The 144179-nt window shown below is 38.9% G+C and overlaps 1 protein-coding gene across 1 annotated transcript; it reads left to right on the top strand.

Moving 5' to 3' along the window:
- Positions 1-25820: 25820 nt before the first annotated feature.
- CDH2 (cadherin 2) lies at positions 25821-138044 on the top strand. The gene is made up of 16 exons (XM_069854018.1): positions 25821-25943; positions 36334-36445; positions 99613-99839; positions 101609-101755; positions 102796-102951; positions 104697-104841; positions 105894-106066; positions 110486-110623; positions 110985-111170; positions 113399-113655; positions 114583-114725; positions 115835-116068; positions 116624-116857; positions 117538-117677; positions 128721-128885; positions 137402-138044. Exons 1-16 carry the CDS (start codon positions 25869-25871, stop codon positions 137606-137608), a joined length of 2739 nt encoding a protein of 912 aa, XP_069710119.1. The 5' UTR covers positions 25821-25868; the 3' UTR covers positions 137609-138044.
- The last annotated feature ends 6135 nt before the right edge of the window (positions 138045-144179 follow it).

Raw genomic sequence — 144179 nt, 5'->3', positions numbered from 1 at the left:
CTATAAAACTGAGTTAAGGTTGGCAGTGTGTACCTAAAATCTATACTAAAACATATTCTTATACTGCTAGAAATTAAAATTGTATGGGAAATGGTTTAATCATCATGAAAAAAGGTCAGGATCCTGTAATCTCTCCCCAAACCCAAATGAAAAAAATATTGAGATCTCAAGAATATTCAGTACAATCCAGCTCAGTTTAAATAATTCAGTCAACAATGTAATTAATTTCAACTGATGAACTTATTTAAAAGATTTGATTTAATTAAGCTTGCAATTGAAAAAATATTTTGACTCATAATATTATTGATTCTGTTGTCTTCTAGACAAAGAGTACAGATTTGGAATTTCTGAAAATGTCAAATTCTTGTCATAATGTTGTCTTCCACAAGAAGTGGTTCTGCTCAAAATTTATGCTCAAAATTTTTAAGCAAATCCACTGTACTTTTCTGCCCAAAACCATCATACAAGATTTAATCAAAATAGAGTTTAGAAGTACAAAATATATATAAATAAAAATTGTTAAAAGTTAATTTTAAAAATTAAGCACTGGCTATGGACAACAGAGGAACACAATCAACACCATCTCTGATCTCCTGTGCCCAGCGAAATAATGCAATAACCTCAGATTATGACTGAGGCATACATTTGGATTCTCACCTTCAATGAAGCATTTATTTCAAAGAATGACTCTCAACAACACATGAAAGTACCTTTTTCTTTCTCTTTTTGGTGGTACAAGGAGCCCATTTGGCTGCAGTGTCCATGCTGGGCTTCTTCAAAACTCCCTGCCCTTTCGTGCAGGACCCAACACCTGCTCTTCTCTGCTGTACTCTACGCACACTCATCTCTCCTCTCATCCTCGTCACCTCTGCTCAGAATAGGCACATGGTTAGCCTCTGAAACACAAACACAGAGTCAAAATTTACTTCTATTAGAAACCTGGGGATTTTTTTTTCCCAGCAAAAAAAAAAAAAAAAATTTCTTTCAAAATGGCTGCAGTCTCACACTGCCTTCAGCGACACTGATGCTAAGCCATGTAGAAGGACAGTGGCTTCCTAAACTGAAACAGGAAAAGGTTTTTAGATGTTCATAAAATGGAATTAAACATTGAAGTGTGTATCTGCTTGGATAAGTGTAGTCACAGATTTATTTTGGCTGTACTCAAAGCTGGGAAGTTGTGAGTGTGCTTTGGCTCTGCAGCCAGAGAGGCAAATTAGCAGTGTGCTAATATACCCTGCCTGTCAGCCTACTGGTTCAGGTACAGCTTTATACCAGGATGATTCACATTTGGGAAGCTCAGAAAGAAAGATGGGAGAACAGGAAAATCTGGCTACTGTTGACCCTCAGCTGTGAAACAAAAGAGGTCAAGAAATTAGTTCCAGAATTAAAAAAAAAAAGCAAAAACAAACCCCACAACACTGATCTGGTAATAAATTTGCTGCAAATTTTACTGTAATGCAAATATCCATAAATAGCAGCACATTAACATTTATAAGTGGTATCATGTTAATTTTCATAAATAGCATCATGTCAACTTAAAGTAATTAAATTAATCTAAGTACTGAAACTCTTTGAGTTTTAACATGTTAGGTGTTAGACAACTTAATGGATAGTAGTAATTGTGCCTCAGCTTTGATTGTCAAGTTGTGAGATAGTGAAGATCTCACAGCATCTGCAAGCGGGAATGCTGGTAAAACATGAGTCCAAAGCTGACAAACAGCAGCCTCACAGTGACCAGCTCTATGAATACACTCTGAAGTAACCCACACAGTCCCATACCTTCAGCTTATCTAGACAGCCTCTAACTTGATCATCCCTTCCTCTCCCAGGCCTTGCTTTGAGGCATGGAGATCTGGGAGGCTTGAGAGCATTTAATTCCTCCCATATTCCTATATTTTCTTTTCCTGTGCTATGTATTTTCCATGGACATAGAGAACAACAAGAAACTCTTTACATATCTGAAGTTTATAACCATGTTCTCCCTCTTGTCTCTCTCACTTATGGAAAGCATCTCATGATCTCGCAGTCTTCCCTGGAAAGTCAGGTTTTCCAAATTCTGGATTATGCACATTCTTCTACTTCTAGCTAGTACACATCATTCTTGAAATTTAACACCTAGCACTGCACTCAGTCCACAATCTAATACCATAGTTTTATTTTAAACACTGTAGTTTTCCTGCATACCAAATATGTATACTGACTCTTCAAACCCCCCCTTTTTTTTTAATGTCCTCTTTGCATAATATATTTAGATTGCATGGTATTTAAATGAGAAAAGGTGGCACAGGGCTGACTCTGTGCAGTGGAACTCCAATTACAATTCTCGCTGTTTTAAAACTTGCATTTGGGGAGAGTGCCTTCAGATGTCACGTGCTATCACTAGTTGAGAAGCTTAAGATACTTCCTACTTTTTCTAAGATTTAGAGGCAGCCAAATGCACATCCACTAACTGGATGAAACAGTATGATAAACAGCTATTAAGTGTTGCTTGGTTTAATCCTCCTGACCTAAGGCTGAGACTGTATCACTGCAAAGTTACCACTAGCTTAATAAAGCACACTGCAAAAGCTTAGTTTATTTTTCCCAGACCAGAACTAGGTGAAAGTTGACTTACCAAGCATTGAAAGCAAAGATTAAGACGTAGTTAAGAGGAAATATGGATATACACCTAACCTGTTATCTTTTTCCTACTGTACTATGGTCTTAGAATGAATGAGCAAACACCTCAATTTGAGTAATTTAACCCAACGGGTTGATCACAGACATTTTGGTGGGATGGATTTTGCCTTAGCCAGATATGACTGGGTCCATAATGCCCATGCTAACTAACATAGTTGAGAATACAGATACTGGACTGTAAGGCTTCGTCTTTTGGAAGGGACAAATGAAACTATGCCAGTCACTTGACAAATATCCTAACAGGATCTAAATTGCAGTTTATCATTCAACCATAACAACATGTCTGCATTTTCTCTACCAGATACTTAAAAGAAACTTGGGCTAATTTTACACAGTTCTGAGAGCTACTTGCTGTTGTGTTTTGAAATAACGCAAATAATACACGTGGGAGCATTAGAATGCAGATACAAAGACCTTCTTGGTGGAGGGATAAAGGTGTTATATGACAGCAGCACCACTGCTGATTCAGAGCTGTATGCAGTATGCAGCATCACTGGGTAGCCCACAGAACCAGATTATTTTGTAAAGGACCTATTCTCCCCTCTTTGGTTGACACATATAGCTGTTTAATGGAAGAAACAGAGCACTTTTATCCCCTCAGCAATCTTCCCTAAATATCATACATCTTGTGTTTCCCACTGAGAACAAATTACAGACATCTCTAAGTCTCTTTCCTTTATGTTTTATAACATTAGTACGTTTCAGGGAATGTCGCCATATAAATGCACCGTGAAAAAAAGAGATAGAAAAAGTTATTATGCACACCTACTTGATCTCCAGACACCAACAGTTTTGGTTTTGTGGTTTTCTTTTCTCAGACTAATACAAAATTCATTTTTTACAGTTGCTTCTGTGGGTGGAAGGATGCAAAGACGTGAGTAAAGCAGGCTTCCCAACAAATGTTCTTGAGATTGAGTACACTTTAAGCTATTTTAGCAGTTAGAAATTCTCCTCAATTTTACTTTGTTGTTGAGCAGTTTATGTTTTCTTCAGCACAAGATGAAGTGATGGCAAAGTCTGAGAGCAACAGCAATGAAAAAGGAAAATAGCCTTTAAAGCTGAGTTTCTTAGTCTCAGCCATCTTGAGGCCATTATTTTTATTTGCCCTTTTAGCATATTAAGTCTTAATGGATTATTATTTCTAGTACCACTGTAAATGTGGCAACTTCTCTATACTGTGGTTTTATTAGTGGAAAATGTGAGGACAGTTTTGGCAATGGTCGAACAGCAGGGGACTGGACAGGCAGTACAGAGAAGTCTACGACACATCTCCAGCAGCCAGAATAGCAAAATAGCCATTGAAGCAATACTGATATAAAACCTCTGTAAACAAACAAATCATCTAGGACAGAATTATTATTTAGTTCAAACGTTAAAGAATCCACAAGTCAAGGAAAATGTCTGGATTTAATATTTTTGAAAGGAAATCTTACTACTGCTGAGTATAGAAGTTAATTTCTGAAATGAAATACATCAGAGCTGTGAAACTTGAAGAGAAAGGGATTCTTCCGATCACACTATGGACTGCGAGAAAGGATACTGGAAATGGAAAGGCAAATAATTTTGCTGTTTATCTTGCCTCAAGGTTTGAAGGGAAGAATGTCTATTTTTGGTCCAATGTTTGCTGTTTACTTCCAATTTTTTTTTTTTTTAAATCCATACTGAGTAACAGAAGGATACCTAACTAGAAGTGTCTTGAGACTGTGTGCTTGCACAGAGGCAATATTGGTTTACTTTTTAAAGGCAAAACCTGTGATTTAATTGCCTTTATAGTTTTACGAAATATCACAAATTGACAAAAATTTCTAGGCCCTACATCTATCTCCTTCACACTGTGCTTTCCATACCATAGCACCAGCTTAAACGTTTCTTATGTTTACTGCGTACATGCCAATAAAAATCCCCAACAAGTCAAGTGATGAGATGGGAAGAATGACTCAAACAGAGACTGTAGTGCTTGGAAGGTGGTCATATTTACTGTTAGCTTCTCAAGTAGAAAAAGGTAAATTTCAGGCACATTGTGAGACTGAATGTAATTGCTTGATCATTATAAGAATTCTTTCTTCTCTATGATGCAAACCTGTCCTCTATTCCAGCCTTATGAACAGAGGGAAGTAGGAATTTAATAATCTTCTATACCTGCAGTAAGCAGCAGGTATGTAGAGTAAGGTGGAAGAGCAACTGAAGATCTAATAGGCTCAAGTGTGTCCTAAGGAGCTGAGATTAAGTAGCTTATTTAATATAAATGTTACAACAAAACAATACAAAATTGTAGCAGAGGTTTTCATGCTTCTTTATGGGTATTCTGCTGGATTTATTCACCTAGGTAATGGAAGGTTTTTATACAGATTTATGTGCAACTTTTTTCTTCAATAAAACTTTCTTTAGCAGTTCCAAGTTGCTTTTTTATTAAAAACTCAGCAGAGTGTTCCAACAATAACTGTAATGTAAGTGCTTATCAGAACCCTAACAGCATAAGTCAATGTTTATTAAGTTTCAAGTAATGTGGAACAGTAGATTGCTGAAAAGTCCTGTCTTAAGTCTTGTTTTTCTCTAACTTTTCTGAAATTTGGGATTTTTAAAGTTCAGTAATAGACAGGATAGCTTCTGCTCAATTTACAGAGCTTCCTTTCGTTAGTTGTCTTAACTGGTTCATTCAACTATAACATCTTCTGTAATATCAGTCTCATAAGTCAAGTCTCATCAGCCTGGAGATACTCTCAAGAATAAAGTGTACAAAATCTTTCTTCACCATCTTTCTTGATGATGAAGAATAATTTCCTATTTTCACTCCCTCTGCCAAGTCTGAAACTAGCCTCATTAGCTCAGGAATTATTTTTCGTCTTTGTTTATATAGTGCTTAGAACAAAAAGGCCCTAAACTCAGCAGGAGCCTGGTAAGCAGTGTCAATAATATATGCACATCAAAAGAGGTTTTGCTAAGAAGCTCATTATTAAGTTGCACTTATGTTCCACCTTCCATGGAAATTTTTAATAGCCTCCTCTTATTATCATCATTAATATCTGTTGGATATAAAGAAGAGCAGAAGGTGGGGGAAACAGCCCACAATTTTAGTCCTTGGTTTTTCTAATACTGAGTTATTTTGGTTTAAATACCTTGACATTTCATTGCATTCTCAATACAGTGTAAGAAATAGAGAAAGATGGAGAAAAAAACTATGCAGAAAAGAAAGCAAGTGATGAGAGGGAATGAACACAGAGCATTTAATGAATATGAGCTTCTTTTGATTATCTTGTAACAAATTTTTAGATTTGGATTGGTATTAAGACCCCATTTTGCTACATGTCACATGAACACACAGACACAAGAGAAGCATAAAGGAAGAAGGGCTTTCTTTCCTTGAAGAATATATAGACTAATTAAAGTTCAGTTTGGTAACACTAGAACTACAAGAACACTTATTCTTTTCCCTGGAGGCATAAAGCAGTTCTAGAAAAGCCTCCATGACACTTGAAGAGACCAAGAGTCTGGGCAACAGAAACAAAAATTTCATTAATCTTTCCATTTCCATTGCTTGACCTAAGACGAAAAGCTGAGGGAAAAGCTGGAGGCTCAAAGTAGAGGAGCAACTTGCAGAGGAGAGAAGGCACGAGAAGATTATATGGGAGCAGGACATTATGTCTGCTTCATGTTTAAATCATCTAGAACAAAAAGATACCATCTCTGGAAGTATCAAGCTTTTGCAGTTTGGGTCCACACCTCACTTGTAAAGCTACTTAACCTTAGTTTCAACACAAAGCTAGACAGATTGCCTACTTTTATCAAAAGCCAATGATAACACAGCACTCTCAGTATTTTTCTGTACAAATATTATTAAAGTTGTGGGAAGGAGGGAAATAAAACTGACCTGAGCAGAATGAAATATTGTGCTGCAATTAAAGAAACTAGCTGTGGTAGACAGAGAAAATAAGAAAAAGAAAAATACAGCAGCACACAAGAAATAAACAGCAATTAGTGAATGAGACTATTGCTGCTTAAAATTGGTATTTAAAACTTGGAAGAAGATCAAGCAACTTTCTTGTAGCTTTCCTATATTAACACGTACAATAAAACTTCGTATCAGCAAACTGCAGCATAAAGAAGTTAGCATGTTATGCTACTACTAAAATAGCATGAAGAAGTCTTGGAGGGGAAAATAAAGGAATCTGGGGGAGAAAGGGTTTTGCAGTTACACACAATTTTTAATTTTTCTCTCGTTTATTTGGCAATGAAGATTTAAAATTTAACAGCGGTAAGGACTTACTATTGTACTTAATGTTCTAAGTAAAGGTGCTTATATTACTTATATTCCTGTTAATTAATGTTAGAACTGTGTTATCACATAAAGACAGACAAATCAGGTAGATTAAAAATATGTCTGCTATAAAACTGTATTTCTGGTACTACAAGAATGGTTCTCGAAGCATACTTAATTCATTTTTAAAATGTTATAAATGCCCTCTGTTTCAAAGCTAGAAGTTTTATTAATTTTAATCCAAAATGTTCCTGCCACTTCTTTGCTTAAAACAACAAAAGTTGGGAGAGTTCAGCTGCCATAATGCATAATAATACACCTGTCCCCAAAACGTCTTTCAAAAAAATTCTTTTTTGAGATTGCAAAGCCCCCACTCTCTCCTGCAATTGTTTCAAAGCCCATCCTTTGTGAAGGCCTGCTTTGACTGAATTTACATCATCCTCTTTCTGGACATTGTAGAGAGGTCACAGTGCAAAATCCAAGTGTTTGTTTTTCATTCCTAATAACAGAGAGGTTTTAAACATCAAGCAATTGCTCACTCCTTCAAGACAGATAATTTATCTCTTCCCCTAGCACAGTCAGATCCTGGAGACTCGCCACTTCAATTCTCTGGGACTTTGCAACCCACACTACAATATTCAAATAAAATCTTATTGTATTGTGAAAAGGGGATAGTGGGGAAGAGAAACTGTATTAGCTCTGATTAAAGTTTAAACTTCAGTTCTGTGAAGGTCAGGAAATTCAAAATAGCTTCTTATAATATCTTTACCAAGCTTCAGTGTTTGAAAACATAAATGCTTCTTTGCAGACAGCTGTGTGTTCATGTGACAAAATTGTTTACATTGTTTGAAAATAAACTAATTTCAAAGTGACCAAGAGCTCACTTTCAAAGAAAATCCTCAGAAACGTGACTAACTTTTCCTTCTTAATCAGCACAGTAAAGCTGAGTGTCCCCTACCCGTGTTGTTTGATAGGCAAACTTTTTGGCACCCAAAACAATTGGCTCATGAAAACTTAGACTTGTTACCAAAGATATTATTTCCAATAAAGTATGATTTCCAATAATGGCAGCAGTAGCTGAGGTTTTGAAATCCAGACAACTTATTTAAAATGTACCCTTCGGCATGTCAGTCATCAATTTGAAAGGTAGCTAAACTGTCTTTTAAGTCCTCAAAGCCAATCAAATGCTTACTGTCTTAGTATTTCCAGTGTTTTCCCTAGAATTAAATTTCTATGTTTTCTTTAGAGGCAACAATAATCATGCCATTGCCTTTGGACATAATGTCCAAAGCTGAGTATGTTTTTAAAATGAATCCCATTATTCTGTCAGACATTTCTCTCCTTTTATTAGTTGAAAAAATAGCCTCCTGTAGAGTCAAATCTTTTGTTTATCATTTCAATGCTAGCTACAATTAATTTTGCTATTTTGAAGAAGCAATCCTTTTACTGAAGAGACCTGAAGAAAAAGTCTTCAATTAAAAGAACACATACTGGCAGCATTGTTAGTCTTTGAAAATTGTCATATAATGTGATTATTTTTTTTTTAGCACAGTACATAATTCATACACATACATGTAAGTGGCTGTTGTACTGAATAATAAATATTAAACTTTCTGTATCTTCCTCTGTAAACAAATTGATTGCCTATGTATCCTACCATCTAGCAATGTGTCACTTCTAGCAATATGTCACTTCTATATTGATTAAAAAAGGATAACTACAGGAACCTTTAAAATAAGAACTTCAACAGCAGCCAGTTGTTAAACTCTAATCACCTTAGCTGCATTTCTTTAATAATGTGGTGGCCAGTTCCTCATGCAATATTTGCTCAGAATCTAAGAGATAATGTCAATGGAGTTCAATAGAAATTAACCCAAAGCTGAGTTCAAGGATTAGGATACATCTTGGACATACAGCACCAGGGTAAGTAAAGTACAACACAGGAAATGGCACATTGCTCATTCCCTGCAGCAGGAGCCACAGGAATGGCAGATCCCCAGACTGGGACAAATTTAAAGGCAGTTGAAGTCAATAGACTCACTCCTAGCAAAAGTAGCTCCGGAGAGCTTCACCAAAGAGAAGCAGAGTTTAAACATGACTGCTTAGCCAAAATATTCACTACTTCGGTTTTTTTTTTTTTTTTTTTCCCCAGTGGCTTGTGGATATTATTAACCTGTTCATCCTAACAGAAGGCTTCTTCAGCAACTCAGAGCGAACTGTTATTCCAGTACCTAATTGATAGGGGGTCTAAAATTTCTAAATTTATTTTTTTGTCAACACAGTGCTTCATTTAACATTTATGGAAAATTAAAGCTTTTGTAAGAGAATTACCAGTTAAAAAAACATGGCCATAAAGATAACAATGTAAACCAGGTGCACATTCCTTTATCCAAGTCTCTGAGGCCTTCTCAGTTTTAATATATTCTATTTTTAAGGGGATTACAGGAGTAGTTTTAAAAGTTCTCCGTTCAAACTGCTGGCAAGATATTTGAACAGAGATATTGCTTAATGAATTGACTATAGATGGACACAAATAAAATTATTTTATTTGTTTGGGAAGTTGTTTTAAGATTTATTATCTCTGTAAGAACTAAGGAAGTATTCCCACATCTTCCCTGTTCACTTCTTCATGTATGAAAAATAACAGACTTGATTGTCAGATGGGTTAGAGACCTATAAAACTATGATGTTTGAGTAGATAGACAAGTGTATTGGCTGGCATGGATTATATTTCTGACTTTTCCATCAAACACTCTGTGTAACACAAATAGAACAAAGGTGTTTTATTATTAAATGGGAGCTTTTTTTATTTTTTTTTAAGTTTGTATCTAGATAAATCATTATCTGGGGGGAGAGCCTTGTGGTAACAGGGTTATTATTATTTCAAGTCTTATTAGTTTGAAGCAAACAAATTATTTCATTGATATCTTATTCAATATCTTATGTTAGGAGTTTTTTCAGGCCCAGCATGACATGAACAAAATTCATATTGTCCTTCAGTTGATTCTGGCAGTGTTTAAAATTTTGCTAAGGTTGCACATAGAGTTCTTAACATGCATTGGCATCGTACTCTATAATGGCTTCATATAGCTAGGATAATGTAAGTTATTTTGTAGTAAACCCTGACAATTGTATTTGATGGAATTTTGCCTTGTAACACTACTTTATGGGTGGAAAACCACATTTACTCCAGCTGCTTAAATGGTCTCACTAAGCTGCACTGAGGTTAATTTCAATCTTAATTTTGTAATTCTGTGTGTTTACAGGGCATTGCCCAGTTTTTAAACAAAAATGGACTAGGGGAGAACATGGCAGCCAATAAAAGCGACTTTCTCAGTATTTTTTAAATACTTTTTGGTGCAGGCTTAAACAAAGAATAACAAGTAAGACCAGCTGAAGAAATGCTTCACATACACCTTTCTAAGGCTGCACCAGTAACCGACTGTACATAAGATGAAACTAGGCACAGCACTTTAAAACACCAGCTTACAGTGGTCTCATTATTAATGCAATTTTTTCAAATGTGCCATTCTGTAGCCTGGGAAGATGCTCTATGGTATGATGTTCCACCACACGCCTCTATCCTCCACGTTTGGGTTGTTGGGTTTTTTTTCTCAGTGCAGGGTAGTCCCTGAAGACAGGAATTTCAAACTGTGACTCAGACTAATGCTATCATTGCTTTTTTTGACATCTATTACTTTTGCCATTTCCATTTTTGAACTGTTGTCAGGATACTTGAAGGAATCTTGATTAACGCTGTGAATATAAATCTTGTTAACATTATACAAATAGGCTGTGTCTATGCAAGTGAATTCTTATAGCAGATGGATATCATGGTGCAGTATTGTGTACCTTCAGATTTCATGGTCATTTGGCTTATGGAAGAGGAGTAACAGGCTGAAAGGATAATTCTACAGAATATGGTGCAGATTTTTCTGGCTGGCTTCTGCTACTAAAATAAGGCAATTGCAGTGACAAGGACCAGAGCAAAGATGCTGCCAACAACGGCAGCAGAATTTCAAGATGACAAAGGCTGCTGACCCATTTATCTGCATGAGTGTTTCCACATCTCACTGTCATCAGAAAGCTCACTTACATGCTGCTTGCTTGTCTTTAATTAACTATTTGTGTAAATCACAGCGGGGCACTTACAGAGTTGGGAGCGGTAAGGAGTAGTGCTGTTGTGTCATATCAGTGACTTTGGCTGTTCAAAGAAGCATATGAATTGTGTTGGATAGTTGCAGTCCTGATTCCATTACGACTCATAGAGGGATGTACATGACTAACCTTTGGGAGGTTTCAAGCCAAAATCTTCATTACAGGACAAGATATCTTGTCATACAGCTGCAAGGCCTCATCAATTATTAAGGAAGTTTCACAGATATTAATGTGGAAACATCAACATTGCCAAGAACTGGGGTTCATTTCCAGCAGTGCCCAAAGGAAAATCTGCTTTCTGGATAATCTGGTTATTAATGGTGTTAAGATTTCACATCTCAGTAGGGAATATCTAGTTTATTTTCAGTTCCCCTGCATATGGTGATTTCTCTGGGTTCCTCAGGTAGAAGAAAGAAAAGTTTGGCTTCATTATGCTTAGCCTGAAAATGGAAAATGCTTTGGGAACATTTAACATGGTTAAATGCTGAATTTTTCCCAAGGGCACGTGGAAAGGATTGTTTTAGTCTGCATCAAAGAAAACGGGAGCGGGTGATTTCTCTGGGACAGTCTTGTAGCCATTGCTTGAAAGGGTGCTCCCTTCACTGACGGCAGCAGAGCTCAGGGCCATGCTGCTCGGCCTTGTGCTGAAGATGTCCATTTGCTTTTTTTTCCTTCCATTTTCTTCATTCTGACCCCTTCTAGAGCCGTTTGCTCTAGTTTGGTCCCTTGGTCCTATCATAGGAATGTTTTTGCTTCATAGCTGTTTCTTCACAGCTGTCTTAGAGAAAATTCAGTAAACTTCCAAACTGATCTTTTCTTCCCTCTCTCCCTGTGAACATCGGTCCACTTCATGAAGAATAGTTACAACTTTTACACAAGCCACAGCATGACAGAAATATCCCAGGCACTTGATGATCCCTCTTCATAATATCAGTGCCAACAACACAAAATAGTATTTTTCTCCTTTCCTCTCTTCTACCTTGGGATTTCTTTTGACTTCCCTTGAGAGACTGAGCTGAATTTGAAATTATTTTCTCCCACTTAAAGCTGCTGTGATAGTAGCTGGGTGTTTGACCAGCAATGTTAGGGTGGTTTTTTTGAGTAGGTATTAAAAAGAATATTAATTAGATGGTTGATAAGGGCATTCTGCATTCATCAAAGCTATTCTTACTTTCAAGGATGCTAAACAGAGTCAAGGCTTTCCTGAAGTATAGAAGGATATTACTCAAAACAACGAACAGGCAAACCTGAAAGATGTATAAGAGTGCTCCTTACCATGACCTTTTCCTCATCTTTCTCCCAACCATAGCAGCTGATCAGTAAGAGGAAATACGAACTATCTGAGCAGGCACTAGATTTTTTCTTCCTTGAAAACTGTGCACCTTAGCTTTCAGTTCTTTTCTATCACACTTACAAATAATTATAAAATAAATTGCAAAATTAATAGTATACTGCAGTAACTGTTTAAGAGCAAGTAGTCTGCAATGTCTTAAACTCATGTTTGAACTGTTTCTGTAATGTGATTGTGGCCATTTACGCTAAGAAATCTCAGTAGCAGGAAAAGCTGAGTGCACTAATGAAACCATAAGCCAACATTATTTCACTGTTTTTCATGCTGTATCTGTCGACACAATGAGTATTTTTGCTCTGCAAAGCATCACATACTTGGTTGTTTTTCCTCCAGAGTCCTTTTTTTGTCAGCTTTTTGGATGAGAAGTGAAGAACTTGCTAATACTTCAAATTTCCCAGGTCCAGGTGTGAGGTGTAGCCACAACCCATCTCCATATTGAAGTGACAATGGAGCACACATAAATCCTATTTTCCTGTTATCCACAGGAGAAATGATGACCAGAACAGGTCTCTAAAGCTTGCAACCTTTAAAAGGTTCTCACAGGAATTAATTGACACTAATTGCTATTCTATAAGAAGCCTCATGTTGAGGAATAGTTACCAGTCAGGAAGGAGACACATGTTGAAATTAGCTTATACAGGATTCTTCGGCTGTAATGGTCATTGGAAGAAAAAAAATTTAGAAATTATTTTTAAATGAGCGCCTCCTAAATGACACATCACTTTCTTCAGCAGGAGTCTTAAGATATTTTGGTGAAGACACTGTGAATTGATATTACACATTTTACATCCTTGTATTTATTCATACAGAATCACAGAACCACTAGGCTAGAAAAGACCCATCGGATCACCAAGTCCAACCATTCCTACCAATCACTAAACCATGTCCCTCAGCACCTCATCCACTCATCCCTTAAACACCTCCAGGGAAGGTGACTTAACCACCTCCCTAGGCAGCCTGTTCCAATGCCCAATAACCCTTTCCATGATTTTTTTTTTCTGATGTCAAGCCTGAAACTCCCCTGGTGGAGCTTGAGGCCATTCCCTCTTGTCCTGTCCCCTCTCACTTGGGAGAAGAGGCCAACACCCTCCCCTCCACAACCTCCTTTCAGGTAGTTGTAGAGAGCAATGAGGTCTCCCCTCAGCCTCCTCTTCTCCAGGCTAAGCAACCCCAGCTCCCTCAGTCACTCCTCATAACGCCTGTTCTCCAGCCCCTTCACCAGCTTTGTCGCTCTTCTCTGGACTCACTCCAGAGCCTCAAAATCCTTCTTGTGGTGAGGGGCCCAGAACTGAACATAGTATTAGAGGTGCAGTCTCACCAGTGCCAAGTACAGAGGGAGAATAACCTCCCTGGACCTGCTGGTCACACCATTTCTGATACAAGCCAAGACGCCACTGGCCTTCTTGGCCACCTGGGCACACTGCTGGCTCATGTTCAGTTGCTGTCAATCAACACCTCCAGGTCTTTCTCCTCCAGGCAGCCTTCCAGCCAGACTTCTCCCAGTCTGTAGCACTGCACAGGGTTGTTGTGCCCCAAGTGCAGGACCTGGCATTTGGCCTTGTTAAACCTCATGTCATTGGTCACAGCCCAGTGGTCCAGCCTGTTCAGATCCCTTTGCAGAGCCTCGTGAACCTCCAGCAGACTAACACTTCCACCCAGTTTAGTATCATCCGCAAACTTGCTAGAGGTGCACTCAATGCCTTCATCTAGGTCATTGATAAAGACATACAACCCGTTCATTGGACTTGAAAGGGAGAAGAGTATGAATGGCTGTTTACCTGCATCACAAAGATGCAGTCAAAGGAAAATAGAGAAGTTAAAATCCAAAAAATATTTAAACTCTTTAGGAGCATGGGAGGGAGAAATAGTCATCTCTGTATTTGTAAGCAATGCTCAGAAATTTGCTTTTGGCCAGGCCAACACCCAGCAAAATATTGTCTTCAGCACCAATAATTGCCAGATTTTTGTTTCCCACCATTCCTCCAGAAGAGCCAATACTGTGGTGGGAGGGGGCTGAGTCATGATATGGATGTGTATGCAAAATGTGCAGAATTCACTAAAAGAATAAACTATTTCTGAAACTTAAATGTTACTCAGCAGAGGCATCCAGGTAAGGTTGAAGTTTATGGAGCTCACACAGCACCCTGACGTTAGGGAGGTAAGGAAGGGACAGATGTGAGGCAGAGTAATATGCATGGAGAAAACTCCAAACTAACCCAAGGCCTGGCATTTAGTGCATATAGTGCAAAGGTACAGCTATGGATCATATCAGCTGTGATTTTTGTGGATAACTAAACACCACATAATTCTTTGGTTTGATGCTGCTGTGATCCAGCTCCTCACAACGCTCATCCTTCAGCTTCTCTGTTGCCATTTCTTAGCCATTCACACAAGGTCCAGATTCAGAGAGATTTCTTCATTACTTCTGAAAATCTTGTATGTGTTTACAACTTACTGACTCATCTCCAGGTGGGATTACACGACTGCTTTAATGGATATGGAATTTCACTATTACTTAGCAGTGGAGTGGGGCACTCCTGGCTTCCCAAGGGCATTTATTTGTAGAGTTAGTCTAGTCATGATGGCTCCAAATCGGTGAGAGAAGAGAGTATAGAAAGATGTGAAGTGATGAGCGTGGGATGGAAGGGGAAGAATGCCAGAAGTGGAGCTGCAAAGAATGTATTTACAAAATCTTCAGTGCAGAAGAAAATTAGGGTTCTTCCTGGAAAAGTCAGATGGCTGGAAACAAATACTGCAGGGTGTGTTTCAGAGCAAGGAGTACTATTTCAGGAAACTGTAGTTCTGACTGGAGAGCTGACAAATAACCAAAGCAATGGTGAGACAAAAAGGTTAATGTGATCACTGTATTTGTTAACATGGGAGTAGGAATCCTGTACTTGTATCACTTCCGTTTTTCAAATTTAACTACAGCTGCTTGTGAAATACAGCATGCAGTTCTAGCACCAATATTTCAAGCAGCATACTAAAAATTAAGAGGGTCAGGGAAAAACCAAAACATTTATTAAATGATCGAGAACTATGTGTTTTATTGAAATACTCAAGGACTTAGACATAATTAGCTTAATGAAGAAAAGCTTTGACTTAGGAAAGGTAATTGGTTGGTAGCTCCAATATAGGGAACAGGCACATGAAAAAGCAACTCTACAGCTTAGTTCTGAAAGAAATAACAAAAATGAATGCCTGGAAATCAGATAAGTCAGATAAATGCAGCGTATTCAGGACACAGACATTTTTAAAGGGAAGGATAGCCATCCACTGGAAAAACTTAGTCCAGGTGATGCTAGACTCTCCATCACCACTACTTTTTAAATGAAAATTGAATATATTTTTTTTTAAATCTAGTTCAAGTAGCAACTACTTCAGCAATATTTTACAACCAATACTACATAAAAGGTCAGCTTATAGACTTTTGCTCATTTAATCTAGGATATATAATATTTTCAATCTAACCATTTTAAGGTAAATCACAAGCATGCATAAAGAATGCCTGACTACAAACAACCTGTGAGGCATATAAGCATTGTCAATGTTTATTTGTTTTCCTCCAAAGACTGTCCTTGCCTACGGATTAACTGCTGTGCAATATAGATGCTACCACAGTAGCATCAGACCAGATAGCAGCAGCAGTACAAAACTCAGCACTGGATGTAAAATCCTTCTGCAAATCAAAGTGAATACTTCGGTGTTAGCCCATGCTGAGCTCTCTGCTGTTGCCTGCAGCTCAAGAATTGTGAATAGACTAGGTTACAGCAGCAGCTGATACTGCACCCTCTCCAAAGTGACTCAAAGAGAGGCCTAGAAATAAAAAGTGTCTGTCCCTGATTTGTGAAGTAAGGCTTTCCACAGAAGAACTGTATTCATTGGGAAAATTTAACTGTAACCGTAACAAGACCTGTGGTAGATTCTGTCACTCAAACTTCCGTGTCTGCCTCAGAAACATTCCCTTGCTCTGCACAAGTCATTGGCCCTTTTAGGAAAATCACTAGGCAATATTCTTAAGCCTGTATTTTGTTAAGGTCAAAATAAATAATGAAAATGCTCCCTTCTGACTTCAGAAAATATAAAAAACAGTGGATGTGATCCTTAGGCAGTGAAAAGAAAGCAAGAGATTTCATTTTAAATCCAAAGAACTAAAGTCCTAGATTATTTATTTTCAGAATGCATACATGTACAGGATTGTGCTCCCTAACACTGAAACAAATTTGAGGCTACAACTAAAAAACATTAAAAAATCCTTAATTTCAATTCCTAAACACTTCTGTTAAGACTTTGCGGGGGGGAAAAAAGGACAAACTTTTGAACATGACAAGCAATTCCCATTGATCCTAAGGTCAGAGGCAGCACAGCAGAGTTTATAAGGATGAATGACATAGATTCAGGGCTTTGCCAAAGGAGCCCTGACTCATCTTGCCATGGCAGTTCTTAAAACCTTAATGCAAACTACCTTCCTGCCCCTTGGCATCAGAGTCAGCACGATTTTTTGTAATCCACTGCCGGGTAGCTACCTGGGGGCACCACTCAGCTGTTTAGCTCACACTTTTAATGAGTATGACTTGAAACTAACACAGTAGACTGCAAACAGCTGAAGTAGCCTACAAGCATGCATTCCCCTCGGCCCTGGGGATGGAGACCTCTTGGGAAGAAACAAGGTGGATAGCTGTTTACAGCAATAAACCACAGCACTACAAGAAAAAGATTTTTTTTGTTTCAGACACAGCCATGCTCACAGAGATCAGCCTTTCCACAGGGCTTTCCTGGCAGTATGAGGACAAAACCCCAAGTCTCCAGGCAGCAAGGGGTCCAGTGTAACCAAGGAAGAGTATTCTTCCCCTGTGAATACATGTTTAGGGACTTCCTGAAGTTCAGGTTAATGATCCAGTCATGTAAATTCAGATAGCATATGGGGATATTTTAGGCTTGCATTCCTGCAAACCAGAAAGAAGATCTCCAAAATGTCATTTCAGAGAAGAAAGTAATTTTGAAGCCCTCCTAATGGAAAAATTACTCAAAAATCAGGGAGATTTTTTTTAATCATCAAATTTCTCTGAAAATACGTAAAATAGTTCTGCATGACCATTTCACTTTATGCCCAATTTTAACTTCAACTGAATTTCTGTAGAAAATTGAAACACTTTTAATAAGAGCACTACTATTATTAGTTCGCCAGCCTAGCTGAAGTGCATTTACACCAATGCACGCAGCATGGGTAACAAGAAGGAGGAGTTGGAAACTGTCAGAGGGCAAAGAGGCTATGATGTCATTGCCATCACGGAAACGTGGTGGGACGACTTATATAACTGGAGTTCAGGTATGGTGGGGTACAAACTCTTCAGGCGGGACAGGAAGGGTAGGAGAGGAGGCGAGGTAGCTCTCTATGTAAGGGAGGACTTGAATACCGTCGAGCTTGATTATGGTGATGAGGAGATCGAGTGCCTGTGGGTTAAAATCAGAGGAGCCCACAAGAAGGCAGATTTTGTGATGGGAGCCTGTTAGAGACCACCCAGCCAAGAAGAAGGAGCTGTTGAGCTCTTCTATAAACAGCTGGGGATAGTCTCTAGATGGATGCCTCTTGTTCTCGTGGGAGACTTCAGTCTTCCAGATATCTGCTGGAAGTACAATACAGCAGAAAGGAAGCAGTCTAGGAGGTTCCTGGAGTGCATGGAAGACAACTTCCTCGCACAACTGGTGAGCGAAACAACAAGGGAAGGTACCCTCTTGGACCTACTGTTTGTGAACAGAGAAGGCCTTGTGGGGGATGTGGTGATAGGAGGATGCCTCTTCTCCCAAGTGACAGGGGACAGGACAAGAGGAAATGGCCTCAAACTCCACCAGGGTAGGTTCAGGCTGAACATTGGGAAAATATTTTTCATGAAAAGGGTCATTGGGCACTGGAACAGGCTGCCCAGGGAGGTGGTTGAGTCACCTTCCCTGGAGGTGTTTAAGGGACAGGTGGACTAGGTGCTGAGGGGCATGGATTAGTGTTTGATAGGAATGATTAGACTCGATGATCTGGTGGGTCTTTTCCAACCTGGTGATTCTATGATTAATCTACTTGTCAATAAAACAATTTTTCACATGTTTGAATCCACAATTTCCTAATTTTCTGAATGCTCCAAACTTCTTGAATCCTAGGAAGAAACCATGTAATAAGTTTATTTTAATCTGCAATTTTTGGGAACACTGGCTGTGATCTAAAAGTCAAGTTTTATAATTGAATTCTCTCTCCTTGAAGCAGAAAAGTGTATCAACAGCATATGCATTATGTTATCATGCTGGGACATTTTATATTCTACCTTTATGTTACCTATGGAAAACATAATTATCACTACTACAACCCACAGCAAATGAAGGCATCTACGAAGTGTATATTGACAATTGAAACACCAGGAGACTGGAACACCTCCCATACGAGGACAGGCTTGTTCAGCCTGGAGAAGAGAAGGCTCCAGGGAAACCTCATAGCAGCCTTCCAGTATTTAAAGGGGGCCTATAGAAAAGATGGAGAGGGGCTCTTCATCAGAGAGTATAACGATAGGACAAGGAGTAATGGTCTTAAACTGAAAGAGGGGAGATTTAGTTTGAATATTAGGAATAAAATCTTTTACTGTGAGGGTGGTGAAGCATTGGAACAGGCTGCTCAGAGAAGTCATGGATACCCCATCCCTGGAGGTGTTCAAGACCAGGAGGGATGAGGCTTTCAGCAACCTGACCTAGGGGAACGTGTCCCTGCCCATGGCAGGGGCATTGGAACTAAATGATCTTTAAGGTCCCTTCCAACCCAAACCATTCCATGATACTATGACAACAGTTTCTTCACTGGAGAAAGCCATGTTTCTGTTATTTTGTGACTAAGGAAAACTTAAAGCACCGTAATATTTTTCCCAGTACTGCATCCAAGTATTGTCTCAATCCTTTCTTTCAACTCGCGCTTTGATATATCATAGAATCATAGAATCATAGAATCACTAGGTTGGGAAGGACCCACTGGATCATCGAGTCCAATCATTCCCATCAATCACTAAACTATGCCCCTCAGCACCTCATCTACCCATCTTTTAGACACCTCCAGGGAAGGTGACTCAACCACCTCCCTGGGCAGCCTGTTCAGTCAGATTCAGTTCCTCCCCTATGCTGCCAGGGCCTTTCAAGGGGAGCAATGAACTCATAAAAATAGACAGTCTCAATCGTATCTCCAGTGCGTAATACAACAGAAAGCATTGGAAACTCCAGAGCAGCTCCTCCAGACTCCAAACAGGGGATGCTAACTTGTTCTATGAAGATGGTTTGTCTGCTGAATTCTTGCAACACAGCAGTTGTTGGGGGAATAAGAGGTACATTAGTTGCAGGCAGATCTGTCAAGGGATATAGCTGTGAAACTCTTCTGGACTGTAACAACATAATTTTCAGATCTGTAACGATGCCAGATTTTGGTCACTTTTAATAGCGATGCAGAAAGCCACAACCTCAGGCCAAGTACCATACTCCTCCCAAAGTTAAAGTCTGTGCTCCAGAGTCTGAAGTAAAATCCCTCAGTGAGATGGCAGTAAGAATTGTATAACAAAAAATAAAATTACATATTTTCCTTGATCTCATTCTTTAAAAAGGATAAAAGCTTTTTCTGAAGTTTTAAAAAAAAAACCACTGAGCTTGAAACAGCCAACCAGCCTAGAGAATTCAATCTTGTTAACTAAAAAAAGGATATTTTATAGTAAATGAAAATAAGATTTGGGGATAGAAAACATTAGACACATCTAACTATAGCTGTTAAAAATTCTGTTTAATAATGAAAGTGGGAATCCATATGACAGCTTCTACAATTTCATTAAAGCAAATTATTATCTATGCTGGTTTACCATAAGAAACTAGAAGCCTAGTTGTTTAATTTTTATTACCTAGATGCCAGCAGTAATAAGACTGGTCAACCAGAAATTTCCAGAGTTTCTTTTTCGTATACATTAAATTTATACATTTTCAGAGAAGCCAATGGGTCCATTCACAACAGTGAAGTCTGGTTACAGCTAAGGAGGGAGTCTGAGACTGCAGAAAAAAAGTGAGACTTTTGATCCCAAGGCAATAAAATGATTACTTGATTTCATTGGAAAGCAAATAAAGAAAAGGGACATACTTTGCTTCAAAAAGTGAATTATCAGCAAATAAGAAACCCCTGTTAATAATAAAAAATATTTATTTACTAAAACTAGCTTTTTAAGAGGCAAGTCCACCTCTTTCTACTGGCCTATTTTATATGAAGCAGTTCTCTGACACTGTAAAACTTTTTTCTGTGGTGATTAGAAATTATCATAGGTCCTGGTTACATGTCATCATCCTTTCATCCCTTTATCATACCATATGATTAAAGTCTTGTTCTGGAAAAGATTTTTTTTTAAGATATCCAACTGAATTGAGATGCTATGCTGATCAGAAGATCTTTTTCTCTGTCTTGATTTTCAATAGAAACTCTACAGGCCAAACAGCTTGCAGGCACCGGGCAGTGATGCTGAATGAGATCCCTGGATGAATGAATTCCATGCACTAAGCTTGACTATGTTAATTCCCAAATCATCAAACTGAGGGTGTAGACATAAAGCTAATTATACAATATCCAAATATATTGTATCACATCTGGATTACACATGCTCAGCTTCTTCTCCACAGAGAAATCCTTTGGAAAAGTTACTAGCAATTAACAGAAACACAACTATGGTGACTGACATGATTTAGATATCAGAAAAAGGGAAAAAAACATCCTCTTCCACCAAATCATATACCTATAGATACATAGACATAGCATTAGAAAGAAACTGATGTAGTTGAGGGTTGATAAAGCAGAAACAGAGCTGCTATATACAACATTCCTTCACCCTAGCCCAGCTGATTTTCAAATTTAAGCAGAAAAGCCCACTAACTGCTGCAGCTGTAGTTACCTTTCCACTTCTTGAATTGTCTTGATGTAAGAAATAGGCTGGAGAAACATGCAGGACTGTGCACGTTAAGTAATGATAGTGCCAGTAAAGCTCATGAGGATAAATTTATTAACAAGTTCTGCAATAAATTACAAGATACAGTCAAGTAAATATTAGTTATTGCAGGACTCCCTTTTTCCCCCTCTTTCTGAGATTTATTTCCCTAAATAAAAGAACAATTAGAACTTATGGCTTTTTTAGTTCACACTTGTGATTAACATGAAAAAGCATATTTAGAAAAAACACTCAGATAAGACAATTCAAAGAGTCCAAATTATCTTACACAGCAAGAGAAAGACAGTAGCACTCACAACAACATTCTTATTATCCCAGTTTTCTAAATATTTATGCTGTTTGGCCATCTGTAGAAGAGTTTTTCTCTTCCACTTGAAGCTACCTACCTAAAACTGCATTCTTCCTGGCCATGCTGATTATTCACTTCCTAAAACAATAACTTTCAAGTGTTGTCAATGACTAACATTCTTACAAGTCAGAAAAAATCTCCCCTCCTTAGGAATTTTACCTGTGTGAATTTGTGATACAGAATATAGAAATCTGCTTTTCTCCTCTTACTTGTCCCAGACTACTTAGAATAAGTCTGGGGTCTCAAGGGGTATACAGAACCCAAGTTAAAAATTGCTGTCCTAAGAAGTTGAATTTTTTGTTTTGCTAGTGCTTCTTCCTCTTCTGTTGAAAGACCATCCCGAGGAATCTTGGTTAGTTGATAGCATGTGTATCCTTTATGTTACTGTAAGAAATAACCACTGTTTCTTTCCACTATTGTGACAAAGGTCAGTAATAAGCATTGAATGCCCTCAGACCCATTCATTAGGTTGGGTTGGTTTTTAACAAATGAAATTGTTTTCTCATACGTAATGAAGACTATAAAGAAATCGGGTAAACTAATATATACCCTTGGTACTTTTGCTCAGTATATTTATCTTTCCATCTTGTAAATACTTCAGCATACAAACACTGGTATGCCTGTGTGCAGGGTGACTCAATTTACTGAAATCACATGTATTTGTCAGATGTTTGTCAGACCAAGTTCTAAACTGTCAGTGAAGTGCTTAATTTGCTTCATTTGAATTGAGGAGAGTAGCAGTGCCAGTACCTGGCAGATTAAATATAAGGATAGGCCCAAAGGGAAAAGGTATTTTTTTCGCCCAAATATTTGAAGCCACGAGCAATCTGGTATGTTCCAAAACGAAAACATCCATTTTTTACAGAATTTTTCTGAACCTTAAGAGTGAAAATTAATTTGGACAAGTTGAAAGAGAGACTCAACTCCATGACTAACATGAGAATTACTCTAATCCTCTCTTCAACTTAATCATGGAATTTTAACAAGGTTTTTCTGGAAGCCCTTGAGATCTCCTAGGTTGAACATTAACTTATGTCCATTATTTTTATACTACTTAAAATATACTCATAAACGTAATCTGTGGATGAGTTATGAGATAAATACTTTGAGTTTTAAATCACTTGTCCGACTCTTGGCCAGAAATTGCCATTATTTGCTGGCTTCTGTACGAAAAGCATTGATGATCTCAAGCCAGTATCAGTTCTAACTCTGAATCTCCAGCTACACCTACTTAACACTAGATTAGGTCTGAAAATAATAATAAAAAAAAAGCAAAAAAATAAAAGCTGCTCTCTTGCCCTTATGCTACAGATGAATAGCATAAACCCAGACGAGTCATCCACGTCTGGAAGCAATGCTCAACTTTCTCTTCTGCTCTGCTTTCCCAAACATATGTCTCTCACCCACAAAGACAAGTAGTGAGGAGATTATACCTCAAAAGGTATTACTCATCGCTGTTTTCTTACTTTACCACAGTACCCAGAACTAGGAAAATCCATGAGCCAGAGGAAACTTTTGATTACAAATATGTAAATGAGGGAAGCCAACTGCACGATAGAAACTTGTTCTGAGCTAAAAGATTCAGTAAAGTGGTGTTGGTGAGAGCAATTTTTCTGCCAGTGTTACTATTTCTGCTAAGTAAATTTAAAGGCAGCAGCAGAACTGTAAGATGCATCAGCCAGAACTCAGATCTGGTAACCTTCCAGATATGCTGCAGCACTTTTTTTTTTGTTTTTTCAGGCTTTAGGGATGGGTGGGCTGAGGGATATAAGGGGCCAGGACTTGATGATCCGGTGGGTCTCTTCCAACCTGGTTATTCTATGATACTATGATTCAGATGGTAGGTAATTACTCTCAATAGGACAGCTGGTTTAAGAAGTTGTTTATATTGTACGCTTTGCATTTTGCAGAACACTTGTTAGGAGTGAATAAATGCTCAAACACAGTCATTAGTAAACGTTAATAGTATGTCTACCTACCAGAAAACACAAATACAAATCTGTTGCTCAGGGAAAGTCACCATTTCATAAGCAAATCCAAGCAAAGGCGTTAGAATTGCTGAAGAGCCTGAGCACACGCTCTGTCAGGTGCAAACCCGGGCAGCTCTTCTTGTAATAGGATATAAACATCAGCTGCGCCCTTCTTGCTTACTTTCCCTCAGTCCCGGGCCAAATTGTAATGCAGAAACTCACTACCAGGCGTTGTATTCCCGCACTTATTGTTCTTCACTTTTGTTGGCTCGGGTACAATTTCACGGGTTGCAACTTTAAAAAGGACGCGGGAGGGGGAGGCTGATTTTCTGCTCGAGGCTGCGACTCCTCGGTGCAGTCTCGTTTGGCTTTTAAGGCTTGCAGGTGGTGCCTGGCTTGACTTTGCCCTGCCCACCGGCACCAGCACCATCTCCCGGGCTTCTGGGCTTTTCTCCGTCTCCCCTGACTCAGGCGAGCAGCTGCACCGCAGCTCGCGAGTGACCGGTGTTTTCAGTTTCGGAGCTAACGCCATCGGCGTCGTACAAGCGTGCATTTACACCGCCTTTCCCGAGAAAATGTGAAAAGCAAAGCCGCTGTTTCCTTTCAAAACACGAGTATGGCGTTTCGCCTTGTTTTCTGAAGTGGGGAGAGGCGGGGGGAAAAATAAAAAGGGAAAGGCAGAGTATTTTTCTTGCAAGTTCAAGCGTAAAATAAGATGCTTTAAAAATAAATAATACATCATTTTGATCCAACACTTCATGAGATTGTCTAGAGGCCAATGCCTACAAATCCTCCCCTTATTATGTCCTGGGATGGGAGCTCTGATGCATGGACACAAAACAACTTTGCTCAGTGACCTGTGGGCGAAAGAAAAATCCTTGCCAGCTCTGCAAATGACCCAGCACTGATACTCGCTCCTGTAACTGTTCGCTCAGCAACACTCCCCGGTCCCGTTATGCGCGCTTGAGATTTTTTTGGAGCCGCGGACTGCAGCACCGGCCAAAGCCTTTGAAAACATCTGCTGATAAAATTCAAGCAGGTCGTTTCGGAAGAAATTAAAAAAAAGGGAGTGAAATGAAGAGGGTGTGGGTGTTTAAAAAAAAAAGAAAGGGGGGAAAAACAACCCGCTAAGTCTCTAAGCGGTAACAGCTGAGAGAAACTTGGCAGCGGGCGGGGGTCCCCGGGGCTGGGCACCCCCGGGGCTCCCGCAGCTCCTCGCCGAGCGCGGCGGGGAGGGGTCCGTCCTTCCCCGGCAAGTTCTCCCCTCGCCTGCCCCCAGACAATCGCAGCACACCACGGCGGCGGGTGGGGACTCATTTTCTGTCCCCACGAAGCCGTTGTTGGCGTTTGAGGGCGAGGGGGGAGACCGCCCCGCCGCCCCCCGCGGGCGGCTCTCCGGGGGCCGGGGCCGGGCGTCGCTGGCCGTTCCGCCCCCATTGGCCGCGCGGGCTGGGGGGGAGCCGGGCGACCGCACACGCACTCACACGGCGGGCAGAGGCTGCTGGGGTATTGTTATCATTGTGTTTCAGCGGAGGGTTCTGCGTGCAGGGGGAGGGGTGGAGGGAGGAGGAGGAGGAGGAGAAGAAAGAAAGAGAGAGAGAGAGAGGGAGAGAGAAAGTGCGGGGCGAGCGTGCGGCAGGGCCGGAGCAGCGGCGGCGCTGGGCTGAGCCCGAGCTCGCTGGGGGCACCGGCGGGAGGAGCGAGGCGGGCACCATCCGGGCGTGGGGAAGGCGGCCGCGGGGGAGCCGCCACCGCCGCACCGGCCTCGCAGCAGCGGTACTTCTTTCTTATTTCCCAGCCTTTTGTTCGCCCGTCCTCCTCCTCCTCCTTCTCCTCCTCTCAGCCCACCCTCCGCAGCGCGCAGGGGGCTCGCCGGAGAGAAAAGCAGCCTGACCCAGAGCCGAGTTTCACCCGTCCTCTGCCTCTCTCCGTCTCTCCGCTTCCCCCTCCCCCGCCGCGTCGCTGCCCATGAGCTAGAGCGGCAGCCGGCGCCGCGGCTCCGGCAGGCGGGGGGTACACGCCGCCCGCAGCCCCCGACAGTTGCCGCTCGCCTCGCCCCGCTCCGGGACCGCCGGGGGCCGCCCCGCCGCCGCCCCTCCTCGCCTCCATGTGCCGGATAGCGGGAACGCCGCCGCGGATGCTGCCGCCGCTGGCGCTGATGCTGCTGGCGGCCCTGCAGCAGGTAAGGCGCCGCCGGCGGGGAGCGCGGCCGGGATGCGGCTCTTTGTTCCGCGGCGGGGCCCGGGCAGGGCGGGAGCGGGGCGGGGGGGCTCCGTCGCCGGGGTGCGGGTCCTGGGGAAGGGGTACGGGAAGGTGGAGGCTGAGGCTGCCCTCGCCGTGCCCGGGGGTGGGGGGTATGATTGTGGCCGCTTGCGCGGAGACACCTGCTCCGGGCACGCGGAGCTTCGTGCCTGGGGCTGGCCGGGCCGGGAGAGGAGCGGGGCGGGGTGTGTGTGTGTGTGTGTTGTCCTCGGGACGCGGATTCCCCTCCTCGCTGCTGGGAGAGCAGGTGCAGGAGGACGGGGAGGGCTGTGCGGTGTCCCCTGGCTGGGGACAGAGTCTCGGAGAGAAGGGACGCGGCGGGGAAGGGCGGCCGGGGGCTGCCGGCGAGCTGCTGGGCAGGGGCAGCCCCGCTGCGGGCTGCGCCTCCGCCACCCCCGGCTGGGAGCCCGCTAATCCCTTCCCGGGAAGAATTTAATCAGCCTCCGCCTGGGCTCCGGGCTTCCCCACCCCCTGTCGTTTAACGGGAATTTCCACTGGGACGGGCTCCGGCTCCGAAGGTGTTTAATTTGTTATCTTGGAAGTCCTGCCGCCGCCCGGCGGGCTCCCCACGTGCCCCGAGGTCCCGGGCTGGCAGCGCCGGGCACCGGCCGGCAGGGATGCTCCGGGGCGGAGGGGGGTGTGCGCGTCTCTCGGCGGAGAAAGTAGAGGTCCCTGCGAGGGGGAGGAAGGATGGGGGCGATAACATGGATCCCAGCGGGCGCAGTGGATGCGGGGCGGCGGTGGGGCCGGGCTTCCCTGGACCCCGGGCGGAGGCCGGAGCAGGTGGCGGGGGGGGCGATCGGTGGGTTTTCCCCCCGCTCGCTTTGTGCTCGCCGAGCTCGTCTCCGGCGCGGCGCCGTGGGTGGGGAGGGCGGTAAGTCTCAGGGACAGATGGCGCAGATCATCGCCTCTTAATGGTATTTACGGTCGGGGCATCTCCGCGGGGCCGGGGGAGCGGGTTGAGGCGAGGCCGGGGCGCCCGCCCCTGTCCATGGTGCGGGGCAGCCGCGCCGCCTCCCGGCCGGGCTCCCCGGCGGCCCCGGCCCGGCGCGGGGTCCTTCCCGCGGGCTCCGAGCCGCTCCCGGGGGCTGGTGGCTTGAAGCCTTTCTGCGCCTCTCGCCGGGTGTTCCGGGCACCCGGGGATTTTCCCTCGAGTCTTGGGAGCACCCGGGGCTGCGGAGACACGAGGAGTGTCCAGCTGGGCTTGAGCCACTTAGTGGGGAAGCAGCCACCCTGTTCCGAAACTTGTGATGTGCTACTTCTAGGGCTAAGTTTTGGGCGGCTTTTTTTTGTTTGTGGTTTTTGTTTGTTTGTTTGTTTGGGTTTTTTTTGTGGGAAGCTGATTTGTTTATTTTCTTTTTTATTTGGTTTGGTTTCTGCCTCCAAATACTAGCGTCTTTTCAGATCTGTACATGCAGCAGCTTGTCTTTTTTTTTTTTTTTTTTAGGTCCTTATATGTTATTTATTGTACATGCTTTTCAGTTCATAGTCTTCCTATCTCAATAAATCTTTAGAACACAAATTCTGCAGTAAGCTCTTATTCCATTTTTTTTTTTCCTACCCAGGGCAGGTTTGAAATTGAAGCACAAGCTATGAATTAAGGACAGGAACTAGCCCTATTGCTTTTATGTATCACTCGGTGTCACTGGCACGTTACGGTTGGGGAATCCAATTTCCCCCTTGTTTGGGTATCCATTAAATCAGGTTAGGGTTGATTTTTAATAGCGTGTAACAAAATTGGAACTTGCGTATGAAATCAGATTTATAGACCTGTGTCTGTACAATGCTTTCATTTTAAAAGCTGCCTCCTCCTCTTTTCATGCACACTGCAAAGAGCCTTCAGAACCTAGGTGCAGTGCTAACTTCTTTTCCCCCTGTCATCGTATCTGCTGCTTCTGGTTGGTAGGGAGTTATCTGTATCAGGTTCTCTAAACAGGTTGAACCTTTCTACTTAGGTTTTCATCTGCGACACAAGAGCTATCACTTTCTGGAGTTACTGATCACTTCGATGGTCATCAGAGATAAAACCATTATTATGGAATTACTTTCAAGATCATAACTGGAAGCAGGTTTTAAGGCAAATCTGTGGATGCTGTTTACAAACAGGAAATAGGGCTTTAGATTTTTGGTAATCTGTGACTTGCATGAGACGTAAGGGAGTGAAAACTGTACTTTACTTTGCTGGTTAACAGATCAGTATGAATCTGGAAGTATTTTGTGAAAAACCTGACAGACAAGAAGAGAAAAAGAGTGAAGCTTCCTTTTCTGGCCAGATCAATAGTTCCCAATTTTGGAACTGGGATAACAACAGAATTGAAGAAGAAATGGGAAGGGTATCATGAGTTTACAAGAGTGAAACTACTGTTAGATAGAAATCAACCTGAAAGAGGAATAAGAAATTGAGTGCTCAAAAAGGGATTTTTTTTTTTTTTTTTAAATGTATAAGGTGGTCAGATCGCTCAGTAGACCCTTACCCATTTCTATATCAGAAACAAGTAAACAATAAAGCAGTTTTGGAGCCTTTCATGCCTGGGTGTCTGGCTTGAATTCGAATTATGATGACAGAGGATGTGAGTTATTACTCTCTGCAGGCAGTTTTGGTCCTATTCCAGGTTGTAGCAAATGTATCCAGGTGAAGAAGCTAGTAGTCTAAATGACACTCCTGTTAAGCCGCCTCTGTTGAGAATCCAGCCATGGCATTTCTTTCCAGCTGCACCTCTCTCATAATGACCCCCAGCAGTAGCTGCTGGTAGAACGGAGGTGAGGCATATTAGTGCAGTTTTGTGCAGAAGTGGCAGTGAGGTCTCCTCTTGTGGGTGCATCTTCCGTCTCTTAATATAGACCTGTGTCACATTATTATTTTTTAAAAATCACTCTGTTTTAAGTAATATCATAAATATGTGATTGTGCAAGTACAAAAATGAGTTTCAAGGTGTCTCTTTTTTAAAAAAAAATCAGATTCTAACATAATTAACACCTATCAAAGTGAATTGAATACATTTTATAACACGTTTCATAAGCCCCAGAACAGGATAGTTGTGTGAGTGGCTCAGCCTTTTAGGTTGTAGGTCATTCTGTTCTGGTTTTGCTTTGTGTTCAAAGAATCTATCTGAAAAATTAAATGTGTCAGGATATTGCAGCAGAGAGCTCTCCAATCTCTGGTCTAGGTGAGAGTGATACCACTGATACATCCTCAGAAATTCAGATAATTGTAGGACTGTAGAAATAAACATCAGAGTTTCACTTTGGATATTAAATTTGATATGTTATTTAAATATTTATTTTGTGAAGAGACTTTTTAAAAACTGCTTTTAACCTCTGTTATAGGACTGATAAGGTTGCGTGAATCAACAATGAGTTTTTGGAATTTAAATCATTGATTAACCAATCAGGAGATGATTTTGTGTGTTACACAAGTTCTGATTATCTGAGTAGGTATTGTAGCAAGCTCAGAAGTATATATGCTGCTGATGTAATAGAAGTGACATATTTTCATGAATTGTCAATGCAATATATTTAATAAATGTTCTGTGTTTTCTAGAAAGTCATCTTCTGCTCTCTTTTTGTGGGTAGTACTGTTACCTGGGCACGCACTTAATGTGCTAAAAAGATGAATGTATAGTTTTTATTATACCAGTTTTTAAAATATTGCCCCAAATGATCATGTTTTTGAACTACATCAAGTCAAGAGTGTGTAGTTAAACTTCTCATCTATTTTTTTTTTGCTCCCAGAAATTGGAGGAACTCCCAGAAATGTCATTGGAAGAGCCTTGTCATGTCCCATCTTAATGCATTTCAGTGACACTTTTATGTCAATAATTTCATTTATTAGGTTTTATTTTTAATAGCTGAACACTGTAACACATTAAGACAATTTAGTTCTGACAGAAGTGCATGTGTATATTTAAAAATAGCTTGAGGAAGCTGTGAGTAAAGTTATTTTTACTCAATACGGACAGCCTCGTGTAAGGGACTTTTTGTCATGTGGTAAGGAGCAGTAACTTGAATGACTCCTCTTGCTGAGTAAGGGAATCATTCACCAGTTAAACTCCCTATGTCTCACTGGTTTTGTAAATGCTTTTTTAAGTTAACAAAAAACCCAAAAACTTGAAAAACTTGCAGTAGTTTCAGTAGTTCACCAGTGCTCCCACTAGGGTAAGAATTTAATTTATTTCAGACAATGTACACATACAAAACACAAATCTGTTCCCCAAAGGTTATGTAACCTCTAATGTTCTCTGATGTTTTTATTTTGAATTGCTTTTTGTTATAAAACAGCATAGAAGGAACCTGTAGTGTCCTTACTGAGTAGCTAGTGTAATTCCACTAACCCAGTGGCACTAGTTGTGGAAAAGATGCAGAGAGACTTATCGGGATGGAAAGTGACGAAAGCAGAAGGAATACTTAAAGTTTTTTGCAGTAGCAGTGGTAATTATGATAGTACTCCTCACCTACCACTGGTTGGTCAAGTTAATACTTGCATGTGTAGAGGCGAGTCTTGAGAGGGAAGATCACATTCATATTGCAGGATGAGTTTAGGGTGGATATGTATTTTGCTAAAGCACATTTGTAGTTTGTGAGTGATCCAAGAGGGACCTTTTACCACCTGGCTGTCAGGCTGTACTGCTGTTTACCCTGAGAGGTGTATAACCGGGTCTATGTGATTTATCATTTGATTTGATACTGCAGTTCTCACTGAAAGATCGTGGGAGCTTTGTCTGAATAAGGAGAGGAAATCGGGCTTTCTATTTTTAAATGGCTTATGAAAACAGGTACAGGATAGCAGCTTCCAAGATGGAAGGTGCATTGCTGCCAAATCTTTTCAATGTTTCAGTTAATCTATTTGGTTTTAGTAAGTATTTGTGGATTTAATTAAATATCATGTTTCCAAAAGGCACATTTATCCTCTCCTCTAGGCACTCCTTGACGTATTTAAAAAATATATTTTTACCAACAGACTCCTCCCGGGACTCCATTCCTTATAATTAGCATATAATTATCACCCAGCTGCTGAAGACATACTTAAAATTTTGTGATCCCCCAAAAGAATTTTTCCAGATAGGCTTTGCAAGGACTCCCTCGAAGGTCGGGGAAAATACACCATCCTCCTGTATGCGTTAATGGCAGTTTCCGTGATCAGAGATGCTCAACATGAGCAATACAATGGCTATTATCAAATCAAAGAGAGGTTGTTTCCTCTTTTACTAGAGAAATGAGAATGTGTAGTCAAACTCAGGGCTGATTTATTTTTTTGTCTTCATTATTATTATTAATATTATTATTAAAAAATGTGACTTAGGCTTTGAGTTTGGTTTTGCAGTTGAAATTTTAAGACATCCTTCCCTGTTAGGAGCTGTGGCTTGTCTGGAGAAGTACATCTTGAAAGATGCAGTAGTCCCATGTTCTAGTTGGGGGAAGGGGAGAAGGGGAGTCCAAACCAGGTTACGGTTTTGAGCTATGCGCCAGTGAATGTCTCCGTGTTTAGTAAAGTAAGTTGTCACTCAGAAGGAGCTACAAATATGGTTTGTGAGGCACTCTAATTTGTAAAGGTATAGTGACCAGTGGTGGTTCAAGGGAACTGTTTTTAAACCAGATGGTAGCATAAAAGTTGTGGATCTCAAAAAAATGTTTGAGAGTTTTAAGTATTGGTTTAAGAAGCTGGATTTTCTGATTAAAACCTCCTGGTTCAAGAAGTAGAACGCTAATTAGAAGTGAAGATGGCATAATGAATGCCCTTTCTAGTGTAACTGAATGACCTCTGGGAGGATGTAGCCTGGCACCCTCTTTGGAAACTTTTGGCTTCCAGAACAATTTGAATGAAAGGCATTTTTCTTGTTTTCTAGTTGCAATCTACAGTTGAAAACAAATTGTACTTGATTACATTTGCTGGAGCACTGAGTACTGTGAGGGTATAAACTGTCACCGCGCTTCTTTGCAGCAAGTTGGAGATTAAGGAGTTGCTGAATGTTTTCAAGTTTAGCATCCAAAGCGTTTCAGAGATGTGTCTGTCATCCTGCAGAGTATCTTGCATATGCCTTATGGTAGTAAGTAGAAGCTTGTCATAAAATCAGACCAACCTCGTACTCCATATCTCACTGTGTCAGATGATGTATGTGCACAAAGCTAAAAATGGATAGAACAATCCCTAGAGTTACCTACATTGTGAATGAGCATTGGGTACCATCTTGGCCTTTAGATTGATGAGGAAACACCCAGTCTTTAAACACAGTCACGAATTTTTCTGTGATCATGTGTTTAAGTTGAATATTCCTGTCATAATTGCAAATTAATGTTGGTTATTAGGAGGGAGAGCTCAAATGCCCTGTGCCTGCTCTGTCATACATATAATTATGCCAGACGTTTTGAGTTTAGTACAATAATGCCCTGTGAATTGGCTGGACTTGGCAACTAGCAGCTGTACTATGTCCAATTATAACTGTAAGTATGATATTTTCTCTGATATGTACCCTACTGTTTCTCATTTTACTACCTAGGCTTATTTTCCTATGGGAACAAGCTACAGTGAGCATAAAAGAAGACAGTCTTTCAGAAACAACTTTGCTTGCGATTTGGTACAATCAATATTAAGCAATCTAATGTTGTAGGACATGTAGATGCCAACAGTGGAAAACAAGTGCCTTTGATATTTCAGATTAATAGATACTAGTGAACTTCAGTGGTGTATGAAGAATGTAGAGGGAATAAGATCAGCCGTGTTTGAAAATTGTATTTAAAAGCCCAATTCTGCAAGTTTAGGATGTGTGTTGTAATATGAAATTGCTTCTATGTTTTTGTGGTGAGATTGCATTTTTAAGTAGATGTTTCTTCACTGAATTACATTCTAAATGTAGCTACTTTTTTAGAAAAGTATGGAAATTGGAAGAGGGATTAGTCCAAAACTTTCAACAGTAGTGAAGCAGTAGTGTCTACTGGCTTTACTCTTGTTTTAATTTACAGGGTTTTTTTTTTTACGAGAGTAAGGCCTATGTTGTTGGAAGACTCTTGCTGGTAGTGTTTAGAAAAAAAGATGTAAACATGAATCCTTTGGAATTATGCTGTTGAGATCGTCAACAGGTTGCAGGTTCGTTTTTTTTTTTTTTTTTTTAATTGAGCTGGAATACAGCCATGAAATTAAATCACAGGTTTTTAGATACTTGGCTGTCTGGTTATGAAACTGAAGTAACTGAGGAGCAGGATATGAAAACTGCAGTCTTAACTGCTGTCAGTATATCAGAATGGCCAATTCTTTTAACTGATTGTGATTGAATAATAACTTTGACAGAGGATTTCTAATTTTTATCTTGTTGCTCCAGAATTGCAGTTTGCCTGCTGCATTTAATATGAGATCTATGGTACTGAGTTTATGTACGTACATGATCTGACACCACTTCTGACTAGGTGCTAGCTCTGCAGCATCTGGAAATAGTAATGCTTGTTACTAACTTTGCAGTTAAAAATGACTAAATAAACCATAAAGGATGAGGAAAGCAGCACAGTTTTTCATTAGTTACTCTTTTGCTTTAGCACAGTCTGTTAGTTTTTGAGAGGAGAATTTTCCAAGTGCTGAGCTTGTTCAAAGCTTTCTAACTCCATTAGCTAGGTTTTATATGGGCACAAGCTAAGGTAATTGATTTCCATCTTGAAAGAAATTTTTTTTAAGTAGTATCCTTCTGTAGATGAGTGTACAAATAATATTATCTTAGGTTTTAAATAATCTTGGGAGTTGTACTAATCACACAAAATCCTGTAAATTACAGTAATGTGCCCTATAATCTTTACTAGCTTTCCCCTTTTGCTCCAGATAAGGGAATAAAAATATTTTGGCATCTTCTTTTGCTTAGAGTTAAAATGGTTTAAGTCCTGCAGTATTTTTAGGCTGAACTTGATATGACCTAGTGTGTCTGAAGCTACAACTTCTACTTAATTCAAAACACTTAACATAGGGCGATTAAGAATTGCTGAAAATTTGAATTCTTCCTTCCCTTGTGTTTTTATTCTCAAACAATCTTTACAAAGGGCTGTTTTTGGAGAGCAGAGTACAGTCTTTTGTTTCTGGATAAAATTGATGGCTGCAAATGAAAGAATAAAGAAGGCTCTCTATTCATATCCCCCAGCCTTTGTTTCACTGGGCATTGTTTCAGTTTATAAGAGCTGTTTAGTACATATAGATTGCGGGAAAGGCTGAAATATTCCCAGGCTCATCAGCACAGACTTGGTAAAAATCCTGCTATCTCCTTAGCTGCCCACCCAGGACCTTTTTGTTTCAAGGATACTATGAAAGGCTATTTTTTTTTTTCTTTCCTCTCCATCAGATTTCCTTTGAGGTCACCTTTTGTACAGTAGTTTAAATGAGTCTTGCTATTTTTCTTTGAAATTCTGGAAACCTTATCAAGCCTATGATTTGAGTTCTAAGGCTGAGGAAACTGGAGTTAGCAGTTGGAATCATAATTATTTTTGATTTACCGTCTTACCTTAAAGACTCAGTGTGTAAATGGACTGTTAGGACTTAGCTACAGATCCAAGTTCCAGCTTTGCAGATAACAGTCCCGTGGTAGCTTAAATTGTCACTTTGTTTGCCTCTCTCCCCATGTAAACAATCAGAAGTACATAAATGTACACAGACGATGTCCTCATGTTGTACTTAAGTCATAATTGAATCCACACCACATTTTAAGATAGCCTAACACTTGGTAGTTACAAGTTCTCTTACTGGGCGCTTGATTGGATGATGCAGTAACTCGGGAATTAGATAGCAAATTTTGATTTTTTTTGCTGGTGTCAGTGTTGAGCTGTTTAGTTAGGACCATGTTGGTGTAAGTGCAGTGCAATCTGTTACGAATGCCTCCTTTTATTTGTAATGTAATTGTTCTGATAGGGGTTGACATGCTGAACTTGGCCATGTGTCAGTGGAGAGATTATACTTCTGCCTGATTCCTCTTCTCTGAGAAAACTCTCATGGTTTGAGATACTCCTGTCCCATCTTTGCTCTAACGCCGTCTTTCCCTGAGGTTACTAGCGCAAATGAGCGTAACACCATCAATTCCTTTTTCTCCATTCCTTTTCCCTGTAGGACTTTCTTTGCCATCGTATGCTGACGTGCTTGCATGGACTTTAGTAGGTCTACTTGATGGAAGCCCATCTGGGAAAGTAAAAAGGAAAAACTAATTTAAGTCTTGATCAGATTTAGGTATAATATAGCAGCGCAGTTGCTCGTCCTGTCAAAGACTGTATACTGCATCTGGGTGTGCCCATGGATAGGCCTTTACTTGGCACATAGGCGAGTTTGAGATTGTGAGGGCTCTTGCAATTTCTCAGATGTATGTCAGCTCAGGCTGGCATGGGAGCTGGTCTCTGCCTTGTGCAGCATGAAAGGAGTTTTGCCATGTATGGGCACTTAACCACGTGTGAGGTGGGTTGTTGTCTTGTGCAGTGCTCAAATGAGACAGGAATGATCAACTGAAAAGAAATGTTAATCCTTTGACACAGAAAATTGGATGTCTTTTTTTTTTATTTAATTTTTTTCAGTTTGGCAACAAACTGTTCTGGAAACGAGATAAGCTATCAGAAGTATCTTCTGAACATGGAACGCTGCAGAACAAACAAGTTTCCAAATGCTGTATTATATTTCTTAATAAAAGGGCATTTGTGAAACTCTTTAAGAATGTGATTTGAGGGGAAACTTTCTTAACAAGTGAGAGAACAAACAGTTTCAGTGCCTGACTCTTCCCTTGTTGTGCAAATTTAATAATGAGCTGCTCTCCTTTTAACATCCCTTTGAAATAGAAGGAGATTGCATTGGAAACATTTGGCTGTATGTGGTATCCCTTTGAATGCTAACACAAATACAAGTTCTGCTAAGTTACTGTAAGTGTAGCATTTTATCTGAGTTTACTTTTCTGTTGCAGCCTCACACAGAAATACTCTAAATAAAGCATTTTAAATTGGCAGTTTCTCTCAAGTAATTGGCTACGGAAAAAGAAGTTGCTGATGGGTTTTGTGCAACATTTATTTCCAGAGGAAACAATGTTTTTGTTCCCCCTATGATTCTCCTTCAGTCTCGATGGCTTAGTGGAAATGTTCAGTTGTCAGTAGAGTGATGATTGTGTATTATTTAAATCTTACCAGACAAGTGGGATTTGTTCCTTCCATTCCAGTTATTAGAAAGATTAACCCTTTGCCCTCGTGGTCCTAATTGCAGTCGTTTGGAAACAAAGATGCTGTCTTGTACAAAATGGAGCGTGTGTCAACCAGAATGTTTCTCTGGTGAGTGAAGGTTGCAAGTATTACATAAATTTTGTCTTGTATTTCAGGCACCAATAAAAGCAACCTGTGAAGATCTGTCGTGCAAGACTGGATTTCCTGAAGATGTTCACAGTGCAGTGGTGTCAAGGAGTGTACATGGAGGACAGCCACTTCTCAATGGTATGGTTAGAAAAAGATGTCTTGATTTCTTTTTCTTTTTTTTATTTTCTCTTTCCTCTAGTTAGAACCATAAATCATTCTGAAGCATTTTCATCCTTAAATAGGGCACGAACTCTTGCAGGAAAGAACATCAGCTGCTCTGTGATTATTTTTTGATTACTGTCGTAGGACTTGGAAAATCTGTTGCTATTAGTGGTAGCACAAGCACCTCTGACTGTAATTTGGAAGTACTGAGCATTACACACCTTCCTGTGGTTGTCCACTAATTCTCTTTCTCAGCACAGCGTTCACACTGATACTTTTTGTGACCACTGACAATACATATGCCCTCAGTCTATTCATAGAGCCTATGTATGAATGATGGAGGAGTTATAAAAAAATTCCCTTCTGCTTTACATCTCCTATAGAAGTACTGCACTTACACCCAATCCTAGTGCTCATGTTAATGCAGAAGTAGTTTGCTTACTGCTCTTTCCTGGCAACCTGAGGAGAGGCACCTCGGGAAAGCAAGGTGCAGGACAGGCAGCAATATGAGAGAGTGATTGTGAGCCGTCACTTGGGGGTGGCAGCATTGTGGGTTCTGCAAGGAGCTGTGCCCATAGAGGCAGGGCAGTGCTGGTGCTGTCTCATGGATGGTATGCTGTTCGCTTGTCCTGGCACCTACCTGTGTTGGAGTGGCACAGTGCCCAGGCTCAGGGCGACCTGCTCCAGCGCTCACAGTGTGCTCGGCAAGTACAAGTCCTTGCCTCCACTGGGGATGCACTGCAGTCAGTACATTTGCCCATGTGTCATCCAGGTTGGGAATTTGGTTCATTTCTCTTTTTGCATCTCTTATTTTTCAGGGATAGAGTAGTTGTCTGTAGGACACAGAGGCACATACCTTTGTTGATTGCCTAGTCAGTTAAGTTTCAGTTATACAAGTTAAGTATGCAACCAGTTAAATATACAAGTCTGTGGAAGAACAACGTTTTAAAAAATGTGCATTAATTTGGCTGTTGTCTGAACTGCTAAAATAATTTTTTTCCATCTAATTTGGAAGTTGCGGAACTAAGAAGATCCGTTTTAAATAGTTTCAAATACTTCTTAAATAAGCACTGATTTAATTTAATTTGCTGTTTCTTTCCTATATTTATATGGTTACACAGATCAAGACACTTAAATAAAAAAAAATTAATGAGCCTGCAAAACAAATGTAGTTGTAGTCTTGATTTTACATGCTGTATGTACCAGTCTCTGCTTAATTATATTTTACAGACCTGTTTTGTGCTTTTTTAGAAGTATAATGGAAACTTGACTGCAGGATTAATTGATTAGCTTTAGTGTATTTAAACTTGAGTTAATAAAAGTTTTTCAGTTTCAAGGAATTATATTCTACCACCATAGACTTTTCTTTTATTAAAGGATAGCTTAGAAATTCATGTATTAAAGTAAATGTTCTGCCAACTGAGAAAATAATAAAGAGGAAATCTTCCTTGCTTTCCCACCAGTGGGAGTTAATAGATGACTCTACAGATGCCTCCAAAAGCTGTCAGCACTAAGAATTCCTTTAGTAGATGACGAACAAACCTGGAAAGAGGGGCAGAAACAGAGATGGAGCACAGTGGGCAAGTGCTTTTCTAAAGATGCACGCTTGAAACCACCAAGCGTTTATTAGTAGTTAATCATCATGCTGTCAATTTATCTTAAAATGGAGATCACAGAGGTTTTGAGATTTACCCTGTCCTATGAAAGTTCTCTTAGCTTCTTACGGAGTTAAGACCCTTTTTGCAGTTTCTCCACTCCTTTTCCCACCGGTTAGGAACCATAGTGGACTTCCCACTAATTCTCTGTTGGCATTGCTCATGCAGATCTGATGATAATGACTGAACAGCCTTAAATGAGTCTGAACAAATAGTGTAGGATGGCAGACTGACTTCCTTTCTCATTACTCATTGCATTCACACGGTCCCTTCCCTTGCTTCTCAGAAGTGAGTGAAGCTTGACTGCTGGTTTGTCCTTGAATGGTATTAAAACACTTAGTGTTTTAGGGAAGTAGGAATTGGAAAAACTATGAGGCATACAGTGTGTATTGCATCGTATCAGCTGGTTGAAAAATGACCTGAGGGAGTTTTATTTCCTACCACCAGTTCCTCAACTGAATTACTGCAATAGTTAATTCTTTTGAAAATTGACATGCTTAAAAGCATATAATTTGCTGGTTACACATAAACATGTGGTCCGTCATTGCATAGCTTTGACTTAAATTTAATTACACTGTCATTTTGAAATACTGTTGTTGTCAAAAGCCTGTTTTCTGGTTATTAAACTGGATTCAGATGACGCTGCAAGTTAGGTATAGTTGTGTGACTTTTGCTTCTTGGGGATAACCATGGGCCTGATTTTGATCTTGGTTCCTTTGCCTGTCAAACTGCATGCTTGTACTAGTACAAATTCAGAAGTGAGGCATATAACTGTAGGTTTTCTGTATGGTTTAGAAGTGAAAGCTTTAATACCACAAGCACACAGGTGTTGTCTCGCTCTCAACGAGATGCAGAATAATTTGAACCTGACTTGATGCTTTCTTGACAAGTTACTTCTTAAAATACTGATGAGGAAAATGACCATATGTTTACTAACCATCTTCTTTATTTGCTTTTATCTTGCACAGTGGAGGACAAGCCTCTCAAGGTCTTCAGTTTCTAACTTACTCACCAAAACTTATGTAAAATTTGAATTATCATGACTTGTTGATCTGTGCCTTTCCACTGTTACAGTAACATAGACTATCTGGGATTTTTTAAGTACTATTTATAAGAAATCTTTACTGTAGAGTGTGGGACGGGGTTCCACCATGCACTGCATGATACTGTATATTTTCAGGAGAGGTTTCTCTTCATTTCTGTATGCAGGTGGTTGTTTTTGAGAGAGGGTCAAACTTGTACCTTTTGCATTTTAAAAAATGTCTTCATAACTGATAATGTCTTTATTCATTCATATGCTTAGGAAAGTATGTCAGCATCTGCTAATTTCTCCTGTGCATGAGCACATGGGAGGCATTTGCATGTTCAGTTGGTATCCATGTGCTCTGCTGTTATTTCTGAAACAAAATATTCATAACATAATAACGTGAAGTGGAAAAGGGGAAAGAAACCATGTATTAATGTGAATAGAGGGAAAGAAAATCAAGATAGCTGTCCGTGGTTTCAGGATGAGGAAAGGAGGAGTCCCTTGTAGGGAAAAGATGCAGTTAGCTGGGAAGGCACAGCAGAAGGAGTTGGAAACTAGCCCTTTAGTAGGCTGTGACAGTGCTGTGTAGGAGGCAGCCGGCAGTATAAGCTACATCCTGTTGCCTCCTTCTGGCATAAGTCACTGGGATCCTGTGTTCCTCTGATACAGGCATCACTGGCTGGAGCCTTTGAGACTCTTCAAAGCTGCTATCTTACTCTTTGTTCATGTACAAAGTTTGGCAAGTCTGACTTTGGGATGCAGTACACTCAGGTCACTAGCTACATATAAGCTAAAATACTATAGGTGTAATTTTGAATTTATTTATAATGTTTTACATGGTTTTCCACTTGGCACCAGTCACTTCAGTGAAATTATGTTGATTTTTACCAAGGAAGTAGGTGAGCTCAGAACTACTACCTTCCTTTCTGTAGAGGGAGGAGAAAGAAAGTAATGATTTCTGAAACAAAATTAAAAGAAATTTTATATACCACTAAAAAGTGACTTACTGATAAAACCCTAGGATTATTTGGGCCTCCAGTTCTTTTAGAATTTAATATGCTCGAAGTATTTTAGGACTTGACTATTCCAACATTTAGAAAAAGAAAATAAATAATGTACCAGCTGTCACCTAGTAGAAGTAGGTATCTATTCCAGATCTGCAAGCGAAGTGCTTTTGATTTAAAAAAAAAAATAAAGATTACTGTTTGGAGGACCATACATAAGATGATGTATTCAGAAAAGAAGAGCTGAAGTTACAGAGGGAGTTCCAGTTAGTATATTAAATGTCTTTGCTTGTGCTGGTTTTATTGTGGATTTTTAGTTTATTCAGGAAAAAGTACTTGTGTCAGTTTGATATGTACATCCAGCCTTTTTATCTAATCTTATTTTCTATATCCTACAGATTAAAGATACAAATAATGTATTTCTGCTAAAATTACTCACCTAGGAAAATTACTTGAATGCTCATTTGCAGAATCGCATCGTAGAGATTCTTAGTCTGACAGTTTATTTTAGAAATTTCTTGCCTTTTGAAGGCTTTATTTTAGCATTATCTGTGTTGTTATTAAATACACGATTCTAGTTTTCTGCTAAGCAAATTCATTGTCTAGGCAAGATTCTTAACTGTATCCTTCAAGTGGCGTGTAGTTATAAAATATTTCTAAGCTTTTTGAATTGCACAATGATAAAGAATAAAATGTTTTGGTGTTCATCACACAGATAAACGGTGATTATGGATGAGTAACAGCACAGTTTCATGCGCTGTTTAAGCCTAAGCGAGCTGACAGCATAGCCAAAAGAGGCACACTTGCACTTTCCCTCCTCTCTGAGCCTGGTACCGAGTGATCATGAAACCATAAAATGAATGGAGTGAGCCCATTTATCTGGGGTAAACTCTCACTCCTACTCCTTTAGGGTTTTGTTGAAGGATCTTGTATGCTTAAACAGAGCTGCAGTATCCCTGCTGCCTTTTCTTTTAGCAGTGAAATGCTTAGAAAATAGTATTTGTTTCAGTGCTCTCAAACTGAGCAACAAAACTTGATTTTGGCATTCCCACTGACTTATTTTGTAGTTTACCACTGAAAATACCAGTTAATCTGAAAGAACTCAGAAACACATTGCTTGCCATGTGGCACTCAGGTGTTGCCTCCTGTTTAAAAGTAACTAATGTTTCTTCATGAGATAGTGGAGGTTACCTGGGTGCTGTCAGCCTGAGATGAAGCCAAGCGACTTTTTTTTCCGCTAGTGGTGTTGTATTGTGCTGTGTACAAAGATGCCTATCGTCAGATAAGAATAAAGTTCCTTTAAAGAAATGATCGTATTTAAAAGTGAAGACAGCAGTGCATCTTTTAAGGCATATGTCTTGTTCTTTTTATACAAACAGCTCTTATACAATTGTATTCTTACTCTGGTAGCATGCACTGGTGGCTTTGATATTCCAGTGCACATTAACAGCAGAGCCAGGGAAAGTGTTTAACAGAATCATATTTTCCAAGAGAGACAAAAAATAATTTTGGATTTTTTCATTCTTTTCACAGAAAAAAGAATGGTAACCAATTTGTTTAAAGCCTCCTTGCTTTAAGCAAAAAGACAAGTTTACAAGTTCCTTCCAGGCAGACAGCCAAAGAATCTCAGATGGATGGGGTCTTTCTTCGAGCTGCTGGCAAGCTGGGGAAAAAATGTTTCAATTTTTCCCAAATGTATTTTTTTCTGAAATTATCTTCCTGTACATACCCTTTCCCACTTTGTCCCCCACAACAACAACCAACCAAACAAAAAACCTCCCAAAACCAAACCGTCATCTTTTCTAGTTATTCTTCTAAGCCTTAGTGGGAGTGTGAATTTTTTTTTCAGAAGCTTATCTTGGGGTTATATTTGTATTTCTTTCCTCAGTCCTGCTTGACATTTAGTAGCTTTATGTTTGTCCTCTTTCATGTGAAGCAGAGCAAATTTTATTGCTGTAACATGGTGATGCTGTGCTTTTTTGATTTATTTTCTGTTAAAATTGCATTCCAATTCTCAGACTCTTGCCTTTTTAATCCTTTTCCTCTTCCTTTCTCAAACAGCTTCTCTGTTCATTTTCTGTACCCCACAGCACCCTAAATTCTCCTGTGTCAGTATTGAGCTTACTATCCTGGACTGGACGAACTACTTCTGTTTGCTTTAACTGTAGTAGCACAGTGCCTGTTTTATGATGCCTGTTGTCTATTCACGTATCAACCTCTTAATGTATTCTCACATACTTGTCCCATGAAAGTAAGAGGTTGCTTTTGCTGAAGGAAGAGATTGCTTTTCTTGAGATGTGGTTTCCGTACTCCTTTTTCCCCACTAAACAGAGTATATCCTATAGAGCATGCATAACATATCTTCACCTTACTGAACAGTGGTGAAATCTCTACGTGAATTCCAACTCCTTTTTTCTCACTTGAATTTCTGTGAAGTTCCATGTCAGATTTGTTATGTGATAGCTGATTTTACATGTTACTATTAATCTACTGCTACTGATTAATGTAGGCATTTTCTCATTCCAAGCTTGTATGTAGAATGTTACGTATATATAAGTAGAAAATAAATGTATAATGAAATTCAGTGACGTTTTGGGTGCGCACAAAGGACAAATATTTCAGAAGGGTAACTTGATTATCTCTCAGTGGAACCTAAAGCTGTAATGGAATTATTTTTGGATCAATTTGTATATCCAGTATCAGAGAATTTGTCGCTTGAGTTCTAGATAAGAAGTCATTCTGAAAGAAACCTATAAACATGTACTAAACAAAATGTTTTCATTTTACACAATATTTATATTAGAGGCAGAAGTATATATTGTAGTTTAAAAAAAACCCAAATGCACTATTTTGTCTGCTTTTCCCAGAGAAAAAACTTGACTCATCCTTACTCATCGCAGAAGAAACACTGCTTCTGTTTCTAGTTCAGATTTTTATATCTACGTCTTGATAAAGAGAAAAATAGACTTATAAGGAAGTTATAGAAATCCTGAGTAGTTGCAGTATTCTGGCTTTTGTAAATTAATATCTTAGTTAATTAGTCTAGCTATGATAGTAATTTCTGTTTATGATGAATTTACTTTGAATGCACTGTATTAATTAGAACTTATTCCCATTTCCTATATTCAGCTGGTTACTTACGAGTAGTGTGCTTTCTGTGTGCAGAAGTGGGAATTACAAGAAGTGAGTTGACAGCTGCCCTGCTATGCTCTGAATGTGTCTCAATGGGGATATGGCAAAGGAGGTGTTTGTTTCTGCCTCTGAAGCCAGGTCTAAGTTTATACTGTTCCTGACACCATTTAGTGTAGCCTTAGCTTAGTTTTAAACTATGCAATCTGGCCTTGATTCCCAAGGTGCCATTTTTTCTCCTGGAATCACTACAGTTAGAGCCGTCTCCAAGGCTGACCTGTACTCTTGGGTAGGCTGGGAGTAATGGAGATTGCAAAGCTGTGCAGAAAGCTTCCCCAGTAAAGGTGCCCTTGGGTATGGGAGATTTATTTAGCCATAGAAGAAAAGTTGCTCTTTCTTGCAACAGCTGCATTAAAAAAAATTCATTATGTGGATAGTTCATGTAATACATGAAGCAAAAACTCACGTGAGGCCATCTGTGTTAGCATAATGCGAGACACATGGTATGCATAATTAGGCATTCAAATTCTTGCTTAAGACTACAATACATCTTTTGTTGACTTTTCATCTTTCTAACAATCCAGAAGACAAATTTGTTAGAGCATCCTTTTGAACTGATATTATACAAAAATGCTCTTTATTGTAGAACATATTACCATATGAAATAAAGATAAATTCCACAGGTATTTAAACACTTAATGGTTACATTAAATCAAATATTATTGTGTTGAAGACTTGGATGTCAATCAACAAATCCCATGTACAGTTTGAACTGCTCTGATTTTGGTTGAATGCATTGAGGTGGATTCATTGCTTTTGGTTGAACTTGTGACACTCAACAAGGGGGCGTTTTTTAATCTAGAAATAACAACTTTAGTAACAGTTCACTTCCAAACTTTCTGGGCATATCCTGGGCATCAGAGTCAGCCACACTGAACTCAGAAGGTAGAAGGGGCAGAAGACAAGTGCAAGGGGACAGTGTCAAATTTCAGATGGAAGCAAAATGACTAAATTTGCTATTATTTTCTAATTAGGCTGTAGAAGGAATAATTGCCCTTTGGTACCCTTTAAATCTTTCTAATTTAACACAACAGGGATAATTTTACACTCTTCTCCATATATCCCAGCTGATTTGTCTTCCAGAGGGGCAGGAGAAAAGTGTTGAAGCGTGAGTGGGGTGGAACTGGTGTGAATAGGCCTCAGATGAGGCTGGGATAAGAAATGATCCAGGTGATGAAGGAAGCTGAAATGGGTTGAGGAATTAATAGAGACCCTTGTGTAGTTCAAGGGGGAAAGGAAAGTGCGCGTTCTCCACAGTTTTAGAAAGAGACTTGGCAGTGGTTGAAAGAAGAGGGCAGAAGTAACCTAAAGTAGGAAGGAAAGTATTTTGGAGTGTTTTCAAATTTCCTCACGACATCCAGTTTGAGCTAGTTATGGTCATCTGATAGCCATCCTAAAGGAAATGCCAAGGATCCAATGGAGTTCAGCGGCATGAATTGAATGAGAAGATAGTAGTGAGGAGCTTGTCTAGGAGAAACTGCTAGGCCTTTTTGACATCACAGTAACAACACAATGCCCACATCTACTGTGTTTTTGCAAATTATATTAATGCAAGGAAACCTTAATTATTGGATGTTCATCCAAGATCAGAACATGCACAAGGAAGAGGCTTTTGAAAATAAACTGGCGTTACAACCAGGATATGAGTGAGGGTCACTAAAGAAGTACCTGTAGCTGTACATCGCGACTTTGCATATTGACAACATGTCCAATTTTCTGGAGGCAGCGTTGGGTTTGAGCACTTGGAGTCCATCAGTGTCCATCGAGTGGTCTCAAAATCCACTGCTGCTTTTTGCTGACAGTGAACTGGTGCCAGTAATAGTTTTTTCATTGTTTATTGTCTTGATTATAGATGTGCAATTTAATTCCATGTGAAATACCAGCCCTAAATAAAGCTAGGAGAATACACCAAACATGAAACTTTATTTCCTTGCGGTATAAATACATCACCATGTGGCTGCCGGATAAGTGAGTTATATGGGCAAGTTTACCTGACACAAAACTGTCCCTGCTTTTTTTGTGGTGGGCTAGTTCTTCTCTGGGTATGCTTGCTTTGTTGGTTTACTGGGACCTGCTGTGGAAAAGGAAATAAATTAATAAACAAAGGGGTCTTACTAGGACTGATGGGAGAAAACGAAGTCATAGCTTAATAAGACCCCACTGTGTTGGAGACTCTGCTGGTACTTTTTGGTTTTGTTTTTCCCTTTTCTCCCTGCATTGCAACTGGGAGCTTTCTTCCTGCTGTTTTATTTATTTCCAGGATTGGGTAGCCTAGGATCAGCTCTGCCTGCCCCTTGCTGCCTGCTGCATCCCAGCCCCATCCAGGCGTAGCGGCAAATTGCACCAGCAATTCTGAGCTGGGTTGCAGATAACAGTGAGCAATCCCATTAACCCGCCAGCCGGGCTGCAGATAATCCTGGAGAACGAGGACACCCAGCACTGCCTGTGGCTGCCATCCCTTGCCCTGCTGCAGGCGGTGCCCTGCTGGTGGGCACTTGTTCTGGACAGCGGAGCAGCACAGCACAGCATGGCTAGGGTGCATCTCTCCTTGGCTGAGCTGCCCACAAGAGCTTCAGAAACTGGCCGGTTTTTATTTTTTCCTCTTCCCTTTACTGCCTGCTGTGTTTTGGCAGACTTATGAACAGTGGCAGATATTATGATCATCTGGTCGCCTGCAGGAGCAAGCTCTTTCTTGTGCACTCTGCTGCCTTTTAAGAAGTAGGTTTATTTTGTTTTTGAAAGTTAATGGCACATGCCTCTCAGGTTGTAGAGAAGAGGTATTATTTAAGCCCCTCTGTGAGTTCCAGTTTAACATTCCCTTAAATAGGAAAGTTACCAATCCCTAAAAGCATAATTTGTAACATAAAAGCTATCAAAATAGCAGTGCAGTCTGTTAAAGTGTTTAAAAATTTGATTCTCTGCAGTTTAAAATGTGAAATAAATGTACCCTAATTGTTTTGAATGGAGATGAAGATGGTGTTTGAAGCCAGTCTTTAAAGGAATTAGTGAGATAGCACTGCAGTTAATGGTGGAGCACTATTTTTCTGTAATGGGTGCAGCAATGTTCTCTAATTAGCTTGCAAATTGATATTCAAATACAAGTAAACTGGCAATCAAATACAAGCAAAACATCTTAAATAGACTTTGTTTCTGCATTTAGCATACCTGTATCAAAATGCTGTGTGGGTGGAGGGTTAGCTCTTACTTGTTTTTCAGCATGGAGCTTTTATTAGTGGTGGCTCACCGATAACATTAGGTCAGTATGTTGGTTCAAGAACATGAAAAGAGAAAAAACCCCACTTTTCTTGCAGTAGTGAGTGGTGTTTAAACATTGGTTACATAATACTGAGTATGTATGAGGTTTTTCCTGTCTTTGTTTCTTTCAGGTTTTGTCAACTAGTTGTGTGTATAGGATTTGATGTGTAGCTGAGTCAGTGGAAATTATTATATTGACTTTCCTGATTTAAATCATGTGTTTGTTCATTAGAATTATTTCTGTGTGGTACAGCCACTTAACTTTCAAGTCTTGTGACAGAAACCAGATGTATAAAATATTATTGGTATTTGTGTTGTAAGCTTTTCTGCTGCATAGAGGATGAAGGTTCTTAAACTTGAATCCAACTTAATGACTGGGTTAAGTAGTTTGTAAACTTATTTTTCTACAAAGGAGAAGGATGCAACAAAGCTGGTGCATAGGAACCGTTGTGGGGAAAGGTAAATAAAGATCATGCATTTAAGATTTGGATTTCAGGGTCTTTTTAAACTCCTTGTTCTCTAATCTATAAAACTCCTCTGCCATACACATGCTGATAGCTTGTTGTCTGCCCTCTCTAAGTGTACTGTTTGTTGACAAATGAAAGTGTGACTGTATCAGTGTATCAGCTATGCATTTTTATCATCCCCAGAGTACTCCTTCCATCAGCTGCCCACGGTGTTTTTTTGTTCAACATCATCTCTTATGCTAACAGTACTTTAATGTGTACTTCCCCAAATCAAATTCGTATCACTGTGCATTCATTAAATCCAGCTATTGTTTGCATAAATTCAGCTTTCAGTGATGGTTGTCATCAGAGTTCTGCAAGAAAAAAAAACCAACCCCAAAATCCAAAACATCTTAGTGGTAAAGGTCTTAGGTAAAGCAGCTCTAGTATGCATTTTGTCCCATAGAACTAATACATCAGTGAGAGTCTTTGGCTTTCTAATTCAGGATGTGCTTTTGTGTTCAAATAACCACAATTTTCCCATTAGTGCTTTAGTGCTTGTTTGTGCTTTTATAAAAAAAATTGATTAATTCTGTTCTTGGGGGATGGCTAATGGGGAGTGTAGGTCACTTGGAGGTCACAAGTTCAGATCCAGTCTGTCATCTGCATCCAGTAGCCACTGATAGCTGCTTGGTAGGTTACACAGAATGATCTGTGATTGCTTTAGTTCCTTCTGAAGGTGTTTATGTAGAAAATGTTACCTATTGCATAAGAGCAAAAATACTGCTGAAATTAGTGGAAACTGTGGCACCATATGTGGGTAGGGAGCATTTCTGTGTGCGAAGGTAGCCAGAGAAGGTCAGTACTGCAGTGTTTTCCAGACTGTCTAGAGGAGAGCGGCAGCGGAGGGAAATTTTAACCTCTTGGAGTGCGTTTATGCAGGACTGAGATATATTATGGCAGGAGTTTTAACAGCCTGGAGCAAAACCCATATATAGCGTTTCAGGTGTCGGAGGTGTTTTTGCCTACCTGTAATTGATTCAGTGTGTTTCCCAGAAGCAGAAAGAAGTCCATTATCACATTGGAACTTAAAAAAACAAGCAACAACCCACCCTGTCCCCTCGTTCTGACGCTGCGTGTCACTGTCTGCACTTCTGATTGTGTCAAGTCTTGTTTAATTAAAATCTTGTCATTATGCTTGTATGCAAATTAAGAATTTAAGAATAAGTGTAAAATGGATCCTCTTCTCCTCAGAGGATGTGGTTTTACCAGTTATTACAGCTGCTGATGATCTGTTAGTTATTGCCTCCTCCTGATATTTGCAACAAAGGCTCAAGCAAAGCCTGGTGAAATCGCAGGTGCACCTGGCTTTGGGACCCAATTTTTCATGCAAGAAATCCCTGTTCTGATCCCAGCAAAGCTTCATGTGACCACTCTGGTGTGCTGGTGCAGGTCAGAGTGCAGGGATGAAACCCGACTGACGATGGTCACCATCTGAGTCCATGGGTTTTATATTCCATTTGGTTAGATAACTTTGCTTTTCATTTGCAGTCATAATAGTATTGGATTGCTTGTTCCTTTTAAGCTTTTTGTAAGGTAGCAAAGTAAGATCTTGGACGCAACTGTTTTTGAAGACTGGCTGCTGTCTGCTTAAAGGTGGTTGTGATTTCTCTTGCGTGCTGTAGGAGAAACGCTCTGTCTGGTTCCAGCCAGAGAGGAAAATGTGTTGTGTTGCTTGTCTTGTTGAGTGATCCACAGCTGCAAGCCTCGCGTGGCCTTGCAAGCAGCATGGGGCTTAGCTGGAGCCGATCGATGGATGCGGGCCCTGTTGTTTGGTAGATCAATATGCTGCAATGGACTCGGTGCTCCAGTTCCCTGGCAAGGATCACTGGGAGGGATAGGAAGGTGTCTGTTTTCCTGGCATTAATCAAAATGAAAATTGTTTGAAGATTTTATTTTTTTTTTTCTCTCATAGGGGTTGGATAACTTCCCTTAGTTTCTTCTACAAACTCTGAAAATCCTGTAATGTGAACTGCTAGGCTATCTTTGAACTAGTAGCTATGTGCTTTTCATGATGACGACTTCTTGAAGATAGCATGAAATAATTTGGTAACTGCTTCACTGTTTAAGAAGAAAGAAATCTAAAAGAGTTTTGAAATACTTTGTCGTCGGTCTGTTTCCTGATGGTGTTTGTTGGAAGTGGTCTGTGCTTATTCCTCTGGACCGGAGTTGATGTGTTTAATTTGCAAACAATTAAAAATATTGTGGATGTGAGTGAGCAGAGTCTGGTAAGGGTTTTGTGTAGTTCACTCTACATAGTTTTTTAATTGCAATACTTCCTTGTAAAGCATAGCTTTGTAGAAGTTATAGAGAGAGCTAAATGGTTCGCTTTTATGCAGGCATTTTTAATAATGTCTGTCAGCTGCATGTATTTATGATGCAGAGAATTTTCCAGTGTCAAAATGTCACTGAACGTCAAAACATGGTTTGTTTGCTTAGAGGTCTTTCTTTTTCCTTGGTACTAGGCTTCTTAAGTCTCTGTTTGTATTATTGCTTTAGTAGGAATCTTAGTGTCTTTCATTTTGAAATTTCTGCTAGCCATGCACTGATCTGCCACAGGATAAATTGAATTCTGGAATACATGCTATAAACTGATAGGGAAAAGGTCACCTTCATGTGATAAATGCAGACTATGCTGATACCGTTACTCATTTTATATCACATAATTTGTAAACTTCGCTAGCTTTTCCAGCAACAAAGGTAAAATGTTTTATTAACAAAATTGTAGATTCAGACAAGCTTTAGAAAGAGCTGGAGATGCCCAGAGGACTGTCTGCAATACAGTAAGGGGCAGGCAAAAGGGTTGTTTCAGAATATACCTTCCCAGTTCTGATAAAATAACCAGGGGTCAATACTAATTTATACACAGTCTCTTTACTGCCTTCCCAAACTCATGTGCATGTAAATGAATGTGATATTTATCTTTTTCTTGAATTGATGCTCCTATAAAATGTTCACAATTTTTTCAGTATGGTGAAATGAAAGTTAAAGTTTAGCTTGTAAAATATTTTTGCTTCAAGCTGCAGAATTTTTAGTGGTTCTGTAACTTGAATCATCTTGTGTCCAAAGACTTCCAAGATGGATGTTGCAGGTTCCAGGCAGTATTGTGGCTGTTAAAAAAAAAAAAAAAAGATAGTTAACTGGCTGTGATTGAAAGACTTAAAAGATGCTGTCACATGGGGATATTGTCAACGTCCAGGAAGAGTAGGAGGCCAATTTAGGAGATGGATTGCCCCAAGCTCCCTCACACTCACCATAAAAATACAGTTCCCCCAATTTAGAGCACATAAGAAGTGCAGGGCAGCAGCCACAGCTCCCGAGTAGCACGGCATATATTGCTAGTGAGATACAAACATAAAACAGATGTGCAGTAAAATAAGGTTTGCTAATGCTAGTCCTGTTTGTGTCTCGCAGGGTTTGGTGCAGAGGCACTCGGATTGCTGTGGATGGAGTGGCTAAATTAAAGCTTGGTATTTGTTTTGGTACTATAAAAGGTAGCAGGATCAAAGAAAGGGTGGTGGACTAGGGGGTGGGGGAAAAGCTGTTTTGATGAAGGAATGAATGGTAGCATGTTCCTGATGCAGCTCACAATTGGTGATGATGACAACCCAGTACATCTTGACTGGTGATAGAGAAGCTTGGGCAGATTTGCCGTCTCTTATCTAAGGTTGAATTAAAATTATTTAGGCAGGTATTAGAATTTAAGTTATCTAAGGGCAGATTTACTATTGGAGAGGGCAGTCCACGTCTCCTAGTCCTTCCCAGAGGTCCAAATGCTTCTTTTGCACTGGATACAGTGCTTGTGCAGCTTCAGTATGAATCAATGCATTGGGCTGATCAGACGGCAGGCTTACCCCTGGAGCAAAAGGGGAATGATATTCCCTTGAATAGGCTGGATGAATCAATATGTCCTGCAGCTGCACTGCAGTGGCTTCTGGGAGAAGAGGGAGGTAGGACTGTTGGCTGCAAGACCACCTCCTCTAGCAGCATCTACTGCCTAAATAATTTTAATTTGTGCACTAAGAAGTGCATCTTAGCTGTGTCTGTAAATATTGCTCATCATCTACTGAGGTGTCCATCCTGTATCTCTCACTGGCCAACAGTACTGCTTTGCTGTCATTTCAGATCAGCAGAACCAGAGTGGTTGATTTGAGTATCTAGTATGCAAATGAGATGACCTTTTCACTGTGATTACATTTTTTTTATGAATGTATAAATCATGGAGGTTTCACCATTAACTTAAGCCCTTCTGTGAAATATGAGAACGACGTGCAGCATTTTAATCTTTTCTCCAGTCTGTCCGGTCTCTTTCCTTCCGCTGTGACAATCCAGCAGTAAACCCCTAAACAAGCAGCAGTCTTTTCACACAAGAAGTTGTAGGTCTTACTGCTAATCAAAACAAAGCAAGCAAAGCTGACTACCATAGTTATAAGTTTCTTTTATGTGGACTCCTTCTTGAACTTTTTCTTTAGTCACCTGGGCTTATGTAAAGCATGACAGTCTGTCTGGTCCGCATCAGCTCCTCTTGTTCGGATGTTTTTCCTGTGGCAATAAGGATTTAAAAAAAAAAAGCAAACCCAAAACCCAAAAAATACATTATGTGTGATTATTAATCAGTTTGATGAAGTGTGGCTTGAAAACAACAGGAATTCTTCCTTTTTAAGCTGAAGGCTGTGATTTGTTTTGGACAGCATTTTAAAGCTTCCCATTAAGACAAAAAAAGAAGCAGACTCCTAAACTATCTCTTACAAAGATCTTTATATAGCATAATCTACTCCTCCTCTTAAATTAGTGGTCAACATAAAAGTACTTCATCAAAATGGGCGGATTTAGATAAATATAAATGTGGTATGAGAAAGGAGAACTTGTTCCAGAGCTTCTGTGAATACTTGAAATTCAAGGCAAATCTGACTAGTCTAAAATAAATCACAAACATAGTAAATTTCTAGTATTTAGTTGTTTTTTTTCCCCTTTTTCTTCTTTTTTGAATATCTCAACTGGAAAAGGCAGATTCTGTAGAATCTTCTATAAATCTTATGTTCTGGAAAAACTTTGAAGTTATTTTTATTAATGTTATGTGAATGTTACGGGGAATGTTAGAGAGATGCTGATTCCCTGTTCAGAGACGAATGGGAAAAAGGATGTCTCCAGGGACCAATAATTGGTGGGCTTTTGTGTATGATTAAGAACAGAAGGTAACTGATGGCATAGGTGTGTCTCTCCATGTAAAGAACAATCAGATAAAAAAAAATCTTTAATTTGAACCAGTGGTCATCAGTTTTGTTTCTGGCTTTTTAGTATGAGTTTTCACCTAAAGTTGGATGTTTGATAGTACCTTTTCCTTTCAATTAGAATACTGACTTACAGCTGCATAATCTAAACACCCAAAGTTACATTAGCATTTCATACTGGTTTACATGGATTATTTTTTTTATTTGCCCTTGACTTGTAAGGAGCCTATTAGCTACAAGCTATCTCTATGCACATGGACAGATCCCAATTCTGAAAGTATAAGCTGACAGCTGTGGCCAGGGGGTGCTTTTCAATGCAATACAGTGTGGCTTTGCCAATAATTTAAATATCCTACGCAGTCTTTAAAAGGGAGTGTGTGCTCTCATTTTTGAATAAAAAAAATGAGACATTTCTTTTTTATTATTTTTCCTTTACATTTAAAATATTTTGTGCTTTTGTGAGAACATGGTGAAGATAAATCTGCAGTATGTAGACAGAAGTAGTATAGAATGATTTCTTTATCTAAATTAAATGACTGCCTGCCTTGCATGAGTGAATACTTGTCATGGTCCAAAACTTCCGAAGCAGTCTGTAATGGAGTACTAGAAACCCTGATAATGTTCAGTTTTTCTGGAATGCTGTACAAGGCTCTGAATGTGAATATTGTGTTTTAGAAGAAACAATTTTGATGTACTTGTATCTCCGCACCTGTTAAGCAGAGATCAGTAAACAGCTCATCATAGTTAATGTGCATCTCAGTTTTGCTGCACGTATTGTGGGGGACGAGGGAGGAGAGCATGAGGAAAAAATAGACTTGAGACAAGTCTCGATGATTTGATTGGTTTCACCATGTTTTTTTCTTTAATTCGAAGTCGCAAGTTAGGAAATTTATGGTAAGACAAAAATCAGAAATCTGTATACATTTTCCTGAGTACTTACCGTTGCAAGCTAAGACTGGTAGACATTAGTTTTCTGTTTTGTTTTTTTTTCTTACTTCCATCAAACTGCAATAGATGTGAAAACAAGGGTTGTCTGTTTTTCTCAAATGATAACTGCAGTACCTCAATGAGAATTAAGTTATTTAAGATCAGCTCTTGTTAGATATATTGTTTTGGGTTTTTTCCTCACTTATGTTCTTGAAGCAGCAGAAAATAGTAAAATTTTGTCATCTGCAGTTAGAACAGAAATTTAATTCAGAGCTTAAAATGAATTGTATAAAGATGAATTCTACCCATACAGCGCTGAAGAGTAGAGCATCTTGTCATCTGATCCTAGTTCAGGAGCTGTAGGGAATTGTACAGGGCACTACAGGGAACATCCCACTACTTTTTGGGAATCCCTTCACTTTCTGGTTGCTGCTGTAGGGAACAAGAACCCACATCCTCTTGTGTATCATTGGAAATGCCAAAGGGTTGGAGATGATTTGAAGGTGAAGTGCTTGCTGCTGTTGATCTAGGAGAGGTTGGGTGGGAAATGGGAACTGCCAAAAGTCTCTTCCTTCCTTCAATTTCTCTGCTCCTTCAGGAGTGTCTCCTGCCTGCTTTCTGCATTTCTCCAAGAAGGAGGGCCAAGATCTGGCTTAGCCGGGTAAAACCTTGTAGGAGCGAGGAGTACTGGAAAGAAGGCCAGGACCTGGTGATTTTAGCACCTTGCCGAGTCTCACAGAGCATGGATGCAGTGCTGTCACTACCACATACCTTTTCTTCTTGGAGTTCATTTGTCTGTCAGGATGTATGTTGTTGATAACTGCATAGCAAAAGAAAAGAGATAAACTAGTGCAAATATTAGTAATTTATACCCCCGCCACACAAATCCAGCAGAATCAGTGTTAATGTTGTCTGTCCTTATACTTAATTCCTCACTACCTAAATTCCAAAAGCAGCAATGTTTGGTATTTGGGAACACTTTTAAAGCTGTATGAAATTGACTTAGATGGTAAGCACAACTTTGGAGAACCCAAAGAACAGGATTTCTACCATGGGTTGTAAAGAATGGTGTAAAAAATGCAGAGCAGTGTTCACAGATCATGAATGCTGCCTGAAAACGGGTGTGGATGGATGTTTTAATAATGCAATAAACGTGCTGTTAGCTAAAGACTTGAATTTATTTAAAAAAAAACAAAACTAAAAAGAGTGAGTTTCATGTAATCTGCTGTGCAGCCTTTGTCTTTTGTTTCATGCCATTCAACATCTCACTGTGTAATACCTGGTTTTGATACATAGTCCAGTTTGTCATCTCCCATGGTGCAGCCTTTGCTCTTGAAAAGATATCATCATGCAAACAGGGGACTACCATACGGATGAAAAGTATGTAGCTGAAAGTAAATATAAGGTTAGTTGGAAGTTACTTGGTTGCCTATACTTAGACAAAACCTTGTCATCTTAAATGTTGTGATTTGTCACAGTCTGTTTGTCATACTGCTTGGCTCTGTATGTATTACTGGTCAAAGTAGCTTGTGTTCTATCACTGCTTCTGTACTGTGTTGGGTTTCTATCTTACCGCAGGTCACAGAAAGATTTATTTCAGCAATGGTCCATCAGAATGTACTATGGATCGAGTGTGTTGATCTAGAAACCTTTGTATTGTGCACCTGGGAAGATAAGTTCTGGGAGCAGAAAGCTTTTAATGGGGCCACACGTACTAGTGAAGTCTTGCTGCCTGCTGACAGATGTGACACCAGAAGCAGAGGCACGGGCAGCCCCCAGGCATGGTGGCACTTATGTGCCGTAGGAGGGAGGGCAGTGGGCAGCTGGGTTTACTGAGGCACAGCATGCCACTAGTTCCACCAAGAAAGGCTGACGTCTAAGGAGATTAGGCTTGTGTTCTACCCTTGCACTGGGAATGAGGGCTTAATAGCTGTCTTCAAAGTCTTAGGTGATTTGAGACGCATTTGTTAAAAGTGCATTTCCAAAAAAGAATAAAAAGTAAGTCTCAAAGATAATATTTTTATATAAGAAGACTCTAGCTATAGAATAAGCTTCCAGAAACTATCTTGAGTAGAGGAGAGAGGAAAAAGAAGTCTTCTCAAAGAGCAACTGTTTCACCCATTGCAGCATCGGAGACAATGTAAGAAACGCTAACATAAATTCTCCTTACACATCTGGCTGAAATAGTCTTTTATAGAGAAAAAGAAGAAAATGGGGCAATTCTCCTCACCTCAACAGAGGCCGAGTTGAACTTCTAGAAGAAAGATTTCAGTAACTGCTGACTTTTTGCTGTTAGTATTTTTTCCACAGAGAAAGCAGAGGATGATGGCTTAACCCTTTTTTCCCCCGCTTTTCTGTTGCACCTCCCCTGCAGTTTTTTTATCCTCTGTTAATCTAGTGTTGCGCTTTGGAAAGGATGTTTTTTGTTGCTCCCAGTTTCTGTCTGTTCTCTAATACAGTTACTTCTTTTTTATTTGCCATTCCATGACTTAAAAAAAAAAAAAAGCATTGAGTGAATTCTGATTGAGACCAGAAAATGCACGTGCATCAAATTTTGAATGCTATAGATACCAAGGCTATTTAAAGCAAATGACATAAGAGGTGTGGCAGTGAGTTGATGGCACTTATCTCTAGTGGTCCCCTCGGTGTTAGATCCGATGGGACCTGGGCATGCAGGCGTGTGTGCTGTAAGCCCAGCTGCTGTTCCTGCCGTGGCTGTGCGGAGGTCAGATAGATGCTGAAGACATCTCTGGTCATCTCCAGGCAGCTCCCAGGATGGTAATGGCAGAAAGAGGCTGGGGTTTATTTTGGTACAGTGACTTTTTCTTTGGCCATAGAACAGAGATATGAAATAAAAAGCACTGCTTGCTTCTGGGAGCCTGTAGTTGGTGTGATTGAAGAAGTTATCTGCAGGTGCCAAGGATTTCAGTGAACTTCAGCACATGGATATTGGCTGTCCTTTTTGCTAGATCTGTCATTAGTTGACAGTCATTATTGTTTTGTCCATTAAGTAGAGTTAAAATGTAAGAATGAAATTTTCAGTCAAGTGAAGCAAAATGTAAGACATCAAGGGAAACAAGCGGTACAGATTTAAATGCTAAATACTTTTAACAGCACAGTGAGTAGCTGAGCATGTTTCTGTGGGCATCATCTGCAACTAAAAAAGGAAGAATTTGGGTTAAACTCTATCATGCTGGATGGAGAAGTTGTTTGTTTCTCCACTGGCACAATTTATAAGGTATGACAATTAAACATGCATAGGTGACACAAAAAATACTGTTAAAAGAAAGAACGTAAGGTTAAGAAAAACAACAAAAAGCAAACCAGTATGAGCAGAAGTCTTGTGCTTCCTGTTTGTCTGTCTGTTTGGCTATGTAAAGTCATGGAGATTTAGTAATTTAAAGTTACTAGACAGGAACATGAAGAATCTTTGGTCCTTAGGTGGTTAAACCTGATGTGCAACCCATCCTTCTTTACCCTTTGCCCAAATTAACCCACCTTTTAAAATATGTGAAGAAACTGTTTAACAAGAGGAGAGTACTGCACTGAGGTACAGCACCCTGGAAATTATTTCTGATGTGGAAAGAACAGAAAATAGAAATTGTGACAGTACTGGTAGTAGGATTGAACTCTTTAGCCATTGGTTACAACTAAAATTTTCTGTGAGTTCAGGGTTTCTTGTTTTGTTGATTTCACAGATGCAGGTTATGACTGAAATACGTAGAATTGGAGAGAATGGGCTTTATTATCAAGTTGCTTCTTATACACTGGTAATTCTGTAGAACCTGCATTGACGTTCCCTGATGTGCAAGAAGGCTGAAACCCTCCATTACCTAGTGTTAGACCTGTGAACCAGTGGCAGATGGGGTTCAGAGGTTTAACATAGAATTAATACGTGAGAGAATGAATGTGCCATTATGTTAAATCAAGATGTACTTCTGTTATCTTTTACACTCTTTGAGAGTCTAGAGACTCGAGTTGGCATACTCCTTTGCCAAGCTGAAGTCTAAGAGGGATGAAGTCAAGAAGGAAAATTGGGAGGAAGATATCAGGGCTTTAAAGCTGTTTTGTGTTTTTCTTGGCAAAATTTTGTTAAGAAGGACCTTCATGGTGATACTTCTGTTTTCACAGCTCACTAACAATGAAAAGCCCTGTGTAGCACAGACTATCATTAACGCTATCTGTGGTCTAACCATTGCGCAGTGTGCATATTTTGTGATGTCTGTAATCTTCTGACAGGACAGGGCTGTTGAAATGCCACGTAAAGTTCATTCCATCCTTTTAACTGGTTAGCTAAATTATCTTCAAAAAGCTGGTTTTGCTTTGTGGCAAATGTTGGAAGACACTCTGTAGGGTTTTCTGTATGTAAGAACTAATGGCAGTGTTACAAAAATAGCCCCAAACTTCTTTGAATGAGTCGTCTTTCTCCACTCTTCATTGCTTGCAGGATAGTTGCACATAAGCTAAATTGACCTTTTTTACATAAGTTTGCTCCATGCAATGAGAGGCTCTGGAGTTTCTTGAAGGACTCCCAAATCTGTCTTCACTATACTCTCACTGTATTTCTACTTTCCTGAAAGAAGGGCCCAGCCCTGCCCCTCTGTGTTTCTTCATCCTGATTTCCTAAGTACATTGGTTTTGCCACCATTTTTGCTGTTGTCATAATCCTCTGTATCCCCTGCCAAACCAGAAAGGCCTCATCTTCTCAGCACACACCTTAAGAGATAAATGTACCTTTGCTGATAACCTCCTTGTGCATATGTTTAAGTTGTAGCGTATCCAGAATGTGGGAAACTGAAAGCTACCATCCGTTGCTAGTGGTGCCAAAAACACTTGTAGGTGTAAAGTATTCATTTTTAGTGTTGTTGGTTCTAACTAGATCATGCTGCAAATCTTCCTTTCCTTTCTTGTACAGCCTTTTCATCTCTTCTAGAGAGCTCCATAAAGTGTGGCGTGTGATGTCAGGAGTTGGAATGTGAGGCCCATATGAGGCTTATATTTTAAGAACGGATCATCTCATAAGTAGTGGAGTAGGGATTGGGTTTTGCTCTTTCTCAAAGAGATGTATGTAAATGATACATTGAATAGTGGAGCTATTCTTAACAAGAGACGGCCTGCATTCTTGAGAATGTAATTAAAGACCAGAAGTGCAGAGGTTACACAGCAAAGGAACATAAATGGCTCTTCAGGAATAATGAGAAGTTATGCTGCAGTTGTCTCCTGCTCTCTTGGGATGTGGTGCAAGACCAAAGTTAACTTATTTTATCCTAAACCCCATAATCTATCTAGTTACTTAAATGTTTGTGGTTTTGCTTTGTAGGAAGCCGTTCCACAAGATGCAGTACTCAAAGGGCTATGCTTATTCTCCAAGTGAGATTAGGGAGTGGGAAGAGTTGGTGTCATCTTAAAAACAGGGAGGAAAATCACTCCTTTTAACTTTGTAACAATAAGTTTAACTGAACTTTGAAGTCAGCCTACATTTTTAGTTAGTGATTTGCTGAGGGAGGGAAGTATGACTGGTTGCTTGTAATATAAAGATTTCTGACATGACCAGGATATTACAAGTTTTGAGAAAGATTTTAGGTAAGTTTGGCACATACCTTTTCAGAGTACAAATGAAGCATGGAAGGTGAACCACCTTTCTGCTCAGAGCAAACCAAATTTCTTAGCAGATATGGGTTTGACTTCTTTGCTGAGTTCTCTCCTAACAGCCAGCCACATTGTGAAGCCCAAAGCACCAGCCCATCGTTGGCAGAGCCCCAGTCATGGGTAACTGTATTGCTTGCTATTGCAGCAGCTGGGCGTATTTAGCTGGGTACTTCTCCTCTGTCCTTCACCCAGTAAAAAAAAAAAGGAAAAAGAAAATAAAAACCCAAACAAAAAACCCACTTAGATTGCAACTAGAAGAAAAAGTTAATGAGGGCATATGTTAAGAATGAATAAATGTCCAGAAGAAGTTTATACTTATAGATGTTTCGAGCAGTCGGTAGCTTGCTGGGCTTTATTTACATGCTGGGAAGGGGCCTCTTGGTCAAACGCCAAGACTACAGTGTTAGAAAATAACTCTGTTTATCTCTTCACTGTTTGTCATGCTCACTGAACATGAAGATTTTTGGGTTTTTTTAATTAAGTAGCTTAAAAGCCCTCTCTCCTCCATATTTCTCACTCCCTAGAAATCCTGGTGCTTCTACACCAGTTGCGGGTTATTGTTTTGTTTGTCAACCAAACAGTATTAGTATATTTTGAAACAGTTTCCATTTTAAAAAAGACTGGATAATTTGGTTTAATTTATGGAAGAATAATATCTGTATTGTAAACAAATTTTGCCAGTAGTTTTGAGATGTTGATCATTTTGAGGCAGCAGCTTAGTAATCCAAAAAGGAGATGGCCAAAATGCTGTACCATGTGGTATTACAATTACTATTTTTTTAGCTTCTTTTTCAAAGAGCAAACCTGGAATTCATAATTTTAACTCAGGAAAGCAAGGGTCTATTTGACCAAAGGCCCTCTTAGCTTTCTTCCCTTTTCCATTGCAACTCAGATAATCCCATTTCTGATGATGCTCAGAGTTCCATAACATAATTCTGAGTATGCTAAATGTTCAGCTTTATCTAATGACTTCCGTGTACTTTTGAACTGACTGCATAAATTATAGAGTAGAAGATTCATGCACAAAATATACAAATACTGAGTAGCAGTAAATGGGGTTTGTGGATGAAATTCACTCCGTGCAGATGGCCCATTTAATACACTTCTGCTTGACAGCCTCTGCCAAAGGTACGTTTGGTGGAGGAGGGAGGGTAGTAAAAGGATGAAATGTAATCCTGGCACTGTCTAAAAGGACAAGCTGTAAGTAAGCATCTTACTTGACAGCCTGTCCAAGATGTAGTGATCAGATAATTTGGGTGCATTTCTTTCTTTTAGTTTTGTGCTTGTTTTGGAGACTGCACATGAACATTACTTGAGTAATTGAAAGAAAAATAAAGTAGTGTGGATTTTGCTTAAGAATCTGGTTATTAAAGGGGGCAGCTCTCAAATTAAGGAGTGATCACATGGCAGTCTGAGTGCCGTCCCTCAAACAGGATGAAATCTAATTGCTATTTGGTGTGCGGAGCCAAGGGACACTATTATTGAATAAAGATGTAAAATTAGACTTCAAGAAAGGAAATGCAAATTCTGTGAACTGTGCCTAAATTACAGGCAAAAATCAGAGGGAACTATGAGTCTGGGCAGGCTGATGGCAGAGCTGTGGGAGGTGCCCTTTGGTGCAACACTGTTTTGTAAAAGTGATAGGCAAAAATGATTACATTATGTTGTCAAATTAAAATTGACCTTACAAATAAACTTCTTAAAAAACCATATAAATCTGACTTTATTTGGGTCTCTTATTAGTATTTTTAGCTAGCTGTCTGTACTTAACAGATAGCTGTTGAATTTCAAGTAATGATGCTTTTCTGCTTGTAAAAGATAATTACTGTAAGCAGCAAACATCAAAGGTCAGTGTTGACAGAAAACTCTTCAGGATATTTGAATGAGCTATTACCAAGTAGGAGGCTGTATGCTATAACTAAGAGGAGGGTTGTTTTTCTTTTAATACAGTAACTTAGGGTGGAGGGAAACCTTATAAAAGGAAGTGTAATGGCCTTTTATCTAAAATAGAAGGCTCTCACAAGCATGGTTGCATTTCATAGAATACGACTCATTCTGTTAGCTAAATTGAAAGCTGTAGGGGTGTGTACAGGATTCAGACAGTGCACTAATAAAGAGTCAGTGGATGCTATATTCTGTTCTTGCCCTAAAATTTGTGTATTCTGGAAAGCGTGTCTGTAAAATTGCCATTGTATTTGCCCATGTTGCTCGTCAGTGAGATTTACATCAAATATGCTTACTGTACAATTTTAATTATGTTCCATCTAATTGCTAGCCTTGCATTTTCTGGAACCTAAGTTTAAAGTGCATTTTTCTTTATCATCTTCAATATTTAAAAATTTGTGAATTCAGCCAAGCCTTTATTTTTGTAGCTGTAGTTCTGGCAAGTTTGCCCAGTGGTACTGGTGGCAGTTATATAGCTTATATACTTGTAAATAAAAGAAACTGCTTTCTTCTGGTACTTAGCTCCCCATCACTCTCAAAAAATAATTTTACTTACGTTCTTCTAGGTGTATTGACTTTTTGCATTTGTCTCACACTTTATAATCAATGCGTTACTTTGTTCAGGAAAGCTTCATCTTTCTTGAAAAGGATGCTATGGTGCCATTCTTTGTCTTTCCTTTTATGTATATTTAAGTGTCTCCTTTATCCCTGTGAAATATTTGTCCAGTGATGCATTTGTTTGTTTAGTTGTTTGAGGCTATATTTGTTTGGGGTTTTTTTCCTGGGCAGTTAGGTAATTTTTCTTATGGCCAGATATTTTTGACAGATTTATTTTTGCATCTTCCTTTTTAGTTCAGTAAATCTGAGAACCACAGGCCCTTTGAAAAACTAGATGTAACTTTGCTGTCCTGGAGTGTCAGTGTTGCTAACCTTGAACCTTAACAGACATGTCATCCTTGATCTTGTGGTGTCATACACAGGCTTACATGAGCCAAACATAGCCAAAAACATTCTTTTTCTTCTCCCATGATAGTTTTTCTAAACTGATGCCAGTTAGAAAGCAGATATGAGGAAATTACAGCACAGAAGTACACTAGCTAGTAGGATTTAAACCTTTCTGTTATCTGCTCTACCTTAGACTGATTTGACAGGTGCATGAATATGCAGGTTCAGCAACCTTGCTGTTTTGCCACTGCTCAGTGCTTTCTCTGGAATGCGGTCCTTAAAACAGTTTTATGGATGCTTTTCAGATGTTGATGTAACTGAAAAAAGGGTGGGCTAAGAATTAGTAAATCATGCTCAACACCTGAAAATGGGAAAAGGGACGTGCTGCTTCTTTCTCTCACCTGTCTGTCTCTGGTAAGGTATTCATGCTTGGAGCATGTCAATTAGCTCCATATTCTTCTGGGGAAGTAGGTGGAGGTTTTGTTTTTTTGAGAGTATCGTAAGGGTTTTCTATTCAAAGGTTTGGGGTTCTGTTAATCTTTGAGAAGGATGGTTTCTCTAAGGGGTCTCTTATTTTGCTCTACCTGTTAATGTTTTTTATTAAAAACAAACAATTCTTATTCTTCTGGCTGGTGATGATACTTTACAAATTCATATTATATAATTCTTGCTGTACCAGCAGAACCCATGTGGGAAACCAGCAAAATTACAGAGAAGGAAAAAATCCTCCATGTGGACAACCTAGACTGGCTACTGTTCCATAGCTTGTGAAGGCCTAAGTAGTGTTCCCACACAAGAAGCTGTTTTTCTCCAGAAGTGGTGCAGGGTTTTGGAAGTTGAGAGAAGTGTTGCTTCCTACTACACAGCTGTGCGATATGTCATTCTTATTCAAGACTTCTCCTGATACTGTGCTTCCATTTTCCTTATCTAAGCAGGCTGATGCACTCACGGTACCCTCATGGGTTATGCAGCCTTAGAGAATTCCTCCTCCTCCTCCTCCTCCTCCTCCTCCTCCTCCTCCTCCTCCTCCTCCTCCTCCTCCTCCTCCCTCTCCCTGTTCTGTGTCCTTCAAATATCTTGCAGATAAATCATGACTCCCTCTTAGCCAAGATATACAGTATATTTAGTCCTTTAATCTTTAGTTGCTTTCGCCAGCCTCCTTATATTTGTTGCTTAAGTTCCTTTTGTGTTATTCTTCTCTTTCTTAGACCAGGTAAAATAAAGTATTTGGAGGACTAGTAAGAGAAAATAATAGAGTACATTGAGCCTTTATCACCACTCATCCTGCCTCTAGGCTTCATGGATGATGTAGCCACAGTGTATGGCATGTTCCTTTCCTGTTGTAGGTCTAGTATTGCGTTGAGATAAAAGGGCGTGTCAATATCAAGTAGATGCAGTGAATGTAAGAGTGTTTGGTGGAGGTGAAGGTGAAGAGTCAAGAATCATAGCAACTTAGCTATACTCTGGCTATGAGAGAGGTCATAGGTTTGTAATCCTTTTGTAACCCTATTTTCTTGACCTGGAAACCCATAGTCACTTTGCATGTTTGAATGGTGTTTTTAAAACAAAGATCAAGGAGCAGAAAGGAGAGGGTTATTACGAATGTGCAAATGATGGCAGTTCTTGTTCTAGTGAGAACTAGTAGAATTTTCCTGGCAAGTTATAGAAGAAATATATGTCACTGACAGACATTTTATGTCTGACAATTAAAATTATTTAGGAAAGCTGCGTATCCAAGACAGAATCAGAAAGCAGATCAGTCTGGGGAATTGTCCCATCTGGCAGCTGCCTGCAAGAGATCACTGCAAGCAAGAATGATCTTTTATTTCCCTCAAATAATATATATTTTCCCAAATTTAACAGCAAACTTTTAAGAAATATGTGTTTTGAGTTTCATTGCCCCTGCTGGGTGCAAGTAAGCACCAGTGAGGAAAGGCAGATCTCCAGACTGAAGCAAATAAAGGATTATTGCTCTCCGGAAGTGTTACCTAATAGCTGAAATCTCTCAATCTCAACTTTTTTTTTTTTTTTTTTTTGAAAACATCTTATGGCATAGTTAGCAACAAATATCATAGGATTTGAAATGCATTGAGCAACCATGAGTTGCTTGTCTTTACAGCCAGCTGCCTTGTGTCAGTTCTAGATTTCGCATGTAATGAATGTAGCTGTTTAATTACTATGTTTTCTGTCTATTGTTTGTAGATCTTGGCAGGTCTGCTACAGCTGTATTATGAAAAGAAATTCTGCTATTAGTAGGCTTATGTTTGCTAGATGGGATGGACACGTCCAGTGGAGGATGTTTTAGGCCTCCACACAGGGGAAGAAAAAAAATCTGACAGCTGCTTGCTTCCATGTTTCCTAGCTCTTCTTGGATGTCCTGAGGAAAGAAATGATGACTTGGCCCAGTTTTTGTTTACAATAATGGATGCATCACTTTTTTCTGCTCTAACAGCACAGGAGTGGTATCATATGCAGGGCACTGAAGAACTACAAAGACAGAAACTCTCAGCAGAAGTTGGGCTGTTCTCTGCATTGCAAAGACCATATTCTAGTATACATAACTGGTTTACCTTAACAGCAAGACAAACTTGCTTACCTAGTGAAATCAGCTCTCTGAGATGCTTAAAAGCCCCAAACAAATAGTGATGTAAGCTAGAGAAGGATCTGCATAGAACCCTGGTTCTTTTCCTGTAAAATAGCACTGCAGTTTTAAAAGTAGTTTATTGTATTCTTTTCTTGTTCTCATGCTGGTGGAAGTCATGCTTAATTTTGGCTAAAATAACATACTTCATTTTTTTATCTTTATGTCTTTGCTTTTGAAATGAGCACTGGAGAAAACCGTGTAGTATAGAAGTGTGGTTCTCTGCCTCAGTCATATACACAGTGTTTCTGTCCTAGCTTTCCATCCCTTTAGTACATACCAGTTCTGCACATGAGGAATTTTAGCTGTTGTGATGGAGCTGTGGGACTATTTAATTGTGAACCAGGATTTATACTGTGGTCTGCAGTACTGTGAAAATGTTACTCAGTAGAGTCTTTTAGTCATAAAGATGTGTGTTGGAATGTGAATTCTGCTCTGAAGTGAACAATACTTTGCCTTCTGCAAAGAGTTTTTGCTCATCTCTGTTCATATAATTATTTAGAAATAAATTAAAAAAGAACAAAAAGGCAACCCTTCAGTTCATTGTGTCCCAAGATATGGAAATAATGTATTTTAAAATCCCTTTAGTGTTGTATTTCAGTTTTAAGTTGGACTCCCTTACAAAGGGCAGAAGATTGGATGGCTCAGTGGTCATCATTATGATCGTAATAAAATATTTGGGGTAGCTATTGGCAAAACGTCCATATTTATTTCGTCTTTTTTTAATGTAACCGTAATGGTGAACTTCTTTTGATTAAAATTTATTACTATTTAACTATCCTCAAACTGAGATGCAGTGTTTTAACGTTGGATCTGATATCGAGCTCTTGGATATTGGCTCTTTATTTATTATGACTGTGTAACCAGCTGCAAGGTATTATCTTGCTGTGTATAGGAGAAATGTGTATTTCTTTGTTCCCAGAAATGGAAAAATGCATCAGCCACAGTTTTTGCTCTTCAGAGCATTTGCACATTTTCTGCTGAAAACCAGATTATGCAAAGACAAACTCCTAATACCACAAAAACCACCAAAACAGATAGCCTCTGTCAAACACTTAATTTAATCTACTTGAAATGATTTATGTTTCCTAAAGAGAAGCCTTAAAAAGGCAAAAATTTAAGGGGGTGAGAAATAACACTGATGTTTCGTTGCAAATCCTGTCCTCATCAGATGTTGTAGTAACATGTTTTTGCATTGCTGTAAAATGTTGCATCCATTACATTGTGTGAACTTGTCACCAGTGCAGCTTTGTCAGTGCATGAGTGCAGAAGAAAAGAACAACCTGACCGAGCAATTAAAAAGACCCTCAATAGAGAAAAGGCCTAAAACTAGTTCCCTCCAGCCTGTATTTTTGTTGCGAATATTGTTCTTGCTGGTTATTCGCTAAGACTAGGAACAAAAGGGCTTTTATGTTCTAGTAAAGAATAGTTTCTAACAAGGTAGAACCAATAACTGAGATTTTAAACGTGGTATTTGGAAGAGCCAGAAGAAGGAGAGGCTTCCCTTTGGGAGGTATCTATTAACACAACAAAAAGCAAACACAAGTTTATTAGCAGTGTTCCAGCCATCTTTGTCATTGTCTCACAATCAAAATTCCCATAGATTTTCAAGTTTTGCTTTGGCAGGCTGTTAAATAGATGACTGCATTGCTACATAAATTATACAAATTTGATACTTAAATTGCAGAAATGAATCCTGTCTGGTGTCTTTGTCTAGCATTAATTTTTTTTTTTGACCACCAGTGCTAAATTTTAGGAGTAAATTCTTATATAACCACTTTATCTAGGTGAGGTTGTAGGCTTTTGCCCCCCATAATGGAGGAGAAGGTAAGATGCTCTCAGGTGTTCAGTACAGCACATGTTGAAGCAATCTGAATTTAGGACAACAATGTTAGCCATTAGTATATTAAATCAACCAAGATTTTCTTCATAATTGACTTTAATTGCATAAATGAGGTTTAAAAATAATTAAAATGGAAGAGTAGAAAATAAATGCAACTGAAACTAAACCAAATTTGATATTATTGAAGTCCTTTGCAAATCCTGAAGTAGAAGCTGATGTTCAGCTTTTTTTGGTTGGGCTTTTTATTTGTTCATTCAGGGGAAGATTAATCTAGTCTGTGATGCATCTTGTGTTGTACTTTGTGGATAGAAATACTGTGTATTCTCTTTCAAAAAATATTTCTTCCAGGAAACCATTCTCTGGGAGATCCTGAGAAAATGTGATACATATCAGCCTGAACCTTATGCTCCTAGCAAACAAAGCGGTCTCATCACCAGATAGCCAGTTCCATGCTCTAGTTTTGTGCTCATCTGTATTGTTGGTGGAAAATGACTATGGAAATGGTTTTTAATGTTTGGTGCGTGTTTTTATTAGCAGTTGCCCTCCACCTTGACTCTTCACTGTGTACTCCTCCAGTTAAAATGCATTTTCATGTGAATGATGGTAATCAACCTTTGCAAATCTATTTACCTCAGTGATAAATAAGCAGAACCGGACTGACTGAAGAAGGAGGAAGAGGATCCTTGACAAATTCATGATGTGGTTCTTGATATGTTGACTTTTTTTTCTGTGTTTTCATATTAAAAAAAATAATAGGTGAGGGGAAAACGGAAACCTACATATCTTTCTTTCTGTGCTAGTGCTCAAAGAAAGTACAGTAATTTTGTTCAGAATATTCATGTTTGACTAACCAGTTCTTCAATTGATTGAGAACTGGTATTGCTTCTGCAAGTAGTTCCACTTATGAACTTACTTAATTACCCGTATTTTTTTAAATGAGAATTAGTTTTAATATTGTGTGATGTGCTTAAATTGTTTTCTTTATATGGTAAATGCCTTTGAAACCTACATTTAATAAGCCATTTACGTGGAAGAATAGAATAGTGCTTTAACAAAATGGATGTTTGACAAGCATGATTTTTTAAATGTACATTGTTTTTTCTTTTCATGTAATTGCAAAATTAAAAGTACTCAGCGTAATTCTGTTTCAACAAATGGTGCTTTTAACTAACGAGAATAATCACTTTTTCTTTCTATAAAGCAAATTTAAACATTTAAATATTTTTACCAAGCAGCTAGGTGATTAGCTTAATATGCATCAGTTATTTTGACCAACATGGGGCGGGGAAGCTATGTAGTTCATACTTAAAGTATTCGTCATTGTAACAAAAAAACTCTTAAAAATTTATCCAGTAAATCATATTGTGTTAATTTCATAGTATAAAACCTATCATTTTGTCTCACTAGCTCACATCTGCATAAAAAGAATGATGTAAGGGGAGGTAAGTCAGAACAGCTGAAAACTAAATGCCATGCCTGTTGAAGCTGGAGTTTCTTGCTTTATGACATTTCTTTGCGAGGGTGGTTGCAAAGTTAGAGGCAACAATATGTATGGAAATGCAGATTGCTGCAGGTAAGGTGACCATACTGACATTAAGTCTAATCTCTGAATGTTTCCATGCTAACATGATTTCAATATTAATAATTTTAGTCTGAGATGGGGTTATTTTGCTGTCACAACTATACACTTATGGTGAATTGCAGATAAAAGTGAGTAGGTGGATGTTAGTAACTATTTTCATGTCATTTGACATGAGGCGTCATAGTTTAATATTAAATAAGATATTTTTCTTAAAATTAGTTTGGAAAAAATCGTGTTTAATGTTGCAACTAACACATAAAATTACTTCTATCGCATAGAAGAATGATTAAAACAAATAGTTGAGTCATTATCGCACTTGGTACCCCACAAAATAGTCTTCTAATAAAAAGAATCTTTTATTTGTAGTTTTCTGTAGTTGAGTGGATGGGGAGGGGCGGCACCTGCACTGCGCAGGTAGAAGGGCCGGTTCAATGACTTCTCTTCCGAAGTTCTGCTACCTCACATGGACTTGGAAGAAGGAATTTGTCCAAAGTTTTGGTTTGGTGGTCTACCTGGTCCTGCTTTGGCTGGTTTTAGTAACTGCTTAAAGTAACATATTAGTGTTTGCATAATATATGCACCATCAGGATTGTCTATGGAACTTCAAACACAGTGACAAAGGTGGGGTAGCTCAGAAGAACTTCTTGGCCTGTCCTTTGGGATGGTCAGTGTCTTTAAACATTTTGTTTATTTGTTTCGTATTATTGTGGTTTGATTCACTGGATTGGCAACAATTTCCTGAGCTGAGAAGCTCAGTTTATTTTCTTGTTGAGTTTTTGTTAGTGCTTTTGTTCTGGCTTTAGTTGGTTTCTTTGACAGCCTTGATTTACCTACTGGCATCTTGGTGGTTCGGCTTGGATCAGTAACAGAACTGCTACTTTATCATGCTATTCTTTGGGCAGATGTGCAGCCCTTTGTGTGCCTGCCTTCCAACTTTCTCCCACCTTTTGTCTCTCTGGTGTGGAAATTGATCCCTTCTGAAGAGCACTGTCAAATTCAGCCAGTGGTAATAGCATGCCATTTTAAAGCTGGAGGAGAAAATCAACAGGCCCCGAAGGATGAGCCTGTCTCAACATGGCTGCTTAGCTGAAATATTAAAGCTGGTGGTGGGCAGTGAAACCCCTCTGTGCGTGCCATCTTAAGAATTTGTCAGTGTGAATAACCCCCAACCCTCCGACTGTGCAAAGCAAGGAGGCCTGAATAACAGCTTTGTGCTGCAGAAACTTAACGCATGGAAGCAGAACTAAAAGCTTGCACTGGTTATTTTGGACATTTAACATTCAAGTCCAGTAAAAGAAAGAAGGTCATTATGACTCAGTTCCGTTAATTAGACATAAATTACTGTCTTTATTGCCTTAACACAAAGGAAGGTAAGGGGAGTTCTGCAGGACCAGAGGATGCTGAAATTGTAATTAGATGAGGGCATAGGCTGGGAAGGGGTGGCTGAACACAACCCCCTGTTGAACTCGGGGAGCTCACAGTGAAGTGTGCCCCTGCAAGGACTGGAGTCAGAGTAATTACTTTTTAACCACCACTCAGATTTGTTGTGTTCTATTCCAAGATGACCAGTGTGGCTGACTCTAAATGATGTGATGAACAGATGTAGTTCATTTAGGAAAGATTTCATCTACTGTGGACAGATTTAAGCAGTTTCCCTTTTAAAAAGGAGATTAGCTTTTAATTCTTAAGTTCAAAGGGAGATCCAAACTATTTCCTGACTTTTCATGGCTGTGGGATAACTCTGGGCTTCTCACAGTATTTAGAATCTCTTTGTCATGTATGGGCTAAAAATATTATGCCTATTGTCTAACATACCTTGTCCTGAAAAACTTGTTACAGAAGCAGAAGTGTAAAAGCACTAAGGGAATAAATGAATATACCTGTATCTCTGTTCGAGAAGAGGTAATAATTTGAGGCAGAGCTAATAATCCTTGCATTAAATGCTGTTGTTTTTTCTATTGCTTGTGAGATTAACCCTAAAACATATGACTTAAAAGATAGAAAACGTTTTGCAGCATTGCCTGTTGGTTGCTTCAGATTCACGACTGAAACGATTCTTGTCCACCGTAATAATAGAATAATAGCCATGATCTTTCTTCTTCACTAGGATTTTGTCCAGTGACAGCACTAATTAGCCTCTGCCTTGCACCCTTAACAGTCGTTGTAGTTTTGTCCCCCTCTCTTTAGTTGAATTCAGCATTAGCATAACATCTAAGTGATAGGAAGCAAGGGAGTGGAGTTGTCATTTTGAGATAGTAAAAGAAATAGCACTTAAAGTGGCATTAGATTTGGTTTTGACTCTTGGTATGTAACAAGAAAAAGTTGTACAAAATTAATACAGAATTATGGGAAACTGGGGTTTGTGGTCTTGCCTTCTGATTTTCAGACTTTCTCTGTTCATCAAAAAGCTGCTGACGTATTAATAAAGAAACAAAACAGCAGATTACTGAGCACCATTCAGAAGCCAACGCTGCCAGGTGTGGAGGTGGGAAAGGGGAGGATACTGGCTGACTTGTAAGTAAATACTGGTGAAGTGTAAAGTTTCTGGTTCCCTTGAAAAGAAAATGGGACAGAGTGTAAAACCTATAATTAAATGGTTATTTTGGGCAACTGACACCTGATGTATTACAGAATACATAGAAAAGGGTTTACTGTTTACAGTCTCATTGCTTGACATGCAGGTAGCACAGATGTTACATTTTTGTGAAGGCTGTTGTTATAGCAGAAGTACGATCTCCTCCACTACTTTTGAGTTTATTTTTAATTGATACTCATTTTCTAACCCTGCCTTTGAAGTAACAACCTAAAAAGGACAAAAACAGCTTCACAAACTTCCATACTTGGAAGGCAAATCAAACCCTCGGGCACATACTTATCTTCTGGCATATTTGCTACTGTAAGTGCTAAGGGTTACTCTGAAAGCAGCTGTATTGCATCTGTGCTGTTGTAGAACTCTAAAACCTTAATTTGTCCTGAGGTGTCCCAGAAAAAGCAAAGTGATTCCTTTGAACAAAGTGAATTCTTCTGTTCTTATCTCAAACTCTTTGGCTTGTAAATCCCATTTTAGCCTCATCATTACTTCAGCAAATTGTTAGGGAAACATTGCATTCTTCACTATGCAGTCTTATGTAAGTGTGATCGATGTAAATAATCATCATAGTGATAATCTGTTAGTGACAGGATGGAATATACTGTGTTTGTTCACATAGCTGAAAGAGCATAACAGTTACCAGAAAAGATAATTTCTGAATGCAGAAGGAATAGTGCGTATTTATTTTAATAAAAAAAATTTGCATGACCAGTGTTAAATATTTTATACATCCAGGTTGTGGGAATGTTTTCTACAGATAGAAAGCATAATTTTTTTTTTTTCTAATTACAATGCTGCCAGCTGAGAATAGCCTTATAGATGTTCCTGATGTGATTCTTGTTTTATGCAGGACAGAGTTCTGCCCTAATTCTTTCTGGTCAATCAATTTAGCATGTAGGCCATTTAGTGCTACGCTTATTAAATAAGAACTCTTATGAACAATATAAATAATTCGAGAAGCAGATCCTGAAGCAGACCTGGGAGCTTTGCTGTAAGAGCCTATGTCCCTCATGTCCCACCTTCTGCATCATCTGATTCTAATCTGATCTACTGAAGTGCATAAAACATGAGCCTAGTTAAGTCTGTAGTTATCAGGTTTCTGTCTGTGGAAGGACTAGCCTGGTACTTACTCTTGTGTTCTGGCATGTGTTTCTCTCCCTCCTCTTAGTCAGTGGAAGAACGTCTTTTGAAGAGGTTGAGTCAAAATAATTAAAAATGTGAATAGAATAAATGAGGAAGTATTGAAACATACATGATCTGTTTCTTAATCTCAAAGCAGATTAGACACCTCTTTCATACATAACTTGGAAGGACTTCCTTCCAAACAATGGATCTTCTGCAATTAAATATTCGTTAAGAATAAGTATGTGATCTTTTCTGCCAGCTTGTCTGAAAGGCTTAGCTTCCAGCTGTTAATTTTTCTCCTTCTGTCTGTGTACATTCCTTACCTCAAATCTCAGAAATTTTCAAACAAATGAAGGCTCCTCCTCTAAAGAAGGGAGTGTTTTTCTCTATGACTGGCTTCTCGAAGATAAGGAGCGCCAGATAGTGTATCTTCATTACCAGTATTCAGCAGCTGGATGGGTCCCAACTGGGTAATGCCTTGTCATAGTTGTCCAAATTCATATTTTGGGTTGCTGCTTAAGCATTTTGAGAGGAATGGTGTGTTTTCAGTAGGTTCAGTGGTTATGTGATATCTTGCCAACATAAAGGAAAGAAATATATCCAATGGTTCAGAAAATTTAAAAGAAAAGGAAAAAACCGTTACAACATCTCTTCCATCTCATATTTGATTTCCCTCTGTAATGACAAGTCACTTTATCCTATAAATGGTAAATGTATGATTTGGGAACTTAAAATCATCTTCTAACTGAGTTTTTTTTCATTGCCCTTTAATCTTAATAGCTTCCTTGCCTCTGTAGTACTGTGAGGTTGTACCATGAGTGAAGTAGAGCCTCTGTGAAGTGTAGACAATGTTCTTTGGGGAGGTGTTGCTTCCCAGCCTGTATATAGTGCTGAGTGGAATGATGTCTAGCTTCTGACTTCGGTTTTAGAGGTGTATTTTACAGGTTATGGAAAGAGGAGAAGAAGACGAGGAGTCTTGTTTCTCTGTAAGCCTCTGCAAGTCTGACCATGGGTTTCTGGGGCCCCTTCATTGGGAGTGCTGCTGGAGGTGGTAGTACAGAGTGCTGCTGTCTTCTGAGAATTAGACAAGAAGCACGGTGTAATGGCAATGCAGCATATGTAGATATATAGTGAAGCTAATCACAGGCTAAACACAACAGGAACTTGATATTTTTATTTGATTCATTGCTGTGATCTCTCCTCTCCAGTGTTAGCTCATCTGCTTCCAGCTGGCACATCTTCTCATATTAGGCCTTACGCCCTTGTTTTGCAGTCTTCCACTGTTATTTCTATTGATGTTACTTAGCTCATCACAGTTTCCTTCAATGGCCTATTAAAGTTGCCCTCCAGATTCTTCCTGCTCAGTTGGTTACTGCTCAACAATTTATGGGAAGCTTTTTGTTTGTGCCTGTCAACTGCAACACAAACTAGAGAAGCCTTTGCTCCTTGTCAAGTGGCAGTGCTAATTGTGACCCACACTGAGTATATCGTCAAGGCTGTTTCAGATCCAGTGGTAGGAGCGTTTTCCAGGCCAGCTGGTATCCATTCAAGGTCAGGGCTCGTGCACAAGTCCCCAAAGGGCAAGTGCACAGATATCTAGCTATAGCTTACTGGAAGGGTTGTATCAGATCAGAAAATTTGAAAGACTGGTCACCCTTGGATGCTAATTCTCGTCTAGACTATTTACCTGTAGGCATTCTGGACCTTAGAACTGTAAACAAAATTTTCAGTAATTTCTCCCTCTGGACATCTGTATGTATAAACCACTTCTGATCTGTACTGACTCACTCTCTCCTTTTCAGAAACACTGCTTAAAAACAGGCACTTGTTTCAGTCCAGATAATCTTCCTAAGTGCAAATCTGTTCCATTTGTGAGGTTACAGTTTTATCAAAGGAAAACCAAAAGAGCTAAAATACCCTTGTTCCAATTTGCAGGTGACTGTTCTTTGACTTTGTGGAAATACTTGCACAAGTGGATTAGACCATTTGAAAAACATATTCAGTATTAATGGGGTATAGTGTTTTCTTGTGACTTAAACTGGTTTATTTTATCATCAGTAGTGAATGTATTAATTTGGTGGAAGACACCTAAGCACCTTTATGATTTGAATGTGCCATGCAAAAACTCACTTAAGGAGTTTTCGCAGGTCTCTCTTTGTTTAGGGCATGCACTCCAGAAGTGTCAGAGAAGTGATGTTAGTCGGGGAAGGAGACCCACGAATGCACATCCAGAACCACTTGATCTTTGATCTTAGTTTGCTGGTGGTTTGCACAGCAGCCCTGAGCAAATCTTTAGACTGTATGTTCGCCTTTCCTTAGGTCCAGAATAAGAATACTTGCTCAACTGAGAATAACACTGTGAGGACTTTAAAACAAAAAAAGGGTTTGTTTGCCCTATATCTTGTGTAATTTTTTTTGCAAACTATGAGAGTTGGCCTAATGAAGGGTACTTCTTCATATAAAACTTATTCTTCATTGTTAAGCGTGTACTGTATGTTATCTGGGTTTCTGGTCTCTCCAGTGGAGAGGGAGTTATTTTTAGATGGCAGTTCGCCCAGCCTGTCTTAACCCTTTAGGAAAACGATTTGTCATTAACTTGAGTACAGAAAGCACTCCAACAGTGAGATATTTGGTCTTGCCACAGTTGGTTGAAATGAATTCCACTGCCTTCAGCCAGTCATTGTCATCTTTAAAATATTTATATTTATTTGATAAATTTAACAGAAAAATGGAGTAAAAGATATGCCAGATACTTTCTGGAAGTCTGGTTCTTTAGATGATCACCTGAAGATGATGAGTCTTTGCTTAAATCCTTCAACAATGACAGTATCACCAAATAAAGGATTTAAATATACAGTTCACTGTAACTGCTATTTATCCTTGTCCTGTGTCCAAAGGCACTGATACGCATCCATATATATTTATTAGTATGTGTGCAGAGAGCGTGCATGTGTATACAGACAGTGCCAGTGCCCTAAGGTACAGGAAATCCTGTTGCATTGCATTCTGAGTACATTTTACACTTTTCTATATCCCCAACTGCTAACAATATCAGTCTGTTTAGGAGTGAGCTGTAACTCTAAAAACATGCTTGTTGATGGTCCTTTTGAATGTATGTCAGATTCACTTGAGTATCTAGTACTTGTCTTCAGATAAATGCCAAAGAAAACTTTTTTTTTAAACATAAACAAGTTAATACAAAAAGTTTCAACTCACCCTTGGTCTTTTATCCTTTTGTTCTGCTCTCAAAATGGAGATTAAGCTTTTAATATCAATAACAGAGGCTTTGAAAAATGAGATTTTCAGGCAGTGTTGTTACCAAACTTTAACTCTTTATTAGAGAATTTCTGATAGAGTAATGTAACCACTTTGGAATAACTGTAGCAATAACCTGCATATTTTGAAGTCTTAAATGTTGCAATGATTTTGAAAATAAGATTCCCATCCATCGGAAACTTGACTGGCACTCCTGTGAGAACTGAAGTGGTTCTGAGTCTATTTAACAACTTCACAGGCAACTAGATCTCATGTGGAAAGTGTGCTTAGCTGTATCTTTAGCTGAAAAGGAACTTGTCAGACTTGATATTATGAATATTGCATTAGAGGGGAAAAAACATTTAATTGCTAATGTATAGTTTATTTGATGTTGCTGATTTTAAGCAATGATTTACCCCCAACTCCATGAGTTATATACCTATAATTTGGAAGCAAATTAGAAGTATGTTGATTATAGAACTAGCATTCCTGTTGCTTTTGCTTAGCAATCTGTTACGCACACAGTCAGCGTCTGTAATATTTACTCTACACCAGGATTACCATTTTGCTTCCCCCCCATATTTGCAGTATTGCTAGAGCTTTGTGTCTTTGTTCCCTCCTGTACAGTAAGACACTCTGTGAGCATTGGTGGGAACAGAGCTGGCAGTATATAATTCTAGCAAACTTCCCTCTGCTTCAGTGACACAATCCCACAGCAGGAATACAGGCCCATTTTGCATTTCTTTTGCATCTGCACAATAGAAGAAGGATTTAAGCAGAGAAAATGGGGAAGGGATATAACACACATATTTTTAAAAGTAAGGGGAAAATGAGTTGGAGGAAATAATGATAAAACATAGTGTTAGGAGCCTGCTCTGATGGGTTTGAAGTGATTTTTTTTTTTCCTATTTTGGAAGCAGATAACTAAAAGTCATAGGTGTATTTTTACTAGCATCTTGTAACAATTTTTTTGTCCTGACTGTTTCCATCACAGGAAACAGCATGGATATAAATACCAGCTAGAGCTATAAATGTGATCCTAGCAGCAGGAGTGTAAAACTTAAGTATTTCAGCTACTGAATGAATAGAGATGTGTTAACAGTGCAGCACTGCATCTCCACAAGGATTTATACATATGTTCAGTTTGAAACATATAAGTAGTACTGTTGACTTGAAAGTATATGTATTAATACAAAACCAACTTTACTGGTTCAGTTTTTGCTTTACATTCAATCAGGCAAATCCTGCAAATGACTGCATGGTGTTTTGTATTAGCTAGGGCTGCAAAATGTGCGTTTTAGTTATGTGGTGTAATACTGTGTATGTTTCCATTACAAACATCATACCTCCATTGTTACCCTTTGCTGCATTTGTAATTCTGACTTTATTTGTTAAGGTGATAGATTGGCTTTGGAAAATGGAACACAGACTTGCATTTAGAATTTTATCTATAAACCCTGCAGACTTTAGTGCTGAAGCCTCGGAACTGAATTCCCGTAAAACAGAGTAATGAATACAAGTGACTTCTGCTGCAAAGAATTAGCAGACCTGTTCTACTTCTTAATAATAAAACTTTCAATATGCTAGTTTGCAAATATTGATTTGGGCCATCACTCTTGTGAAGATTTAGTCTGTTGGCTAATTCTTGCTGACACAGAAAACATACAGAGGTTTATTATCCGGATGTTAATAGATGCACAGAGTTTTCTCTTCTGTGAGAAAAGAAAGGAAGAAAATACCCCAGGTTCTAGTTCTTAGAGTTCTATCCCTTTTTGTTGGTTTCACGTTTAATGTACCAGGATGTAGTAGGCAGGTCAGTGGTAGCTTTTTAATTTGGCAATCTCTGTACATCAGCTACATGCAACACAGACCCTTAAAGAGGGTCTGATAAGCTGAGCTGCAGTGATAGTCTGCATTTTAAGTTGGGGCAAAGGGGATTGCTCTTTAAGGAATTAACTTCTAATGTGCTGTTTCCCAACTTTGCTATGGTGAAGTAATTTTAATGGATGTCTGATATGGCACGGGCACAATGGAATGATTCAGCTATCAGTAGAAGTATGTTATCTTTTGAACTACATGTGGCCATAAATAGATGTGGTAGAAAATCTTAATTATAGTTTGCCTGAAAGGTAGGATTCGAACTTTCACATTTTTTTTTTCTTAGGAATCAAGAGGAGATTTTTGTCTTTGATTTTGAGGTTTTTTTAGTAGGATCTAGGGAAAGATTAAAGGGCTAGCTAAATGTTTCCTTACCATGAATGTACATTATGGTTGTTGTGCAATTGGTCTACCAAATGTCTCTGAATTCAGTCTGTAAAAACATCTAGTGTACCAGTTCTGGGCAGCATTTGAGAACAACCTCTTAAAGAATGAGGTAGGCTGTGTATAGGATTCAAACCTGAAAAGTAATTGTGATGCAAAAGTGCATTAGGTGCCTGACTTGTTCATCGCCTGGTTGATCTGCTTGCCTGCCTGTTAGAATGTGTCTCTAGTGCATCATTGTGAAATGGGTGCAATTTTTTACTATATAAATCTTGCGTAATTTTTCTTTTGTTTTTTTTAAAATTAATGTGGACGGAGAAGAAATGTTGTATACCGTGTTCAGCCTCATGCATCATCATCAAAACATACTCATGTGTTTCTAAGCCTGTTTTTTACTGTTGGGATTAGCATCCAAAATGGTGATAGCATAGTTTTACTATTTAGTTCCAATAAACTTCACAACAAGAATCATGATGCCATGAGTGGAAAACTCACCTGTATTGATATCAGAGGACTCCTGTGAGAGGCAGGATCTAGCACTGTACCACTAGTGTTCCCTGTTGGATAGTTGGGTTTTTAATTTTGCTAACTGAGAGAATATTTTTTCTCATAAATCCTGCCGAATTTCACTGTCACAGATGCTTCTGGTACATGAAGCAGCTACACCAAGGAATAGGTCATCTGTACATAGGGTGTATTGATTTATTCATCATCAAAGAAACTCTAAATAATGCATCAAAGATGGGGTTTTTTTTCCTGCCAGATTGACCCAGTCTGGGAAACCAGCACAATTTTCAGATTTGTACTTGCAGTGCTAAATTTTCTTAAGGCAATAGTGGCAGATTTGTGTCATACAGATTATTCACAAGTCAACGACTGTACTTCAGAAAGAACGACTAACCACTGGTCATTAGGATACTGCAGCCACAAATGGTCAGTGCAAATTGCTTGGATTTTTATCTTGCACCCAAGAAAAAAGGTAGATCTTTTTCATTTCAGGTGCAGACCCATGACATAAGGCATGTAAAAAAGGGATCTATCAGTGTCAAACAATTAAATAAGCCTCGTGCATAGTATAAAGAGGTATAGCCAATATGGGTGGCTGTATGTCCTATTAGTGGCATGCCTCTGCAAAAAGGTGTTGTTGGAGAATACTGAAGCCTTAACAGAAAAGTAAGCAACACAGACTAAGCCTTAGACAGGATGCAGTCAACCCAATTTCTGGATGACATTAGAAGTGCAATTCACAGGGGACAGGATTTCTGAATTTTATTTTGACCTTGCTGAAATCACAGGCTCTCCAACAGAGGTATTGTGACATGATGATGTTTGGCCTGGTCTGGATATGCCTAAGTTATGTGATGCCTACAGTGAAATGCCAAAGTCCATCCTGTGCTATCTATAAATAGTTGGATATTTAGTGATCCCAAAGCCTACAGATACTGTCTGCAATTCAGTTAATACAACATACTATTTGCATTTAATAGCAAGACAAATTGGCTAAAATTAAGAGAGGTGGTGATCTTGATGCTGTTTTATAGCATAGGCAGATCTGTTTTGGAAATACACCAGCAGCAGTTGGTCCTGTCAGGTTGAGCATCTTGTATCATTTGACCCAGGCTTTCTCCTATTGTCCATCATACTTCTGAGAGGGTAGCAAGCATCTACTATGGATACATAGTTTTATGTAAAGGTATTGAGAGATCCTCTGTGGTGGTGGTGCTCATTATTCCAATATCCCTTTGTCAAGTACCTATTACATTTCCATTTTGAAACCTTTCAGAACAGACTGGGAAGGCAAGGAGTTAACTCCCATCTTTGGAAACCTCACTCCTTCCCTCCTTTTCAGTCCACCATACAGGCAAACAGCGGAGCAGCATGAAAGAAGAGGAGGTTATGATGTGGAAAATTATCAATTTTTCCCTGTTCGTCTCATCTTCACCCATCCTACTGTCAGTCAGAACCAAATGTTGATATATCACACGCAAGTTTTGGTGTAGTCGCAGAATTTGAAAGTGGACATATAAAAGTCAGCAGCCCATGAAATCAGGAAATTATAAACATTCATGCGAGCAGGTGACCTGTGCCAGGGTGAGACTTTCCATCTTTTTTTTTTTTTTTTTTTTTATGAGAAATAGCTGAAACCACTGCGCTGTCTTTGCAAATAACAGTTGGTATCATGCCTGGCCTACAAGAGGTTTAGATGTGAAGACAAGAAGCCAGAACCCTTGCAGCATACATATTTGGGCTTGTGTTTTCGAGTCATCTAGGTACACCTAAGTGTTGGTGCTTAATTCAAGGACTCATAGGTGGGTGTGACAGAATGTGTCTAAAGCCTGTAGTTACTATTGTTGTCATGGTATCCTCTGATGTAGGTCTAAATTACATTATTAATGAAAAATACTGCAAATTGAAAAGATCCTCGTACATGATGCACATATTGCAGTGCAGCATAAGAGAGGTCCATTCAGACTGAGTGATGCTTCCTGGTAATGGCTTTCCTCTCCAGGCAGGTTAAGGGGCAGGGGGACAAAAATGCCATGCTTGTTCTGTCTTGTCATAAAACTAAGATCTGACAGTTTGGTATAGATGTTACACATTAGAGAGTTACAGGAGTTACTTGATGGTTGAAATAGGGTGGGTTCACTGTTCGTGGCCTCTTTAAAAAATAAACTTTCACTGAAATTCTTTTTCATGCCTATCTTAATTGCAGTGAGTTAGAAGTTGCTGGTTTTGCATAGTTATGGCTTAAATGCCAGTAGCCGTTCCTCTGCTAGCTGCTGGGAACTCCGTGGCTGTGATTCCTCAAAGTATGTTGCTGGATTTCTGACTATAGTTTGGAAGGTGCCTAGCGGAAGACCACTCTGATAAAATGGAGAGAGAGTCCCGAGAGCAGCCCAAGGGCCCTTGCAGAAACCTTGGAGACACCACTTGTTTTATTTCTCCTAAAAGTCCTTAGGTGGAAGGGCTTATTGCTCATGCAGAGCTAAAACTTCAAAGTGAGCAAACATGAGTCTCATCTGCTGGAGTTGCCATGTCACACATTCCAGGGGATAAAGGGTGCTCTGGGGCTTCATGAAATGCTGTCCAAAGCAAGTTAGGATTTCTACCCCAGTGGGCTGGTCCTGCTGCCACATTCTCCACATACCCATCCCAGGGAGGCCCTCCTCTGTAAACTCCACATGAAAAAGAGCAGAATAAAAGCTTTAGAAAGTGCATCCAGCTTTTTGCTTTCTTTGTCATCAATACAGTGTGTTCTGGTGTCTCCAAGACAACCATGTGTAAAAGGCTGACTGCATCTTTCACAGCTACTCTGTAGTGAGCTTGCCGAGTTGGGTTGTGAAGGCCAACCTCTTTTTTATCCATGAGTTTTCTGAGTAGTACTTTGCGTGCCTGCTTTGGTTTCAGTTTTTATTGCAAGAATTAAGCTTTGGTTCATCAGTTTTAAAGATATTATTTTGGAGTTTTCCCAGCTTATGGTTGCAGTGAGCAGTTAGAATGTTCCCAGTAATGCCTGCAACAATGCTGGCTTTCTTTGCATTTCAGACCCATTCGGCATCTGATAATAGATGCCTTCCTGCTGCTGAATAGAGATGTACTGAGTCGTGTTCTGCGTGCTTTTTGTTGCCCATGTGTGCTGCCTTCTTGAATGATTTCTGGTTACAAATTTTAAGTTTAGACAGTAAAAATACTTTTTCTGTAGAGTTGTCTTGTCTGTTTGCAGATTTGCAAAAGTGCAGAATTTGGAGCCTAGGGGGAGTCATTCATGGTACTTGTTTTCTGAGCAGTCACATCACAATTCTTTTCCAGTGCTCATCTGCCCCAGAACTGTGGCCTCTCTATCCCCTTCTGTGTAATGTACTTCTCTGCCACTTGCTCAGAGAAAACTGATGATGAAATATGGTTTGTAGGGCAGCACATGTTCTCTCCCGTGAGGTCGGGGGATTTGGGAATTACAGTTGCTCTGTTTCCTTACATTTGTCTAAGAGAAGCTGGTTCCAAGACTGGTCTTTCTTGACTGAAGTGAAAAATAATTAAACATAACGTAATTATTTGTGTTTTATAGTTGTGACAGTCAAGAACACCACCCCATCCCTCTGATGGGCCTTGTCAAGATAGTTAGCATGGGCATATGTAGGAGTAAAGCAACTATTTTTCCTACTGTCTCGTTCATAAATGGCTGAGACCCATATTCTCAGACAAAAGAAGAAGAACTAAAATTCTCTTATGGCAAATTCTTGCCTGAGCGGTTGCAGTTTTGTTGTGTTGGCAACTTGAACATACTCTAAAAATACATAGATAAGCATCTAGATAGCTAACATTTGCATGTGTCGGGAAATGTTTATTAAGGATCTCTTGTGAGTTCTGCTTGCGTTATGTATGCCTTCAGATCCATCTGAACTCCTGAAGATGCTGCATCTGTTTAGTGGCTTTTGTAGACCATTAGTTTATTTGTGTTTAAGAACCCAGTTTCTTAAAGATAAAATTGATTTCAGCAGGCATTGTTTTGGTGTAGTTGAACGGATAAGTAGGGGCTTGGCTGTAGACAGTAAGAAAGGGAATAAGATAGTATTAGCAGAACTGCTAATACTGCAGTATTAGCCTGCAGTGGAACAAATGAGAGAAACCTATGGGTTTTATGACCAGAGCCATAACTAACTTGGCAGAAGCGTTTCCCCCTTGCTTTGGTGCAGTTGTTGAGTCCAGTCATGTATTCCCTTAGCACTGCTGTTCTGAAACATTTCCCCTGATTTTCTACCAGAATCTCTGCAGAGGAGCCTAATTGAGGGGCAAGGGTATGTTCTGTATAGGAGGGGAGAGACTGGGACATGCTTCATGCTTTGTCAGCCTTGATTTTTTTTTTTTGTTTTCATTTTCCGTCTTTTTCTGTTAGCCATGAGAAATTTTATGAAAAGCCAAAGGAGCGAATCCTTAGTTCAGTGGAAAGATTCCAAGCATCAGAAACCATGTTGCAGCTCCTTTTAATTTCCCTAGGATGCTGTCTTGCTGTCTCATGCATACCAAACTCTCCCAAATCAATACCAGTGTGTAGCACAACAACATTTTCTGGTATCAACTTGTTTTCCTCTAGCGCTTTCTTTACAAAATAGTAACTTTACTCTGGAAAAGCTGGTCTTCTGTGTTGATGTTTTCTTTATTTATTAAGTATCAAATTGAGATACCTGCCTGAGAAAGATTTTTGTTTAACTTTCAAATGAAATCACAAGTGAAAACTCATGCATTTTTTTCCTCTGTAGCAGTCTCTTCATTTGTTTTTTCTCTCTTGCCTCATTTAAAGCAAGTATAAATAATACTAAGATTACTTTAACACTTTCAGTCTTTGTTTTTTTTTGAAAACAATGTGAACTCAAACTTCCAGTAGATGCGATCCAACAAGTTTAACAGAACAGTGCAGTAAATAATGCCTAGAAGTTGAGAGGCAAAGGAGGATTATTTAAGTCTCCTTAGGTTTTAGAGGTTTTTTACATTGATTTTATTGGACTTGGGGCATTAACAGGCTATGACTTACTGGTTCAGACTTTTCATATCTTGCTTAAATTCACACTAATACCCTCCTTTGGTTGTACAGTTGTACCAACAGTTTATGTATATGTTGTGTTTTTAGTAAATTGACTGATGTGTGGGCATTGAGTTCCATAATGATGAAGACCTTGAAACTATAATTAGTTTTAAGCTACTGCACACTATCAAAATAACCTAACCGCAAAGCGGTTGTCTCTAAGTTACTGTTGGTAGTTGCATTTAATAATCACAATTCAGAATCTGTTACTTTTTCAATAATTTCAATGTTTCATGTTAAGCGAACAGTTTTGTTTTCAAAGGTGCGTTGTTCCTCTCTGCAAGTGGATCAGTATTAATCAAAGTCACCTTCTTATTCTTCAAAGAATATAATATTTTATGGTTCATTTCAGTCTTAGGTGTTTTGACAAAAATTGCACTCTTACCTAGAAAAGGGTTGGGGGCAAAGATAAAATAATTGTTCAAAGTTATTACTGAAATTCCCTGTTGTCACTAGCTGTGTTGTAATTTCTTATTTAACATTTGATAGCAGTAGAGCATAAACTATACATAATGGCCCATAAATAAATTTTAAGAATCTATATTTCTATTTTTATCATTGGTAATACCTGCTGGCATGCACCAACACTTAACTTATGCTACGCTGTAAATAAAATTATTTTTCAGCCATTTATTGCTTCCTTCAACTTCCTATGCAAATCTTTTAGCCTGAGAGAGATTTTTCTCACAAGGAATTTACATAGCATTGTGTTTTTATGTGAAGATGAGGGCAAATTCTTGCTCAATTTCTAAACCTTTGCAAAAAGCAGCTTGCTAAATACTGACTGTTGGAGGGATTTGCTTGCCTGCACTTTGTTCGCCTTTGAACTGGCATGCTTAATACTCTTTATGGACATGTTATGTGGAGTAATTGGGAAGGAAGGAGAGAGAAAAAAAATGTAAGTATGCCACAGGTAGTGTATCACTCGGCAAACTTGATAGAGATACAGGCCTATAACTCAGCCTGATTTCCCTAGACAGCAGTCAAGTACAAATGCTTTTATAGCTTTCACTGCCCAAGGCAAGCTGGAAAGAATTGACGCCCCTCCTAATCAAAAGCCACTCGCACAGTAAACAAAATAGTCACAAAACAATTTGCTGCCCTTGATATTTTCCTGACCTGTGTGACCTCTTGTCCTGTCTGCACAGCAGAGCTGCCCCTGCAGCAGCATCGCTGGGAAACTCAGGGCTACAGCATTTCTGTGTCATTTGGTGTTGCGTTCTCGAACTGTGCATTTGTGTCTTGAAGCATAAATTCCTTGTCCGAGGAGAAGCTGAAATGATTTCTCGTCTGGAAAGGCAGAGTTCTGTAACGATTGCAGGAGGAGTAGAAACTGCTCTTGGTTAGGTTCAGATAGTGCTTGTCCTGTGCAGTGTGAAACATCCAGCTCTGGCAGCAGTAGCAGTGGATCCTCCTCACTTCTCGACCTCCGTTTTGCTTCTGCAGGGAAATTCCTCCTGTTTGACCAAAGAGGGACAGTCCTTGGGATTACCCAGTAATGCAGCATTAATAGAGGCAGGGGTAGATGTTACACCTTGTTCCTCGCCACCTTTACTGGACAGTTTTTATTTACCTTGGATCATGTTCTGTAGTAGATGCATTTGAATCCCCCAAGACCTCTGGTTTCCTTTAGTATCCGTGGTAAGAAAATGAGAATAGTCAAAACTTTACTATATGTACATGATGTTTATGAGCAGATGAGAAATATAGACTTGGCTGTTGGTCCAGTAAATGGCATAAAGGACAAAGTCAGGAAACATAAATACACCTTTCAAAAGCTTAGTAATTTGATTTTGGAAAACAGCAATATGCTATACCACAGCATTAAACAGTGTCAAAACTGTGTTTAGTTTTGATGAACCAGTACTCTAATTCAAAGTTATATACATTTGTTGACTACACTTTCTAAATATTTTCTGAGCTCATGTGAAACAGAGTAAAGGACAAAACTTTCTTTTTTATGTTAATTAAAAACACCCATACATGAGCCTTCTGCAGACTGATAACCACAACCAGGAAAAGCACTAAATTATTAATAAATATTTCTGAAATAAAAACTACTACCTGACTGAAAAGACATGTATGGAAAGATGGATCCTTTCCATTAACATCTAGAGAAATGACATAGCTTTTTTGTTTTCAGCATTCAGTTTTCCCTTCATTTCAGCGCTACGGGGTCAGCTATGCTTTTGACCTGATGGGGCTCCAAAGAGGGAATGATCCTCTTTGACAAAACAGGACCATACTAATTTATTTTAAGAGAAGAAGACAGATTTTTTTTTTCTTCATACATAATTTAAGTGGTAGAAGGTTTTCGGGACAATGTTTTGGGAGTGGAATTTAATTTTCCCTCATTCAGTTTTCTTATTAGCCAGTATTACTTTGCAGTGTTTCTTAAAAGACCTTTGTGCTGATTTCTGACTCCTTTGTGGCAGTCTTTTGAATTTGTCTTGCCTGTTTGTTAGAATGGCTTTAAGAATTGTTTCTGAATCTTTTGTAAAGGTAACATGCTAGTTCACTCTTCATTCATCACTAGGTAATCTCTAGTTGTGATGAGGAGAACACATTTGACAGAATAGTGGAAAGAAATTGTGTCCCATGTTGTCTCCTGCAGTACCGTTCAGCAAGCCATCTCAGGCGAGGGAGATCCGTTTCATAAGACATGGCTATTTGCTCTGCCACCCTCTATCAAGATTTTGGGAAGACGATATGTCTGCTGCCCTTGAAGCTGAGACTTTATTCTCTGTCAATTTGAGAGAATACTAGGAAAGATCTCATTGGCACCTAAGAGACAAAGACCTATGTAACAATAATATTGTCCTGAACAACATGGACACATTTCATGGCAAAGAACACTTGGAGACATCTAGTTAAAAGATGTGAAAGCAGAGAGTCTAGTTGTGTCATATATAGAAGGCAGGTTAAGAAAAGGCACAGTGGTGACAGGGTATATTAAGGAAGGAGAGATGAATTGATACCGAAACAAGTTAACATTGCAATACTGGGTAAAAGAGCAGAAATCCATTGCACCTGAAGGCAAGGTGAAGTAAAACAAAAGTATGCAGCTGTACATGAGACAGTCGAATGTTATATGTAAATGGGTTGAATGCAGTTACTGATTTTTATCTTGTGGGCTCATTGAGAATCACAGATGTGATAGTCGCGCAACTTGATTTCATGTCTCAAGTTATTCTGTTTCCTTGGTCCTCAAAGAAGGAGTCAAGTTGCGGTATTGGAGACATCCAGCAACAAAGGATTAAAGAAAAAGCAGGTAGATTGGTGATACCTGTGTTTTTGAAATTGGTAAGTTTTGTTTGTAATGGGCAAAATGCCAACAGTTGCACATTAGAAGTGACATCTCTGCATTTTTAAGAAAAAAAAACATTGTAATGAACTTCATCAAAACATTTAATTCTAATAAAGAACAGGAGCCGTGTTGTGTGTTTGTGAGCCAGAAGCCTTACTAAGTTTACCCAAATGACTTTCTCTGTTCCCAAGTTACTGCACGTAATTCATTTGTGGCATCACGTGTGGCATTGTATTCCTTGGTAATTTTTCTGATTTATGACTCTACTAAGCATGAATCTATTAAGACCTTAACATGAATAGTACTATCCTATGATATTATAGTCTGTTGAGTTTCGTAACATCCGTAAGTTATGTACACAGTATTACGAGGCTTCTGAAGAATGGACACTACTTCTAAGTGGAGTTCAATTTTCAGTGGCCCTTTGCTCTCCCTTGGCAGCATATCAAAGCAAAGTAATAATGTCTCAGTGCTGGTATTTTAAAATGTTGCTGAGATGTTTAGAGTATGGTTAGATCTGTTTCATTTTGCCTGCTGCTGCATAGACTGCTTTTAGTTTGCAGAAATCTCTTTCTCATGGGAAGGTGAGCTTTTTTTATTTGAACCCTGAGAGGCAAATCAAAATAACACATCACTCATTTACTATAGGCTTTTCCCAGCTTAAGAGCTATTCTAATGCTTGGCTGAGACAGCTGCTGAAATTTGCTATATTGCTTGCTACCTGTCTGATTACCTTATCAAAGTATTACACACCAGCCACGTGGACACTTTCCACTGGACAGGAAGGTCCACTGTGCCATCCTGTGAACAGCCTGTAGATACAAAACTGAAGACTTGCGATGCCATGTGTTCTGGTTAGTGCCTTTCAGACAACTACTGAGCCTGTGTTTGCAGGCTCTCAGGCTGTATTTATTCGAAGCTTCTTCCTGAGGGCAACTGAATTCCTCACCTTTAATATAAAATGAGGTAGGGTGATGTGGATATGGGTCCGTTCTCCAGTTATAGTGTGCACATTTTAATGGAAAGTAAATTGTGGTAGAGAACACCTGCACTGAAGTTACTTGAACATTGAGCCTTGATTTTCTTCTGATTTGGTTTGGAGGGTGGATGTGTGTGAGAGAAGGTGGCTTTGTGGCTTTTTTTTGTGTTGGTTTGGGTTTTGTCTGTGTTTTGGGGTTTATTTTTAGTATCGTTTTTTCGAGTTTTACTTACTTTGAACTTCGTAGACCATAGCTCTAAGCCTTAGTGAAATAGATCCTGAACAACGTTGCAGAGTTTGACTCTAGCCCTTGACTGGCCAAACCTGCATACAGATGGCTGTCAGTTCCCTCAGACATAAGTGGGAGGAGATGGTGGTTTTAGTTGCTGCTTATGAACATCAGACTCTCAAAATCTGATGACAGGTTGCTATTTCACGCTCTACAGTTTTGTTTCAACAGAAATTCAGTTTGTTGTCTCGCTGAATGACTTCTTTTTCTCTCAGTAGATGAAACTAATATGTTTATGGACCAGAAGCATTTTCATATGCATACAAAGACATATCTTGGTTATAGTTAAGTGTCTGAGAGTTACTGGAGAGGAACCATGCAACGTGCACTAGGAATGGAAAGAATTTTGCCATGAGTAACTTCAGCAATCATTTAGATAGATCATGAATCTGCCTACATTACCTGTGAAAGTACAGCATTTTGGTGATCTCTGTACAAGACGTTCATGATAATACTTATCTTAAGGAAAATATCTCTGCATCAATGGTCATTACTTTAGGACATACAGAAGGTATTTGCTGAAGTGCATAGCAAGCGTAGCATGCCATTCATTATTCCTTTTGCAAATAGGCATTGGCTTTGGGGAGAGGAACCAAAGAAGAGATATTTTTGCTCATGATTGAATGCTGCAGGTGTCTTTTCAAGGAGTTCAGACACTTAACAAAAATTAAGTGGAATACGGATGGCATTTGAAATAGCCATTGAAATGTTTATTACAGTGGGGCCTTTCCGCTCAGATTCCTTTTTGGAAACAAATATCTAGTATTCTGGTAGGCAAAGCAAGGAATGTCTTCCTATTGGAGTACGGCACAACTTAGAGTTCTAAATGCAATTTTAGTTTCGTTTTTGTGATGCATTGGTTCTGCAAGTTACCACTAAATGTTTCCACTATCTGCGTGCTTGGACTGTGTTGGACTCATGTAAATGTTATAGTTATTACTGCTCTCACCTAGTACCCAGGACTCTCAGTCAAGATCTATCCCATTATACTGATCACTGTAGGGATAATCCCCAGACACTTTGCACTCTAGGCATTTGGAGGGGGATGCTGCGTAATCTTTACGAAGAAACTTAGGATGTCATGACTAATAACTGAAGAATCAAGACTATGCCTTACTGCTTCTCAGCAAAGTAGTCTTGACTCAAACGGCAATAGGTTAATTGCCACATCCAGAAATTATTCCTAACGATTCCCTTTAGGAGCCATTATTGCATGTAGGCTTTTCATTGATCTTTGGTCTTGAAGCTCATATAGTTGATCACCTAGCCAAAAGGGTTCAGAAAGGCAATATCCTGCTCCCATCCTTAAGCTTTGCTAAAAGTAGAATTTTTAGTTCTAGTTCAATCAGTCAAGCTCCTGCCATTTTCAGGCATTATTCCAATCTAACATGATTTGAATGTCAAACGTCTTGTGTTTTGCACTCACAAGACCCATAGGAAAGTCTAGACAAAAAAAGAAAGTATTACTTTTATCATAGGAAGCATATCTTCAAATACATCAGATGGTCTGTTCTTTTTATTTTCTGTTCTTCTCTGGCTGGACTAAATGATTGTAAAATGAGAAGGTGCTCAGCCAAGTCTGTCTCTGTTCTCCCCTGGAAGAAATTGCATAAATTTGCACAGCATTGTCTTGGCATAGGGTCTCAAAGTATGTCTTAATTTTGCTCTTGCTGTATTGAAAATTTCCTCTTGAATGAACTCTGTCTGTATCCTTATTTGTCTGCATATTTTATTTGAGGATTATTTTTTTTCCTCTTCCTTTATTAACTCAGATACCATCTTGTGCTGCTATCACGCTTGTCTGTGTTTTGCGAAGAAAACATTTTTTTTATCAGTGTTTTTTTATAGCGTAACAACTTTTTTTTATTCCTGTCAATTTTATTACCGTCAATTTGAATTTCAGTGGATTGAGTCTCAAAATGTTGTAATCCCTAGACAAGATAGGCAAAGAGTGGTAAGTGTTCTTGAAGGAAAAGAATATCAAAACTGTGTCAGCTCTACCAAGTGACCTTACATTTGATTATTTTAAAGAGTTTGCACTATGTGGTTCAGTCAAACATGAAGTGATGGTACTACTTCTGCTTGCAGCTAGTGTTTCTCTAATTTACCTAGAGCCAGGTGGACTTCACGTGAAATGAAACAATAATATGAAAGGATTCAAGGCTGACATCCTGAGTCTATAGCTGAGACCCAAAGAAGCTAAATTTCTTGACCTCTGTAGTTTTTCTTTTTATGCTGTTGGTATTTGGTAACATTGCAATAATAGGTAGTTTTCATCTCATTGACAGTATGGTTTGGGTAATCAACAAAAATCAACAAAATTCATAATCATCTCGGTGCATCACTAAGTACCAGTCACTAAAAAGTATTCAGCACTGGTGTTTTGGTGGGGTTTTTTTTTCTGATTATTGTACTAATTTTAGCTCAGGAAGAAAAACATGTAAAGTAAATACTGATTGCTCTTTGTCATGATGCGTAGGACTGCATACAGCTATGGTGTTGATAGTGTTTTGGGTGAACTTCCATGATCAGCAGTGTCAAATGATACCCTAGATATCTCTAATTCATTTTAAACAGGTTGGCTGATACAGTGATCCTTATTTTTAAGGTATCTGCACACATTTATTATATCTAGGGGGAGCGTGAGGTACATTTCAAGAGATGCTATAATAAGCTACTGGATTGACAACCCACGTGATAGAGGTACAAATATATGAAATTTGGCATTTTCCTGCCGATTTTCTTGGTATTTCCCCTTCTTTAATGATTGATTAATTAATGATTTATTAGCACATCAGCTTTGCCATTTTAAATGTTGAAAGTGATACATAGAGGGAGAGAATATCTATTTAGAAGTAACTTTCACCCACAGGTGCTCCCTTATAATGGCATAGAGATATCTCCCAAGCTTTTTTGAGTCCTCTGCTTTGTTATGGGAGGTACTACTGTGGCCTGGTTGTGAAATACACCATACTAGCTAGCACCAGTCACCAAGTGCTTTTTTAATTTTTAAGGTCAGATAGCAGTCTTTAATAATAGTAATAATGAAAACCTGGGGGTGGACTAGAAAACATTAAGCTGCCATGACAACTAGATTTCTGCCTCGAGGCCTACTGGACGTGATCCAGTGATAGCATAATCCTTGGCATTCATGATTTTTATTGCTATCTAACACGTCAGTGTAAATACTTCTAGACTGTCTCTGCTCACCCTCCACCCCATTCAGCAGCTGTGAAGTTTCTTGCCCTTTTTTGATGTAATAGCACAGTGTTCAAGCACTTAGGATATTTTTTTCACCGTTATCACTTTGCTAAGGTAGTGAGCATCCCTGTACTACAGGATGGCTTTGAGATCAGCTGTGCCTACTGTTTGCTGTATGGACACCGCTGTACCTGAGGCCATGTTCATCTCCACTGGCTGGGCAGTATTCCAGGTTCCCCCAGAGAAAACAGGATTCCCCTTTTTGGAAAGAAGTGGCACTCTGAGCTGCTGCAGTAACTTGAGGATGACTAAGAACGTTTTAAATATCATTAAAAATAATTGCAGCTTTGGAAAATCAGACTGTAGTGTGCCCAGGGGATTGACCTCTGAAGAATTGACCAATACCACCAGAGCATTGGACCAATGGGAAAGAGGAAGGGAGAGGAATGAGAGGAAAAGCGTACTTATATTTGTGGAGGGCATCAAACTCAAACATGCACTGCTTTGTTAAGTTAAAGAGCAACGTTGGAGAAAACTGTCCCCTTTCTCCTTGCTGCATCTGTAGCCACCTGTGAGGGACTGCAACACATGCTCCCAAGCAATGGCTGGGATGCTGGGACGTGCAGCAGGGTGCAGAATATTAAATGCTCCTGCATCTCCTCCAAAACACATTTTTTAAATGGGAAGCAGGAGTGTTGGAAGGATCACTGCTGTTTTGTCAGAGCTGAGAATTTTTGTTTGTTGCAGAACAGTGCAAATGCAACACTCAGTTCTGGCTGAGCAGTAATACGATGAGAAGAATCCTTATTTTATTTTATTTTACTTTTTATTTTATTTTATTTTAATGGTAAGAAGTGACACATAGCTTAAATGTTATATGTGTGCTTCTGCACTGTGTTCTTTTGTTGTTCCTAAACCCCTCTTAGTGTGGAGGCTTAAGCCACCATGGAAGACTGCTGACCGGTTGAATTGGTAAAACAGATCATCAGTTCATTTGAAAGTACATGTCCATTTGATATTTCAGCAAGTCATGACTCTTTAGAGAAACTTCAGGAGCCTATGTTTTTATTCAGTGTGTTAATCAGTTTAATTTTTAAAGACAACCCTCCAATCACAGTTTCTTTCTGCCTAGGTGTGATTGACGCCTGGGTTGTCAGCCTGAAATTACTAATGCTCCGGCACCTCTGCAACTCTGTCAGGAGCACAGTTGAAAGAGAGGACAGGAAAAATGGGAGCATCAGGGAATAAAGTAAGCTTAAAAAAAAAAAATCTAGAAAACAGAACACCTAGAGAGAGGGGGAGGAATAAAGAAGAAAGACAGAAGAGCTGGAAAAAAAATGTGAAACCTGAAGGCTAGAAGGACTTTGGGCTAGGAATAGTTAGCAAAGAGAACATACAAAAGCATCTATTCTCTGTTCTCCCTCTCCTTATTGCTACGGGGAGGGAAGGGAAAAAAAAAAAAAAGCTAGCTTCTTTTGTGTTTTCTAAAGATAGACTAAAAGGCAAAGCTGCTTATCTAGTTTTTACTAGATATTTAAGTCATTACTGTAGCAATAAAACTGCCCTTTAATTGCTGCACCATAATTGTAGGTATTTGTTTCTTACACTGCTTAAGGTCACATAAAAATGAATAGAGGTAAAAATAGGCTGTGTTAAGTGCCTTAATTTTGAAGCTCTTTTCTGCTAGCTGTCTGCAGAGACAGTACTTTCCCTTTAGTCTCCTGGTTTGACTGTTGAGTAGATATATTTTTTAATTACCAAATTGGATTTTAGCAGGTGTAGTCGGTTGATGCATTATGGGTATAAGAGATTAGCGTTTAATCCTTCTTTTTATTACTGTGTAGAGTGTTATAGTTGGGAAAGTATTAAAGGTGCATTGCATACTCCAGAGTACAGAAATGACATTTATTACCGAGTTTTCATTCAACTAGCCTCATTTAGAAAAAAAAAAAGCTGGCACAGAACTCTGCAGGGGCCTATAGGCTCATCTATAGTGAAACTGCCTTAAACTACATAGAGCACAGGAAAAGGGAAAGAAATGTTTTTGTGTCTTAAAACAAAAGCAGTTGTTGAAATGTAAGTACTTCCCTTCCTCAAAGATGCTTATTCTCTTTTTCTGTATGTTATTTTTTCTAAACTAAAGACAAAGGGGGTGTCAAAGCGCAGAAGATCTTTGTGTCAGTGAGTGGTAGAGGCAAGAGCTGAAAAGGATCAGTGAATCAGATATAATTTGGACTCTGTTTGAGATACCAGTTCTGTTTTGCTGATGGCTGGTATTCCAGTTCTGAAAAGCTGCAGAGGCTTTTTTATCAAATAGAAAGAACATTATCCCCATTTTCATTCTGGCATGCCTGTTACGATTTTGTTCTGTAAACAAAGAGGATTATGGGAACTGGAACTAGATGACATTTTATTAAATAATTGTGCATGTCTTTCACAGTGAATGCAAGAATCGGACAGTCTGGCGATACCTACCTGTGAAAGAAAATACTTTATAAGTAGAAATTATTGTTTGAGTTAGTTGGGTTTACAAAGGAAGCAGTCCTCCCAATTTACTACAGAGTATACACTGGGCTTTAATATTTCCCATTTGCACCATGCAACAAAAGCTTGAAAAAAATTTCCAAGTACAACTGTGCAAATTAAGAATGAAAAATGCATGCTGCAGAAACAGGGAGAGGGAGATGTATGTCCACTGCCCTTCTGTTGTGTAGGCTGACAGATGTCTTCGGAAGTGTGTGGTTACTGGAAATGTGCGTATTCGTCGCTAGAACAAGCAGTCTGGGGAGTGGGGCAGGAAAGAGAATTGCATTGAATGAATGTTAGTTGCAGTATCTAGCACTAATTATTTTACGAGCATATCATACAATTTTTCATACAACTTTACATCTTTTCTGCAGTTGGCTACTCACTTAGCATCTTAATCCCACAGAGTAAAGTCATATATTACTACTGGGTTTTACCTAATGTCCGCTGCAGATCCCTCTGGGACTGCTTTCAGTCAATGGAGTAAGTGTTCAGTATGAATTAAACTGTAACTCTTGCAAATCACTTTTACTTTTAATTATTGTTTTACTAACTGATTAGACAAATGATTAAACAATTAGCATGGTAGTGTGGATAGTTAAGCTGCTTTGAGTCAGATCATGGAACAGCTAAAGCTGGTAGATACCTTGAATATATCCCCAGTTTTCTCTCAGTTGAATCTTTTTGGTGTGACTGTGTTTTTTGCCTGTCATATGAGACTCATAGCTTGACCAGGGTATAAAGCTTGTGAAGTCAGGAGAAAATGGGAATTAGAAGCAAGCAAATGGCTGTATTTAGCCCTGAGTAAGTGGCAAAACTTCATTTGATTTCTTGTGATCCAGTGAAGTAGCCTTCTACTCTGCATGGGTTGGGATGCTGGAACACAGTGCTCAGCACGAAAGCTGAGGTTTTGAAGAGCAATTACTGAATTGTTAGGCTTGCTTTTCGGAAAGTGGTAAGCTACTGCCTTTTGAGAGCCAGGCTTTCTTTTAGTGTCATACGTTGGTTACTACAGAAAGACCCAAAATGAGTAGTGCTTTGAGATGTTCCTGGATAGTCTGGAATTGTGATATAAACTATAGCGCATGAATATAAAGGTAGAAAACAAAACTGGATTAGAAAAAAAGACTTGAAAAGCACAATAGAAACAAAACTGGTGTACGGGGGTATCGCTAAAGGATATGATGACAAATTGAATTATACAGATAGGAAAAAATCATTGTCTAAAATAACCTAATTATATTCCTTATTTATTTTGCATCAGCAATTTTTGTTGCTGATTTTTTCAGCTCGCAGTTGAAAGCAAGACATTTTCCTGGCTGCTGTCAACCACTCATGTATCCAAAAAATAAAAAATTAAATTAAACCTGTTTAAGCTGGTCTTAGGAAGTACTAAAATCAGACTCACTTTAAGAGTGCCTGCTGGTGATGGAAAAGGCAAGTTCAATTCTTTGTGATTGTAACAGTCCACCATGATGTCAGAAACCCACTTCTTTTGAAAGTTATCTATAATTGTAGTAAAGGATGTCTCACGGTCATTTCACATGCCACTCTAAGAACACATGAGCTGAAATATGAGCATGTGCACTGTGTTAGTAAGACTAACAGATCGCCTTACAGATAGTATCCAGTCTGAATAAATGACTAATTTATAAGGTAGGGTTTTTTTAATGTTTTAGTGTAGTTTTCTATGCTTTCTCTGAAAAATAGGAAGGCTTGTTAAATACAGTGTGTTCTTGGAGTAGATAGTGTTTAGATATTAAGTATGCAGATAGCTAGACAATTCAAGAGGAAGGTTTCCATATAATTTCTCATTCTTCAAAGATAAAAGGGTATCTGGCAGATAGTTGTATGTAAGCTACTTTCTTATTCTATTTATTTTATCTGCTACAGAGTGATCCTGAGTGGATAAGTATAACTAGGTTTTCCATTTTACAATACACACTGTTTAGTGTATTGCTGGAGTGTGTATGTTGTTAGCACCTGGAATTCGTTGAAATTTCCATAATGTCCTCTAAGTGAGCCTTAGCCTTGAGGTTGATGCTAAGGCATTGAGAATAGCGTTCAAGAGGAATAATACTGTTCAGCAGTTTTACAGAAAGAAATACATTATTTTATTTGTTTGTATGCATGGGGATGTTACCTGGAAGTAAACTGGATATTTTCAAAGTGCGGAAACACAGATAGCAAACTCAACATAAATGTCTTGGCTGCAAAGTAAGTAAGGGAAGTTATGTAGTGCACATGAATATTCTGACAAAAAAAATAATGTCAATAGTATAGCCCATTGTATCATTCTATGCTCAGTCTTGGGTCACATAATTCTGCTGTTAGTTACCTAAGATAAAAAGAGCAGAAGCAGGTTGTCAAAGAGTGCACACTGACATGAGCACATGAAAAAGCATTTTTATTTTCTGAGACATTATTCTAGGTAAATGTGCTGGTAAGGTACATGAGGTTAGACATGTATTTTATAGATACTATTAATCATTTATCTCATTAAACCTAAGTATGAGTGGTGTGGCTCTCTAGTGCACTTTAAATGAATTTGCATGTTTAGTTCTTAACATTTTGTACACTACACATGTACACATACTTTGTAATTACTTCCATGCAAGAGTGTTAACTTGAAAGCTTGCTTTAATACCACAGAGCACTATAATTTTATTTTAGAATTATGTAGTCACAGAGGTTCTCTCTTTCTTTTTTAATAGATGACACTCGTCTTGGTTTTAGGACAAGAAAAGACTCTTAAATTAGAATTTGTCTAAGGTTGTAATGTTTAATAATAATCATATGCTAATACTAACCACATTTTTTTCTTCTGTTTAAAGTCACAGTTTCTGTAAACCCTTGTGCACGGCCTTATTTTGAGCATGTGAACTGTTTACTCCCATCTGTCAAAGGTGGTGTGTATGTTATTCTGATAGGACCAAAAGTATTCCCTTTAAAACCAATATAGTTATATTTCAGAGTACAATTGAATGCTTCCTAGCACTTTCAAATAATATAGTTATAATGTTTTTAAAAGCAGATACTTTGCTGAAGGTGTAGAAAATACTCAAAAATATTTAAAAACGGACAATTTGCTTTACAGATTGTGGGATACTCATCTGATGATTTATGTGAAGAGTATTATTAAAAAGCAGTAGAACAAGATACTTGATTACCCTTTCTATTGCATATAAAGTGACTAGGTGCTGTATAGTATATTTGGTTAAGCCTTTTTAAAATGAAAAGAATCCATATAATTGATCTGTCAACAGAAAATGGCTTTTGGAAAGCGTGCCTCCCTTCCATGTCATTATTAGAAAGAACGTGGTTGGTATAAACAGTCATTATTCTCAGGGGAAAAAAAATCCTGTCGCATTAAAAAAGTTTCTGTCACATTTTTGTGAACATTTTTGCCTAAAAACCTACAGTCAGAAATCACTCTTTGTTCATACTAGTTGCACACTGAAAAATGAAGCAAAGTGATCTAAACTGAATTTACAAGACTGATAACCGTGCCTTTGAGGGGAGAGTGGCTACTGCATAACCTGTACTCTGTCAAGGTAATTTAATTATGGATGGTTATACTTGAGTATAATTCATTAACGTGTGGTCCTTGCAAAGAAAGAGTAATTCTCAGAAAGCATTGGCAATTTTGTACATTTTTACCAGGGTACTGTCAAAGGAAAGGGATTCTTATTGAATTCTGTAATATACAATCACCCAGAGTAAGAATAACAATGAAGGGGCTAGTAGGGCTTTTTTCTCTTGTTTGGTTTTGTTTTTTTTTGGTGGGTTTTTTTTTTTTTTTTTGGCTACTGGACTCTATGTGTAAGAAGATGAAGGGAAAGAAATACTCTGCTTTATGAATTCGAATATATAAAAAATTAATACTATGTTACTATGCAATAGTGTTTTACCTTAGTCTTTTGGACCACAATGGCTATAATATTTTAAATATCACCTTTTTGAAAACCAGTTATGATTGCAATTTAGGTTCATGTTCATTCTCTTTCCCACCTCCTGCTTTTCAGAAGTAAGTCTGAGAAGAGCCAGAGGTGAGTCTGGCTTATTCTCGTTCCTTTTGGGCAAGACACTCTTCTGAAGAGTAGATGTAGAAAGCAGCCATAGCTGGGCTGAGAGATCATCAGAGCCACAGGGCTATGGGATAAATTGCTATGTGTTTTGTTGTATGCTTGTTTGTTTTTTCCCTTTAGACACTTAATGTGAACTGTTTCTAACTGAGAGTTTCCCTTGTGAACAGAAATGATGTGGGGAGGAGGCCCAGCTTTCTCCATGTCTGGGGTGTGGGTGGTCTCTGCCTTCGAACTCATGTAGGAGCAATGCTATTTGGCACTCCAGTTGTTAAGTTCTTAAATCATTAGATACAGTGACACTTCAGTAAACTCTTCTCGGACACCTCTTTATTTTTGTGCCAAACAATACAGAATATCTACATTTGAAGGTTGACTAATGAGAATTACAGATTCAGGACTTAGGTAATAATTTCTGAATACTGGTATAGTTGTTTTAACTGGTAGGTTTATACTCGTGACTTAGAATCGTGCATTTTCTCAGTTGACTGTTGTGTTTCAGCATGCTGTTGTGTTTCAGCAAGCTGACTCATGCAGCGAAGCTCAGTATTGAAAAGAGTGGGAGATGAGTGAGATGGTCAGCATCTGGGTCCAGACCTTCTGCTTTTCAATTTTTTCCTGCCATGTGAACAGCAAACCAGAGGTTCTGTCACCTCCTCCAAATCTTGCAGACCTGTAAGTCTGTAGATCTGTAGTCTGTAGAAAGGAAGTTGCAATTGCACTTTGTGGAGCAGGTAGGATGGACTTGAGGAGCAGTAGAGATTGCCTAGAGGGGAATCTCTATGAAAACTTAAATGAGAGGCTGAGGTTTTTTAGTAGCATTTCAGTGAAGTACTTTCACTCATCATAACGAAGACCTAAGGCAGCACCTACAAGGAGGACCCCAGGAGGAGCCCTAGCAGTGAAGCTTCAGCCTTTTACCCAGGCAGCCTTGTTTGTTCCTCCTGGGTTCAGTGCTTTGTGGATGTAGCATGCACATCTTCCCAGGGTGAGACTGGCATTTTACAGAAGGAGACCTCCAAACTCTGCGAGCCAGCTGGAAAGAGCAGTATCCCTACCCTACCCAGCAAGATCAGTATTAAAAAGGTTGACGTATTATCATTTATTTTGAAGAGCGCTGTGCTTTGTCTCATTTTTGTATGTGATGGACCCTTTTAAAGTACAGTCTTTTCTGTCAGGAGAGGGCAAAAGGGAAATTCCAGGTAACTGAATGGATGCCATAAGGAAACAAATTTTATATGTCATCTGAACATCAGCCTGGTCCTTGAAGTTCAAATAGAAAAAGGTACTATTCTTCTTCTCAGTATCTTCCTGGAAACAGTGCATTCCAGAAGAACGCCTGCGATGCATGACATTTAGTAGTGATTTTTCTTGAGAGGGACCTTTAGGTTTTGAAGCTAAATAGTTTGTGCGTGGTTTAGCACAACATAAAAAGTCCAATAACTGAAATGAGGCGTAAAGACTCATTTCATCTTCACTATATGCATTTCAGCACAACCTTCATAATGATGTTTTGCACTTCTGTTGCCCATACAATAAAAATATTTCATAATGCTCTGGAAACATTAAAGAATGATCATTGGTTATGAAAACATGCTTCCATGTTTTACCTACTATTATTTGCAGTAACCCAGAAGGTAAGTAGTAGTGAAAGCAATTGGGTAAAGAAAGCAGCAGCCTATTATCAATTCTGTTCTGTGCACTTCACATCATTATATATACAGTCAGTTTTGCTGACTTCTTGTTCCAGCTTGTGCCTTTCAGATGGGACAAAAGTAAGCACAGGAATGGAGGTTGGGAGGGAATTAAACATGAATGGATAATTTTTAAGTAGAAGGTAGCTGTATAGGCATGTGTGGAACATGACATTACTTTAAAACAAAAACAAAAGAAAAGAAATGAGCTTTCTCTGTGAGGTACGCATTTACTGCTGCCTCCATCATGTAGATGAGGAATGAGGAGACTCGGGCCAAAAGCTCGTAAGTGACCTACCTGAGGTGATACAGTTGAATCACAGGCTGAGCTGAGCACGTAAGTTAATCTCTTAACGGTCTTCTGGGTTTCTGCCCTACCTCCGTTGGCAGAGAAGGCGCTGGAAGCGTGGCTGTGTTTGCAATTACAGTTGCAGCGTAATTAAATTTGTTGTGCGTTTTTGATGAATTGATTTGACTGGATCTTTATTGTGAGACTCGAGGTGCAAATTCTTGCAGCCATTCTAATGAAAACTGACTGAAACGTAGCATAGGACATGGAAGGGAAATGGTTTTCTTGCGGGTACGATATGGGGGTGAGTGGTGGAGTTCATGTGTCTCTCTCTTTGGGAAACCATCTCATCTGGGCATAAAAACTTTCCTCTGCCTAGCAGTCAGCAGAAAGCTATCACTGTTATGTGGACTGATCCCTGAAGTACAAGTCTTAACTCATAATTGCATGCAATAATGGCATTCTTCTGTTCAATATTTGTTCTTAATGCATTTTATGTCACACTGAATTCAAGTAGGCTGCTTTTTCATTTTATTGTTTGGTTTGTGTGTTTGTTTTACAGTGAGATTTCAGAGCTGTGATGGAAACAAAAAGATACACTTCGGAATTAGTGAGCCAGAAGATTTCAGAGTAGGTGAAGATGGTGTGGTCTATGCAGAGAGAAGCTTTCAACTTTCAGCAGAGCCCACAGAGTTCGTTGTGTCTGCTCAAGACAAGGAAACGCAGGAAGAATGGCACATGACAGTGAAGCTAACCCCTGAACCAACCTTCACAGGGGCTCCGGAAAAGGTAAACTAGCAACTGAATTCTGCCTGTAGGAATGTCTCTCTGCAAACAGGCCTAGAAATAGGTATTTAATTCTGCCTGTCATGTACCTCTCAATGAGGCGTTTTATTAATGGACAGCTAGTGCATGCAAAGCTGGAACCTCAGGATGAACTTTTTAATAGCTTATTATTTTGTGCCTTTGCTAAGGCATGTTTAAGTATATAGGATTTGTTTATGTTTTGAGCTTACTTGGTTTGTGTAGTTTGAGATTTGTACCTGAATTTAAGTTCAACACAGTCATTTCTTTATCTTAAATTGCTTGAAAGTATTACAGCATTTATTCAAGCAGTTAAATATAACCACAAGATAACAAATTTGGGCTAGTGTGCATCAGTCACATTTATTAGATAGAAGCTGTAGATTTACAGCAGTAGTAGGAAAGCATTTCTGGCAGGGAATATTGGCTTTGTCTTGTCCCTTCATAATCAAATTGGAGATTGTAAATTATTCATCATTCCAGCACTACTTGGTAAGGAAGATAGTCTCCCTCTGCTGGAAGCTGCCATAGGCTAAACCATGTACTTTTAACAAAAATCAAACCTACCAATATACAAAGCAGTATTAGTTCTACTATTTTTCTCTGTTGTATTGCATGCTGCCTGCTGTTCCTTACTTTCTGTAACTAAGTGCTTCGTATACAAATAAAGTTTATTCATAGATTAGCATACCTGTACTACTAGGTAAACATTAAAGATTTAAGCATCATGTCAAAATAGACAGCATGGTTCTGCAAGACATTTTTTCCCCAAGAACACACTGGAGACTAGAGCTGTGGTTTTTGTTTTCTTACCTGATGATTGTTTTAAGTCCTCTAAACTATGTTTTCAATATAGGAAATATAATTTTATCTGTAAAAATCTAGTGAAAAAGCAGTTGCTTATGTATGCCTGTTCTCTACAAAGATCCAGTTCAGGCATCTATGCCATCAGCAGACTATAGAGTAGTGGAATCTGGCCGTCATTTGAACATCTGATTTTACTCTTTAGCATATTTGATTAGAGTTTTTTTTAAAAAAAGTTTTTCTCTTAAGCGACTTGGAAAAAGTATCTGTCTCCACCTTTAAGCAAGCTAGCACAGCTGCGTGCATGCTGGTATCCAAAGGCTGAAATGAGTGCAGATATTGAAGGGAGTGGTAAGGAAATGTTGACACCCAGCAGAGATTAATGCACAATGTGTAAAGTGGGTCATCTACTGCATCCATCATGGCTGACATAGGTTTAAAATAATTACAGCATTAATTCTATGGGATTTAATAGGGTCATAAATATTTGAGACTTTCCCTACCAGTATGTATTAAACTTCTCTTGGAAGTCAAATTATATTTTAGCACACCCAGATCTGAATTTAATGTACAGTAGCACATTACCTGAACTGAAGTTCTAGTTAATGAGAAATACGTAAAGACATACTATTAAATTCTGCAAAATATTAACTACTTTTCAGAAAGTGCAGAATAGTTTACGCAGTAATGCCATGTTATAAGTGCTTTGTAATTCCATTTCTCCTCCAACTTGAATAAGGAAAAAAGGAGTTCTTAAAATTTTGCAGTTCAGTTGTAAATAATATTGGTTATTTTCATACTGCACTGTAAATGCAAATAAAATAGTTATTTAAACATGGAGGAAAGAGAGCCTTTCAGTCAGTTATGTAATTGTATCCGAGTTATTCTGTAACATCTAGTACTAATTCTTCTTCTAACGTGTGCTTAATTTTGTCTTGTACCCGGGAAAGGACCAAAAGAAAATTGAAGACATCGTATTTCCATGGCAACAATACAAGGAGAGCAGCCCTCTGAAGAGGCAGAAGAGAGACTGGGTTATTCCTCCAATCAACCTACCAGAAAATTCTAGAGGACCTTTTCCTCAGGAATTAGTTAGGGTAAGGAAGTTAATAGAAATGTGGTTTCAGTGTTTCTCAGAGTTCCTTAAGAGATTTTTTGTAAATGATGTCTTGTTCATTGTCCAAATGTTTATCGGAGTCCTTGAGGCTGTTTTTTGTTGCTACCTCTGTGCAGAGTTGGCTGGGCAGCATTTACTAGTTTTTTTTAAAGTTGTCGCTGTGCTCCTGTACTGGAGGAAGGTAACCTTGATTCAGGTGATATGTGCTGTGATAACTTCCTTAAGTGATTAAGGAGGATCTCTGCTGGTTCAGGGGTTCTCCAGCCTTCTGCACTGGAGTTTTCCACCTGGGGAAGGGTGTGAGTGTGAGCAGGAGGAGGAGTGCACCAAGATGCAATAAGAAGGGGTGTGATGCAGTGAGTACACTAGCCGCTCCGCGGGACTCTGCAGCACAGACATGGCCATTGCTAGGAGCCCAGCACAGGAGAGGACTTCAACCATGGTTATGATTGGTCATGATCAACTTCTGCATGGGTAGAGCGTTGGCCCAACTTGACAGGGTATAGTTTTCCTCTTCTTTGTTTATGTGTGTGCTGGTGATTCACTTGCTCCTCACAGATGCTTTGCCCTTCAATTTTTTTTCTTTTGAAAATGAGACCAAAATTCAGTCTTCAAACAAAACAGGCACATTTCTAAAACGCTGCTACAAGTAGCAGAAGAGAAGTCTGCAGCTTTGCTCTGTGGAGATATTGGGGGCTAGAAAGGGGAACTAAAATAGAATTTTTGTTTCTTAATGTGATTTTATGTTAGTATACATTTTCCTTAGGGCCTAATTCTGTTTAAAGTAGAAAGAATACATATTTATTTTGGTTTAATACAATTTATCTTATTATGGGAAGTAAATAATTGCACAAAGAGTGCAGGTGAAAACTTTAGGCTTTATACCATTTCCAGAATAATTATTTTTACGAGTTTAGCTTAAAGATGAAAAAGAAAAAAGACCTGCTGCTTGTCTCAGCAGCAGTCTCAACTGCTGGTTGGTTGTCACTAATATAAACATTATCTTTTTTTGACACATAGATCAGGTCCGATCGTGATAAAAGCCTCTCCCTACGGTACAGTGTGACTGGCCCAGGAGCTGACCAACCTCCAACAGGCATCTTCATCATCAACCCCATCTCAGGACAGCTGTCTGTGACAAAGCCTTTAGACCGGGAGCAGATTGCTTCTTTTCATGTAAGAGTTTAATTTACTGTAGATCAGATTACCAAATCGAAGATTAACATCTGCTTCAAACATGACTTGAGCAGCCAGTATTTAGTTTTCTATGAAATATTATTTGAAGAGTTTGTAGCAGATTTATATTTATTGTACTTACTGAGGCTAACTCTTACTATGTTTAAGCAGATTAAATACATTAACATATGTAAACAGTGATTAAATATATTTAGATAAAGTAATCTTAAAAGATTGAAATATGAATACTGTAGCTGATATTTCAAATACAGACCATTGATCACAGTCTCCACTCTATTCTATGTTTTCCAAAACTTTACTTTTTAATTTAGCAACTTAAATTGGGATGTGACTGCTATTAGAATTGCAGCAGCTGTGATTAGAGAAATGGATGGGAAGAATAACCTACTAATTTTCATTTTCAGGGGAAAACTGAGCATTTTAATGGAACTGTAAATTAGGTCTGTCAGCTTATGAAAATTATATTCTTTGCTCTAAAGAAACTGACAGTAAACCATGGGTTCCAATATTAGCAGAAAAGAAAGGTTTGAAGGAAGAGGGGAGAGCAGGCTTTGACCTGAAGTTGTCTCTGCTTTTGAGAGACCACACTGAAATCATTACAGAAGTCAGTTCCTAGAGAGAGTTTCCAGCATGTTGTGGATGAAAACACTCCTTGCCTCATGCTCCAGGAAGCCCTCTGAGTGCTTCTTCTGAACAGAGGCCACAGCAGGAGGCATCTGGGAGGCAAGTGGAATGGCTTTCATGAGCACAGCAGCTCCAGCACCCGTAAGGTTTTTACTGAGAGTTTGGCATTGGCAATTCTAGATTACTGACTTACGGATTTACATTTATATGAGTTATTTCCAGAGTGGTGAGTTAATAATGCCCTCTTGCTCTTGTCTAGTACATTTGTAGTCAGAAGATATGTATGTACATACATATACACATGCATATATATAAAAAAATATGTATATAAATACATAAGTATGTATGAAATTAGCTTCATCAGGACTGCTATAGGAGAAAGTTTCTCTTTAGCCTAACTGCTGCCAAGCTCTGGCCTAGATACATGGGTTTACATTTTCATAAAGTACTGTGTTCCCTTTTTTTGGCTCTCCAATTTAAGGTGATTTAAGTAAACCTGACTGTCAAAGGTAGTTACTCAGTCCTTTATGACAATCAGGACATTTAGTATCTCAGTGTCATTGAAAACCAGCCCATAAATGTCTCCTTAATTTTAGCTTGGGATTCCAGTGTGTTTACTGACAGTGATATATCACAAGCCTTACCGTTAATGTTCCAAGTTACACAAATCTATTCTATATGCTTTTCCTGTGCATTCATGCCTTTTCATATCCATACTATCAGTTAATAATTTTGAAAGTGGTGCTGATGTTCATTCCATATGGATTGTTAAAAATTGCTACCTGTTTAATATAAATTCATATTTCTAGAGTCAGTTTTCTAACAGCAGTTATTGAAAACAGACTTACCTATGACAGTAGGCATTGCTGTTAATTGAAATTACATTACTCAAAACCATTTGCAGCAAATCAATGTAGTAAGTCTGCAACTTAGAAAAGTTTAGAAGTCTGAACAGCAGTTCTCTTAGCAATCTGAAAACTCAGATGATTGATAATGGGGAGCAGTAGCAGATACATTGAGCTAAAAATGTGTGCCCTGAAACTACCTTTTGCTATTGTATCTATTTGTGCCAATTCTAATAGTTTTAATGATTTTTGCAGCTGAGAGCACATGCGGTAGATGTAAATGGAAACCAGGTGGAAAATCCTATCGACATTGTTATTAACGTCATTGATATGAATGACAATAGACCTGAATTCTTACACCAGGTTTGGAATGGGACAGTCCCTGAAGGCTCAAAGCCAGGTAATACACACGCTTTCAAAATGGGGGCTCGGGGGAAGGCAAGCAGTAACATTTTTAGGGTGATGAAAGGAGTGTGCCTTCAGACCTTGTAACACCTTCAAAGGTATCTTATTAGTGTGATGAGCAGAATCTCAGATACTGTCTTATTACTTCACCTTACTTTCTATTCATTTCTTAGCCTGCTAGAATTAGCTTCCAAAGGAAGGAAGTATTATGTACGTAAACTAAAGCTGTGGAGTCTAAGAATATATTCTGGAGTCCTGTTTTTGAGAATCTTATTTATAGTGTCGCAGTTCTTACAGTTATATTCATGATAACCCTTGACGTTCATTTAGTTGACAGCTCAGTGTATAAGAGACTTCTGAAATATCAGCTGATCCAGTTCTAGTTCTGGATCTCAGAGGCTTTGGAAATACTGGGATTTAAAATCAAAACAGTTTCATGCGAATTCTCGAGACAACCTTAAATGTTGTTCAGATCTCATTAAAATTGCAATCTGCTCGGACTAAACTTTGCACTATGGCGGAAACAAGTTTCATAATTTCTCAGTAGTGCAAAATGAATTTTTTAGAAAGGTTAGCACAAGAAATCTGTTTTTTTACTTTGCAGTATTGACTTAGCATTTGAGATGGAAAACACAGGTGTCTTGGAGACCTTCGGAAGAGTATTATTTACATTGATTTTCAATCACTATCAACACATGCGCCAATTCTGAAAATTAAATATATTTCCATTGGCCCAATTAATAATGTTTCTATCTAAATGTGAGGAGCTCTGTTGTTACAGAAATGTTATTTATGGCAGAAATGTAGGATTTTGTTGTTGATGGAGCTTCTTCAGTTTTAAGCAAATCTGATATTTTATAAACACAAAGTATTTTTATCTTCACTTATGTATTTTAATTATTCTACTGGTTAGTCTTGTGTTTAACCAGTTTGTTTTAAGTAAGAGGAGGAATGTGCAGAGTTTACCAAAAGAAATACACACTTTGACCATTGCTTGTAAGTGATCTTGTGTAATATGAGTGAATTATTTATGTATCCTGCTGCTAGGAACCTATGTGATGACTGTAACTGCCATTGATGCTGATGATCCCAATGCACAGAATGGGATGCTGAGATACAGAATCTTGTCACAAGCCCCAAGCAGCCCCTCTCCAAACATGTTTACGATCAACAACGAGACTGGCGACATTATTACTGTAGCAGCTGGGCTTGACAGAGAGGTATGGTAGCTCTTAATCTCATAGCTGTTGGGTTGTACTTCATGTTGTGAAGAAGCACACTTTTTGCTAGTAACTCACAAATACTTCTCTCCCTCCCTGGTCTGAACTTTCTCCCTGGAGAAGAGGAAATTGTCATGAGGATGAAAACTGGACCCACACATTCTGTGCTTGTAGTCAAGTGGTTCTGTGGGGTCATGGAAAGGACCTTGTCTCAAAAAACTATTCGTTTTTAAGGAATAGGTACACACTAAATCACAGCAATGCAGATAAGAACCTTATGTCTCAGGACTCGGTGATGAGATGGGGGAGGTGTTCCTCAGCTCTAGCCTTTTCCTCTTGCTGAGCTCCATAGGCAAATTAGTACATGGAAAATGGAGTTGGCTATATGTTTTATTTATTTTTGGAAACTCCAGGAGCATTTTTGTCCTCCTTCTGTCCTCTTCCTTGCTCTTCACAGAGAAGTAGTAAATATTTGAAATCTTCTGGATGTTGTGTTGCTAAATTTACAGTAATTCCCTGATCTGAATTTTGTTTATTAAAATAAAGTAGGAAAAATATTACTGATTTTAAAATTGGAAAAGCAGGTTTCCAAGAAATAAACCAGTCAGTGTTGGAAACTGCATACATAGAGATTTGTCTCAAGGCCTGGACACACTTAAAATAATGGTAATATTTTTTTTAACAAATAATCTCTGTCTGTCAATAATTCCTTGTTACATGCTGGGAAAGTCCTTTTCTGTTTAGGCAATTCTTTACTGTGCCTTCCACCAAAGAAGAGAAGCTCCAGATAATCTGCTGTGGTTCACCCATCTGTGAGGTGGGAATAAAAATATTTCTCCATTTCTGTCACATAGAATAACTGTATTTTTTAACCACTTGAAAACTTCAGAAGAGATAAGCATTATTGTATAAACAAACTGTAAAATCCAAACAAATCTTACTTAAACACATCTTGTTTCAACTTCTGTTTTGCTAACCTCATTTTAGCTCATTAAAACTGAAGTCTCTTTTAAACTGGATTTGATGTTCAGCTTTTAGCTGTTTGCTTATACTTATTTAAAATGGAGAAGAAAAATACTTTCTGATGCTTTGGGTTGGCTATTAATATTCTGATGCATTTCAGTTTGAAAGGGGTAATCAGAAGATTTGAAAAGCTAAACAGACTGTTAGATATTGCAATTTTTGAAGTTTTATTAACATTCCTTCAATTTAAGTCCATTTCGAAGAGGGTGGATTTGAGGGGAGGAAAACCCTGCGCCTTTACAGTATTGCCCTATTAAATGAAAAGAATGATGGGCAGCTTTGCCCTTGTTTTTAAAATCCCCTGGTCATCTTTGACAGGTGAACTTTCAGAAGGATATAGCGATAACCCTGAGTTTTATTATTTGGTGACTAGCTGTACTGGAGTGATTTAACTTGGAAGAAACCAGCTGTCTGTGGAGCTTCAGACCTTTACATTAACAATTGTAAGAGCCTTGTCATTTATCATCAGTGTTCCCAATGGATTGCTGTACTGATCCCCAAATAAGTATTTATAAACATTTCTTGTACATGCTGAATATTAATGATTAATGTTTAATCATTCAAATATTAAATTAGAGTAATGTGAGATAAAATGGTTTCCTTCCCAAGCCATTGCTCTGCTTCCTTCATTTCCTGAGTCATTTTATGGAAGTTAATTAAGTTAAAATGACCAGTAGTCTACAAAGCCAGATCTGAATCAAGAAGGTCTGACAGTGGGCTGGGGAATGCCTTGTCGCACAGGGTTCCTGTTGTCTAGGATTCTCAGCTGGACAACTGCTTCAGCCATTCTGCCCTTTCCTTTAAGTCTCTAATTAGGCTTATAAAATACTAGACAGAATCTTAAATTCTTAAATTATGTGAACCATTATTTATGGGAGCATGAGTGTGATATACGTTCAAAAGAAAAAGCATTCCTCATCTGCTGGCTTTTTAGGTTAACATGCTCAATGCATTATGTGTGCTAACATGCACAGGAGGAGAGTTGCTTAGGTAGGGGACTCAACCAAAGGCAGAAGAAATCTTCTACTTGCTATCACAAAAGATGTTCTTTCATGAGATCCAGCTGGTTTTATTTCTTCTGTGGAATTCACTTCAGCATTAAAACATCGGCCTTACTGATGGAGGTGCCAAAGAAGTCAGGCAGGGTACTTATATTTACACACTGACATTCCTGCCTCATGTGAGGTTAATTCAGTGAAGTGCTCTTCTTCTTGGCCTGTGCTGAAATGGAAAGATGTGACCTGATGAGGTCTGTGTTCTTTCTTGAAGCTGCCAGTTTGTTTTCAGATATGTTGCTGCAGAGTCTCTCTACAGGCTGCTGACACATGGTCCACAGCTTATTCCTGGCTCTTTCTCAACCAGCAGTTAAAAGTGGAGAGCCACCTCCCCCAGTTTCTCTATGCTTGGAAAGTTGTGTGCTTTGTTGATTTCTGAAATTTCATTCTCAGCGGTTGATCTTCTGTATGTGAGTGCTAGAAGGGGGAAAAAACCAATCAAAACCATACATAAGTTGTCTTTTGGGCGCATTTTTGGGGGTAGTTTCTAATATGCTGCTTCTGTTGGAATTAAATAACGTGATTGTATGGAAGTTGAGTCTCTGTGTAATAATAATGGAGTTTCCTTAATGAAATCTGTTTCTTGGGATCAGTGTGTTAGGACCCAGATGCGTTTGAAGCACCTGCTGTTTCAATAACTTAGAGTCATCTGGCTGCAAGCGTTGCTTCAGTACTGCTCTCAGTGTTATTGCTTCACAATGAGTAAAGTATATTTTTGTCATGAATGAAAGCATAAAAATATTTCTTTGATTCCTTTGTGACTGCTTCTCTTATTGGTGTTGTGAAGGAAACCTTTAGGATGTTTAAGCCTTTTGAAGGTCACTTTGCAAGTATTTTTTCCAAGCCAGCATCTGTATACGTATTTAGGCATTATTAAACATATTTATTGTGTTTCTATATATATAATATTAATCTTGCTTTTTTACAAGGATGTATATGCACTAACAGATATTTGGGGTGTGTTGAAAGGGTTCCTTTGTGAAAGGGAACATAAGTGTAAATTATCTCCAGTGGGATTCATACTGCTTTTTTAAAAAAACTTTTTAAATTCAGTGACTCATTTGCTGCTCAAAAGCATGCATAACCGTTAAATCTCTAATGTCTGTTGTAGGTTCTGGCCAAAATTTACAAGAGTTTGTCATTATCAGTGGAATAGTTCTTGCTTATTTTTTGTATCGATGTCCATAGCCCCTTTTTGAAGACAGTTTCCATGATAAGTCATCTGTCATATAACACAGTCTCCCCAGCAATGGGAGAAAATAGAGCACTTGAGTGGAAAAACTGCACCTTGCTTTTTTTTTATTTTTTTCTTTGTCAGTGTGAGTAAGCCATTCATGAAAATTATACTTCAAAAATAGCAGCTTCTTACATTTGTGCATTTTCTTTTGGAAGGAACCAAATGATAACACCTAGCTCTCTCTGAGCTGGGAAATGCTAAATTTGATACTGAAATTTTCAATGAAAATGAATGAAAAATAAATGAAAAAGTGTGCTCAATATTTGCATTTCATGATAGAAACCATCAGTGAGTTAAAATCAACTTCTCAGCAGCTCTTCACAAAAAGCATCTTTCTAGTTTGAGGAGGTATTTTTCTTAATACCACCTTGTCAACTTTGTTTTAAACATCTGATAGGTTTGAGGTCAGGTATCTGTTGGACATTTCTTATGCATGAAGGAGCCTGGATCAGGGGCCGTTAGGGTTGGCATTTGGGGGTGGAAGCGGTGGGAGTGGCCATCTTTGACCAGGGTGTTTAACATTTATGGAAAGAGCCTGCATGGTTGTTCCCTCCCCCTTTCTCCCAGTGCCCTTACTTGTCTCTGTTGGCCTCGACATCTTTGGTTTCCATAGCGATCACAAGAAGTTGCAGTAGTGGTTTTATACTTGGGCTCGGCTGAAACAAAACCTTGGCAGTTGTGGCCATTTGGCAAGCAATCCTACCTTGGCTAGATTCTCTTAAATGCTTTTGAGGACTTGGCCTGTTTTAGTATAAACTGCACTCTTGATTTTTTTTTCCCCTGTTTGAAAAGTGTTGTTAAATCTGTGATAACAACATTAACTGTATGAAGTGCTTTTGATTTTTGAGAGCAGGAAGCAGGTGGTCTGCCCTCATCTCAGTGATATTTGAAGAAAATCAAGCAATAGTTCAGTATACTAAGTTGCAACCTGGCGCTGTATTTCTGTGGCACAAACTTTGCTCCTGTCATTTTGGGTGGTGCTAACTAGAATTAACAGTGTGATAGGCTCCATTGCTTAGCAAAGTGCAATTTTAGAAACACCTGCTGTCCTATGGTAATGTTAGTTTTGTCTAAAGCTTATGTTGATGTCATTTTGTGTTTCAGAAAGTACAACAATATACATTAATAATTCAAGCTACGGACATGGAAGGAAACCCAACATATGGTCTTTCAAACACAGCAACTGCTGTCATCACTGTGACAGATGTCAATGACAATCCTCCAGAGTTCACCGCCATGACTGTAAGTACAAGGTGGGAGTAGCTGAGGGATGTACATATTTATAACCTTTCTCTGCTTCTGTCATTATATTCACAGACGGTAAATATTTCTTACTTATTAAATAAGGAACTAGAAGACAGGATTGAAATACATGCAGAATATATATCCCTTAGATACCATATACTGCTGAGGCCAAAAGGCAAGAGCTGACAAGGGAATCAAACTGTCAGTTTTCTGAGTAGCCTTAGGTAAACTTCATTAGATAAATTGTCAGAGCACCAGTGAAGAGAGATGTGCTCCCTAACATTGATGAATGTTCAGTATTGTGTGGCTCTTGTGTGCCTCTGCAGCCAAGGTAAAATTTTTTCTTGTTTTTTTGCAGTTCTACGGGGAAGTACCAGAAAACAGGGTGGATGTAATTGTGGCAAATCTGACAGTAACGGATAAAGATCAGCCCCATACACCTGCATGGAATGCAATGTACCGAATGACCGGAGGAGACCCAACAGGTCGATTTACCATCCTGACTGATCCCAATAGTAATGATGGGCTGGTGACTGTTGTGAAGGTAAGAGATACTTGTACTTCAGAGAATTAAGTGGAGATGGAATAAGTCGGCAAACATTGAGGGGGAAAAATGTGAGCTCATGAGACCTACACAAGTCCGGAAAGTAAAATGGGTGGGTACCATCTGCCTTTTGGAACTAAGTAATCTGTCTCTTAGAACAGTTTCTTGTTTGCGCTTATGAGTAGTATTCCAGCTGATCAGTTTTAAAAATCAGGCTACATTGTTGAATATGACAGATTTCAAAGCTTTATTTGTCAAAAATAGGAATTAGTCTGTGAAAAGCATTTGCTTAGTACTTTTTCCTAGTGTAAAGGAACAGCTTCCTACTTCTTGGCCTCCATTAGTAGTCATGCTTGTTGTCTGTGGCGTTTATGTCAACATATTCCTGTTAAGGAACAGATACAGGCAGTCAAGGCACAATCAGAGAGGAAAAAGTGGTAGGTGGGAGGCTACTTCTACAAGAGGCTTTTAAAGACTGGCTATTTTTAAAACCTGATTTAAATACCTTTTATGGAATAACCTGTCTCTCTTCATTCCCTAGCCAACACAGCTCTGTGTTGAAGAGTGACTTATTTCAAGTGATAATAACAATGTGATTCTATAATTATATTTGCCAGGCAGTAGCCGCCTTTCGTCATGGCCTTCTGATAAGTGTCTCCTCTCTTAGTTGCCCTGTTCCAGTTTTGGCTGATCCACTTACAGAATCAAGTGTGAGATACCAGTGTTCCCATTTGGACATTAAAACATTCACTTTTTTCCCCCCCGGCTCATTATTTTCCTTTTTTTTTCTTCTCAGTATCTAGGTGAGGAAAAGGTACAGTTTCTGTACAGCTGTAGAGGTGATTCACACAAGGGCTGGGGTTTTTTTCATAACTGTCTGTTTTATAACTGCACTTCCCCAGAGGTACCAATTGTTACATTGCAGTCTTCCAGCAAGAATTATGTGAGTGTCTGGGCTTTGTAATTAGGCACATCAGCATCTTTTTAAGATCTAGCAACTGGAAATGTGTGGAAAAAAAAAATTTTAAAAGTGCCCAGATTAAAGTATTAAAGAGAGGCTGGCCCAAGATTCCAGTCCTCTGACCCATTTCATACAGCTTTACTCACTTAGAATTTGTTAAAAATAAATTTGTATCTTCTCTCTTGCCAGAGTATCTCAGTGCTTTACTACATCTGACCTAGTTTAACAACAGTAGCAGCATGTGGGAGCCTCATTGGAAATGGAGCTTCTTCCTACAAATGCAAGGGAATGATGGGCCTGTTCTGCAGGGTGACACCTATACTACCTGAAATCAGAGGCTTTTAAGCAATGTAGGAAAGTCAGCCTGAGGTAGTAAATAGCAGTTCTGCAGCCTGGCCAGCAGCACTGCAGTAGGCACCGAGACATGGGGAGAGTTGGAAGCCTGCCTACAGTTTTTATTGGCAGTTCAATGAGTAGATCTGTCAATGTGTAATGAAGATAGGATTGTCTCTTGTCACTGACTTTATGCTGTCGCGTGCCAACTGTCCCTGCAAGATACAGGATTCGTTCAAGTCTAGAATCAGTCCAAGTAGTACAGTGCGTACTACTAGGGCAAATCAATTCTCAGGGAATGTTTCACCCCAGTGCAGCATAACAGATGAACTTACTCCTCCTTAAATTGGACTTCTAGCTCTGTGAGGAAGTTCCCAAACTGAAGGTTGTCTGGACTGTGAAGATGGGAGGGACCTGTAGGTACACCAGCAGTGAGACTAGTTGGGATTGCAAAGTCTCTATAGTGAAACTTAAAAGGCGTGGGAATCTCTGATCCATGAAGCTAGGTATGGTCATGATCATGTTTAAAGGAAGTATTTGTCCTCGTAATAGAGAGAGGCAGGTTTCCCTCAGAATGTTCCTCTGGAGGCACATGTGCTCACATGAGTACCTTGCATATAGCTGGGAGTTTTTACATCATCTTCTGATGAAACTTCTTTTTTCCTCAGTTACTGTTAATGGCAGTATTAGAGTAAGTTAAATCCAAGAATGACAAGGTTTCTGGCTGTTCTGACTTCAGAACTGCTGCTGCTAAAGAAGACCTCAATCCAGTCTCGTGTTGACGTGTTATATTGCTTGTATTCTCTTTAGGCTTATTTTTTTGAAAAACAGTACAAGTAATAATTAAAAAATGTGTTTTAAAGTAAAAACATTGTTGTGTGTCCATCACTATTGTGTGTAAATGTTAACACTTGCTGCTCTTTGCTTTTCCCAGCCGATTGACTTTGAGACCAACAGGATGTTTGTACTCACTGTAGCTGCGGAAAATCAAGTGCCTTTGGCTAAGGGAATTCAGCATCCTCCTCAGTCAACAGCAACCGTGTCCATTACAGTCATTGATGTGAATGAGAGCCCGTATTTTGTTCCAAACCCTAAGCTTATACGTCAAGAAGAAGGACTGCTTGCTGGTAGCATGTTGACAACTTTCACGGCTCAGGACCCAGATCGATTTATGCAGCAAACCTCCTTAAGGTCTATATAAACATTTTGCAGTTATTTAACAGTTGGAATGCAATATCCATGTTATAGAAGGGGTGGGAAGCAAAGGGGCTGTATGTGAAATGACTGTATTTACCATAACACACAGCTATACCGCTACCTCTGATAGCTTCTGTACAGCATTCTAAAGGCATGTTTGGAGAGAAGGTGACCAGCATTTATAGATGGGTAAACTGGGTCACCTTCTAATGGCTAAGTCCCACTTCATCAAGGTAAAATGAAATTATGCACCTGTGTTAAAGTCTACGTGGTATCCTGCAAATTCAGTCAGAGTGGACACATTCTTGTGTGAACTAAGATCTTTTGCAATTTAGGTCAAGTAATAAATTTGACAGTACAGCAAAACCATGTCAGAGTGTTAACTGAATCTTAAGGTTTTTCTCCTCATTTATTCTCTAGCAATGCAAAATGCTGCTATTGTCCATCTGTGAGCTCTTGTACTGATAGCTATGATATGATAGCTATGATATTGGAAGGACTAGAATAATGTGAGTTACTGCTACTCCAACACTCTGTCTGTTGCTACCTCTCTCCTGCTCTCAGCAGGATAAAAGTTGGTATGAACAGGTCTGTAGGTATAAAACAAGCAAGAGGAATTCTTAATGAAATATTTTAATTGAGTCTGAATAATAATTTTATATCATTTATAATAATTGTATGATTTACTCTGGTTACACGATAACTTATATGGTAGGGCACTTCAAGAATCTACGTGTAGGCCTGGTTTTAATACACGCTTTCAAGGATTTTAGAAACAGGGCTTAATAAATGAAAATTTGTGATATATTGTCTCAAAATTCCAGAAATATGTTCAGAATACAAATTAAAACACTGATACTTTCTTTGTTATCAATATTTATGTTGCCAGATAAATAACACATCTTACGATCAAATATACAGGTACTCAAAACTTTCAGATCCTGCAAACTGGCTGAAAATTGACCCTGTTAATGGACAAATAACTACTACAGCTGTTCTGGACAGAGAGTCAGTATATGTGCAAAACAATATGTATAATGCAACGTTTCTTGCTTCTGATAATGGTATGTATCAACATTGTATATATTTTCAAAAAGCTTTCTTTTATATGGTTGGATGGCATTCAGTTTTACTGGGGCAGAAAACAAGATATGCTTAGAATATAGTCAGAAGTCTGTATCAGTACCGGACTTTGTGTATTTCCCAGCTACTTGAGAAATGGGCTTAAAAACAGTTCTGTGAGTTTGGAGAGAAGCATTGGCTTACACTGGTTGAGTTTACAGAAAACTGAAATCTGCGCAGAAGTTCAGTGGGCTGAGAGAATGCACAGCGTGAGTGGACTATATGGAGAGTAGTGTGTTGCAGTAGGGCTGTTATATTTTCCCATGTTCAGGCAACAGCAGTGCAGAGGGAAAAGTGTCTGTTTATTGTCAATTTGTTAAGGAGAGTTAACATTCTTGGATCAGAAATGAGTCCCTTAAGTTTGGCTGGAGTGCTGTACTGCTCATACTGGTACCAGAATGATGGACAGGTGCAGTTAGAATCCATTGTGTATTAGAAGGGAAAACTGAAACACTGGGGCTGTTTACCTGGGAGAGAAGGCATTGGTGATATTCTTTGAAGTGGTACAGTATAAAGAAAGCTAGATCAGCTATTTCTGTCATTTTAGCTCTGTTCTGGAGAACAAAATTAAAAGAAATGAAAGTTTCTAGGGGGGTGGAGGTGGAATGAGAACCATTGCTAATTATACTGAGAAATTCAGTGCCACATGTTCACATAAATGTGCAACTTTAGCAAGGTTTATTGAAGCATCACACATTTGATGTGGGTAGCAAGCATGTCTAGAAGTAACATGCTGAAGTCAGTATTAGAAAGAATTTAAATAGCAGAATTGTGATAAAGGTTGATCATAAGTCTTCAGAATTACAAAACAATTTCTCCAAAGGTTGAACTACCACAGTTTTGCACCTTTGTCTCTGAAGCATTTGATGTGGACTGTTTCTGGAGAGGAACTGTCTGTCTAGTCAGTAGAGTCCCTGATCTGCATGGTAAAGACAGGATCCTAAAATTGGGCTGAACACATGTACATGGTAGTTGAAAAGTGTTGGTGTAGTTTCATTTAAGTAACCTTCCAACTGGAAATAGGCTCAATACCATTTCCTTTTCTTTTAAGGGATCCCCCCAATGAGCGGAACTGGCACACTTCAGATATACCTACTGGACATCAATGATAATGCCCCCCAAGTGAATCCGAAAGAAGCCACAACTTGTGAAACGCTGCAGCCTAACGCTATTAACATCACTGCTGTAGACCCTGACATAGATCCAAATGCAGGCCCATTTGCCTTTGAGCTGCCTGACACACCTGCTAGTATTAAGAGGAATTGGACTATTGGTCGAATTAGTGGTAATTAACATTATAGAAATCTTAATAATTTTTAAGAAACTATTGCGTATGCTTTTCTGTATTTCACTTTGCTGTTGTTTTGTAATGGGCATGAATTTGGCTAGTATGAGTAGGAATGCACCTTAGTGAAAGTTAAAGAACAAGAAATTCTAAGAAAATATGCTGGGGGTGGGGGATAGACTGCATATTAGGAAAAAAATTCTTCGCTGAAAGGATTGTGAGGAATTGGAACAAGCTGTTCGGGGAAGTGGTTGAGTCACCATCTCTGGAGGTATGTAAGAGATGTGTAGATGTGGTGCTTAGGGACATGGTTTAGTGGTGACTTGGCAATAGTACGTTAAAGGTTGGACTTCATGATCTTAAAGGTCTTTTCCAACCTGAATGGTTCTGTGCATGTTCACAGTAAGAAAGAAGTCTGTTATCCTGAATGCCGTGTAGTGGGTTGAACAATAAGTTAAGGCAGAGCTCAAAGATGAGCTTTTTTTTGCCAATACTGTTTGAAACCCACATGAGCAATACATTACTTTTTAACAAGTGCTTTATTTTCACGTGCAGGTGATCACGCCCAGCTCTCTTTAAGGATCAGATTCCTGGAGGCTGGTATCTACGATGTGCCCATAGTAATTACAGATTCTGGGAATCCACATGCATCTAGCACTTCCGTGCTCAAAGTGAAAGTTTGCCAATGTGACATAAACGGAGACTGCACTGATGTTGACCGGATTGTTGGTGCAGGGCTAGGCACTGGTGCCATCATTGCAATTCTGCTGTGTATCATCATCTTGCTGAGTGAGTAGATAGATCTCTTAATCCTGGCTCTTCTGTTCTTGTTTCATTTTGTAAACAATCAGTATCACTTGAAATTGTAGAGTTTAAAATTTAAAAATATATAACTCTAAATGCCATTGCATTTCACTCAACCTTGATTTCTCTTGGTTCCAAACATAAACCTAAACTTAGAGGCAACAGTATGATCTGTTCTCATGGGCTGCTGAGCTGTATGCTGAAACAGCCTAAGCTTGGTGATGTTCAAACATCAGAACTACTTTTACTCCATAAATTGCTATGCATTCCTGGGACATAGCAGAAAAAAATATAAATAATACAATCTTTTAGAATTCTTGCTGCTAGTGGAGAGATTAGCTTCTGAAGCTAGTGTGGTTTATAAAGCTCGGTCTTTGTTACTTCTTTTCAGGACGTGTTTTTTATAATATGACCTTGAATATGTTATCGATTTACAAATCAAATTGCCTATAGTAGCCTGAGTTGAAGCATCACTTGCTTAAGCAGCCTTCTATGATTTTTTTTTTTTTAAAGAAAAAACACATCATCTAAATTTGTCAAAGCCATCTTCCTTGGCTTTTTTTTTCTTTTTCTTTTTTAAATCTTACCTCTAAATTTGTACGGTTTTCTCTGGCTGTACTTCAGAATCAAGATGTGGTTTTATATCTTCCCTTTTTGCAATGTAGTTTTAGTTTTAATGTTCGTGGTATGGATGAAACGCCGTGATAAAGAGCGTCAGGCAAAGCAGCTCTTGATTGATCCAGAAGATGATGTGAGGGACAACATTCTGAAATATGATGAAGAAGGTGGTGGCGAAGAAGATCAGGTGAGAAATTATTAATGGTTTTTATATGTAGATCTGCACTTCATCTGTTTTGGTTCTGCATTAAATACTGAAGGCAATAAGTAATGTTTTAAAAACTTGAAATATAACATTACTTTCTCACATTGTTTTTCGCAGTTCCAGAAGTATCAATTGCTTAGTTTTTGGATGAGGTGTAAAACCTGTATCTTGTCCACTTAACAGTCACAGCATTCTGACCATATTCCAATTAATGCTGTTACACTTAAATGAAAGTTAGCATCCTCTCTCACTGTAGTCTGTAAAACTTCTTCACTCCTTGTCTAGGATCACATCGTACAGAATTGCCAGTGCAGAGTGCCTAATACAGTCTGTTCCAAATACGACCCTTATTTAGATGTGGGTGATTGCCCTTCTAGATATACAGTAAGGTTGGCTATTGACAGATTGGCTGCTACTGAGATTTCAGCTTGGAAAATATTTATGTTTCAAGTAGCTGTCAGGGCACATCTGTGTTTGTTCAGATACTTCACCAAGCAGGTGCCATATGCATTTACTCTCACATCACCTCTGGTTGAACCACTGCTGATATGTCAGAGGACTAGGAGTTATGTGTATATGCTAAGAATAGCTCCTTTTCCCCCCTCTTCTCTCTCCTAGTTAGTGAATTTCCAAGCAGTGCAATTTCCTTCCTTCGGAGGGAGGTTTATTAAGTGCTTTATGCACATGACAAACAGTAGATTTATGTACATCATTATTGGAAGAAGTAAGTGCAATAATTATGAAGGGAACAGTACGTCTAATAGAGCCTAAGAAATTTTGCAGTTAAAAAGTCTTGAAAAACTAAGTGTAACTCTTCCACACGTTCACAGTCACCTGGCACTTGAATTATCTGAAAAGTGTCTCCCTTCACTGGTACAGACATTTATAGCTTCGCTCTGCTCCTTTGTTTGTTTGTCTGAAATTTGTGTTTCCTTTAGGAATTTCCATGATTCTTACATTTCCCCAAGTGCCGTTCCTACTTCCTGGCTTTTCTGCATAACTTCTTTTTAAGCAACTTGCAAAGGAAACTTCAGTTTATGCAGTTTTAGAAAATTGCTTGTGTTACTAAATCAATAGAAGACAGCCTTTTGAGTCCATATATGTGTCGCAGTTATTTGTACACGGGTAGTTTGAGTACAATAATTGCATCCTGTTTGCGGATGTATTACTGCACAGAAGAGTTACAAGCTTAAAAAACATAAAGAAAACTCAGTCCTGTGAGAACTAATTTTCCAGTTCACGTATCCCCTGCTCTTGTTCACTCACAATTCTCTGGAGGATGTGTTCAGCAGTTATATAGGGGTTTGCATTTTAATTATTGTCCACAAAGTCCTCAGGACAGAGTCAGTAACATTCTTGGAGTATATACTGTTCATTGGGAAGTCATAGGTGATGCTGGAGTAGCGTTGTGAGAGGTTGTGCTGCAGATCAGAATCTTTTATGTATTGATGCAGTAGCATACAATGAGAGTAAAATACTTAATAGTTTAGAAATGGTGCTGAAGTCTCTCCTCTGTCCATCTGGCACTGTGCTTCTTTCCAGTGAAAGTGCTGTCTTTGTGAGAGGTATAGTCAGGGTAGTACAGCAGGAGGTAACGTTTTGTGAATGCTCTAGAGATTAGGAGGATGTAAACCCTCCATAAATGCAGCCTTTCACCAGCAGTGAATGAGCACAGTGCACGCAATGAAAGGAAAGCTGTTAGTGGGTGGAGTAGAAGTAAAGTAATATAAGAAATGTGAAATTAGGATCGTTTCCTCTCACAGCGAGTAGAGGAAGCACCTACACATGAAGAGGTTGTAGGGCTTTTTAGAAAACTGAATGATTTTTAAAAACAAAACCCCTGCTTGCTTTCTTAAGATGAATTTTGAGGCCACTGGTGCAAATTAATTATCTTAACTGCCCATCACATACTTCAGGGATGCTTGTTGCCTTACTGGTGTATTGAGGAGCAGACCACAGTGTCTGAGGGTCTAAAAGATTTTGATGCACTCCAAATGTAACAAACGTTGCAGAAGAAGAAAATAAAAGCTCATACAAAGAAAGTATAGTAAGCTTTTATAACCACTTCTGTAGCCAGAGTTTTAGACCAGTGTTGTAGGCAAAAAGGGGGTACTTTCTCCCTCAGGTTCAAAGTTAGGAATTTGTTCCAGTCCGGAATGGCTTAATAGGTAGTACAAAATTTTGTGTAGACACTTAATTTTCTGTCTATAATGGAAGATAGATATAAGTTCTGTCTTGCTTTTGAGGACGATCATTTTACTTTGTTTTGGTTTGACATTTTGTGAAATCTAATTTCTGTCTGTGCTTAACTATATGGTAATGGTTCATTTGTTCTTGGCTCCCATCTTGCCCCCTCCACCTCCTACGGCCAGGGGAGAAAGGGAGGATTATATACAGCTGTGTTTTATTTGGTTTTGCACACATTTTATGTGAGCTTTAAGAATTTGTAATGCTAAGCTTTTCAGATGTCCTAGCACGTTCCCTACAAGTAGTAATCTTATTTTTGCAAACCATGGCTTAGCAAAATACTGTACAAGCAAAGCTACGTGCAGTTGTGGGCAAAAGGCATTGGCCGTAAAGACCTTTGCATTTTTGTAGAAGTTGAAGTAAGCGTTAAAGTGTCAAACTTAGTGTGTTCTAAAAAAATAAGAGATTGCTATCAAAAATCTGTTTTCAGAATGGGGGTGAAACTACACTGTTCTATTAAAATTTTTCATGTCAAACTTGCATCCACAAATCATCAGCAAATGACAGGAAAATGATCTACGTCAGTATTAACTTTTTATGGTGTACTGTCCCCCAAACTATCAAGATTGATTGAATAAGGAGCATTGATAGAAGGCAGCGCACAAGGTGACTCAAACACAGAACCATCCAACACAGGGTTTGTTTCATGCAGCAAAAGTAGAAAGGAATGCTCAAAGCTTCCTGTGAATCTCGGTGAAAACAATATTTCCGAAGCTTCAGATGTTTTCATAATCTGTACCTTTGAAATTGCATTTTAAATTATTTCTATTTATAGCAAGCAAATTATTTAGCCCATTTTAAAATCGCCTGTTTTTCTGGATGAATACTTGAAGATTTACCCTGTGCGACTTCATATTCTTCTTGTATATCCCACATGGTTAGGTTACTTGAAGATATGGCTAATAGGGCTTGCAGATAAGCGATGGAACTTAGGACTGTTTGCATCTTGAAGCAAACTACTTTTAGACTTGCGGTTAAGAAGTTTTACTTATTTATTTGGAAGCTATGCAATTGGTTTTCATAGCTGTCCCAGCAGACTCAGAAACTCCTAAAGCATGCTTGGCATGTTCCTTTCAAACTCTTTGTACGTGCTGTCAGAATAATGTCTCCTGCAACAAATTTGATGAGTTCCAAATTCCAGCTAGTTAATCTGAGTCCTAGCAACCATCAATAACAAGATGGAATTCCTGCTTGGTTTTCTTCCCCCCCTGCTCTTTTTTCATACTCCTGTGTTAGAATTTCTAAGGAATTATTATGTGAAGTCTGTCATAAAAGAGCAGTTTATTCCATCGTGAAGTTCTCCTGTTAATCCTATCTGAGGCCATCTTGGCCTTTGTTCACTCTGACAGCCTGAATATTGAGGTTCTTGAATGATTCATAGTCTTCCTCCAGCCTGACACGGTGTACATAGGGCTGTATGATCTCCACAGCAATTGAGAAAAATGCTTTTAATTCCCTAAGCCAGAAAAGCTCTTGAGCTGTGGGTCATAACTGAAGTCAACCTGCTCCCTGCTGAAGAGCATTGTGAACACTAGAAATGTTCTGGACTTTTTTAACCTAAGCTTCTGTTTCTCAGAAGCACGAGCTGAAACACTGGCTCTGAAAACTGTACAGCACTCCTGTCGTTGCAGAAAGCAACCTTTTTTTCTTGTATCAGGAAATACCACTGCACTAGCAGAAATTGAGGACAGGGAAGGAAGGAGAGATGACAGAGGTATTCCAGATAGAAAGTCTATTATTCTTCTCAGGATTTTCTTCAGTATTTTTTAACCTTAACAATTTGTCCACCTGACTTACAGGAGCCGGGTCATCATTCCACAGAAGTCAGTGGGACCCATTTAGTTACTGATTTGAGGAGGGCGGAAGTGATGTGGGATTTTTTGTTCTGCTTTTGGGTTTTCTTTTAATTCCATCAGTGTTTATTGCAGCAGTTGAGGGGAGGGATAGGACACACTGTAGTTGGTTATATTCAGAAATAGACGTGCCTAGTTTAACTACAAATTATGAAGCTGGGAATGGCTGTTTGATTATTAATAGATCACGACCCTAGAGCTTGTAGTTGTTAAGCAGATGGGAGGTGTGCTTTCAACTTGTAGCAGTATTGTCACTTTTAAATACCAAAATCTCATGTTGGCTTGAGTGTTAAAGCACTTAGCACATGTCTGCAGGATAGTTCACACACATAGCAGATTACAACCCATAGGCGTCACTAATCCATTTTTATCACGTCTCTCAGGCTGTTTGTGTGATACATCAAGGCAGTGGGTGTTCAGCTGGAATATGTGCATCGTATGTTAACCTGATAACTGTGATACATATTTTTCTGTTTAATTGCCTCTGTATACATCTCATTGCAGGAGATGATCCATCCATCTTGTTTGAGCCCATTTCTATAGTGTTCTCTGAATTGCAGTTGTACTTGCTCATGCAGGTGATCCTGTTGAAGCAAGTTGCCTGAGCTAGATGGGTGTATGCTTTGAAAGTATTACATGTCAGTTGTTTGGAACTTGTGTTTTATTCTTGCTCTCGGATCTCTTCAGCACAGGAGTTTCTGTCACAATGGTTGTGCAATTATTCAGGGTATTTTTCTTCTGCTTGTTCCTTCCTGCCTCGCCTTTTCTTACAAGCGTATTCAGACACTAGTCAATAGCTTGCTTTTTGTCATGTTTTATTGCATGTTAATATAGAGAAAGAAAGTAGTGGCATTTATTTTAAAGGTGCTAATAGCAATAAAAATACAATGATTTATTTTTATGCATGCAGGAACTAAATTGTAAGTAGAAACTGCTCCTTTTTAGAAAGGGCAGCTTTGTTCCAGCATTTATGTGTCATTGATAAAAGCAATTTGAGTGATCTTTTGGACCTCTTGTTTGGTTTGTTTTTTCTCTTACAGTCATAATTTTCTGTATGCCTTTGTCTTAAGAATACATTGGTATTGTGTGCTGGACCTTGTCATAACCTTTATTGTAAACATGGCGATGGTCCTTACCTACTCAATGAACTTTAGAATTCCATTTGAATGTGTTTTATTTTCACTGTATCTGAGTGCTACTCAGATCATTTAGTCTCACTTTTTAACCTCTATTTTGCATTGCATTAAGATTGGAACATATTTTATGTTTACAAATTTTAATGGTAGTGAATGAAGTAACTGTTGCTAGGAAATCCCTAGGAATATACAATATTATGATTAGAAGGTAGTTATTCTAGGTATTGTGTTTACTTACTAAGACATTAACTTCATTTTTTTGAATGAGTGACTCATGCAGTGCTCCTGTGGAGGAATTACTGTCATTCCTTGATGAATCTTTATCTCATCATCGGAAAAGTAATGTTTCCATAATCTCATTACGAAATTGTTTTGTGTTTTATTTTTTCCTGTCTAGAACCTACAACCTACAACTTATTGGAGTTTAACTTTCACCTTTTTTGTTATTAAAAAAAGATTAGCTACCTTATGGGTTATCTTAGAAATGATTGACTTGTAATACTTTAGGTGCATCTATTGTAAAAACAAATGGGAAAAGCGATATGGCAGAAAGTAATCAGAAAGTGAGCGTCAAATAAAAAGCAACTGTTAGTGTAGGCATTTTAACTAGTGTCCCACCTGCAGCCTATGTCTGGTCAGTCCTCTGTGCTTTGGTTTTCTTGGAGTCATATTGTTTCAGTTGATGTAAGATTTTAGGACAGATTGGACCATTTTCAGAACTCAGTATTTTATGTAAAAATTTCTCATAGTTTTGTAGGGTGATGTTTGGTGTGTTTGGAGGTAGAATGCAGTATTGGTTTTCACTTCCTTTTTTCTTTGTTTTTAAAAGGCCTTGGCAGATGGGAACATTCAGCTCGGTAAAATATTTCTTCTCTTGCTTCCTTATCCCATTTCTCTATTTGACTCATTTCTCTGTTGGAATAGATGGTAATTGTCTTTGGAACACAAAAGCAAAGCAGTGCATGTGTTTTATCCCTAAGTGCTTCAAGTTATAGTTTTCTCTATTCTCATAAACCAATAATAAAATTTGGTTTACACTAAAGCACTGTCCTGTAAAAGTGATGGTTGAAATGCAAACTTCTGCCAATGCTGCTTTACCTTCACTTAGGCTGCTGAAGCTGCTTTTGTTCAGTGAATGGCACTTATAGCTCCACTTGTCAAATTACGTGATCTGGTGACAAAAAACTGATAATTTCTTGCATGGGGCTAGAGCTGAATTTTGTATTTCTTTACAAAGGCTGCATCCTTTGAAAATGAAAAACAGGTGTAGTGCTTTTGTTGTGTTGGTCATATGTCTAGGCCTGTGTTAATACACAGCCAAAGCATTAGTTATGTACAAGGTAAAAAAAGAAGTCATCCCAAAAAGTGTATTACACTGTCTAATGAATGGCCAGGAAATATACCAGGAGCTCTGAGATAACAGAGAAGTCAAATTCATAAGTCATTAATGAATACATTGGGCAAGTTGCATGTACTAGGGTGTGTCACTGTTACTGTTAGAGAAAAACTCTTAGCAGTGGCAAGCTCTATTATGTATCTGTTGGAATACATTCCAATATTTTCGGAGTTTTCCTACCTGGAAAAAAAGACAGTTCGGTCTATGTATAGCAATTTTACTAAGTTGTGGTTTGATTCTGTTGTTTGCAGTTCTGCTTTATAATGTTCCACCATGCATTCATATAAAGCAGGCCCAGTTACTGTAAAAATTTTTACTTTGTAAGTTTTTGCCAAGAACTGAAGTAAATCTTCTAAAATGCAAACAAAACTAGAACAGCTAATCCAAGAGAAAAAGTTAACTTCATAAAACTAGAAGCTTCTGAGAAACTCTATTTCCTGGCCTATTCCCTTATTTTTCGTCAGGGATTGTAGAATCTGGTAACTGTCCATCAGGAAGCAAGGTACTTTTTTTAAAACACAATCTCCTACTGCCATAACAGAATATAACATAACATAACATAACGTGACTGCTGTGTAAGGGATTTTTACTTGATTGCTGTTAACTGAATAGCTGCCTTGCATGTGAGAAGGTTGTTTAAGGGAAGAGATTTTGAAGGCTGTGTTATCTTGTTTCTTTGTAAATCAGTGATTACTGGGGAATATAAATGGCCTTTTCTTCTGTTCTGGATGTTTCTTCTCTTCAAGTTGAGATACTTTGACTGTACTTCCACCTACTGTGTATGTGTTCTTGAAGAGGTGCTTTTTGGGATTTTAAACCTTCTGCCTACACATCTGGTCAGGTGGTTAGCTTATAGGGTTTGGCTCGCTGGTTATGACAGTTAGTACTGTGTCACTGGGATGTCATGATTCAAGAATTTGAGGTTGGAGCTAGTAGTGGTGTAAGTCTTTGCTTATGGCTCTGTCAAACTAAGCAAATAGCTAATAAGGTTATAATCATCTTGGAGGGGAGGGCGCTGGTGGGGTTTTGCAAGAATTTCTGAGATTTGTTTATTTTCACAAGATACAACTTCTGATAAAATGCTGTTTTAGCACATTGTGACTTTATTTACTTAAAACAAAAGCAAATACGAACCAGATTTTTTTTCTGCTTTAATATACATGTCAAGGCTTTTTTCAGCAGAAGTAAATAGTGATGCCAGAGATGCTAACCAAAGAGACAGAAGTGCTGGTGGCTACATCAAGAGATTTATAGTGATAAAGCATTAAGGTTGTCATCTCTTTAACCACCAGCTGTCTGAAAGGTAGCTGTATTGTCTCATCCAGTGGTAACAGATCCCTTTACAAACAAGAGGAAAGACAAGGGTTCATTCAGCTTGCTTCATCTAGATCCCTGTCATAGAATGGGAGGTTTCTGTTTCCCTGTTGGCTGTGGACATTGACAGTCAGACTAGTCTAACTTCCTGGTTTCTGAAGGCTTAAGTTTTTGCCAGATGCAAAATGGGAGCAAACTAATCTGTTTTAGTGACCTTCCAATAGAGAAAAATAATACTAGATTCTCCCTTCCATCAGCAATATAAGCTTATCCAGAAATTTGAGGAGAAAAGCTCAAACCCTCTGTTTGGGTTTGTGTAAATCCAAACTGAAGGAAGGGAGAGGGGTATTTCTTCCGGAATTGCTGCAATTAGGGCTAAACAGCATAAATTGACAAAAATTGGCAGCCATATGAATTAGATACTCGTGACCTTTGCTCAAGTACATTTCTCCAATGGATGGTCTAGTCTTGTTCCTTATTAGTCCCTCAGCAGAATGTAATTAATAACAGGTATTTAGAAAAAGGCAGGAGCAAAGACAAAACATTGTTGACTATAGTCCTGAAATTAAGAGTAAAAATAATGACCCAGAATGTTGCTCCAGGCTGGCTGTTCCACACTGTACCCTGTCTTGTTCCCTCTCTGATGTGCCATAGTTCTACATTTAGCTGTCACTTCTGCAGTTAACTATCATAACAAACTCTCCTTGAGACTAACTTTAGAGTCTGTTCAGGAGCTTTAGATAATGCATAAAAATTTGCCCATTTTTCTAGTTGGGAATGCAGCATTGAGTGAAGAAATGGAATTTCAGCCTTAAACAGCTTATGTCCTGGCTCTTTAAAACACTTTTCCGTCTCTTACTTTACAATAACTGGGTAGAGTTGACTTTAAACAGTATGTTGAAACAGCTAGAGTTGTTGCATGATGGTGCATTTGTACAGCACAAAGTCAGTTTGAGGAGATAGTAGATGGCTTGCCATAGCTGACTGATTAAAAATCAGTATTGATTTTAATGATACAAGAGATAGACAGCTAGATGGCAATGTCATAATTACCCTAGAAAAGAAAACCGCAGTGGGAGTCCACATAAGGACACATTCTGCATTGTTATTGCCTTACAGATTGTAATCTTTGCTGTCTTTTTGGCTGTAGAACCTGGAGATATTTCAAACTATACATGCACAAAAGAGGATGGCCTTAGATGTGGAGGTACTAGACTGACTGACTTGACTTCTGTTGCGTATATGTATGACACTAATCAGAAAGAAGTCTATGCATAGGCAAGTGGGTAGAAAAGCATATTATCTTTATAAGACTGAAATGCCCAGAGACCCTCTCCTGGTTTTAATATATTGGGTTTTAACCATACCTGTTTTAATTCCTCCATAATGAAATGCTTAGTATTAGAAAAATAGTATTTTTCATTTCTCCCTGTTGGTGTTTTCCACCTTTATCTTTTGGGTGAGTATCAAGTGCACTCTTGTTACGTATTTATAAATTCTAAAAAGTACATTCTTCTCTGTTTAATAGGATTTTTGGTAGCATGTCTCCTAAAACTATTTTCATTTGTTTTATGTAATAAAATGGAAAAGGATAAAAAGTTCTGTTTACTTTTCTCCAATTCATACCGCTTCGTGGAGACCACTTATTATTCTGTTTGGTACATGAAGAACCGAAGGGTAGAAGTTACAGCTCTACCCCAAGGAACTTGTAATCTAATTAAAGCATATGAAACTGCGTTTTCAGATCTCAGAGGAGCTGTTCCACCTTTTTTGACTATATATTTGTGTGCAGTCAACTGAGGACCTGAGTAACATATTAGAAAGTGTAGTGGATGTGATAGTTACAATTCTTCCAACAACCTGTCTTCACTGCTGTTAACAGACCTCTCTTGCTAAAAAGGTTTGGGGCCACAGTAGGTAATACCCTCAAAGAGGACATATGCTGTGTGAGGTGACAGCTGAAGTAAATACTTGCATTCCTTCGTTTAGGAGCAGTTAAAAACCAATGAAAATTGGCACAGACAGATTCCAGCAAGTTGAGATTGTAAATTAGATTTTTATCAGAACAACACTGTTAAAAAAGAGATTGATGATAAAGGACTTCATTCAGGATGCTACTCTACTGCTTGGATTATTTGTGGGGTGGGGTATTTGGCATACAGTAGAATTGGCACAAGCCCCAGTCTGCTGGTAGTTGATGAATAGCTTTAGTTGAAGCCTTTAAACCCAGTTCTTTGTTCTGCATTTTTACCAGTGCCTTGTACAAAGGCATACTTGAGCGTGACTACCTTCTAGACATGACAACAGTGAGATGAATCACAATGCTGAACTGCAACACACTGTGCAAATAGTATTCAGGCAGTATCTGTCTTAAATGCGTAAACATTCATCTAATTAATTTTTTTATATACATACATACTGCTTGCTGGAATTCGTAGTGCCATTGTGAGTTTCATCAGTCTGCCAGAGTTTGAAACTGCAGCATCAAGTACTTAATGAACAGATCTACAAGTAATCTCTAGAAAGTGCTTAGTATTAAAACCGAATCTGAGGAGCTTTGTACTTCTTATGACATTTTTCCCCCCTTTGGCTTTCATATTATGGAAGCCACATGAAATCAGCAAGGAGTCTTAAATTCATTCTTTGAAGGTATTATAAAGTGCTGCAGAGCAGTGCGCTTGCCTCTTTCTCAGGATGAGAACGTCTGGTATTTATTTGCTTAGAAAAATAGAGTTGGATTTGGTGTCTTTGCTCTATGCAGTAAATCGTCATTACCAGGCACAGTGTTTAGTCTTTTAGTAGTACTACTCAAATCCTTGATTCTCAATGGAAAACTTACAAGAAGCTCTACAAAACTGATGGAATAGAATCAAAACGGTAGATTCAGGGAGTATTGAGTCAAATAACATCCTGTTGGTATGCAAATAATAATGCTATTGACTTATTCTCAGTAAGCATTACAACCCTGAAAATGGGTGAAATGATACTTTGCATTTTCCCATTTTTCCTCTTTGTGTTTCCCCTGACAGATATTGTTTAAAATTCTCTTAACATACTAGTTTTGTTTCATATTTTGCAGGATTATGACTTGAGCCAGCTCCAGCAGCCTGACACTGTGGAACCAGATGCCATCAAACCTGTTGGAATCAGACGTCTTGATGAAAGGCCAATCCATGCAGAACCTCAGTATCCAGTCAGATCAGCTGCTCCTCATCCTGGGGACATTGGGGACTTCATTAATGAGGTAAAGGAGAGAAAAATGTGATAAGCTTTTATAATTTGTTTATTACACTATGCATGAGTAGCTGTTATGTTTGAGCATAATAACTTTAAAACTTACTTAGATAATTAAAATTGTCTTGCTAGATAGATGTAAATATGTTCTTTTAAAGTGCAGACAAATTTAATTTACTCATTCAAACAGAAAGGGAAGATACATCAATTAGCTTCTGTACATTTGTATTAATTACGTTCATAATACGTTATCAGCTGCAACCACACTATCTCCAAGCGGGATTGTTCTATGGGTTCCCAGTAATAAATAGACTAACAAAATTATAGTTTAGCCTAAATTCATTTATTAATTCACAGTAATTTAATAATGGAAGAAGTTCATTTTCATTTTCCTTGTACATTACCCTTTGAATCCAGATAATAGTGGAAACTCAGTTCCTTCAGTAAGACCAAAAGAATTCCATCAAATACGATTAGTGAGCAGGGCAGATAAATTAAACGTTACATAAGTGCTTTTAATACTTGTCTTGTCATAGAGCTTTAAAAGTCTTTGCATTATCTTTGATTCGTCAGTCTAATAATGATAAATGTAAGCATGATTCAGATTATACCAGATCGCTCACAATTCTGAAAGAAACTCTCCTACAAATATTTATTTCTGTCACCAGTCTTAAATCATTGATTTTGTGGTACTCAGGTAGAATTTTTGTTTCTTGTGCTTACTGGTTCTAGGGAAACAAATAACTAACCCAGAGTTTACAACTTAAAATTAAGCTATGGTCTGTATATGAATAGTAGTAAATAATTTTCTCTAATTTTCTCATATCTTCCTTGTCAACTAGAGCTGGACAAGTATTGCAGAACTGTTTTTGCCAAGGAGTTTATTCTTGTTTGTTTTAAAGGAAAATGAGATGAACTACCTGAAAGGAGGTTGTAGAGAGGAGAGTGCTGTCCTCTTCTTCCAAGTGACAAGGGGACAGGACAAGAGGGAATGGCCTCAAGCTCCGCCAGGGGAGATTTAGGCTGGACATTAGGAAAAAATTCTTCACAGAAAGGGTCATTGGGCACTGGAACAGGCTGCCCAGGGAGGTGGTTGATTCACCTTCCCTGGAGGTGTTTAAGGCACGGGTGGACGAGGTGCTAAGGGGCATGGTTTAGTGTTTGATAGGAATGGTTGGACTCGATGATCTGGTGGGTCTCTTCCAAACTCATTACTCTATGATTCTATGAAAATATTTAAGTCTTTTGTTTTAGCAAGCTGCAGGAAATTGAGTTTGTTCCTTTTAAGGTATACAGCAATACAACTGTAGAAAAGAAATCTGTGAGGAGATATCTAGGAGGAAACTTACAAATGTTTTCATAGGACAATGTATTTTAAGAGACTCTAGGTTTGGGGTAGAGCTGTATTTTTGTATGTCTCAACAAAGATGATATTTGCATGCCTTGCACTTCTAAATACTGCAGTTGTAATCAGCTTCAGAAACGTAGTGGAGATACAGGGAAATAAAGGGCCCACATTGTTGGCCAGAGCAGTGTGCACACAAGAAATCCCTTGTGCTTCCTTATTGTCTTCCAAACAATCAAGAGTTTCTCATCCTGTTCTCATACAGCTGTGACCAGACACTAGCCACCTGGCAGGCAATCAGGAAGAACCCATAATCCTCAATAGTCTGATTTTTCTTGTTGTCAAGGAAGTTATCAAGCTCTCTCACAGAACCAAAGCAAGGAATGTCTGTGATTGCCCTGGAGACCCAGAGAGGGGCCAGAGTTTGTCCAGCCTCCTACAATTTTTGAATTAGCAAGTTCTTGCAGCACTATTTTGCAGTAGGTTATTGCTCTGGAAGTTGTAGCATCAATGTGTATACACGGAGCTGTAGAAAAAGTACATGCTGTCTTGATTTAACCCAATATGTTTAGAATCATAGAATAGTTTGGGTTGGAAGGGACTTTAAAGATCATCAAGTTCCAAACCCCCTGCCATGGGCAGGGATGTGTCCCACTAGATCAGGCTGCCCAAGGCCCCATCCAACACCTCCATGCCTTAAACACCTCCAGGGATGGGGCATCCACACCTTCCCTGAGCAACCTGGGCCAGTGCCTCACCACTCTCATGGAGAAGAAATTCTTCCTTATGTCTAGTCTAAATCTGCCCCTCTCCAGTTTATACCCATTGCCCCTGGTCCTATCACTAGAAGCCTTTGTAAACAAACAAATTTGCTTCTTCATAAACAAGCATCGAGTTTTTATTTTACTGCTGTCTATTGCATAAGGTCATTACCTCCCTTTATGCTTCCCCTCGCCATCCACCAAAAGAGAAAGCTTCTCTCAGTTATTTTTACATAGTAAAATAATGTCATTGACTCTGAAATAAGATTAACCTTGGAGATATATATGTATATATGTGAAATTAAACAAAAGATGGAAATTTTCTTGTCTGCAGGTTAGCTCAGAATTGAGTATATCCACTGATTGAAAGGAAATGTATAAGGTAGTGTCATGGTTTAGCCCTGCCCTGGCTAATTTCAGCAGCTAAACCCAAGCAATTTAGCTTCCAATTCTCTTCCCCCCTCAGCCCCAGAGTAAGGGAAATGAGAAGAAAAGACTTGCGGGTTGCAAACTAAAACTACAGTTTTAATGAAAAAGTAGTAGTGATGATGATGATGATGAAAATAATAAGAAAGTAATAAAATATATACAAATGTATGAAATTGCACTTCTACTCCACTGCTTGGTGATGATACATCACCACAAATGCTGTGGAGCATAGAGAAGAAAAGGATCCAAGGCTAGGAGGGTTTTCAAAGAACAGTTTTCAAGAACTGGATTCAGGAACGTACAGATCTGGGATCAAGGGCAAACAAACACATGAGGTCCTCACTGGACATTGGCCATCAAAGAATAGAACAAGACCCTCGTAACCTTTCAGTTTTATACCAAGTATGACGTATATGGGATGGAATAATCAGTTGGTCAACTGTCCTGTCCACCTCTGCCTGGAGGCGTGGCATTTTTTTCACCAGCTTGACAATGGCCTTGCTTACTATAGGAATAAGTATAAGCAATGGCCTTCCTGCATACCAGTGGTCATGTGTTATCACTTCTAGAGTGGAACACTGTCTGAAAATCATTCAGTTAACTTTCAGATAATGAAGTTACTTAGATCTGAAGTCAGAAAACTGATTATAATCTAGTTCAAACCACAACAGCTAGTTTCTGTGTTACAAGTGTTGTATTTAGTTGCTTTAGTTATTTCTCAGGATTTCACAGCAATGTGCCATTTTATTATGGAGCATTCCACCTAACCCTCTCTCAAGCAGACAGTAGCCACCCAAAGGTTGTCAGTGCTCTACATATTTTACCAGAACTCCAAGCAAAATGGACATATTATATTTCTCCAAAACAGTTTCATCTTAACTCATGTTTTATGTTAAAATTTCATGTCAAATGTGACTCTAAAAAGTTGGGAGAGGGGCTCAGCTTTGCAGTCGTACTCGCTATTACAGTTAAATTTCCAAGTTATCAGCACTTATAGCATAAACATTCAGGCTGCACAGGTTAAGAGAATTCCACCTGCAGGCCTGGCAAGATTATACCTAGACAAATTGGCAAGTTCCTCTCAGTTTTACTTGGAGTAAATGGAAGAAACATCTTGGGTAAAACCCAGGCAGTTCATACAGAAGACAAGCTGAGTTGTGAAAACAACATAGCAAGATAAGAAAGCACAGAATTTATTTCTTTATGCACCCAGCTTCGACGTTACCAGACAAAGAACTTTCTAACACTGTAACTGCAAGTCGTACTGTAACTTTTCCTTTTAGCAGCCCTAACACAAGCCATCTGCAAAACTGGCCCAGTTGCTAGCTGAGCTGGGGGAGGCTACCTTTGAGTTGTCAGTACCTTGGTAGCAAAGTCTGCATTACCCTAGTGGATTAAAAAGATGCAACACTTTTGGAAATCCGTCTGGTCTTTTGGAAGACTTGGCCCTATTCCTGGACATGCTGATGAGCATGATGCTTTGGGATTCTGGGCCATGTGCAGGAATAAATGTAGTCCGTTTAATGCTCGCCAGCACCTCAGACACACAGCCAACATCGTTCAGGTTAGCCTCTGAATTACTCTAGCTTTTGACCAGAAAAGAACTATAGGTTATTGATTTAAGATATTGGAGAATTGTAAGTGCCATTGCCCAGCAGGCATGGTGTTTTAGTTTTTTTTTCCCCCTGCTTTTATTACTGAGCTATAGAAACAAGAAATGAGAAAGACCTAGTGGGTCATTTTGTTTCTTTCCTGTTGGAAGTACTCTTTTTCTTCTGGCATATTGTTTTCTAGCTGTCATCTGTTGTATTAAATCTACTTAACGCAATCAGACATACAGAAGTATGAGTATTTTGTAGTGTTCTAATAACTTCTACGTTGAAAAACAAGTTACAAATACAATAAAAACTTCAAATATTTTTATAACACTTACAAAGTTAAGATAACACTTACAGACTTATGAACTTTCTAAAATAAGAAGGTTCCAGAGTATAATCAAAGTATGTTTTGCAGGCATAAACTAAATGACCTTGAGGACTTTGTTGTTTTGTGTGTTTCTACAGATAGATGAATTTCTAATTTAAGGCAGAAAGGGAAAAAAACACCTTTTATTCCAGTCCAGTGTACAAACAAGTCAGTGAAATAAGTCATGTGTTATTAAGAATCCTCTGTAGACCTTATTTTCCATTCTGAGCTTTTTAAAACATAACCTGCAGAGGGTGGAGCATAATGGATACTTGGAATAGTCAGGATTTGCAGGACAGTATAAAGTAGGCCTGTTTGAAGTAGCTTTGTTAGTCCTGTTTTCAAGAACCACCTGTGCTGTCCCTTGAAATCTTAAACGAATTATATTGTGATGTGGAGAGTTTGTGGCTAAGAATATATTTCTAATCAATAGAGGACGTAGCCTGAGGTAAATGAAAATTAAATTACAAATTAAAGGTCTTATCCCATGAGGACATGGAGGAACCTCAGTAGAGTCTGTGTAAATGGTTGCTGATACAGTGCACCTCCAAGCATCATAGAGTTCCTCAATGTTTTCTGGTTTCTCTTGACAATTAGAAAAACAGTTCCAGATTTAAACAACTTTTTTTTTTTATTTCTTTGTTGTACTCTGTTCTTCCTTTAATTATCATCAAAAGTCCGTGGAATCTGATTAAGTAGAAGGACTAATGAAAATAAAAACATGAGATTTTGTAAAGTTTCGTGTTAGTTCAAGATTTTTGAGGGTTTGCCTTCCCTTGATTTGAGGCAAATTGAGAAAGCTACATGTTATAAGGAAAATGTAGCTCAAGGTTGCCATTGTTCCTCAGTCAAGGTACTGTAGTTTCTCATCTTATGCTCTTTGTCCCCTCTTAGTGAAAGTTGTCACAATATGTATATAATAAAGGAAGAGAAAAAAGCAAGATTGCTCCTCTGTCTGTCCTAGGTCTTGAGCAGGCCTTTGTGGCTCTTCTGTGACTGCATGTTGTGTGCTGGTGGTATAGAGAGTGCAAGGAAATGTTCACTGTCTCCCAGCAACTTTACCTAATCTGACGTATGTGCCCCAGCAATTCTTTTGTTGAATGAGCTTCTGTATTTAGCAAAAACTTAGGGTTTTCAGATCAGGAAGCTGCAAACCAAATAACTCTGACAACTCTGCTCTGAGATTCTTGAACACATCTAGGAAAAACTGAGAGATCTCTTTGAAAGCGGTTGACAATACTGTAGCAGCAAAATCAGTAAAAGCCATTCTTGGCAGCCATTCGTTGCCTTTTCAGTTGTGCCAGTACAGCTGGTTGTGGTACCACCCACTGAAAGGAATGGCATAAAAGGCAAAAAAAAAACCAGGTGGCGATCCTGAAACCGAAAGGAGCTTCATGAGCCAATTTTACTGCCAAAGCTGACATCCAGTAATTCCAGTTTTGGACATGCTCTAGAACCCAACAGCAAAGCAGAGCACAGTGCACTAGGTAGGTTCAGGGAATATGCTTAGCAGGGGGAAAGTAATAAAATGACAAAGAAATACTACAATTTTATTATGTAACATGCCACACGAACATAGCAGAAAACTTGGTTGTCATTTGAAGAGTTTAGAGACTAAGTTCAGTCACTATTACATGAATCTGAGGAATTTTTTAGCCAGGAAAGGTGCAAATGTCAGTGCTACTTGGGCTGTGCAGTTGAATCAATAAGTCTGTAACATAGCCTGTGGCTACATTCTCTGAATGAAATTGATTATCCAGTAAGCGCAACCTTTGAAAGAGTGAAATTGTTAATGAGATGGTAGCTTGTAAGACAGTAGCTCAAAACCAGTTTTCTTTTAAATGCTATCATGATACTGGCAGCAAATAGCAGAGAAATCCAGCTCCTTTGGAAAAAAACAAGGTGGAAAAGAGCGTGCCTGCCGCCTTGATATGGATGGCTGATAGGTATCAGAATTTCTGCAGTGATAGAGGAAAATGTTTTTGTTCAGTGATTTTTAATAAATTAGCATCCCATGGGTGGGTGACTGTTACTAGGCAAAACTGCAGGGAAATAGCATTTCTTCTCCAAGCCAGCTTTCTAAATGACTTACACACTGCTACCTGGCATTCATGCCCCAGTACTCCTTGAGCTCAAGTGGTATTTATTCCCCTTTCCTGTCACCTGTGTTTGAGAAGCATGGGTGTCTGTCACCCCAAGCAGGCTTAAGGGAAGATGTAAATTTTGTAAGACCGGTTACTGCTGAAGAAGTAAAGTTGCATTTCTGCTTCAGCAGCAGAAATTGAGAGAAAGCTTTAGAACTGTTCCCAGCTTTGAAGCTGGATAAGGCGAGTCTTCCAACACTTGCTGTTGCCTTCTCAGAATCTCAAATCTTTTGCCCTGTTTATGGCTGTCAGAATGGAAAATTCCACAGAGAGAGATAACAAGCGTCACCAATTATTCTTATCAGATAATTTGTTGTTGCGTTTCTAATGTAGGCTATTAATAACCTGCTTGATGTTGTACTGCATGAAAAGATCATTTTAAGACCAAAATGTGTTCTGGATTAGAGGTCATAAGCTTGATAAATACGCTGGGCCTTTCCACCACTGATTTGCAGAATTATTTTGGGTACATTTTGCACACCTCTGAATTGTTTTAGATAGGCAATAAAAAAACAGGATTCACTTCTGCTTTATTAGTGCCATTTGCTTTAATTAATGGGTTTAGCGATACATATATTTCTAGAAGAAAAATAAGCGTCCGTTTCCATTATGTCACGTTTAGACTAAACACAACTAAGAGTAAAACATACTTTTCTAAAAACAGAATATGTTTAATAATCCAAGGAGGCACACTCAATCCTTCAAATAATTGGGAGTATAATAAAGCCATTCTTTACATAAATAAACATTAAAACTAAAAACCCAGGAGAAATCGCAAATTAACAGTGAACAATTTAAAACCTTAGCTCAGCCTCCAGAAGATATATTATTCGTTGTCAGTGGTTGCCAGAATAGACCCTATTCAAAGTGGAAGATCTTGAAAAGGCGTTGCTAATCCCGTCAAAGAAATGGTGATGTTGAAAAATCCAAAATGTAAACAGGCTTTTTAACTTTACACGCCAACGTTTTTATTCAATGTGTAAATCTTCCCAGGATAAGCACAGACCAATTGTCTCATATTCTAAAATGAAACTTACTGTTTATGTTTGGACCTGTGTAAGAAAACAGAGAGGGAAGAGACTTTCCTCTGGAAGAAGTGTAGTTCCTTATCTACTTTCCTCTTGTTCAATTTCTGTTGTTTTAGTTCAGGTTATTTAGACAGTAGAAAGTTAAAATTACTGAAGACCAAATATTTGTGTATCGAACACTTTGAAATGAGGAAACAAAAAGGATTATAATATTGTGTTTAGCTTTGATATCATTGTTTGTGTTTTCTGATGAGCAGGTGGAATCTTATGGGTGGTTATGGAAAAGCACATAAGGCTTGAGCCAACATATTGTATCTATTTCTCACAGCAGCCTACAGAGGTACATGAATTTTACAGGACTGACTAAATATGGCTTTTGGCACACACAGATGGACTGCAGGCCAGCAATGTCAGTGGATATGTTACTGGCCACGTGAGATGGCTGTTAAAGTGAATCTTTGCAAACATGCCTATTTCTCCTTCCCCATCTGTCTGTTTAACCAGTCCCATATTGCTCATGCTGCAGGTTGTGAGCTGTGTAGCTCTGAAACTATATTTATTAGCATCTGTCCTAGCGCCATGGTGTTCTCTTACGGTTTTGTTAGAGCTGTATTTGCAGCTACATTTGAAATAGTCAATGCTGTAATGCTGGAAACCTGGCCATTCTAAAAGGAATTGAAATAAGTTCTTGCTAGAGTTTTAAAAAGTATGAATACTGTGGAATTGGATTGCAGAACAACAAGAACTTTGTTTTCTCAAGTGTTGATTGATGACTGCACTGTGATATCCAGTTATGTTTTGCCTCTCTCTCAAGTAGAGAAATTTATCTCTTTTTCTCCATCTTCTTCTTGCAGGGACTTAAAGCAGCCGACAATGACCCTACGGCTCCACCATATGACTCCCTCTTAGTCTTTGACTATGAAGGAAGTGGCTCCACTGCTGGATCCCTGAGCTCTCTTAACTCCTCAAGTAGTGGTGGTGAGCAAGACTATGACTACCTAAATGACTGGGGCCCACGTTTCAAGAAACTTGCTGATATGTATGGTGGAGGTGATGACTGAACTTCAAAGTGAACTTTGTTTTTGGACAAGTACAAACATTTCAACTGATATTCCCCAAAAGCATACAGAAGCTAGGCTTTAACTTTGTAGTCTACTAGCACAAGTGCTTGCTGAAGGCTTTGGCTTAGGCTGCAAACCAATTTGGGCTCCGTGGAATATCAGTGATCCAATGCTGTTTGGAAAAAAATATTGAGCTCAGTTACACTTGAATTTTACAGTACAGAAGCACTGGGATTTTATGTGCCTTTTTGTACCTTTTTCAGATCGGAATTAGTTTTATGTTTAAGGCTTTAATGGTACTGATTTATGAAATGATGCATTAAAGAGGCTAAATATGTTGGGGTGGGGAGGAGTAAGGTGAAACACAATATGCTTCAACATGCTTTTGTTACATCGCATTGCTTTTATTAAAATAAGGAGATTAAAAACAAAAAAATCCTCATGGAACAATTTTATTATCTGGGAGAGAAGGCCATGAGGTGGAACAATGTACATTACTTCTAGTTTTAGATGTTAGGGGATTTTTTTCACTAAAATTCTAAAATGTATGCAGCTGGTTGCAAATAAAGGGAGTTTTCATATCGCCAGTTTGTAGCAGAATTGATTTTTTTTTTCTTACGCTAGAATGTTAGACACATTTTGGTCTTAAACCATGTACACTTTTCTTTTTTCATTTTTTTATTTTCTAGTATTTTTTTCCCACTTCACTGTAAAAATGGTATGTGTACATAATGTTTTATTGGCATAGTCTGTGGAGAAGTGCAGAAACTTCAGAACACGTGTATGTATTATTTGGACTATGGATTCAGGTTTTTGCATGTTTATATCTTTCGTTATGGATAAAGTATTTACAAAACAGGTTGCAAACAAGCGACATTGATTCAATTGTTGAACTGTAGTTAGAGTACTCAATATTTTTTTTATTTTTATTTTTATTATTTTTTTTGTTTGGGGAGGGAGAAAAGTTCTTAGCACAAAAGTTTTACATAATTTGTACCAAAAAAAGAGGGGGGTGGGGGGGAGTTGGCCTGATACTGGTGGCACGAGTAAATATACAGTATGTTTTGTGGGCAGGGAGGGAAGGGGGAAGGAGCTTTCAAACTGGAGAGACTTCTGAGAACAGCTTTGCCTCTGTATTGTGTACCAGAATATGAATGATACACCTCTGACCCCAACGTTCTGAATAAAATGCTAATTTTGGATCTGGTGCCTGGTTTGACGTTATTTTCTCCTACCTGGGCAGCCCTGACTATAGTAAATAAAAAGAACACAAAATGCATTTGAGATTTGTGAGAAGTTGTGTGCACTTCTTTAGCATTCAGTGCTCCTAGACTGAATATAAGCTACATATAGGAGACAGTTTGGCACAAATTTGGAAGGCAAGTTCCCAGGTGACAGCAAACTGGTCTGTGCTATTTCTGGGAATTAAAAATTTTCAGTTCCACATCAATGGCTGGCTCTTTAGTTTGATGTTCATTATCTAAATAACAGAGCTTGCATCATTTTTGGATCATTTCTAGACTGACAGTTTAATGATTGTGTGATTATGCTGCGGGTTGCATAAATAAAATAAATTGCAGATCCTGGCAATCATCTGCCACCTGGACGTTCTTACCCTGAAGCCCCTGTTAACTTTAGTGCCCATCAGATGGTGTCCTTCAAGGAAGTGCCTTGCGGTCATGGAGCATTATCAAAAAGTCCTGTTGGGACACTAGTCATTACTAAATATGTTTCAAACCTGTTACAATGATTCATTTGCAAACACAGCACATACAGCAGTTCTGCTGCCTTTCACTTGCAACAGTCTGCCTGGGTGTAATATCTACATTCACAGTCGTCGAGGACCTTATTGTGAACAGTGTGAAGCTCAGACTCAGCAAAAACACTGCATTTGCACAGTCTGTCAAGAGAGTTGGAGGCGCAGGAGGGGGATCCAGGCCCCGGTCCCTTCTGTGCTGGGAAGACTCAATGGACAAGGAGTTAGTCTGTGGGTGATGCTCTGTAGCATGGTGTCGCGTCAGTACTTCTTCAGCACTTGAACCATAATTTACATAATTTGACTGTGACTTCCAGAGGTGAATCCAGAAGTCTGAGTTGGAGAGCACTAAACATTGCATGTGAGATACCTCCTCCTCCCTGTGCTTTTTATGGCCATGTTTACTTCTTCCTCTTGTTTTCAATGATGCCTGTGAACATAGAGAGGTAGCAGTCCTCTCAGACTGGAATTACAGCATTTCAACTTGAACTCAATGATCCTTTGTGGGTCTCTTCCAACTCAGGACATTCCATGGTTTTAGTATTTATCTTGTGTATTTGTAACTATACCTTGATGCTGTAAGAAAGCCTTGATTTTTCAGTAATGTGTCAAAATTGCCAATGACCTTTTTAAAGCCATTTCCATATTAATTAGCAGTGTGGGGGAAGAAACGATGTAGAGCGGGATATAAAAATGAATGCCTGGCTATGCATAGTTAAGTAAGGAAAACTTTTATAAAGGGCAGGACTTAAACTATAAGTGCATGTTAAATAAGCAAAAGGCTACTTTAGCACATTGATTTTCTGTCTTCCATAATTTATGCAAAAAAAGGATTTTAAACATAGTAATTACGTTATTGTTTTTTGGAACCAACAAACTGGAAATGGTAGATGAATTTTATTTAATTTACATTGACTGTTAAAAGTTACAGAAGGAGAGAGATTTGAGAAAGCCAAAACTGGAAATCTATTTTTTTGTTATGATGGGGTAGAGGTCATCTTTTATGAGCACTCAGGTCTTTTGGACAGCTATAGGAGCTTTGTCTTGATCAGAGAATCTTCCAGCTCAGATGCTTTGAAATTGTAGCAATGACTCTCAAAACTAGTGTTAGGTCAGCATTAGGTCTAGTGAACCGAACAAAGAGTAAATCATTTTTATGCATCTTAAATGCTTTTACAAGAAAAAAAAGATGTTTGAGTCAATTCTCTTTCATCAAGCTTCAGGTTGGTTCTTATTCTAGAAATGCGGAACCAGGTTTTGTACCCATGATAGGTTTAAATCCTGATCAGAGGACTGCACTGAGGGGAAGGGGATGACTGACCTTTAGACCCTGCAGCTGTCTTGGGAAATTCTGTCAGCCTGTTTTGGAAATGGGATTTGGCAGTGATCCATATTATTTCTGCATTTCAGACGCTTCCAAGGGAAGTTACTGATAAGTAATAAGGCTTTAGGAATTTTCCTATCCTAGCCTTTCTACAATTTGTTATTTCCTTTCAATGACAGTCTTTTGTAGCCTATGTCCTTCTGAACTTCAGGGGCTAAAAAGGTGCAGAAGGGTGGTTTTGGGGAATAACACCTTAAATGATTTCTAAGGCCTTACACCTGGATGGGACTAGTATTCTATTTCCTCTGGGACTGCTGTTATTTTTAAAAGGCATTAGTACTTACCCCATAACACTGTAAAACATACTTGAACATACTCCCTTGAAGCAGTTGAACTAAACAATGTTTCAGTTCTCACCTGATAATTTTAGTAGTGGTGATGTGATCTTTGCTGTGCTGTAGCTCTGTTACAAGCTGGCTGTAAAGCTCACTGTGATCTTTCTGAGTACAAACACCCCAGATAAATCAGTTAGATATGGCAGACAATGAACACTGACTTCTTCCCCTTACTCCAAGTTAGTCTGTCTTGCTTGACGCTGCTTGATAAAATGTTTATAAATTCATGTAAATTTTAGATGGAAGAGGTTTGTGTCTGCATTGCACTGGCTTGAAGAAAGATGCTTCTCAGTTGTGAACAAAAATATTTCAAATAGCCACTTATTTTCTTCTGGTACCAAAGTAGCAAAGTTGCTCTGATGCTAAAAGCCACATGAAGTCTGCTTCTTGGGGAATTTTTTTCTTGGTATGTGTTTTTTTTATGGAACTCTGCGAAATTCCTTACCCTGAAGAACATTTATATTGGCTCTGCTATGGTCCCATTCACGGTAACACACAAGGGAAAATAACTGTCTTCTGACAGGCGGTGGGACACATCCCTAAAAGGCTCTCTCAAACCTGTCTGTAGTCATTCAAGATGTCTCAGGTAAGCGACTGCCATTTCTTACCTTACAGAACTACTCCTGCCTTCTTAAGGAGCTTTCCGTCTAGCACGAGTAGCATGGTTTTGTCAGATTTACTTTTCTGGAGAAGAAATGTGAAAGCAAAGTCCCTGCTTTTACCTTAGTCAATATTAATTATTCAAATAAAATGCAGGAAAGTCACTCAAATGCCTTAATACCCGATCCACAACTGTATGTTTTATACACAATTTTCCTCATTCAGCCAGAGATTATCTGGATTTGTATGATGTTATTTTTTTCATTCCCTTTCCATTTCTTTGCATAAGCTTTACTTTGTACTCTTACTGTAGGCAAGGATCTTTTCTAGGATTTTCTGTAAAGCACAGTGTAGTTGCTCTTTGCTTAATATATGTCACAGGAATAACAAGTTTTTTTCCCCTTAACAACAAAGTTTAGCTAAGAAATGGAAGAGAAGAATGGCTAAAAGGAAAAAAAAGTAGCTAAGCACTAAAGGCTCAAGGTGCCTTCCATCATACGGATGGGGCGAGAGCATTCCATTTGTTAGGGATCCTTTGACATATCGGGGCGAGAGCATTCCATTTGTTAGGGATCCTTTGACATATCAACTTAAGGCACTACCCAGCCAAGCTGCTGATTCTGTACTGGCCAAGCGGCCTTTTTTTGGTATAATGGAGTACTTTGAGATGCCATTTCTCTGGAGCTGCTGGTTTAATGCTGCCTTTCCTGATCTGGATGAGGGGATCAAGTGTTTCCTCAGTAAGTTTGCAGATGGCACCAGATTGGGTGGGAGGGTCAATCGGCTCGAGAGTAGGAAAGGTCTGCAGAGGTATCTCGACAGGCTGGATCAATGGGCCCAAGTCAGTTGTGTGAGGTTTAACAAGGCCGAGTGCCAGGTCCTGCATTTCAGTCACAACAACCCCATGAATGCTGCAGCCTTGGGGAAGAGGGACTGGAAAGCTGCCCAGCAGAAAAGGACCTGGGGGTATTGGTCAACAGCCAGCTGAACACGAGCCAGCAGTGTGCTTAGATGGCCATGAAGACCAATAGCATCCTTGTATCAGAAATAGTGTGGCCACTACTCAGGACTGGTGAGGCCACACCTTGAATACTGTGTTCAGTTTTGGGCTCCTCAGTACAAGAAGGACACTGAGGGGGTGGAAAGGAAACGAAGCTGGTGAAGGGACTGGAGCACAAACCTTACAAGGAGCAGCTGAGGGAACTGGGACTGTTTGGAGAAGAGGAGACTGAGGGAACACCTTATCACTCTCTAGAGCTACCTAAAAGGAGGTTGAAGTGAGGTGGGTGTTCATCTGCTCTCCCAAGCCACAAATGATAGCATGAGAGGAAATGGCTTCAAGTTGCGCTGTGAGAGATTTAGATTGAATATTAGGAAAAATTTCTTTACTGAAAGAGCATTGGAAGAAGCTGCTCAGGGAAGTGGTGGAGTCACCATTCCTGGAGGTATTAAAAAAAATGTGTAGACATGGCACTTAGTTATATCGTTTAATAGGCATGGGGATGTTGGGTTCTCAGTTGGACTTGATGACCTTAGATGTCTTTTCCAAACTTAATGTTTTTATGATTCCTGCTGAAGTACGTTACACCACCAAGCTTTTCTAGTTTTCCCCTGCTGTTTGCCTAGATAATTGAACAGTACCAAATCTCAAATTAGGTTCTACATATTATTCAGTTTACCAGTTCAAAAATCAGTGTCTGAAACTTGTTTTGGTTGGGTTTTTTGTGTTTTGGTTTTTTTTTTTTCTTTTGGCTGTAGGCATGAGGATGTGTTCTCCAGACAGCAATAGCTGGGAAGTACTGTGTTCCTTTTCAGAGTTTAATGTCTGGAAAAATGTATTTCCCCTGCAACCTCTGGATTTCTAGAACATCTGAAAATGCAGTAATTGCCAGTAATACAGTAGCTACTTATAACCACTTTTTATATTTGTATGCTCTTTTGATTTTTCTGTCTCAGAAGGGCATGTGCTAATTTGGTGACAATGTGAAGTTGCAACTACCATACAGCTCTTTGGAAAGATCAGTCAGGGTGAGGTGAGGGGCATGGGCCCTTTGAACTGCTTTCCATGTAGCTCTGGCTGTAGAGAATGCATGTGTATGTGTGTAATGAACTGTTGGGACTCAGAAAATTTAAACATAGTCGCTGATCTCTTGCCCCTCTTCCCTTAGCACACAAAAGCCACCCACAGATGACCCTGCAATGCAAAATCTGGATCTCATGGGCACCTACAAGTCTCACCTCATTCCTCCCTGCCATTCCCTTGCCATCTTTACAACCAGCCACTAAACGAATGAGACAGTTGTTATTTTATCATTACTTTCATCTTTCTTCTCCTCTTCCCACCTTGTAAAAAACTAATTTTTATAAACCATTTAGGAAACCATTTAGGACCATTTGTTTCTTAGTAACAAAGAGAATGCTTTCTGGTTTATAAATTACTGTTGTTGCTTGCTGCATTTCCTACTCCTAGGATGCATTTTTAACTTTTTGGTTTGC

This window comes from Phaenicophaeus curvirostris, chromosome 3, assembly GCF_032191515.1.
Source record: "Phaenicophaeus curvirostris isolate KB17595 chromosome 3, BPBGC_Pcur_1.0, whole genome shotgun sequence".
NCBI classification, from domain to species: domain Eukaryota; kingdom Metazoa; phylum Chordata; class Aves; order Cuculiformes; family Cuculidae; genus Phaenicophaeus; species Phaenicophaeus curvirostris.
Note: the sequence above shows the minus strand (reverse complement) of the source record. Positions and strands in the feature narration are given on the sequence as shown.

What these genes read in the sequence shown, in the direction of transcription:
- CDH2 (XM_069854018.1), top strand. Translation starts at nt 25,869, where the DNA reads ATGTGCCGGATAGCGGGAACGCCGCCGCGGATGCTGCCGCCGCTGGCG. An exon ending in CAGAGTTCACCGCCATGACT is followed by an intron (nt 110,624 to 110,984) that starts GTAAGTACAAGG and finishes GTTTTTTTGCAG; the next exon opens with TTCTACGGGGAAGTACCAGA. An exon ending in GTGTATCATCATCTTGCTGA is followed by an intron (nt 116,858 to 117,537) that starts GTGAGTAGATAG and finishes TTTGCAATGTAG; the next exon opens with TTTTAGTTTTAATGTTCGTG.